The following is a 143,103-nucleotide window of genomic DNA, read 5'->3' as shown; positions in this document are numbered from 1 at the left end:
TCTCTTGGAACAATTCCCTCCGGTCCAGAAAATAGTGCTGCCTCACAAATTGACTCCACTCGATGGCTGTCACCGGAGACGGCAAGACAAAAACGACAAAGGGGAAGGGAAAAAAAAATGAACATAAACTCTGTTCAAAAATTAAAATCAGCCTCCGGCATCACGCGGCCGGTCTGTTTGTTTGTGGTCTTGTTGCTGTTTGGTGGGAATGTGTGACTGCGGCGTGTTAGTCGAGTCAAAGCTGTTAGTTAGCTATTAGTGGAACCACTAATTATTTAATGCACCTCCTCATTTGTCTGCATAGATACCACGTTGAATGGTGGCAAGCTGCACAGTAACACAGAGGAGGTTTCTGTGCTTTTACTTCTCTCTCTACCACACAAACGGAAACTAAAAACCGGTTTGAGGGGGCGTGGCTTCGGTGGGTGTGGCGCCAGTGGGCGTGGCTTTAGTGCAGGTGCAGAAGGTTCCTGAAGGGCAAGAGCGAGAGGAGACTCACTCCTTCAATGTGTCCCTGGAAAATGTCCACTACAATATGGACAATTTCGTGACCTTCAAGCCGCGTGTGGGCTGAATTCCTTAAAGCGTTTCTCCTCACCATTTTGCCAATTTTCTTTTTTCATGTTCTGCCTCTCAAACTAACTCAGTGCTTCCACCAAAGACTCTAACCGCATTTGTCCCGAAAGCACAGGACACACAATCGAACACACACACATACACACACACACACACACACACACAAGGGCCGAGAAAGAAAATCCATCCCAACAAAAAAGGAAGCGGATGAAACGGACACGGCTGCTGACAGAATTGTGAATCTGACACGGAAAATGGAAGCGCGCTGCCACCTCTTTACCTCCCTCCCTCTCTCTTTTATCTGTCCTGCTGTCAGTGCCCACTGCCGCCGCCATTTCTCTTCTTTTCCCATAGAATCCATTTCACATAATTAAAGACCCTCAAATGAAATGGACCCTCCGGAAGAGTGGCTTTCAGCGAGGAGGAGGAGGAGGAGGAGGATGAGAGGCCGCCGGCTGGGAGCAGGGCATTGGTTCTTTAAGGAGCACCCCACTTCGTTACCGCCCTCCCTCCTCCACCTTTGCGACGGGGGGGGGGCCCACCCTGAAGGTATAGGCGGAGTGACTCCGGCCCCCCGGTGCGGATCAATATCATCTCCGTTATTAATATCAAAAGCGCATTACTCTGTTTTGCGTCTGGCGGCGGGCCAAAGCGGCTCGAGGGGGCCCCGTCCCGACCGAGGGCCGCTTCCTCCCTCCCTCCCTGTCCGCCCCGCGCCGGCCATTTACTGGGACCATAATTTACTTTGGTGAGTTTTTAGGGTATTGTTTTGTCAGGGCCAATCAGGGCTGAGTAACGAACGAGCCCGGTGGAGTGGCAGTGGCCTGCCCCCTTCCACCCCTCCCCCCGCGACCCCCCCAGCCACCCTCCCCCCCCCACTTTGTAAGTGACACACGTGGCCCAAATCATTTCTGAAAGTTTCGCATCGCATTGCTTTCGTCCTTGACTCCGGGAAGAACGGAGGAAGGAACGAGGGGGGCGGGTGGACAGGCGGGGGCCCGGGGTTAAACTGGACACAGTGTGCCATTTAGTCCCTCGCCCCCCACGCCCCCCCCCCCGACTCCCACCAGGGATGAGGTAACAGCACAAACAGGCGTAGCTGCAATCGGAATTAGACACGACGGCAGCTCTAATTGGCCCGTTGAATTAAAGGCTCCGTGCTGGAGCTCGCCGCGAGGAACAAAAAATATTGACCACTTAAAGGGAGAGAGGGAGGATTGATTTTCAAGACAGCGGCGAGCCTTTACCTCATGCGGCTGAGCTCGCTCGCCCCCACCGTCACAGCTCAGCCCCTGTTTTTTTTGTGGTGCACGGCTCCAATTTCTGACAAAAGCAACACAATTGGATTTGAGCTTTTGCATCCTCTAAACCTATCGCATCCATCATTTATATTCTGTTTGATCCCAATTAATCCTTTTGTTATTTTCAGCAAAACAGCATTCTCATGTGATAAATGTTGTGTTGAATGATCACTAAAAGTATTAATATTTAAGACGTCTTCTATGCGCACAAACAAAATGTCTGCAACATGAAGTATTTTTGCTTGTGGAAACTTTTGCGATGGTCAAATGTCTTTAGATTAACCTCTAAATGTGTCTGCAGAGGGAGCGGCATTTGCTCCGGTTGCCAAATCACATTTTATTTATTTGAAATGTGTATGTTATGTGAGGACAGCCACATAAAATGTATATTTATTTATATACACTACCTTCCCGTGCTGCCTGTGTCTGTGTCGCGTAGGAGGGCTATTAATGGATGCTCAGCAGTCTTTGCCTTCTTTTGTGGGATGCATTAAACGCCCTCCTCACACACACTCAGTGCCAAACAAAGGGGTGATGTGAGGTGTTACTTGAATATGTACGTGACGTGGACATATTCATTTGGGCTTGTTTATTTTTTGTCTTTTCACCGGACTGCTCTCCGTCTTCCGATCGCTCGCGATACATCGATTTCATCTCATCTGTCATTTTCAGGGTCGTTGTTGGGCGTTGAGGGGAAAAGCGAGCGTCACGAGTGAGTGAAGGAGAGCTCAGGGTTGCAGTACAGATGTGTGCGTCTGCGTCATCCGAGCGAATTCTCAATTAGGGAGGAATATTTCGGGGACGTACTTGTTGTGTTTCTGTGTGCTTATTCGTACGAACCCATTTAATTAAAGGCGCATTGTTTGTGCGTGCGCAGGCGCTCACGTGTCCCTTTCTGGAAGTCTGCTGCCGTGAGTGAAGGTGTGAGCTGGTGATTGTGTAGCATCTGCTGTACGGCGACATCTCCTCCCAACCATTTGGCCCCTGACAGCGCACGCGCTCGCAGCTTGCTTCTCGCTCCATATTGATGGCGTGCACCGGGAGGCTGCTTCGGGGGGGGGGGGAGGAGGGGTGCCGTCGCGGAGGGCGCTAATGTATTCCTCTTTCGGGGCGCGCACAACACCGCGGCACCGCAAAACAACACCGCGGCACGGGTAAACACCCGGGTGCACTTCCGCTCTCCCTTTCCGAACACAAAGTGCAAACGAGAATCAATGGCGTTGAAAGAGAGAGAGAGAGGCTTGAGAACAACAAGCCACCCAGGCCGGGCTGAGGCGGCCCGCGGGCTACGACGTCGCCGGCTAGGCTGGGCGGAGCGGGGAAGCTAACGCGACGGCGCGCGGCTGTGTTAGCTTGGCAGAGACGCTTAGGCGCGCCCGCCGGGGATCCAGGAATACTGAGACGTTTCTCTCGTGTCAGGTTCGCCGACAGTTTGGTTTGCTGCGAGGCATTTTTCCCACCGCTGATTAAGACGTGAGACTCAACAGTTGAGTTTGTTAAAAACAAAAAAACTAATTAAAATTCTAGTTAAATAAAATACACAGCAGGCACACAGACACACACACACACACCTTGCTTTTTTAAGGAATGCAACATCCATCCAGTGGAGTCTGCCAGAGAGGTGAGAGCGGCAGGTGGAGCACACGGCAGGTGGTTGCTTCCATGCCATGTTCTACTGTTTGACACCAGAGCAACGTGTCAATCAATGGCTTCCACCCGGCTTCTCCTGTGGGGCCGTGTGCTATTGATTTCAGAGTGTGTTAGAGTGCCAGGGGGGTCTTTTACAAGATTCGCACCGCGCAAAGCGATCCTCGGAACACACGCTGTAAGCTCTTTGCCGTCCGAGCGAACGGACAGGTTGATTGGCGTAGTTAAAGACTGTTCAACACAGAAAACACTGCAATTAAAGAGGTTAATTAATTGAGCCCAAACATCCGTCTGTCAGAAAGGCTGCCCAATGATATGCCAGAAGTGTAAATGATCCCTCCTTTCCACATCCTCCCTTACTGTTTGTCCTAACACTGTGATGTTAATCAGCTCAAGTCTATTATTTTAATTCATGTTTGGCCCTTAGAGTGAGTGCAGGGCTCCGAAGCGATCTTTAAATATGGCAATATGGCATTAACCATCTAAGGACAAATCATTTATAGCTCATTAAATCATATCTCCCTCCGTATCAGCGCGCCTCCTCTTCTGCCAACAAACGGGCCCCGGTAATAAATCCCATCATCAAACAACCTCAAATTGTGGAAGCGCTGGCGTCTCTTTGTTATCAAGGAGGGACGTTGATTAGAGAGAATGATGAGGGTCCTTGTTACATTAATGTTTTGTGTCTCCATTTGAAACTGCCAAAAAACAAAAAAAAGATACAACGGAGACGCGTTGTCCATCTCACTGTACCATTGGACAGATTTGCTCGGGTTTCCTCCCTCTGTTACTTCAAATAAGTGGCCATGAAAAGATCCCGGAGCAGTCGTCGCTGCGGCGTTATTAATTCAAGATTTAATTGCAACCTCCTCATGTTTGCTTTTGTAGTAGAAATTGACGGCGTCTCTATTGTCTCTTGGACTCAAGGACCGTCCCCCCCCCCCCCCCCTCTCCTTTCAAGGTGTTGCTTTTATGGCCAATAATCTTTGATTGTCTACAAAGGCCATCGCCAGCAATCGCTGGGCACGGGACGCGCGGACGTTGCAATCGCCGCGCTTGTCTGCTAGCCAGCCGCGGCGATGTGGAGCTAACGGAGCTAACGGCAACCGGAGCTAACGGCAACCGGCGCGATGAAGCAGAGCGAGGTCACCCGTCTCGTTCGGCAGTGGCAAGGCGTCTTCCCTTTCACTTTTATCTTTGAGTCTTACTTTACTTCCATCCTTTTTCATTTTTTCTCCCTTACTTCTTCCTCTCTGTCTCTCGCCGGGGTGAAGATGTATGCCGGTGTCCAGGTGGAGAAGGAGGGCGGGGGGGGGGGGGGGGGGGGGAAATCAATAGCGAGGGTGTTTGAAGTTTTTTGAAAGACTTCCCAGGGAAGACGCTCTTGTCAGGGTGATAGATAAAGCTCGTGCCTCAGTCGGCCAGAGGAGAGGAGAGTGCCTCACCTTTTTAAGTGGGGCCCTAATAATAAAACAGCATGAATAAAACATCCTGGCTGAACCACGCGCTGCATTAGCCCTGCCGTCCTGTTATAAATGATACCGATGGCCCTGACGCCATTTGGGTAAAAGCCCGCAGCACTGCTTTAAAAGAGGAGTGGCGCACAAGGGAAAGGGAGATTGATACGTGTGTTCTGCACTTATTTATTTATATTACATTCGGCTGCGGGAAGAATGAAGGAGAGTTGGCAAGTTTTAGTGTTGCAGGTTGACTTATTGTTACTTTGTTGCTGGCGGAGAGCAGCGTGAGGTCATTATCTGCCTTCTTAGTGACCCAATGAGAGCGATCGTCAGAAAACATGGCTCAAGGCTCGTCACGTTTAGAGCGAGAACTGTGGCAGAAATAGTTTTCCACCCTCTTCTTCTTTGGTTTTGTGGTTCCCCACTCCCGTCTATTGTCGTTGCTGTAACGGTTACATCAGATGCCTTGAAGCTCTCATATCTGAAAAGTGCAGGTAAGTGTTTCAGCAAGGATTAAACAAGGTTTCGTGTTAGCTACTCGAGGAGTTCATTTCTTTCCTGTGCTGCAATTTAACCTCCTGTTGGCAACAACGTCGGCACCGAGGCAGCAGCACACAAACCTTTGCTTTGAGCTCCATCTCGCCGCCAGAAGGCCAACGGAGCCTCAGAGGGAAAATAAATCTCCCAGCACGGCTGCCCTGACCTCGTTTGTTCGGCCTGGACCGATTCTCACTCTGGGGTCGGGTTGGGAGCAACCGCCACAGGGTCCCGGACCAAAGGAAAGCTCCCTGTGCCCCGACGGCAAGCAGGGTCAAGTTTTCTGTCGCAGGGGTCAACAGCTCTCAATAACCCCTCCGGCCCAGAGGTCAAACCGTTGACCCTTAGCCGGCGACCGGACACTTCAGAGGGATGCAGAAAGACGAGAGGTCAAGCCTTCTTCCACCTCCGCTTCCTCTGGCCACACAGGTGTTAGAGGCCTCGGCTTGAAAGGTCAAAGGTCTCGGTGCAATAGCGGGGTCCATTTTAAGGCGTTTGGGGACGGAGTATCGAAGCAGAGGAGTTTCACCGATCTGCTTGAGTCGAAGCCTCCTCGGCCGGCGCGAGGCCAAGGGGGGGGGCCATGTTCGGACGGCTCGAGGCCTTAACATTGTGTTCTGTTCTGTTAAATGATATTATACCAGATTATGTCTGTGGAGAAAAGCCTGACCTTTAGTCAGTACGAGTTGATTCCTCTTCATGCTAATTGCTCCTCTCTTCTTTGTGTGAACACAGAACTCAAAGATGCAGCCGGACTACATGTATACAGCATGTATGTGTTACATGTGCATCGGAGAATCTTTAGGAACATGTTGAGAGAGCACAGCTGGAGTGCCGAGGGTGTATTGCATGCTGGGGGGGATAAATCCGTCAGCCCCCCCACGGAGACCATCACAGAACCGGGAGTCTCCTTATTTGTTTAGCAGCCACCAGATAAATAACAACAGTGTGCTCTGAACTAAAACACTCTCCGTCTGCCTGTGTCTCCTTCCTCCTCAGATCTCCCGTTCCCCCCACCCACCGCATCCATCGCTCGCTTTGTTTCTTTGCGGGGCCTTGACAGTTATTTGTGTCTTTGTTGCTCTCCGTGTCTACCTGTCTGCAGCTACTCACACAGCCAGCGGCTAGCGGCTCCTTTCCTCCGCTATGAATCGTAATGTCTCCTCCTCGCGCGGCCTCGCTACCTTTCTGACTCACTCGCAGCGAGTCGTATGGAAAAAAAAAAGAAGAAAAAAAAACGCATATCTGCAAAAAGGTGTTTTTTTTTTCAGGAATCACAAAAAGAAGTTACAGAATATGTAAATAACCATGTTAAAATTCACTCTAAGATTGCAACGAAGAAAACAGAAAAACTGCACGGCAGTTGGACGCTTATTTTTCATCTTTATAGTTCTTATTTTTGTTCCTCTTATTATTTACGTGGGGTGAAGATTTAATGCGACACCGTGACCCCTGACAAATGGATCCTGTTGCATCCGGATGTGCTGGATACGAACAAGTCTGCTTTCAAAATGACGGGTCACCACCTCGTCCTGGAAAATGAGATTAAAATAAAACCCCAGAAAGAGCATTTCCCTTTACCTGAGATTGAACTACAAGGCTTCATGGGATCAGTGCGGATGATGACATTTGCATCTAAGAGGGACGCATTGTGCTCAGGATCATTCTGGCATTCAAATGGTCGTTTATGGACGACATCATTTCTCGGTTATTTTGGGGGAAAATATTTTGGCACATTCCCCCGAATGGCGTTAAATGGCGTTAAATTGTCGACGCGTGTTTGGCTCAGTTGCTGGAGTGGACGTGCCTGCGTGTCTCCCATTGTGTCCTGTTTGCCATCTCACTGTCAGTTGTTGGGTTTGTTTTATTTTGCCTGGTCTTTTTGTCCTGTCATTTCCTGTTTTATTTTGAAATAGTAACTCTCTTCTCGTTTCAGGTCACTTACCTGGTGTGTCACCAGTCTGATTGTCTTCCCTGATTCCCGATTGTGTCCCGCTGTCCCCCATCGCCCTCCATGTGTACTAATAGTGTGCGTCTCCCTGTGTCAGTGTGTTGGTTTCTGCCCGTGTGTTTGTGCGCTCACTCCGACCTCGCCACAGTTACCCCGAAAACCAAGTCATTGTGTTCTGCTCTGTTGTTTTCCTCCAAGAGAGTGATTTTGATTTTGTAAGATTTTGTTCCCTAGATTTAGTTTAAGTGGAATGGTTAAAGTTTTCACAGTCTTTCGTTTCCTCCGTAAGGACTGATTTCTGTTTCCATAATCTTTCATAGTCCCTCCAGTTTTAAGGAGGGTTTTTGTTAAGTGACGTTGCCTCCGTCGAAAGCGTGCTTACCCGTTATTTTGATAAAGTTAAAAGATGCTTTTTGTTTTCCTCCTAGAGGGGAGTGACTTTTGTTATTTTTTATAACCACACTTAATAGCCATAAAGACCACAAATCCCTTGAAAACGCTGCATCTGTGTTCTGCCGGGTCGCCACACTTACTTGCTTTTAACTATTACAGGTGACTATTTATCACATGGCTCAACGTTTCTTCACAGGCCTCAACTTCAACTTGTTTTTGCAAATTTAATATTTTTAGTAACCAAATGCATCCAAATCGTTTTTAATCAACGCTGGCGCGATTAATAGAATCCATAATTGATTATAAGACGTGGCCGCGTAACTTGCTGAGCGTATTTAATGCTTTATTCTTTTAGACGCCGCTTCTCATCGCCTTTGCAGAGATGGTTTGACCTCACATTTCCTGAGTGCCATCAAACACCCGGAGGCCTTCCCGCAAAAACGGATCACTTAATGACGCCACGAGAGGCAGACTATTGATACAGAGGCTGACGGCCAACAAAAGTCACACCACGTACACGACGTTGACCACAAACACCGAGCAATGAGATCACCAGCCGCCACCATTGATCGGCATTAAAGCCTTCACTCCGGAGGAGCCCGCGTGCACAGCCAAATTTATGGACACATTAGAGTCCGTCGTGTGGACCGCTGGATGCGTCACGGGGAGAAGTGCGACGATAAAAGCGGCCGAGTGACGCTTTCCACTCGCGTCCGCCGATGTGAGCGATGGAGCCGTAATTGTTTGTTTGTTAATTGACGATGGACAGGTCTTTTATTTTAAGCTGAAGTCTTTTTGTTAAAAGCTAATGTTTTTGAGCTCAGGCCTGCGACGGCGACACTGTTGGGATTCGAACATTTTTTACGTAAATGTTATTAAAAGCGACGTCTTCTGTTCGGTGGCGTTTGGTTCCAAACTCTTTGGCCTGCAGAGGGATTTCACAGTTTATTCCAGGTTGCCGCTCGTGATACCGATCCTGTTTGAATGAGATACCTCGGCTGTATCGCTCCGGGTTCTGTAATTAAATTTAAAGATAAAATATGGGAAAGCTCGTGAGGAGAGACCCAAACCTGGAGAGCAGGGACAGAAAGTGCTGAGCTGCACATTTAGCCTGTTTCCCCCCTCAACAGGCTTAATGTTGGATCGAGCTCGGCTGAAACAGCAATGGGTGCAGGGGGGGGGGGGCAGGGGTCAGCCGGTGGGGTTCGAGAAAATTTATGAAGTTATTGATTGACTGGTTGGGCTTTCACTAACCTTGGCCTAAGAAAGGGGAGAAAGATGATAAAGTATTTCTTATAGCGTTTTTTTTTTTTTTTCGTATTCGTTTTCGCTCTGCCAAATATTAATCTCCTAATTTTTAATTTTTAATCCGGACAGAGCGGGAAAATAAATGCCTCGGTCCGGGCAGGCCGTGGTAAATAATTAAAATTGAAAATTGATTGTTTGCACCAGAGCCGGGATTTATGGGATAGGGGCTGCACCGCACCCCCGGGGGACCCACTCCCACGTCTGTGCTCACCGGCCTCGTTCCCGTGTGCTAAGCATTTTTTCGCATTATTCCCCACCTAATATGCTAAGGAGAGTGGGTCGGGTGTGTGTGGGGGGAGGGAGGGAGAGGTGCAGTGGAGGTGTGCTTCGCCGGATCAGTACAATGGTATTATTATTTTTTCTTCACAGAAATCAATGGATTGGTACCCCCCCCCCCCCCCACACTTCCACGTGGCTCTAATATTTATTTAAAGGCCCTGTCAATAGATATAACAAGGTTAGTTTTATAACGGTTTACCGGGGGAATTCAATTCAAGAGAAGTTGTATTTGTTATGCCCGATTAAAAACAGGCGATCGATGCGGTTCAAACTATACGTGACTGCCCCCCCCCCCCTCCCTCCTCAGGCCGTCCTCTCCCCCACCACCCTTCACCGTTCCACCCAACTACCCACCATGTGATGCACTTAGCAACACAAAGGCGCACTTCCTGTCCGCCCGGTTACAAACGGAGGAAATGTCCTCGCCTCCCCCGACCGCGGTGGCCCGACACGTCGGCCGCACCTGACTAATGAACGGCGGGAGAACAAATACAGCGGCCCTGCGGTTGAATTAATGAGCGGAGAAATGCTCCTCGGCTAAAACGTTTGTATTTTATAATGCTGACCAGCTTTGCGGCGGGAATGTGGGTGTTTGCCAAAATGAAAATCCACTTTGTGTAGCCTCGCGCACCAAAAGGAATCCATCTAGTGTGTCTTTAAATAAACCAACTAAATAACCTCAGAACAATATAGCATTAGAGCCCCCCCCCCCTCCCTCCCTCCCACGGCTTTGTTTAGTTATTTGTGCTTTTCGGGACGTTTGCGTTGGAAGACTGAGAGTGACGTCTTAGTTATATTGTCCTTCAGTTGTGCCACCTCGCAGCACCGCGCTGGCATAAATTCCACTTTTTCTTCCGTCTCTCTCCGGCTGCTGGCAGTGAACAGAGAGATAACCTCAGTGGTTCTATCTTAATAATTAAAACACAGCGGTATGAAGTGGAGCGCTGCTCCTTTATTTATGAGAGGAGCATCCGCAGTGAAGTGATTGTGTTGAAACCAGGCGAGTCCTTGATCCCTGACATAAGGGTTTGTATTTTCAGGGCATATTTGAATATCAATGCGGAGACATGATCACCCCACTAGCACGGCCCAACCTCACACAGCCGTCACCCCCACAGACACACACAGACACACACACAGCAGGCCTTCAGAGGTACAGGACGAGGGGCACCATCACACACTCACCTCTTGGCACCTACAAAAAGCTGTTAAATATGAAGAGTAACCCGAAAAATGAGGTTGATGTTTGATTTTTGGTGTATAAATTAAATAAATATTTTAAATACTGTGAGTAATATACTGCCAGTCCTGTTTTTAGGAAGGAAGCAGAAATTTCATTGGCGTCCCCTCCCTGAGCCCGCTGCCAAGCTGCCCGATCAGAAGTGCAGGCGAAATAATACCTGTTCAGCAGCAGGATGCACACACACACACACACACGCATTATCACACACGCAGGGGTAGATACAAACCATGGGATTGTTGAGCATTGTGCATTTTTCGCAGTGATTTCAGGATTGAAATATGAAATAAGGTGCTAGTGTGCTGGTGTGTTGCACATGTGTCTGTTTTTAATGCAGTTATGTGTAAAAATATGGAGAGAGAAAAGAGTCGGTCGTCACACACATGCCCGGTGCAGCTACACACACACACACACACACACACACTTCCCTCTCCCACTGCCATGAAGCTCTTCGTTAAGACTTTGATATCACAACATTACGTACAAATTCTGATGTGGGCAAAAAAGAAAATAGTACAGAATTATAAAATAACGCCAAATCGCTTTTTATTTGAAGACTGCACTATTAATGTTGAATTATATACTGCAACTGAATTGACATATTTTCTTTATAATTAAAGCAGTTTTTGGGCACGCTGAACACCTTTTATTTAATTTGACCACTTGATCTGCTCTATTAATATTTAACTATGAGGAAACATGTTTATCAAAACCTCAAACTGTCCTCTAATTAACACTAACATTCACAATGATGCATGTAATATATACGGTAATAGACGTATTTCTGATGTGATAATGAGAACAGATAAAATATGAAGTCAAACGCAGCTTTGTATTTTTTGAGCAAAAGCAATCAACACAATTATTAAAATACTGCTTATTAGATGTTATGTTGTTAGAACAATGTTACAGATCAAAGAGCAATAGAGACGATTTCATATGTGATTATGACATCACTGTAGTGTGACTTTTTATTCTCCTTGAAGTTCTTTCCACGTCCGTCGGAGCACAGAAGGGAAGCTTTCGCTCCCCGGCCCGATGTAGTGGGTGGAGAAGCAGGAGGATCTGCGCTTGCGAGGGGGGGGTGGGTGGAGAGGTAGAATCTCGGGGCTCGGTGGAGGTCTCAGGTCATTAAATATCCATGCTGAGGAGGAGTGCTCCACACTTGCAAACTTCCAGCTGCATCACAGCGCATCGCGCCGACTTCAAACCCACACCATCCGCTTTCTGTCCCCCCCCCCTCCCCCTTCCCTCCCCCTTCGCCATCCCCTCCTCACCCAGAAAGAAACAGGGTGTAGCGTAACGAGAACACCCACACTCTTCTCTGCATAAAAATGTTCTCCCATCTCGCGGCCCCCTATGTGATTCTATTAATAGCTAACACCCCCCCCCCCCCCCCCCCCCCACCATTAGCATGCGCCGAATCCTCCCCTGCACTATTAATAGGACATGTCCAAATCACTGCTGTCGCATTAGCCGCTAACCGCTACAGCGCGGGGAGTTTAAGTGTTGCTAACCGAGCGTGCCTGGTTTATTATGCCCTGTGTGAATAATAAAACGTGGCTCTCTCTCCTCCTCGTCACGGCACCTCTACATACATTTGTTTGAGCGTCGAGTAGCTCGCCTTGTGCCGTGAATATTTAACTTTCTGCGTCGGGCTGCGACTAACGTTGCCACAGAGGGGGGCAGATTAAAAGGCCATGCGGCTGATTAGCTTAGCTCGTTGGCGTCTTGTTTAATGAAAGTAAACAGAGTGGCTCCTGTGTCATGTTGGTAACGTCCCAGCTATTCTTTAGAGGGTTTTAGCGCGACCTCTTAAAAACTATCGGCACATTTAGCAGCTGTTAGACACAATGTTTCCATCATTCTTCACCTTATTTGTCTTCGTTTCGGATTGGAAGTGAAAAAGATTGAAGTTGATTATTGGAACATTGGAAACTGATAGTTGTCATCTTTCATAACGAAAAACAGACAAGTCTCCAATTAGGTATCTGTCGTATTTAGTTCACAATATATCGTAAAGACTGTTGATTAGACCTTTAATTTGTCAGCATCACCTTTGACTCTCTGCATCATAGCATTAACTTGTATTTAAAATAGTTTTTATTGTACAGTTAAAACAATTATAATCAAGATAATAATTGTCAGATCAATCAATAATGGATATAATGTAAAATTGCAGCTTTAAACATCATATCTTAGGTTGTCACCTAAATCCCTTGGTATTAGGAAGTGAAGAATTAGATGAACACTCTGATTTGAAAAGTATTTTTGGTTTCCAAGGTGTCTGATGTACTAAAAAACCTGGCTTTGGAACGAGGGATCATCTTTCTCTTCGCATACGTACGTACTGTATATTGTTCTTATGTTGGTAGGAAATGTGCTGAATTATAGAAGTTTGTAGGATCTGTTATAAATCCTCCCAAAAGCCTTAAACTGTTGGCGTTGGAACATAACTTTTGAAACTGTGTCACATCATGTTACGGTGTAGGAACGTCTCCATGTCCTCCAGAACCTCTTCACAGCTCTCCATCTTCTCCTCTAACTAGCTTTCCCTTTCCTCCCTCTCAGCCACCGCGTCCCCACCTTTCCCTCCCTCCCTCCCTCCCTCCCTCGTGTCTCCTCTCTCCTCCTCTCATCATCCCCTCCCTCGTCCCCTGCAGAGGACGTCCCGTGGGACGGCGGATTCACGCAGCGCGCCGCCGAGCCGAGAACACGAGGCGAGGCGTCTTTAAATGTCCTGCTAAGCTTCTCCCTCTCCCCGTTGTGTCGCTCTCATTACCTTTTTGTTTTTCGCGCGGGAGGCTGTGTTTGCTCGCCGCGTTGCTCGTTTGTCTTTAGCGTGGCGAGCGAGCGGGTTCCCGGAGAAGCATCTCCATCGCGCGTGCTTTTGATTTGAATTGGAAATGACGAGGAAGTGGCCGCGCTGTTCACACAATAACCGCTCCGTAAACTCGATGTTGTTCAAACATCAAGCGGCGGAGTCGCACGCCGCAAACGGTTTGCGTTTTGCCTTAACAAGCGTGTCCTCCAGCTAGCGGCACACTTATAGTCCTGCGTACGCGCCGTCGGAGAGCGAAACTCAACAGAGGCAAAGGCTCACTTCAGAGCCCGTCCAGCTCTTCCCGTCATTCCCTGGTCCTCCGCGTTCCAGGGTCGTGCTTCTTAATGGGCCGGGACCGGCTCCTTCATCCCAGCCTCCTTGAATCTGCCATTAGCCCGTCATAAGGTCAGGGGCTCTGTGCAAGACCCCAAATAAGCAATAGCCCATTATTTCTCAAGGAAATTGATTATTGATCGGGAACAACAACAGAGCTGATTGAAAGGGAAGAGAGACAGACAGGCGGAGGGGGGGAGAGAGAGAGAGAGAGAGACGGGGGGAGGGGGGGGGGCTCAATAAAGAATGATTGAAGCGCGTCACACACTCTTTCCAGGGACTATTTCCTTTGTCTTTCTCTAACTTTAATCGTCTATCTCTCCTTTTTCAACTTTCCCTTCACCCTCATTAACGTTCCCTCAGTTGATTGTGACTATTGTTGTACTATGTGTTCAATGTGTTCGTGTTAGTGCGGAAGGATCTATAGCCGTTATAGATACTATATTATACTACTTGTGTGTGTGTGTGTGTGTGTGAGGTCCAAGTTCCCGCGGTGTTGACAGGTCTCTTGCATGTCCCGGCCACTGTAGACGAACCAAGGTTGGGTTTAATCTTATAATGGCTGAGAGAAGGCCTCCTTAGAGCGAATCACAATGCATTGACCAAAAGACTCATGCATTATTCAGAGTTCCTTTTTTTTTTTTTTATATCACGCAACCTCACACACACATCTACGCGCACAAACACACATGCTAATTTGCACTTTTGTGTGTGTGTGTGAAGTGCACACACAATCTCTGTTGGTTCTCTCTGGGCCCCCACGACCAGTCAGACAGGATTTTCTTATAGTTCAAATAATTGATATGTAGCTCTCTTTTCATTGAATTAGCGCACTTGGGTTTATTTGGGTCCCCGTTGGTCAAAGCTGCATTCCCAAATTCTATTAATCTCACTGGATTTCAAACAGCACTTGACAAAAAACCTTTTGCTGGCGTTTCTATGTTTGCATTCAAGAACGCACCTGGAAGTAATCTCAAGTTGTTAAAAATAAAATGTATTACATGAAAATGGCTCGTTTAGAGAAAAAAAGTAAGATTCATACCCTGCTGTAAAATATGCAAAGCCTATGTTCATTTTTGTGCATTTGAATCTCTCTTATCTGTTTATTTGTGTCTCTCACTGAAACACACTCTTTATCCCCCCATAGTGTCCGCTACACTAATTACAGCCAGATTAAATATTCATTAACGGAGCAATTAGTAAAATAATCTGATTGATGGGAACAATGAAGAGGAGGAGAAGACTCGAGTGTTCAACGGACGCGTTTCTGATCCGGAACCGGAGCTATTTCATTTTACTGCTGTTCCTTTCTTCACTATGAATTAACATCACCATTTGACTGACAAATTATTAAAGGCCTTTTTAACACATCGTCCCTGTATTTTATGTGTGGAAATAAAAAAAACAACATAGTTTGGGACAAAACTGAACTGAAGCTGAATTAAAAGCCAGAACCAGAAAACCAGAAATTGAACGTCAGACGATAACGGGTTAATTCACAAATGCAAACACGGGCCCAGTCGCAGTGGGGTTTGTGTACTCAGACGCCGTGTGTCCTGCCTTCCTCTAATTGGCTCCTTCGCAGCGGAGCCAATGAGACCCGGGCTGTTTCTCCTCCGTCCTCCTTCCCCCCCCCCCCTCCTGCCTCACCTCCACCCTTCACCCTCGCCCGGGTCTCCCCGCTCGCCTCAGGAACAACCGCGCGAGGCATAATTCAAAACAAAATCAAAAAACGTGTGCGTCGGCGAAGGCGATTCGTCTGTTCGAAAGCAGCTCCCTGCCGGTTCGGAGGGTTTTCCTTTAATGGAAAAACACTGGCGTTCACATCGGAATGACAAATACTCTACATCGCATAAATGTCACGGAGCAGTGCTAAGCGTGTTTATTTTGGCTTCCAACATGCCATTTTGGCTCTGTGAACACACCAAATTCTATCTGTCATATTAAAATACACCATCCACAAAACTATGTAAATGGTAGTGACACTATTTAGTCCTACGTCCTTCTTCTCTTTCTAGCGGCTGTGCGGCTGTTTTATATCAGAAAATACTACCTTTATATTTACATGTATGCAAATACCTCAATATACTGAACATCAACCTCATCCAAATCGCTGGATGGCTCCTGCTGAATCCTTCGGTAGATTGTCAAAAAAATATTTATTTATATGGAAATATTCAGATTGTGATGAACTATGGGAGGGGGGGGGGTCAGAGTTCAGACGCCTTTTATTGATCTCCACGTTATTGAGGAGTCTTGAGCCGGAGCCGTTGGTCTGTGCGCTGCGGACGCAGGCAGTTGCTTTTAGGTTAGTATTTGGAACACTGTCCCGTTCCAAGAGACAGCTTAGCCACATTTGGCCTGAGGGGACACTTATAAACACATGAATATGCCCCGACCCAGACACAAAGAGATGACACCACACGTAAACACACACACACACGCAGCAGATATATATGTGCAAAGACAGACACAAACACAGACAGTGTGGACACAAGACTGCGCGAGGTGTTTTATGCATCCATAAAAACACTCATGCATGCATGAACACACACACACACACACACATGTGCAGGCTCATGCTTCTACTCACCTTAATTGGCCCACCAAGCATCACTTAAGAAGCCTTTGAGACAGAGACAGTGTGAGATAGACGTGGAGGAGGAGACATGGCGTAAGAGGGGGATTGAAGGGTTGGGAGGTGGTGGGGGGGGGGGTTCAGAGGTACAGACAGAAAAGGGAGGGAGAGAGTGTTGGAAAGAAGGAGGAGATTCGGGGGAGACGGAGGAGAGGGAGGGCAGCAGGCGCGAGGAGCAGAGAGACAGAAAGCTCCCCGCGTATTTCTGGGGGTAATTACAGATGCAGATTTGCGTTGCCACTTTCAACATGGCTGAATTCATTTCCATCTTCGCTCTGCCCTTCCCCGATGCCCCTGGGGAGGTGGAGACAGCAATGTGAGTGTGAGTGTGTGTGTGTGTGTGTGTGTGTGTGTTAAAGGAGGCGAATCTTGGAATCTGCATAACAAGCTGAGAAAGACAGGAGGAAAATGGGATGAAGGGCACGAGAAAGAAGGTGACAACGCTGTGACGAGAGGAGCGTTTGGAGAGGGCACCTCAGACCGAGACGACCAGTCGCCGATGGAATCATGGAACAATCGGATCGTTAAAGTATTAACGCGCTGCGAAGTTGCGTCAAATCTGAACATGCGCAATGATCGCCAAAATAAGTCAAATCAATTTAGTGTCGTGTTCCACGATGCACAGCGTCGATTATCAGCGTTGAACCTTCAGCCTTGATCAAGTCAGCAGATGAAGGCATGAAAAGTGATTTCAAACGTTTACAGTAAAACAAAAAAACTACTTCTGCTGCTGTAAGCTCCACCCGTCTGCTGGGCGAAAATCATTTTAATAGCATTTGTCCATTAATTGAAAAACATATTTAATGCAAGTTTCCTGAACTTGTATTGATTCAGTTGTTTCCTCAGTCATTCACCTCGTTGCCCCCTCCAGCCTGCGTCTTTACCCCCTGCGGATACAAACAACCCCCTTAATTGATAAAAGAACAGAAAGCCGCAGAAGCCCGACGGACTGTTTACTGTGTCGGTTGTGTCTCCGCTGTGAGAGAATGCAGGTGTTTGATGCCACTGTGAAACCCCCCCCGAACCCCCCCGAACCCCCCGCGGTGTGTTTACCTCAGACTCGTCCTTCAGTCAGCAGAAGATTGATGGAGAGCCACCCGCTCCCACTGCGCACTGGTGTTGGTGCAGTGGCAGCATGTATCCACCGGGGGCTTACTGATCACACCACCGTCTACGCGTGTGTGTGTGTGCGCGCGCGCTTGTGTTTGTGTGCGTGAGTATGTAGACAGAAAGAGGAAAAGTAAAGTGGAAACAGGAAGAAATGCAAAAAGGCCGCTACAAACACACAGCGAGTGTGCATGTCAGTCAAGACAAGCATGGATTCTTGTTCAACTTTTCCAATATGTGTGTGTGAGTGTGTGTGTGCGCGTGTGTGTGACTGAGTAGGTGTTTGTGTGCTTGCAGGCAGCCATTGTTTATATGTAAAGCCCCTTTTGTTTTGCGTTTTTTCATGCGCCTCCGTTTGTTTTTGACCATCGTCTCCAGAGAACGAGGGAGATACGAAGACTCTGTCGCTGGTATCCGTCGTAGCTTTTCATCCCTTTGTGCAACGCGCACACACACACACACACACACACACACACACACACAGACACACACTTTCCGGCAAGACCACCTGGCTTCCCGCTGCCAGTCCGCCAGCCAGCTCAGCAACCAGAGACTTGGCCCGATTAATTATCTCCCTGCTAATTGAATGTAGAGGGACTCTGCAGGGATGGGTCATTAAACTGATGCGGCGTATGTTTGTCTCCACTGTTTATCTATCCACAGCTAAGAGATACATCACACACACACACACACACACACACACACAGTAGCACGCACAGACTCACACATGCACATGCAAGGATACCAATGTCTAAACAACACGAAACGTAAACGATGCTCATGCACACAAGCGTTCACTCCCTTCGTCAATCACAACATGCGCGGGCAGGAACACACACATGCGCAATTAATTTGGATTCATAAATCCTCGGTGGTGTTTCCATCACAGGTCAGCGTGGTAAGTGTGAGATGGATTGAACAAGAGTCGGAGCTGGTGATTTTTTTTTAACAGTGGAAAAATGTATTAATTCAATCATTTTACAGTTATTCTTATTCCCTGGGCAAAATTAAGAATATTCCCCTTGTTCCTGCTTCTCAATAGCAGTTTTTCTTTGCATCACGGAATGTAAGTCAATAAAAAAAAATACAATAACTATGGGGGATTAGGGCCTGATAAACAAGAAAAATGAAGCCCTGCGGGAATTGTGACATATTGTGACTAATTGTCCCTTTATTTTTCTGTTGTTCAACAACATTGACTATTCATTTCAGCCGTGGATAGAAAAATCACAGGGGTGTCAACAATGTGCCATTAACATACTTTGGGTTTATCCAATTTGTGCTCATGTCCTCATGAGAAATGCTACTGCTAGAACACAGGTTTGACACACTTAGTTTGGTGCCACTGCTTGGGTCAATAATCATTATGGTGATTGGCGTGTGGCCTGTGGCATGTTCCGCACCCGGATGTTCAAGGCGTTAATGAACCATAAAACATGCTATTATTACTCTTCATACTAATTTATAGCGTGGCATCTGCTCTCCCCCTCTGTGACATCGGCACAAACACGGCAAGATTGTATGCGTGCAAACCTACCGACCACGTGCCGAGGCCTTATGGAAGTTTTATTAATAGACTGTGTATGGAGTGTAATTAATGCAAAGCACTTTGGGTGTGACAAGCAAGCCCTTTGTCTCTGTGTTAAGGCCACATTGTTTCAGCGCTAACAAGAAGGCTCGCGCTTCTTCTTCAACTTCTACATCTCTATCACCTCGGTCCTGCTGATTGTTTCGTGTAATCCTCCATCGTGTGGTTCGGTAACAATGTCCCTTTAGACGAGGGGGTGTCGGATGCTAATGCCCTCTTTGGTTCATGGGATGGTTTTGGTGGAAAAAAAGGACCCGTGTTGGACAGACACGGACAGATTATTTGAATAAATTGAACCCGTATTACCAAATAAAATCGGATAAAAATATTCACCCCCTTGGCAGCTATGTTTATTGTCTCATACCATTTATTCATAATGCATTTAATGCCTTTGTTACACTGATCAATAGAAAAAGGATATGTTTTGGTATTTTGGCGGTTGGTTGGGTGTGAACCGCTGAGTCTGTCCAGAGCTTTTTTTTGCTTTCTGCTGCAGCAAACTGCGCCTTTTGTTGGCTGTTTTATGCTGCCATTGACTGCCCGCTGACTCCCCTCTTCACTTCATAATCGACCCCCTGGCCAGTAGGGGCCACAAGTGATAGTTTTGCACCTGCCGGGGATCTGCACTCTACTGAGTGCACTTTTCTAGTTTTAGTTTTTGAATTGTTTTGTTTGGAAGCCGCTGAATCAGGAGATCCGCATCCCACAAACTCTTCATATCGTGCCCACGTGCTTTCTGCAACTTCCCGAGACGTGAACCTCGATGCGAGCTGCACCGCCCCGGCATGTGGTTCGGCTGATTGGATCGAAATGGGAGCCAGATTTGATCTTGGAGCATACGGACATGACAAAGGATGCATTCGTTGCATGATGATCTCATGACAACAGTGAAACCAAAGCCTGAGTCAGGTGGTTCGCCTACGTCGGTCTTGATTCTTGGATATTTCCTCTAATTTGTCATCTGTGTGGTCACAAAATACAGAACCTATTGCTGTTACATTTCTTGCGTCTAATCCAATTCAGACATCAACATCTCCAACAGTTGCTGTCAGGTCTTGTTTTCATCCATCGTTCCTGAACGGTGAGCGAGTACTTATTCAATGTATTTGTATCTCGTGGCCTAAGAAGGGTATTCAACCATATATATGAGGCCCATTGTTGGCTGGTAAAGGCTGATGCCCGACACAGAGGCCCATTCCCCCCACATGCCTGCACACACATAATGGCCATTTCACAGCTCGTCTGGGGGTAATGGAGCCTGGCTGAGTCGGCCGAGATGGATCACCCCCAGATGGGGATGAAATGGGTGATCTGGCAGCATTGAGGAGGCCTTGAGGTGCTTATGGAAGATCCGGTGACCAAAATGAGATGGCCAAACCTCGCAGGTCTGGGTGGAGGCTAGATTATAGGACATTGATTTGAAACGTGGTCTAATTGTCTCAGGGTGGATGAGAAGTGGGTGGTGTGTGTGATCCGACTGTTTATGCAGCCATCTCTTGGTTTCTCCACATGCGCATGTGCGTCTTTGAGCATCTGGTTGTGTACTTGTGTCTTTTCTTCTTGCACAAATATGTGTGTTTATGTGTTTGAGTAGAAATACAAAATACAAACCCATATTGACCTGGAGCAATCACCCTAATCACCTGGACCGGGCTGACAAAATTACCTGCATCGGGCCACGGAGCCCATTCTTCTCCTTCCACCTCAACACAACCAAAACACAACATGACCGTGCTGGTATTTCGACTGGACCTTTGAGGCAGGCGGCAGCTCACGTTATAAATGGCGTGCGGTGGATAATGTCAATACTCTGTGATTGGACCGAGTCTGCCGAGTCGCTAAAGGTCAGGGAGGAGCACGTTGCTGATTGTTTTCCAAAGACAGCCCATTGAAGTTTGTCTGATAGGGGTCATTTAGTTTTTAAGACGCGCTCAGAGGCAAAGTTATCAGTCCGCGTCAAGGCTGCTGCCGCCTCTTAACTGTGCTGAAAATGAATGAGTCCAGCCTTATCAATTCTATTCCAACCTTTATAGGGTTTAAATTCTTTAATTAGTGTATTATTAGATGGAAAGGGTAATGACCGCCGTAGTTTTTAGCTCTCACTGATGAACGGGCTGTCAATCATACTGTTTAATCTTCCACCGAATTTAGGAAAACAAGTACTTGTCATTGGCAGTTGTCTGAGCAACATCCCGACTCGATAGATGCTGCATTTTCTTGACTCAATTATGGAAAGAAGTTTAAGACATATATAACGCGATAAAGAGTAACTTTCTGCACCACATTAAAACCACAGCGAGGATAACTTTTGCATTTGTGTTCTTCAGCTCGACCCACGACCCTCCCACCAGTGCAGATTTTGCACACCATTGAAAACAATTCTGTCGAATTAATTTGGGTTTCCATACTACGATGAGCACAAACACATTCAAGACCTGTGAAGTAAGAGGTTATGCTTCGGGGGAAACCAACAAAAGTACACAACAATGTAACAGAAAGATCTTTCTATTAGAATAACAGCTCCAGATTCTGCACATTGCATGAACAACTAACCCTATTAGACTATGATGTCACATTTTTTAAATTCTAAATAAACCAAATTGCACAATTATGTGGTTATTTTCTCAACTGTTGCCTTGGAAAATCTCTGCGAGAACACATCCCATCCTCTTACAATGTTTAAAGGCCCTTTAATCTCACCGGTTTCAACGTCCATTTAAACACACACACACATACACCATTCGCAACACATGTACGCATGTATTATCATCTACTAAGCGAGGCTTTTAGGTCTAATTTCACCTTTTGTGGTATAGCCGTAAAAAGTGATCTAAAAAACACAGGCATGCAAATGTGGATATTCGCCGTCTTTCCGCCCACATCATTTAGAGGGCTGGCGCTTGTGTGTGTGTGTGTGTGTGTGTGTTTTTTGTTTATAAAAGGTGCACACATTTGCGCTCACGACGGCCCTCGTCTCCGTCTCCCTTCAAAGGCTTTGAGTGGTGTCCTTTATGGTCCCCGCTCCCTCCCCTTCCACTCTCCCTCCTTTTGTCTTAGCGTTTCATATTTAATGGAGCTGGCTCGGAAACAGAGGAGGCGAGGATGGTACCTGAGGCTGAGGGCGAAGGCCCGCCGACGCCTGGGTGAAGTGTCCTCTGTCTCCCTCCGTCTCTCCGTCTGCATCTCTCTCTCTCTCTGTCTCCACCGTGATCCTTTCAAGCGAGTCCACGAGCAGCAGATCAAAGGGATCCACAATGATGCCCCCCCCCCCTATTCTGTCAGGATGGCACCCCCCATGTATACGCACACACACACACACACACACACACACTATGAAACAGGTGTCTTGACTGATAAGTGATACACATAAGGAGTGGCAAAGAGAGAAGGAGGTCAAATCTACCTTCATCTCTGCTCTTCCTCCCTCTGCGTGGCGTTGAATGTGCAGTCCACTCCCTCGCTGTCTCATGTCCCTCGTAGCGTAATTTAAATCAAAGCGGTTTGCTGCTGTCTTTCAGTTTATTTTGGACGTGTGAGCGTCCCAACTGAGGTGGATGAGGAAGATGAGGCGTCCCTTGTGCTTTTCTCCTCACGGCAAGGCGATGAGAGCCCATTGGCGTCTGTCAAACTATCTGGCTGCTTTTACAGCTGGCTTTCAATCACCTGCCTTGTAAAGAACCAGAGCACATGTTCCCCATTGATCATCAATCAATGGTCAATTAAGCACGCCATTTGTCCAATTAGAGCAAAGGGTCCATCCAGACCAACGGCTTATTTAGCTCTTTGATTGGGAGGGAGTGGAGGGAATGGATACGCTTGCATAATTGATCAATATCAGGTCTTTAAACACTTATCTCATCCTAGTCAGATACTGAGGCCATTCAGCTTCCTATCGATGAAATCTGCTGCCTGGAATAAAGAAACCAAGTTGGTTTTCATGGGGTTTTAATAACGTTGCCTGGTTGTAAAGCATGTGTTGCCCGTTAGGTCTGGTTGGTCTTTAGTTTGCTAAAGTTTAAAGGCCAATCTCCCAAACAAAGTCACTTGTTCTGTTTGATTTGTCTCGTCTTTGTGCTTCTCGTTGTGCAGAGAAAGCGAAACATGAATCAGCTGAATTCATTTCCATTTAATGTGTTTAATTCCTGAGGTTTTAGGAACTGTCGACTCTCCCGTTACGTTTCTCACTGCAGAGGGGGCACTGTTTCCCCGTCTTCACCCCAACAATTGGAACCTCAAAACCCTCTGAACCCTCTTCCTCCTCCTCCTCCTCCTCCTCCTCCTGCCACTTTTTCTGCTGCGGAGCCATTGTTTATTTGGGTCAAATAGTCAGTTATCTCAGGGAAAGCAGAGGGGGCGTCTTCCACCCAGGCCATCCTGTTCCCCCAAATCCTCACCCTCTTTTTCTCCTTTCTTTTACACTTTTTTTTTCTTTTCACCCCCCAGCCCCCCCCAGCCCCCTCCCAGCCTCTCCATTTTGGTTTTCAGCCATTTAACCAGTCAGCAACAATCAGAGCTGACAGAGCGACGGGAAACAATCGAGGCGGGTCACCGGAGGGGTGACCTCGGCGGGCTTGGGGGGCTGAGGGGGGGGTTGGGGATCGAAGGGAGGCCCCGGCGAAAAACTGCCACCCCAGTGCAGCGTCCCGCCCGGCTCTTTGTTTCGCTCGACCAGTGAGAAAATGGGGGACACTTTAACTCTCCTCTTCATCCACCTCTCTCCTCCGCTCGGCCTCCTCCATCGCCTCCTCATTTGCTCCGCTCACACTCCTTTCTTGTCCCTCTTTGTTCCGTCTCGCGGACGGGGGGGTGGCGGGCGGTGGCGGGGGGGGCAGCGAGTGATAAAGTGACTGACGGGCCACTTTTCCTCCCATTTTTTTCCCGTCTTTCCTTTCCCCTCCGCCGGTGTCTGTGACTGCGTGACACTTGGGTTTGTGATTGACAGGGGGCGGGGAAGTGTATGTGTGCGTGTCTGTGTGTTCAAGGGTGGGGGGTGAGGGAGTGGGTGAGGGAGGGAGGCAAAGTGACTGTGTGTGTGTCGCAGGGCATGTCTGTCTGGACGCTTTGTTGTGGGTGGGGGGTGGGTGATTGTGAGAGTTTTTTTTGGGAGCGGGAGAGGAGGGTCGAGGAAGTGCGAGGGTGAGGAGAGAGAGAGGGGGTAGGTGGGAGGTGGGGGGGGGGGGGGTTATCCACTCACTCTGTCACCCCTCTCCGTGACAGTTTGGAGGTCTCACACTTAGCTGCCCCTGCGTTTGTCCGGCCCCGCGCGCCTCCGCCAGGTTCCCACGTGAAAAGTGCGCCCGCGCCGTCCTCCCGCACCCGTCTGACCGTTGGGGCGTCGCAGCGGTCAGAACCGGGTCTGAGACGGAGACACGCAGACACTGACAGCTGGGCCCGGGTCTGCAGACACACACACCATCAAGGGGACCCCCCCACTCCCCCCCCCCCTCACCCCCCTCACCCCGGTTCCCATGCAAGCGGCCCACTTGGTGACCTCGCGGGTTTGTTTACTCGGGTCTGAGGGAATAATTACACTATGTGCCGTTTTATCGCGACGACAAAATCACCAATGAGGTCTGTTTTTCAAACAGTTACCCCGCACACGCGTCTGAAAATACCCTAAAAAAAGGATCATCCTAATATATTAATACTTTAATAAGGCTAAGCCTTGTCATGGCATTCCTATTCATTGTATTAATGCATGATAATTTGTTAAATAAATCGTATCATAGTATGCACATCATTGCTTTATCTACTGGAAAATGTCAAGCTCAGTTGAGTTCATTCTCTCCAAATATCAAACTAATACTCTGATTCGCCTAATTAGAGGTCATGGGCTGGCAATTAAAACAGTATCCCTTGTTCGCACCAGGATCATCACAAATGTATGATAATTTAATAATTTTGCCACTGGTGTCATACGTGAATGATTGATTAGAGATGGAGAGAAAGGGGAGAGACATGGGTGTTGTCGAGTCGAAAGGAGGCAGAGTGGGAGGGGGGAGGCTAGGGCCGAATTAGTGACGGGATGGAGGGAGAACGAGAGCGAAGAAGGGAGGGTGTGGGAGGCGAGGGAGGGAGGGGGGGTGGGGGTGCATTCCTGGGTGATTCAGCACGGCAGACCAGCGCGAGGGGAGGGCCGGGGGACTGGATGGACAGAGGGTGGGATGGATGGATGCATGGGGTGGGGTGGGGTGCAGGAGGAGGGGGGTGACGGAGCTCCCCTCTAGCGAGTGCGCGCGACGGGGACAGATGGCGTCCCTCGGCCCGACAGAGTGAGTCCCGGTTTTCACCTGCGGCCCCATGGGAAAAATCCGCCTTCCTCGCACATGCGGCCATACAAGAGGCCCTGGAATGCTCGTGCAACACTACAGCAGGATGAAGGATGTACTCCGAGGAGGAGGAGGAGGAGGAGGGGGGGGTCGTGGGACGTATGGAGACTGGAGGGGGGGAGGAAAGCGGAGAAGCGGGTCAAGGGAACGGCGATGTAGGGTAGTCTGAGGGAAACTTTTAAGCGGGGGGGGGGGGGGGGGGGGAATACGCAGAGTGGGAAAAAGCGCGGAGGATTAGGAGACTGTGGATCGTAGAAATTGAAGGATGGCGTTTAAGGAGGCGGTGAAAAAAGGAATCAATGAGGAGCATGTTTGATGAAAGGAAAGCAGCGGGGAAGCCTTCACACTGTGAAAACTATTTGACAGATACTTTCCGACAGACAGCGTAACACCCATTCAGATGCCTCTCGTTCCACCCCCCCTCCCCCCTCCTCCCCCCCGGCCGTCATGGCCTTTCTCCCCGCCTAGTTTTCTCTCCCCTCCTTGCCCCGTCTCTCCCTCTTTCTCTCTCACTCGCTGACTGTTGGGTGATACAGATGGTGCTTTTGAGGACTATGAATGGGGTCAGGCCGGGTCGGGAGGGGAGGGGGGGGAGCAAGGGAGGACCAGACAATAATGTAACGATTCGGCCAGCCCCCCCCCCCGTTACCCCCGCCCCCCCCCTGGACCAGCAGGGCCATGGAGGAGAGTGAAAGTAAACAATGGTCCGTCGATGAGGGGGTCACTGGGAGGGGAGAGGGGTGTGCAGGCGAGGTAGGGGGGGTAGGGGTGTGGGGGGGGGGGGGTCAGCATCCCAGGGTCTTGTTGGGAGGAAGGCGAAATGTGCGTGAGGAACGGAGGAACGTGCACACAGGTTGGCTGCTGGGGGGCAAAGAGGTCAGAAGGTAGCAGCACTCCATTGTTGGCATGTGGTCGAGTTGCAAGTTTGTGTTGTGGAAACTCATTACAGCGCCGACCTGTTTATTTATTTATTTCCCTGCATTTTGAGTCCAGATATTTCCTGCTATGTATTTATAGTAAAGAGTATTTTAGCAAGCAAACAAACAGGCCTCGGCGTGCGTTCAAACCAGAGGGAAGGTCAGGTTTTTCCAGTCACAGAATTAAATGCCAAAACCCTTACAAAGTGTAGGGAAAAGAGGAGATTTTTTAAGGTCGACTTAGATAAAGGGACCAGCTTCAGTGAGTTGGCTGCTTGTATTGTGGCCTTAATCAAAGTCAGAAGAAGGAACCACTTGAGTGAGGCTGCAAGGGCAGCAGTCACATTATGCGAGGTTCAAACATCGAAACTGAAATACACTTTGAAACTATTATTATATTATGTGTTATATGATTTCAAACACTGGGAGCAGCTGCCTTGCTTGTATTTCTGGCTTCACCCTAGAAACCAAACTCCCGTCTTTGAGTAGCTGCGGTCAATTCTCCAAACATTTTGAGCATCAGTTTGAGACGATTGTCGGGCAGGCTGCAGGGGACTGTGTAGGTTACCATCTGTGCACCGGCGCCATGTGCTGCAGTACAAATGAAGAGGATAGTGGAGCGTGACGGTTGACACATGGCTAACCAGACCTAAAGATCCCCCATCGATCTGATTGACTGGAGAGGCAGGAATCAATGCGAGTGATCAGCAGGCCCCTGAAGTCCAATAATTTGCACAATGCCTCAACTTCTCCAGCCAACCAGATGTTGCTCTTTTTAACACACACGTTTGACCTCAGTGCTTGTTAATACGAGGGAGGAGATCTTTTGGTAACGTTAACGTTTTACACATCAGTGTGGTGTGTTCTCCATCTCAGCCACATCAAATTATGGATAAAAAAATGCAACTTGCGTTAGAATTTCTATCTCATCGTTTTCCGTCACAAACATTTATTATTTGCAAGACTGTCCATGCAGCCTCCCTCTCTGCTGTCCCCCACACTCTCCATCTGTGGCTTGTGATTGACAGCTGCTGGGAAGTAGAAAGGGACCTTCAGTGCAGGGATGAGAAGGCAGGCTGCAGGGGTCGAGTCGCCGGGCCCCGGGGGGCTGGCCTCCTCCTCCTCCTCCTCCTCCTCCTCCTCCTCCTCCTCCTCCTCCTCCTCCTCCTCCACCTCCAGGGCCGAGGGGCCCGTGCAGAGATGCACATCGGAAACCCGCGTTGTCTGCGGAGGCGCTCACGTGTCAACGCGAAAAAAGTCAAATAATGTTGTGACACGTTGTGGAAAGTGTAAGTGACAAACACACACACAGAAATGTCCTCCGGCAAGGAGCGCAGGACGTATACTCACAGCGCACCGGTGTGTCCGCGCGGAACATTTGCATGAGACACACGAGCAGAGAGGCATTCACACTTCATAACACACACACACACACACACACACACACACTGCAAACCACTCGATTACTGCCACTCTACTCTGTCCCACCGCTCATATGGAGCCATCTGCAGTAAAAGAGGAGACTTTTAAGGGATTATTCCCAGAGAATATGCAGACTTGTGTATGTGTGTGTGTGTGTGTGGTCTGATTTACCCACGCTTGAGATGACCACAACGCGAAGCCCACCAGCAACGTGTCTAACTGCTGCATGGAGATAGTTTTTGTTTAGCAGAGCTTCGCCTTTAGGGAAAGTGTTGTGGAAGAAGTAGGATAAGTTCAAGGTTAATAGCTATTGATCAGGCAAAGCCTCGGAGGAATACATCAAAGTCATAACCGTGTCCTCTCGTGTATTGCAATGCTTCCTCTGTTTGGGCGTCTCACGCACATCCATGGTCAGATAGGGTGGTAAAATGTTGGTTTTATCGGTAATCTGTTGGTAAGTGTAGACTGACTGTAGACTCCACTTTATAGAAAATCAAAAAAAGCTAGAGCATGCGGCTTTCTTTGTTTAATTAATTTGCAGAGGTCGCTCAACTCTGGCATTTCGTTATCCATATTGAAATGACAGTTGCCAGTAATAACGGACTTGGGATATGCAGCTTGGTGTAGGTCATCAGAAACATCAAAATTCAGAATCATAACGACGAAATTAAAACGAAGTCTGAAACGCTGATAGGGCAAAACATTTTTCGACTCAGCAAACACAATTAAACTGAGGAGTTTAGTAGATAATAGAGAAGATAAAACACAATTTAACATCTTTCTAAACTCGATCACTTTGCCTCCGTCGCTCCTAAAACGGGCTGTGGAGAACACTATCGTTCTCTAAGAGGTGTAATCTTGTGTCAGCGGGGCCCAGATATGTGCATGAATATTGCAGGAGGGTGGTCTCATTGCAGCACAGAACGGGTGCACACCCAGTTAATCTCGGGAGGAAATAACAAGGGGGACTTTTCACCACCTGGTGAAATACGAGCAATTACCTCGGTTACATCTGGATGCATGCAAGTCCCAATGAAAACTGAGCCATGACAGGAAGTAGCTATGACGTTGCACTCATTTCATATTTGTAGCGATTCATTCACTGAATCGATTAATCGATTTATATTCCCGCGATCCAACTGAATCGATCTGTGCTCCGCAGATCGGCATTCCGTAGGACATATATCGATTACAAATCGATTGAAATGGTACATAATCGATTGTATCGATGCTTGGAAACTGCACATTGGATTTAAATACCAAAACGATATGGATGTGTGTTTGTTTGTTTGTTTTTTAGCACTTTAGACACGTTAAACGTTACTCGATAACTTATCGATCCAGCGTGTGGAAACATTTTGGCTTTTCCAAACACGGAGGTGTTCTAAATAAGTCGCTCGCTGTTTGTAGAATATGTAGAAGCCAAATAAAAAAACCACGGAAACACGAGGAATCTTTCCGGCCATCTACTAAGGCGCCGTGCGATTAAACAACGCCGACAGTCAGGACCTCCAGCAGCGTCACCGCTGCAGCAGCAGCAGGTAACTCAGACGCCTCAGGCCTCGCCAGCACCAAACTCAACATCACAGCAACAAGTTTATCTGTAAAGACGTGCGACCCTACGATGAGGTTGAAAATCCGGGGTTCTGTGAATTGATCCAAACATTGTGTAATTATTGTGTAATGTTTACATTGAAAATGGCACTTGATTCAAATAAAAGGTGAATACATTTGCCATTAATTGTTGTTTGCTTGTTTATAATATCCCTAATTAATTTAAACCTGATTTCCTTACAAGAAATAACAGGGATCTCAGAAACTTTGCCTGCACTGTCCAGTAAAGTTACTGAATCGATTTCAAGTCACTGAATCGAATCGAATCGAATCGTTCTAAATGAACCCAGATCGTCCATGAATCGAATCGGCAACCATGAATCGCGATTCGAATCGAATCGTTGTTAAAATGAATTGTTACACCCCTACATATTTGTCATACACTTTGTTTTTCTGCTCAAAAACAATGAGTTTTTCATTGTTTTCATTGGAAGAGGAAAATGAAAAGTAATCGTTTTCATCGGCTGAATCTTAGTTACAACACAATAGTTATTTCATTCTATTTCTAAAATATGAATAAATATGAGTTTGATGTCAGCTACAGAAGAAAAAAAGCTATTTGAATTCAAATTCATGGCAGTTGTGTAGGCAGTTGCATGGAGGGTGTTACTGAAAAGTTCTCATCCAAAGTCGTTGCTTTTCTCAAAAGGATTCTAAACCAACAATGTGCACCAGTAAAAATGACCTTATTCTGCAGACTCTTGAAACGATGAATGACCAAACGTTTGACCTTTAAAGCAACTTCAAACATAATGGCTTTTGATCAGGGAAAAATACTTGCTTACAGTGAGAGTGTCCTTCGTGGAAGAATGTCCCGGACGTGGGTGGATGTGCAAAAGGGCTATTGGGAAAATCATGTGGCATTGTGTTTGGAGAGCGGTGCCTGGAATCCGGCGACTGTGACTTGTTGCTTTTAACCGATCTGCATAGTTTGACGGAAAGAAAAGGGTCCTTTGTTGTTTTGGTGGTATAGTTTGTTTTGTTGTACTACAAGTATTATGGCTGGTTATGGAATAGTTCCTGCAGCAAAAGGTTGACACGCTGAATCAAGTCAGTACCGGCGATATCCTAGACCTTCTATTTGGCTTTTCGTTTATGTTAGAGCCCCAGGAAAATAAGAACTGGTATTATCGACCCACAAAGATCATCCAACTTCCTACCAGAGCTTCAACACCTTTGAAAGCAGAATGTGTTCAAACACTCTTGAGTGAGCACTAGAACGATATATTGAACCCGTGTGACTGAAAGATGGTTTTGTAACACAGCGAACTGGCCTGATTTGGTTTATCTTTCCCATGAAATAAGTTCTATACTTTTACAAAGTGGTTTGGTTAACATTTTTTTATTATTCAGCTTTTTTGTCAAACTGTTAACTACTCAAGCAAAGTTGCTTTCTGAATGGCTGTGCATGATTTAGACACCGCAAAGTCAAACACAAAGACAGTTGGCCACATTGATTTTTAGAGTCCGCCCATCGAGTTTCCTTCACCGTTGTCTTGGTGTTATTTTTCTCACCCAGTCACAAGACGGCAAATCGCCAACAGAAAAACCCTCCGCTTTGCTTCACAGCCAATAGCCTCAATCCAAAGTTTCCATAACCGTGTAAACCAACAGATGTGAGTGAACTGTGTGATACGTTTCTCTGATTTTATCTCCTCTGACAGAACTTGACAAACGGCTCTACGTCTTCGTTTTTACCAAAACTCGCATGCAACATCTGGAGGGAAAAGGGGGTGGGGGGGGGGGGCAGAAGTCAGGGGCATTGCAGGCTGCATATCCTCAGTGAAGTCCTTCATCCTCATGTCAAATCACTGTGCTTTCATATCAGTGTGATTGGCAGCCGCGAGAGCCTTGTGATCGCCCGGAAGGATGTTCATTTCACAACCTGGTTTTTGAGGGGCTTTGCCCCGGGAAGGCTGCGAGACGGAATCACCCAGAGAGAAAACTCCACTCCGCCGCCCCCCCCTCCCCCCCTCTCCAGCACGCCACGGAGTCTCATGGAGAGAGTGGCAGCAGTTTTGTGCATGTGTGTGCATAAATGAAGGTAGATTTTTGTGTCTATTAATGACAAAAGGCGCGTGTGTGTCTCTGCGGTTTGTAGCGGGGGGGGGGGGGGGGGGTTGGTCCCGCATAACAAGTACACGTGCGTGTCTAAGCTGTGGGAGACGTGGAGGAGATGTGAGAAGGTAGCGGCGCACATGAAGGACGTGTGTGGGCGAGAGAGGGAAGCGACAGGGAGAGAGAACGTTGGCGTAGCGGGTGCATAATGGGGCACAGCAGAGCCCGGGCCCCGGCCCTATAATTGATCTCTGGGTAATGCGGAGGGCCCAGCCTCGGGGGCCACTGGAGGGGTCATTAGGATGCAAATATAGCAGCGTGTTCCTCCTGCACACGGTGGACAGACGCACTGAGGAAGCAGGGAGGTACGGGGCGAATTCGGGGGACGGGGGAGGGAGAGACGGGGGAGACGTCCCGCCTCTTTCTGTCATTCACCTTCTGATCTCTCTTTTTTTTTCCCCCCTTATTGTGTTTAACACGCTGTACGATTCTTCTATCCAAACGGGCCGCTACCTGGACCAGATCTCTCAAATCTCTCCATCGCTGGCAGGTTGGGTCCCTCAACTGCGATTTTACAATTCTTTCATTAAACCCTTTATTAAATAAGTATTTGGTATTTTATAAAATGAATGTTCCGTGCTGAAGGATTAGAGTATCAAAGTATTTTGTCGTAAAAGTGGCACAAATAAAAATATGTAGCATGTAAGTGATGGAGAGTTATGATCTATTCAGCGTATATTAAAACACAGTGACCCTCAATTGAAAACAGTAATGATGGCTATTAATCACACACGTAGTGGGAAACCTGATTTCTAAAATGTTTACCCAACGGTTTGGATGTTTGCAATTCACACGTCTTTAAACTTAGAAGCCAACCACATCCTTCCACTCACACCAACCTGGACCTCTGCCCCTTTCAGGACGCGCTGCGTTATCCAAACGCTCGTGACCCGCCTCTTGTACACACGTCTCTCATAATTTGTCTTTTTCATGTCTCATTTTTTTTTTTTTTTTAAAGACAAAAGCTGAGGATATCCCTGGCAGGGGTTGGCGGCTAGAGGCCAGCAAGAGTGCGGATCGTTTTTTTTTTTTTTCGTTCTCCCTTAATTGACGTGAACAGTTCCTTTGACCCTAATTAGCGCTCTGTAATCTCTCATTTGCATATCACAAAAGGCAACAGCATTTGCATATTCGTAAGCGAGATGGGCCCTGCATCTGCGTGCATTCCCTTGTTTCCTTCCCTTTATTCTTCGCCCCTCTCTTCCCTCGGCGTCGCTCTCATCATCTCTCTCCCTCTCATATGGGTACAATGCCAGAAAGTGGCAGCCACAACAGGGCAACATGCGGACAGGGACAAGAGACAGACCCTGTTTTGTTTGGCACACGCCTTGGCACGGGCTCTGACAAGGAGAAATTGAGGCAAAATGGAAGAGGAAGCGAGTTTTAAGGAGTTTCTGGCTGCAGGGAAGGCGGGGAGGAATCGGAGAAAGAACGGCAAAATGAGGCCACAGGGGTTGTGGGAGAGCAATGCGAAAGATTATTGAGCTTTAGGCAGAAATGAGGATGGAGGGAATAAAGTGAGGGACACACAAAGGGTGTGAAGGGGGGAAAAAGCTGCAGCTTTTGGTCCGTCAGTACATTTAAGGGTTTTATTTCCCTTCACGTCTTTGTCCAGCTAACATACATCTGTTCCCCTTGAAGAACTTCTCCTGGGTTATTCCTACTCCACGTCCTCTCTGAAGAGAGAGGGTCCGACCAACCAAACAAACGAGCTCACATGCTGGAATTCACACTGTGTCATCACCTCATTTTCTCTCATTCTCTTTCCTGCCCTTTTAAAAAAAATGCTCCATCAACAGGAGTCCTTTTCCGTAGTCGTTCATTGGGAATCACTACCACTTAGTGCCAGTTACTGCGAGTCGCCGAATTGTCGCCGTGTATAACGGCCACGTCGGATTGGCCGCTTGTCTCCTATTTCTGTGATGAATTCATTATTGTTTCAAAATGTGCGATATGAAGGTCATTGCATTCATCCAAAATGAACCGCATCCCAAGGTGAGATGAAGGGATGGTTCCAGAAACGATTCAAAGACCCGGCAGGAAGGTTTTCAGTTGCATGGACTGTTTTTCCAGGGAGATCCGTCTCTTCTGTCGCAAATCCTTCACTGTTCTGCATTGTTACCTGTTCAATGTCGCCTCCCAATATACATCTTTTTTTCGGGCCACAATCGAGGCGGCCATCGGTGTGCCTACAGGTATACTGACATCTCTCTCTCTCTCTCTCTCTCCCCCTCTGACCGCTCTCCTCCTCCCCTTGTCAGTTCTGACCCTGGCGACGCAGCGCTCTATTACTATGGTAATGGGGGCTAATTGAATGGCCGAGGTGTAATGGAGAAGACAACACAGCCCACATTATGATAAGGAGCCTAGACAATAGCCCCACGTCCAGGGTCACCACTCGCCAATAAGGTGGGCTTAGAGGGGGGAACGATGTCCTTCTTGCCCCCCACCCCCCATTATCTGTCCTCGTGTTTGTTGCTCGGGCGGCTTCTCGTTATTCCCAACGTGCTTTTGCCCCCCTGGGGATCTCGACCCAGGCGCGTGTCCTTTAGGATTGTCGCGGAGTTATTTTGCCACGGTCAAGGTGTACAAGCACAAACGGAGTGCGTGGGTGGATACCGCGGCGCTCCAGCGTTTGTCTGTTGGCGAGTGGGGAGGCGGGGGGGGGCCGCTCACCAAGGTGTGATGAAAACTGTAATGGGGGCGATCCGTTGTTTTTGCATCCCATCCATCGCTGCCTCCAGGCCGCGGCGCCCGGCGAGTGAGCGGGCATTCATTTGTGCTCGTTCCACGCGTCCTCTAATGTATTCAACGGGGGAAAGGTGCTCTGTCAAACGGGAAAGCGAAGGGGGTCCGCTCGTGCTTCCTCTTTTTTTGCATACGTGAGACCATCTCCTGATTGCAGTGTTTTGGGACAACGTAGTTGTAAACGGTGCGCTTTCCCCATTTCGGCGCTTTAAATATTCACACGGAATGTAAAAAACAGCCGCAATATAAATGAATGCATTGGAACGAGCGGCCGCATATTGCAGGGGAGGAATAAAAGAAGCACAAAATACCGTGGCAAACTTTCACTTTTGCAATGGATGTGATTTAGGAAGCATTAGATGAACATTTAAATGACAACTTTTATGTTTGTGGTGTTTCTGGATGCGCTGCAACTTAAGCCCTGATTATTGCTAATTCAGTGTCCTCCACAGCTCCCATTATGGTTTACTCTGGCAAAAGGGCCACAACGAGGAGAGGTGTTTCTGTGAGGTGGACCTACATCCACTTACCGAATAACATTAAAGCAGAAGGGAGAAAGCGCTGCTCCCTTTGATTTTGTTTGTGTTCTGGAAAACTGCGCCGCCTTTGCAATTAGCCCGGTGCAGCGGAGGAGCCCGTGTTCATGTGTACTTAAAGGGATAAAAGAATACGGTGAGAAAAACGGAGACGCTGTTTAAGTGTTGTGAGTGTTAGAAGCAGCCGCTGCCCCGACGACACTTCACCGTTTATCAGCCGCAAAAGCAGCGCAGGTATTTTTTCCCCCCGTTCATGTGTAGATGTCTTGCGACGACAACTTCGCAATCGGGCAAGATGCAGTGGTGAGCTTTGCAGGCGCGTAGCCGAGATCCGAGCCAACTGTGGTACCTGAATTAGGAAGGCAGGAAGGGCTCATTTGACTAGTTTTTTTCATTATTTTGTTGACCCATAAATGGTGTATCCTGAAACCGGGTTCGCTATTTGAGGCAAACCACAGGTTGGTCGTGGGGTTTTTCACGCCTCTCGAACAATGTCGAGTCGCACAGGGGTGTTTCCTAATTCCAGACTGATCGAACATGTTCAGCAGCTGAACCAGCTTTCTTTGCCCTTGCTGGTTTGCCACCAACAATGGAACGTCGCGGGTGACCAGCTGTTCCATATCGGGCCATAATGCTCATCAATTAACACCTAAATGGTCCTCAGTTCCGTCCTGGCAGTAATACACCAATCGCATTTAAGTTTAACGTTAATTGACGAAAGGCTTCTTTTGAATTGTGTGTAGTAGCTACGAGCTAAATGCCCTTTCCTTCAGCCTCACTGGCTGAATCGCTGCTTGAATCTACAAGTGTTTACCCTGAGTCGTCTTCCTCGACCCGCTCCTCATCTCCCCCCCCCCCCCCCCCCCCCGAATGCCCTCTGCCAGTGTGCCTCTCACCTTTAGCCACCCTCCGCACTTTGTTGATGTGAAACTCCCCGACCTGAGAGACCCAACGGCCATGCATAAAACATGTCCTACGGCGCTGGCGCTGCTACTCAGCGCTGACCGCGTTTTCCTTTCGCATTTATACAAATCCAAGTCTTCTTTGACTTTTCGAAAACCCACAGAAACAACTTTCAGAAGTCGGGCTCTGCTTTGGCTTTTCGAAGCTCCTCTGAAGTCTCCAAGGTGAGCTGCAGAAAGAGGAAGAAAGAGCGCGAGATAATGACAGCGAGGTGGACAGAGGGTGGTTTCTCTGAGGAAAAACACACACCTTCACAGACACACTGGGCTCTGGTTTGGAACACCTGCTTGGTTTTTGGCAGCGGGGTCAAGCGGGCTGCACTTCCCAATATCAGCACTACCCCAGTGAGCAGAGCATCAGTGGGGAAAAACAGAGAATGAAAGTGTCAGAAGGAGTGAAGGCAGAGAGAGAGAGAGAGAGACGTGCAAGGGAGATGAGTAATGGAAAGAAGAGAGGGGAGCCGGGACGCCATTTGAAGCCTTCCCCCTTGCTTCACTCTCCTCCTTCTCTTCATCGTGTTTTTTGCTGTGTTTTCTCCCCTGCTGAGGGCCCACTCGCGCCCCCCTGCCTCAACCCCATATTGGATCTCAGTAGGCATTTTGTGCTTTTAAATGAATAGGCAAATGAGAAATAGGGTCCAATCGAAGGAGGGTGAGGGCGGGCAGGGGTAGGAGAGCGGGAATGGAGTAGCAGGGGAGCGGAGGCAATTGGGTCTCGGGCGGAAACACAAGCCCCCCCCCCCCCCCCCCCCCGACCCACCCTTTAGCCTAAACACTCACACAGACGCACGCACACAAGCGCACACGAGCACTCAAACACACATGCACTCAAATGTCAGGGGTGGTTAAGAGCCTGGGGGACGGCGCCTCATTTCAATATGGCCTCCCGCCGCGCGCCCCTGATGCAGCGACCGGGAGACCCCCGCTCAGAGGCCCACTGATCTGTGATAAAAGCTGCCTCTGCATCCTCATCATCCTCTTCCAACTTCAGAATCCAATTTCAACTCCTCCAAATTGCTTATTGGTCTTTTTTCTTTCGGTACACTGCACCACACCGCGCTCGAACACATTTGTTTGAGGTCGTATCGTGTCTGATATTCGCTTCTTTGAATGAAGCTGAAAAGGATGACGTCGTTTTATTGGGCTTATACACAGAGTTAATTACTCGGCTTAAAAAAAAGTCAGACCGGTAATAGGAGCCTGATATTCAGACAGGTTTCCACATTTTATTTTAAGATTATTTAACTTCATCATCATCACATTTTATTTTAAGATTATTTAACTTTATCATCATCTCCTTTATAGAGTTTTCATGCAATGGTTAACGACTGCTGAAAATAATTAAATAATTAAATCACAGGAGAAATTTGAGTTGATGTTGCTGAGAGCAGAGGCATCAAATGATTAAGGAGAATGTTTCACAGGTTTTCTGTGTTTTCTTTCATTGTTTCCAGTAGATCTTAAGTTAATGCTTATTTCTTTAGGTGAAAAGGCACAAAGGTTGGAGCCGAGGAGCCGCCGCGCACCCATGCCAAGGTGTTTTGGTCGAGCCGGTACAGGGGTCTCCAATAGGGCCCGTTAAAATATTAATCTTTCCCCCTCCTACAGCAGGAAAGTGCCACGTGCACACACATATACACACTTGCATCAACACACACAGTTGCTCCCACTGGCTCCCGCACTAAGCCTGCAGAGGGCCCTGAAATATTAATGCACAAAGTAAATTAAAGCTGCAACAAAAAGAGATAGGGAGGGGGGGGGGGGGTTCCGTCTCTTCCTGAATCTGACTATGTCTATTCTTTGGGTGAGGGGGTGGCACTTGGTGAAAGGGAGGAGAAAAGGGGGTTGGTGGGTGGAAGAAGAGGGGAGGAGGTGAGGAAGGTGGGTGGCCTAATGAATGCAGAGAGGGGATCGCGGCGCCACTGCTGTGGACGATGGTGAGGAGCCGCACTGGCTTTGCAACCAACACAGAGATGAGGAGATTTGACAAGTGAGACATGCGAGAAAGTCAGCGGAGAAGAAACCAAACAAAGAGGTTGAGGGAGAAGTAAAAAAAAAATTTAAAAAAAAAAAGGGCACGATTTCGATCGGTATTATTTTAAAAGGTTCTGGGGTCACGTTTGCTGGAGCGGAGGAACGGAGTGAGCAGACGCGGGCTTGTTGCCGTGTATGTGCTCACGTGTTTAGCCCTCCTGCTCGTAAAACAAAGCCGAAGACGGGCGAGAAGGTGGCAGCGACCTTGGACCTCCCACACTGGCCCCTGACCCCTTCGACTCTGACTTGCGGCTTAGAATACTGCAGCAGTGAGTGTCAGAGGATATATTCACACACACACACACACCCACACACACACACACACACACACACACACACACAGCGTGGCCTCAGTTTCTGATCTGTATTTCCATATTTGCTTGCTTGCACACTATCAGCTAATCAAATATCACAAAAGACGACCAATTTTCAAACATGTTCACGCAGCACAAAGACTTGTCCTAAAAGCTTAAAATTGCCACCTGATCAAACACTTGCATACAGACATTGATACGATCCATAAATCTTCCTCTGCCTCATTCTCTTTCTCCTTCACGCACACACACACACACACACACACACACACACACACACACACACACAGCGCAGCAGCAGACTTTATCTCCACCATCAATTTCTCCTCTCTGCATATGGCTGGAGCTGCTTATGCATGTGCCGCGGAGCTGTACTTTATCAAAGGACCCGTCCTGGGCTCGGGGCCATGCATTATTAAACACAAGCACCACACACACTAACTAGTAAAGGGCTCGTTTCGGGGGCCTGGCCGAACAGGTATACACACACACACACACACACACACACTGCAGTATTTGCAAACACCACAGACCAGGTGGTAGAGGGCAGACGCCACTGGAGCTTGTTCAGAAATTCAGTCAGACGCACAGAATTTAGCCCCCACTCACATACGTACGTACAGTCGATTATATGAGCTACACGGCGCCATGATGGAGGTGCGCTGACGAGCGGTTTGTATATGAGTGATGGCTGAGCTTTGGAAAATGGCTGCTCCATAATATTGTCTCATGTGTGGAAAATAAGCTCCGCGGATCTGCTTGACTTTTTCCATTTTGTGCAGCTTTGTACTTTACTTTCACTTCCTTTCAGCGAGTCCCATTGGACCTTTAACACAAGTACGTCAATTTCAAACTACGGGTAATTACTTTGCAGCTCTCACAAATGATACGCTGTCTGTAAATGAAACCACCCAACAGTATGTAGAGGAGTTGAAATTAGCTGCAGCAGGAAAATAGTACTCACACATTACTGCGATAATGATGATCATGTAATGATCATTTATTCCTCAGTGTGTTTTGTTCTTACTGATTTGTGAACATTGGAGTTGGAGTTACTAAAGGTGTCTGATGATCCTCCAGGGAAACAACTATGCATTTCATATAATATGCTTTTCATATTTTATACATCTACTGATGCACTTTTACATTTTTGGAAGAGAATTCTAGTATTTTGTTGATGCTACTTTTAATCCAAACCTCATAATGATTTTTTTCTTCTGGCAAAAGCGATGCCAACGTTCCATATAGTTTGTGAAGCCCGCTCGCTGAACCACAAGCAGCTGTCAACCAAGATCTGCATGAATCATTTCAACAAGGGAGGACATTAAAAAACGACAAAATTGTAAATGTCAAAAAACCTTCATTAGATCTTTAGACATACGCAGGTTACCAGATACACATGTGCTCACACACAGCGTTGGATCTGAAGTCCATTCTGTGCTTTGGAATAAAAAGGAGAATATTTTATTCCAAAACACAACATGGATTTGTCAAACAAGTTGGTCTTCATAAAAGAAAAGCTGATGATGACACAGACTGTGGATTGAATGGTTGATACATATTCAACCCCCGGCCTCGTGGTCCATTACGGCCTGCTTGCATCAGCCATTTGTTACAGCCCAATACCACGGTAATACGGTGTGATGTGTGCCTCCCCCTTTAACAGGTGTGGGAGTCAGCCGAGGTAACCAGCTGCTGGGTCGCCCCCCCCCCCCCCTCTCTCAACCCTCTCACCCCTTCTGTCTCAACGAAACTGGAGAACTTAAAGCGCTGGTGGCAGAAAGTACTACAGGTGTGTGTGTGTGTGTGTGTGTCATAACATACCCAGCCTCACCCAAACACTGACATGCCTAGCAGGTGTGTGGGGAGGCTCTTGTGATCTTGGATACCTTTCAAAGTGTGATACACGGTGATTGGAATTTGATTTATAGCCAGATTGGTGTGTTTTAATATTGGCTGGAAGCTGCTGCTTTGCACCCACAGCACGAGAAAGAGTATCAACAAGAAGAATGAGAGCACATTAAAATGTGATATCCCCCCTTTTACCATCTGGTCCTTGTTGCTGTACTCCTAGCCATCATTCTTTTGGTGTTATTATGATATTTTATTCACGAACTTTGGGTTTGCTGAAATTTGGGGATGCATCTCCAAACTCCAGCAGGACAAGATCAACACTTTTTTCCACAAACCTTCCGCAAACACGTGGAAGCCACCGTGTGGAAATAACAGACACCTCCTGTCGCAGACGCGACCCCTGTGCACCCAACGTTGTTGTTGTTTAGCATTATAAAGGACATAAAGAATTGCATTAATACTTGGGACATTGCTAGCACCTTAACTGAAAGTGTTCACCGAGGAGCTCATATGGTCTGCATTCGACTGTGACCCTCGGTGCACAGACAGCAGCGGAGGGGATGCACACTAGAGGCCGTTGTGCACCGGTCGTCAAGGTGACCTGGGCTCGGGGGAAGCGGGTGACCGCTGCGCGCTACACCCGCGCGCGTCTGTCACGCCTCTGACCACCGCCGGGGCCGTGCGGCCTTTGCAAATGAGCAGCGGGGGGGGGAGGGTGGGGGAGGAGACGGGGAGGAGACAAAATGTTTATTCGGGAAGCGAGCTGACTGAAAGGGCTTTTCGGGAACCCGCCGCGGACATTTCCGTTGCGCGCCGCGCCACAAACGGGAACGTTCGCAAGGATGCGCGAGGGAGGTCACGACCCCCCCCCCCCCAAACCGAGATCGGCGTCCCCTACTGCAAAGTCAAAGAGTGCGAGTGCGTAGTTGGCAGGAGTCACTTGCTTTCTTGGTCAAAACGGCCTCTTCTGGGAAGCGGTGGGCGGCTTTCAGATGGCTGCAGCTGCAACACAACCGAGTACAGTCCACAGAGGCTTGTACCACTTGGCGTTCATTCCCTGTTTGTAGCAGTTTAGGCAAAAGGCCGGACTGCTGGGAGGCGCCCGTGACCCCGTGGCGTCATGTAATGTGTTCGACAAGCTCTTTTCCGCCCTGCGAGGCCCAGCGTGCTGTGCGATTGCCAGCTCCGGCTCATCCCTACGTGGGGCGACGCTGGCTGAGTTCCCTCTCCGGATCCTCGGCCAAACGCTCTCCACCGCCTCGCCTCGCTTTGAATAATCTTACCGGACGGGTTATTACCTCCGGCATTTGCTCCGTGTTGCATGTTGAGAGATTTTTTTTTTTTTTTTTTGAAAAGCACACGTCGATAGCGGCGTCGTGGTTTTTTTCGTAAAGATTGCATTCAAGGTGTCTCTCTCGGGCGGTCACAGCTCGCGGGTGGCGAGCCGGGGGGGGGGGAGCAGTCTAGCACGTTGCGTCCGCCTCATTGCACCCGCGCCCAGCCGCAACATGCTTGCTTACCCCGACAAAATGAAAAATCAATACGCGTCTCCCATCTCCCCCATCTTTTGCAGGACAATTGACCCTGACACCATGATCTCTCAGTGTGAGTGATATTATTTCCACTGGGTTGGGCAAGAGGTAAGAGACACATTTTTAAATAGGCACGCAGGACACTTCTGAAAGCACCTTTTCTGCCAACGGCCAATAAAGTCAAGTGCAGGCTGTGGAACGCATAAATAGTTGTGGCAGGTTCACAGTCTTTAAGAGGACGAGAGGCCTTTTTACCGTTGGTTCAAATAAACATGTAAAAGTTTTATTTCTTTGTTTAAATGATCATTATTATTAGAGATACAGTTGGGATCCGCTGTTTAGTGATTATATTGTTTCAGCCTTACTAATCTGTAATGCTCCCAAGGGCTTTTCTGTATTTTAAGCATCAACGGCAAACAAAATGGCAGAAAGTGAATTCTCTTTTTTGTCACTAACAGAGATATTTGTGGTCGCACTAATTTCACATTTGCATATAAGTCAAAATCTCCCACCAAAGAGATAGAAAATGCACCATCATACCTCAGACTATTCTTTTTTGGGGCTTCTCTCTGGTTTCGGATGCTTTCCCATCGTGCCACATACCTGGGAGCTGAGGTGTAAGTTTTAATGTATTAAAATACACTCTGTCAGCACATTTCCAAAATTATGGGCGAGATTAAACGGCAACTCTGACCCACCTGTCAGAAGATACAAGCTTTTTTGCTGAGAGAGATTAATGCTTTGCTCTAACATTTTCTCCTGAACCCCCCTGAATGTTAATCAGAGCCCAAGAGCAGCAGCGGGGAGATTGGTCATTAGGTGAGCTGGAACGCATCGATTTTTTAATTTTGACATGCAAATTTGTTTGCCACCCTATTTGTACAGTAAGCTGACCCCGCTCGCTTTCTTCTCGGCACTTCTCGCCATCGTGGGATCTTTTGTTTCAAAGTGAGTGATTGGTTTTCTTTCCCCGGGCAACTTGTGCGAAAGTACGAGTCCGCTCGGCTTTTTTCCACTTTCCCAACGTGAATTTCAAGCTTGTCGTGGCTCGACTTTGTAGATTTACAACATAATCGGCACCGGTGACGTTTGTGAAGATAGAACTATTCCAATAGCCTCTGAGGCTAAAAGGTTCAGCAACGGCTGAATGCTTCCTTAAATGCTTCCCTGTTCTCAACGCCACTTACACCTTTTTATTGACTAAAGGGGACAATTCCTGAATTGGGGGTCAGGATGGAGCGAAAGAGCCGCACGCATGTCGCTTTAATGAAAATAGTCTCTTTCTAAAAACTTGCAAGGTTACGTGTAACCAGGAGAAAAAAGCTCATTGTAGCTTGGTGTTTTATATATATTTTAAATATATTTTAATGATCTTCACGATGTTGGGGAGGTCTTTCAATGGCCTCCCCGTGTTCATCAGTGGACAGCTACAGGAGAGAAATGTGAAGAATGAAGCCTTTTCATAATGTTAAGATTTCTGGGAAAACAAATCATTCCTTATCGACGTAACTTCCCTCTCGGCTCGTTTTGCATTTCATTATTCACTTGGCGGGAAAATGTCCAAGTTACCCATCAAGAGCTCGAAGAGCTACCAGCCTTTGGTGAGAGGACGGACTTGACGGACAAGAACGACAGCCGCGGGAACTCATTAGGTCACAAACCTGGCCTTTACGCCTCAGCAGGTCATCCAGTGCCTTACAACTTCCCGCGCGGCGATCGATGCGGGCTGAGGAGGAGGAGGAGGCCGTGTTCCTGACCTCTAATCCCCACCTCCTTAGCGGGACTCGGGAACAGGGCCCGGAGGCGAGCCGGGATCAGACCCCCTGAGGAGGAACGTTCCTGGGAGAGGAATAAACACGAGCGAGGAAGAAGGGGGGGGAGGCGGAGGCGGCGCCGAGGGGTGTTTAGCCGATGGCGACGGGTTCTACCTGAGGCTCAGCTCCAATTGATCCGTTTCACCTCCTCTCACACCTCTGGCGTCGCTCCTTCGGCCTCTGCAAAACGAGTTCCCTCCCTGCCCGACCTCCTCATCCGCGATGAAGGGTCGCGGGGTCACACTTTGCCTTTTACCACTACCCCTGAACACGTCTCACCTCCATTAAGAGACTCCGCCGGCCTTCAGCTCGCAGCGCAGCCCGGCCTGCCTGCTGTGATCCTTCTTGCATCTTTGAAGCGCGTTAGCCGTAGCGGGAGAGAGGATAACTCACGACTCCCTCCCCAGAGACATCCAGCGGAAGGACGGAAGAACAGGGACAGGCTCCGGTAGATTGACGTATTCGCACACACACACACACACACTCACCTGAGCGTGTTCATGGGAGCACGAGCGGCGTCAGCGACGGCACTTTCTCACCTCGCTGACAGTGAAGAAGCCGCTGTGATGGGTGCGGTGGAAGGCGCAGCATGGCGGCGTTGGATTAGCTATGATAATATGGTGACAGTAATTGAGCTTGTCATAATTGCTCAATCACCGAGCCTTTCCCCCGGGGGTCTGAGAGGCAACTGTGTCATTATAGGGGTGTAATATCAGGGTAATTCATTTACTGTAGGACAACTGTCACTGTGATCACGTCGTGTGCGTTAGTGGATTTACTCACTGAGGAATTAGGATGAGATAGTCTTAAATGTAGCATGTGATCAATTCAAATCACTTGAACATACATTTGTGAACAATGGAAAGGCCTCATGAAGGTTTTTTTTCATCATTTGTTTAGTAATCTTTGCTCTTAATACGCATGTTGCAGGTGTAAACTACTTGATAAGAAGCGGGAAGGTTTTCTGTGTCGATTGACTCAATAACAGCCGACGCACAATGGCCGCAGCTCTGCGGGGGCTGAGAGGAAGACGAGGATGAGCGGGAGGGCGGGAGGGAGGGAGGAAGGGAGGGAAATATCGGAACAGAGAGGTGACGGCGGCGGGACCACCTCACGGCGAAATTTACCGTCTGATTTTCTCCACAAGAATCCGGACCGAAAAACCCCGGCCACAAACGAGAGGACTGAGAAGAAGAAGAAGAAGAAGAAAAAAAATGAAGGAAATTGGAAAAAACAGCTGAGGGTGTAAATAATTCATGCAGACAATATGACTTTTTTATGTAAATTCCGTGCATTAACCCTCTATTATAATGATGGACGACAGATACGGGTGATGTTTCCTTGGTAAGAGCTAATGGATGACCATCATAAATTCACTGCACATTTTATTGTGTTGCCGGGAAAATTGTGCCTGCAGGCAACGTTGTTTACTTTTATGTCAGGGAGGAGGAGAAAAATCCCGCCGTCTTCAAACGGAGGGAAGGGGAAAAGAGGATGGGGAGTTAAAATAATGGGGCCCACACAGAGCGCCTTGTTCCGCGTACCTTCTGCCACGTTTGGAGCAAGCGATCCCCCGTCTGCCTCGGTGTGTGTGTTCTTCCTCCCGCTCTTCTTCCCTCTGCCTCTCCGCCTCCTCGTCTCCTTCCTCCCCTCCAGCGCTGTCTTCCTCAGAGAACAGCGGGGTCCGGGCGCATTAGCGGCGCCGCACTCCTCCACATCGCTCCGATCACAGATTACTCACTTTCCGCCGCCGCGGTCGGACTTGAGATTTGGGGAGGTGGAAGGACATCATTTTTCATTCCTGCCTTCTGCGAGCAACACGACACTTGCCGGCGCCGGCGGTGCTGCATGTGGCATCCGTTTTCACGGAGGAAAAACACTTTCGAGCGCCGATCCGCGAAAATACAGCGGATCAAAAAGCAGCGGCGACGAGCTCAAACTCCGGCGACACTTGACGCTGTTCAGCTCAGACTTTGAAGCACGCAAGTGTTAGCGGCTAAGCGGCTCTCTCTCGCCTTTTGGGAGGGCTGCACAGGCCTGATGAGCGCCTGGTTAGCCAGTCTATCATTCCCCCCTCTTGCCTCACAGGCTGCCCCCAGGCCCTGCTCAAATCAACACCCTGTCCCCCCCCCCTCCCTCTCGCCGAAACCTTCCCTTCGCCTCTGATTTATCTTGTAATATCGGCTCCCTAATTAACACTCGAACTGTATGTCTCTTGTGTCTTGTTTTGGGTGGGTTTTAGCATACTAGCCCCCCCTTCAACCAGCCGATCCTTCTCCCTCCTCTCCCCGGGTCTGTTCGATAGAGTAGGCTCGCTTGGAGCAAATGATTAACAACCAAAGGGAAAAGCTGATCTTGGTGTAGCTTTCAAAGAAATGTACATCGACTGTTTTCATAATTCCGAGGATAAATGACATGAAAAAGTCTTCTTTTTGATACAGTGACACTGTAAACCGTCATATTCATACAACTCACTCTGCTGCTGCTGATGTGGAAAGGTAGCAGATGGTGGGAGCCAGCTGTTTGGTACCAAGCTGGCAGTGGGCACACATGAAGACACTAAAACCATGCACGCACACACACACACATCTGGGCCTCCTGCTCAGCAGGCTCCCAGCTGGATCTTCATGGGGGGGAGGGGGGGGTCACTCGCTCACCTTCCCCCGAGGACACGGAGACACGCGCGCTCACAGCGACGCCACCTCGGCCGACCTGCCACAGCGGCGCGGGTCGCACACCTGCAGCAGAGTCCAAGGTGCCGACTGCGGCCGACGACTCGCCGGCGCCTGCGGGAGGGGAACCGCTGCGTACTTGTTGGGAAGCACGATCTGGACTCTCCCCCCACACTCGCACACACACGCCGCGGCACAAAGCTAAATAGGCCAACTAAGTGGTTAAAGCCGAGTCATATATGTCGCCCCGGCTAAGGGCGCCTTGCTAAACGCATGGCGATAATTACCCACCCAGCTGCCTGGTGCCATGTGCCGTAATAGGTCTCGCCTCGGCGCCGGGTCCTCCGAGACTTTCACCACCCGCACGTTGCTAATTTCTCAATTTGTCCGCCGCGTTCCCTCTCTCATCTCACCACGCTTAACCTTTTCCCGTCGGCTAATGTACACCTTCACAGTCTCTTTGTCAAATCTGGGCCAAAGTGATGCTTCCTAATGATTCACTTACCGTGCCAGCAGAGTCATTCTGTAGATTCAAAGGAACAAACCGCTCCAATCTCACTGGGGAATTTGACTAATAACAGCATGTGCATAAGGAATCGACAAACTGAATGTATAATATGCTTTGTTCAAATGGCAAGCAAGCCTCGCTAGGTATTTAGTAGATTTTGTTTGTGCTCAGAGGTTCCATCCGGCGCCTTCGGGAAAGCAGGCACTTTGTACAGCGTAGGACCACTTTGCAGGGCCCAGCGAGCGTCTGGGGAGCCCGTCTCCATCGCAAATTGCTGGAGGAAAACCAAAGCTCGCCGTTGTTCCCCCTCTTGTTTGCGGGCACTTGGAGGGGTGTTTATCTAGAAAAGAATAACAACTTGTTTTATTCATGTTGGGGATGGAAGACACGGTGCCCTCCTGAGAGAGCGGCTTGATCGGTTTTAGTGGAAAAGGAGTAGTCGCTTTTATTGCAGCATCCGTAGTGTGTGTGTGTGTGTGTGTCTGTGTGCGTTAAGGTGCCTTATAGCGCTGACGATACACTGAACCCAGGGGTGCTGTGTTTGCCGGGGGGCAGCGAGTTCTTGAGGTTCTTTCTTTGCAGAGGCCGACATAGGAGGTGAATACTTTTATATCAATCACAAAATTGTTAGAATATTTTTCCATACAGATGAAAACAAGACATTGCGACTTAATATGGCACCTTTTGCTCGTTTGTGCGATATCAACCAACCAGTCTTCTGGTCTCAAAAATCCGACCTGAAAGCCGGTTCTCGCCTCTGAGGAAGCGCTGGTAGTGAAACGTGTTCTTCATTTTAAAGCGGAGCACAGGAAGTCCGTCCTCCGTTTTGGTAAAGCGTCCCCCTCAGTGCCAGTGGTATTTAATCTGCTGCAATTAAAACATTAATCATCTGACTATTAATTAAGCCGGTCGGGTGCAAGTCGCGGTTTTATTAGTGCCGCCATTTAGTGGTCTAAGTGACAAACCTAATGGGGCCACTCTGGGAAAAGACAGTAATTGGGTTTGGCAATTCCACTTCCACCACCGACCGTCCTCTCACCCATCCGCTCGCTCATCAATAATTTATCTAATTACTGATATTGTGGCATGAGTCACTCTCAATTTGGGAGACAAACATGATTATTTAATAATAATAATGCTTCCAAACATATGCAATGTCTCCTGGCCGGCCTCACTTCCCTCAATTTTTAATGACTTGTTAACACAATGGGCAAAATAGACCTCAAACAGCACAACAAAAGAAGTCCATCAGTGACCTTTGCCTTTCTAAATATTAAGAGGAGAATTATAATAACACAAGCTGCAAAAAATACAAAACAGCCTCTGCTTGTGTTTAAGTTTGACTAGAAGCTTTATTGATGAGTCGAAGCTGAAATAGGAAAGCTTTGGTAACCTTTCTTCAGAGGTCTCCCAAAGAAAGCCTGCGATTGGAGCGAGGGGGGGGGGGGGGCTCTGAATACTATCCACATCCCATAATGATCCCAATAATAACCCTGACAACGCTCATGGACATACAAATAGTGTGTGATGTGGTGATATGAGTGCAAGTGTGTGTGTGTGGTTGCCTTGGATTATGAGCAGCAGTAAAACACAGAGAAACTCAGTGAATATGCTGGAGGTAAATGAAGTCCCAGGGGGGTAATATTCACCTCGCCGTAATAATTCTGCCACTGTCAAACGCCAGCTAGCTGCGCTGCGAGTGCGCGTTTATGTGTGTGTGTGTGTGTGCGCGCTTCCCCTTGTTCTCTTTCTCTCTCCGCCAGCTCGACAACTCGGAACCTCAGCAGTCGGCCGAGGCGAGCGCGGGGGGAAGGCGGAGGGGGGGGGGAGCAGTCATTCATCCCGTGTGCGTCGACCACGAGTTGACTAGGAGAATGAGCAGGGAAGCAAAGCGATGTCTATTTCTGTCTCGGGTGAGCGAGAACGGCCACGGAGGAGAGCGCAGACGACCCACTGAGGGAGACGCTGGGTTTCGTTGTGAGCTTTCGGGCCCGTAGGGAGCAGTGATCGGAAGGTTGGATCTGTGCAATACGTGTGTGTGTGTGTGTGTGTGTGTGTTTGCACACACGCCCGCTTGTCTTCTCCGCACCCAAATGCAATGAATGGCACTCATTAGCCTCGTGTTAGCATCGGTAGCCGCGGTGCCCTGCGGCACCGAGGTCACGCACAAGGTCGTGACTAGATTACACGGCAACGCTCCCGCTGACATCCGTATGTAAGTAACACAAACACCCGACAAATATCTTTCCCTTTCAACGCTGCTAAACAATACTGCGGACGCAAAGATGCACGGAAGTTGTTTTTCAAATATGTTCCCCATCTCAGTGCTCCTCAGCGTTGTGTTGTCCTTTATTTTAGGACGTGGGTATGAAGGTAAAAATGAACCAGCGGGAACGGTGCATGTTTGGAGTGAACTATTTTGTTTGAGTATTTAAAGCAAATTATTTTGAGGTGATCTCTTTTGAATGCACGTCTTTCAATCTGAAAGCACAAGCTGTCCACTTGTCGGTTAACGGCAGGTTGGACCTCAGCTTGGTGACATTGACTTTGTAACCAGAGGAAAAGATGCTTTAGCACGACATGAGGTTTCCTTAACAATAAAAAATAACTAATTTGAATGATATTAACAGAGCGCTTTCGTTCTCTATAATGCACGTACGCATTATCCGGAATATGTAGTGTATGTGTGTAAAAAATGGTGATATTAAATAAATTGTATACAACATAAAATTGTGTAACTTAACAGGAAGCAGCATCCCATATTTTCACTTCCTGTTGGCACTAGATTTTCATTTATTCAAGTGTGCGTGTGTGTTTTTGTGTGTAGGCGTTTGTGTATTTAGGCTTGAACCCCGGCCCACAAAACCCTCCAACTACCACTGCCTGTGAAACAGAGGCGCGGATCTCTATGTGAAATTAGTCTCTGCGGGGAGACGGGGGGGGACGCGAGGCGCCGCCCGGGCCTCCTTCTTTTAGCCGGTCGGCCCGGGCCCTCAGCTGCCCTGCCACTGTCACACTGAGAAGCACATGTCACTGAGAGGAGACATTAATTGCCTCGGTGCCGCGGCAGGACGCTCGCCAGCCGCGCTCAGGTGCACCTCTGCTGCCGCCCTTGCAAATGAGATGCAGAGTGTTGGGTGACTGTGCCTCCTTCCTGGGGATAATTGACCCCGGGGATCCGCCTCGCGGTCCGTCCGCCCTCCCCGCCGCTGCCTCCGAGACGGCACAGGGCGCCTCCTGATTGGTCCGGTCGTCCGCAGGATGGGGTCGGCCCTTTTGACCCTGAAACCTCCCTTCCCTTCTTCGTCGCCTCTCCCTCCTTCTTTCCGTCGCCGGCTCCTTCGCAAGGGCATTCGATAGGACAGGAAGCGAGGGACACCCCCGCCGCCCAGACCCGCGACCTCAGCCGCTGTAGCCGACGCCTAAAACTTTCGGGTTTTGGGGAAAGCGCCCCGCCTCACACGGCCGCTGCTTAGCGGTTGTTGTAGCGGCGGCAGCGGCGAGTTTCAATGAGGCGAGACTCCTCGTACAACGCGGCGTTGCTAGCGGCGTTGCTAGCGGTGTTGCTAGCTGCGTTTCAGCAGGCGGTGCTGCTCATTCACAGCGGAAGGTCCACCTTTGTCGACCCGAGCGTCGCTCAATCACAAGCGAGTCTGTGGGAAGCGGAGGCCCACCTGTATACCTGTGCACCGCACTGCGGATTACCTTCCACCCCCCCCCCCCCCCGGCCCCTCCTCCACCCCTCCACCCCCCGCTTCTTATTTCATTTGGCTTTTATGTTGTTTGTTCTCCCCTGGCACTGTTTTCCCTCTTCTTTCTCCATTCATTTCACCTTCTGTAACTGTCCCACTTGATTGTTAGCGCTGTCATCCTCTCAGTTTAGTCCCCCACCCCCCCTCTTTCTCTCTCTCTCTCTCTCTCTCTCTCATGCATTTCGCTCTTCAAAGTACGGCAAGAATAGTCAGTACAAGCGTACACCTGGTAAGCCATTTGCAGGGAGCCAGCGGCTGAGATTGCAGCCCCCCCCCGAGCATGTTACACAAGGTGTGGCAGAGAATGACACTGTTAATCTTGAGGGATTACTTTCTCATGGAGCCATTTGTCACAGCAGAAGTCAGACAGCTTTTGCTTAGATACTCGCGCATATTCTCCTGAACCAGCCTCTGTTTCTTTGCCTCTGCAGATGTGCTCGTGTGTGATTGTTAAAATGTTGAATTACTGGTGTAATTGAACGGTGCCATCTGTTCAATCAAGTTTATCTTCATTACCTTTTCTTTTTTGCAGATGCATTCCTCGCTTGCATGTTCTGTACGTGTCTGATTTCATCTCAATATGTTTGCTTTTGTGTGCACATGTGTGCTTCATCCGCAGCCTTTAACTGGCTGGAAGCCCCCACTTTTTTTGAGGGGGGTGGGGGGGTTGTGGAGCAGCCCCGGCAGACGAGGGCTGCGCTCAGTGCGTTTCATGCTTAATTCTGTGTCAATTAGTTGACTGCTACCTTCCCTCCAGCAAAAGAGCACTGAGAGAAACACAAGCCCACAGAAATCCTCTGGCTTTGACAGGCGCAGCGTTCAATCATTTATCCAGAGGCCCGGGGCCACGGAGCACTGTCAACAAACATTCCATTGAAATCAAATCAAGCCTCTTCTGTTCCCCCTCCGCTCTGCCTCTCACTCTTTCCTCTTTATCTCACTTGTTCTTTCCCCTCTGCCTCCTCTCTCTCTCTCTCTCTCTCTCTCCCCATATGCTTTTACCCACCTCGCCCCTCGTCTCTCGCTCCCTCCTCACCCCTCGCCCCTCTGGGGTTTCTGCGTCTCTGCAGCAGGGGCTTTAGTTCTTCCTTTGGGGCCCGCCGTGGCTCTTCCTGCCACAGCCGGGACTTGGCAGCAGAGCGGCAATTTGTTTAAGCTGTTCCCTGTTTGCGCCGCTTTCACCCCCAACTTGGCGCGCGGTCAACCTGTGGTCGGGGCTCTTGAGGCGAGCACGAGGCATTCCGAGATCACAGATTATTACATTTCTTTTTTTTCCAGTTGGGATTTCAGAGGATGTTTAACAAGGCGTGAACGGACGGATCATAAAACATAAACATCAATGGCTGCTTTTCAAAATCCCACCATATATGCATTTGTATGTACGACACCTTTTGAGCCACATCTTTTGCTTATCCTTTAAAACATATGCAGATGTCTCTGGTTTTCCATGTAGGTTGAAGTTGAAAGGAGTCTTTGATCACAGCATGGGGGGGTGGGAGGGGATTGAAGATCTGCGATCTAACAAATATTGAAATTTAGCTGGGGTATCATGCGCCGGGCCGCTCTTCAGCGTCGCTAGATATCTTAACTCGAACGCGAGGAAATGAATCATTTGAGTCAACAATTAAAACGTACTTTACAGAGATTTCATATCCACGTGTCACTTAAAGGATAATAGAGATTAGGCCATTTGAAACGCACCAGCCAATTAGCTTCACAGTTTCCGTCTCTCCAGCGTTCCGCTTTTGGCCCGCTGGTAATATGCTGATGCGGGATATTTTGCAGGTAAGGTGGACAGAGGCCAGATTTTATTTTTTCCCTCGGCTTCCTCTGCTCTGGGCTACAAACATTGACGAAAAAGGAGCGATGGAATAGAAAAAGGAACGGAATCTTCCACGCCCTCCGTCCCACGAGCCTGCATCCCCAGAGAAAGTCAACTCACCTGGGTCTCTCAGTGGTGGAGAGCACTAAATAAATGCATCCGATTAATTATTAAAGACAGCCTAAACGAAGACAGACACTATCCTCTGAAGGTTCGGTGTGTCTCATCAAGTCTGGTCTTAACTCGGATGCTTCTGCGCGTGGTTCCTGTTTGTTTTTACCTCGCTGGCGGTGGTGCCTTCATTCCGTCACTGGAAACAATTCCCCATTACGCTCGGTTCTGAATCCACCTTTTTGGTTCATTTCAACAAATGGAAATATACGCTCACAGTGGAGCAAACTCCCGCCTGCAACGATGCCTCAAACGCGTATTCGGGATTAACGGTGAATACATGACAACACTAATAAAGTGGATCAAAGGGCGTAATCGAGGCGGGAACCTCTCTGCGTTCGCGCCCGCGTGCCTTTGAACGCCTCTTGCTGAGTGCACTCTCTTAGTCAGCACATCGCCAGCCACCCGCAAACAAACGCACAACCTCGCCTCAAAACTAATCCGACTCCCCCCCCCCCGTTTGTTTTCCCCCGAAACAAGTAAATCGCCCGAGTCGTTACAAGAAACGTCGCTCGCCCCGTTTGTGTCTCTCTGCACGTGACGGCCGAACCGGCATAAAACCCTCCGCTGGCTGTCCAGGTTTTACCTCCCGGTGCGGCGCGCCTCTCGACAACAACGGGGCCCTCGCATCGGTCCCTGGACAAAGGCAAATTAATATTTAAAGATCATTACCAATGCCCTGAAGTGGAACGCAGTTACTAGGTAATTAATTGATTGAGCTGGTTGCTCCGCAGAGAGATCAGACCGGATGAGTGTTGTTTATCTCTGTTGTTATTGAAGCACATTTGATCGCTTTGAGCGAACGCTTTCCCGTTGAACGTAAAGAAGGGCGACGCGCTGCTGTACGTTTGACCTGAAAGCCACACGCGGCGAGTTCATGTTCTTGCAGTGGGGTAATCAGTTGGGGATTAACCGTCCCTCGCGCTCTTTCCGCAGCACGCAGTGTAAATTCGCAATGGCGGCAATCTATCGCGCGCCGCAGTTTAAACATCGGCGCTAAGTGGAATCCATGGACTTGTTTTCACAAGCTCGTCTAACAAGTGGATGGATTTCTTGCGCTGATAAAAGCAGATGCACTTGGCGAGACAATAAGCCGTGTTCTAAATCATTTGGCGCACGTCCCGTATCATGAATAGGGTGTCAACCGAGTGCTAATTGTCGCTCGGCACTTTGATTTATCGCTGGCGAAAGCCAAAGATAACAGAGGAGGCGTTTGGCAGACTTTCCCCGTTCCCCGGCAGCTTCCCTCAAATGACTCCGCATCACCCACACTGCTGCTACCCCGCCCTGTACAATTATTACTGATGCTGACTAAGGTTTATTCAAGGGTTGCAGTTGTACATTTTGGAATTTTGCATCTTTTTTTTTAATATAGTAGAAAGAGACACATTGAACTTTTGATTCTGCTCCATTTATTAACTTCTTTCTTTTTAACACCATAAAAGGTCCTTCAACGTGCTGTTCTTACTAATGATGACTTACACTGTTCTTGCGTTCAAAGGCTAATTTGTTTGTGCAGCACATTGGTGCTTCACATAAAACCATTAAAGCCATTAAAGCATCAGGCAAAAGAAAAGGAAATTTAAAAACAATCAACAAGAATAAAAGTTGCAGTACATTTAATGAATGAACTGTAAAAGGATCCACTTCATCCTTGGATCTGGTTTAATTAGAGGCAGCAGCAAACGGAAAAGCACATTTGAAGCACTTTTTTGCCAGGTGTGCAGATATAAATGTAAGTGCAGCTCTGTTTGTTCTGGTCTCGATTATATCTGCCGCACATTTCTTCAGGATTTTTCCCAAAAGTTTCCGCTTGTGTCTTTTGGTTTGGGCCTTTTCTATACAGAGATAATTAGCACATGCAGTATCACATGATGAGTACAGGTAAAACGTTCCATGGCAATGTAAATGCGAGAGGCGTCATACGCAAAATGTTTTGGGTCAACAGAGGAACTAAATGAACTTTTCGAAGTTGCCCCAAACGTCCTTGGCTTAGAACGCATGAAAAGGTGTCCTTCCTTCCTTCCTCCCTTCCTTCCTTTCTTTCGTTCTCTCCTCTTTTTTTTTTCCTTCTCCTTTTGAAAGCGTTTGGTGAAAAGAGCGTTCAGGAATCACAAGGTTTTTCACAAGTTTTGCGAGTTGCCTGTCATGAATGAACACGGCGGTGTGTTCCGGTGCCAGCTGGCGCGGGAAGCCGAGCACGTCCCCGAGCGGCGACGAGCGAGGGGCCAGCTGGACGCCCGCCGAGAGCTTTAACACACTCCCCAACGCTGCTGCAAACTCCATCGGCCCATCCTGTTAACTGACACAACACAACACTAATTGTGCATTAATCAGTGGGGTTTAGTTCCCCGATCCCATGAGCCCGGGGTTCATTTCACCGGTTGGAAAGCAGAAGCCAGATATTTGTGTTTCACAGTTCGCTCGGCTCCCTGGACGCTTAATCAGGTTCAACCGGGAGAGTTTAGATTAAGAAGATTAGCAGTGAGGTGAATGCTGGATAAATGAATAACTTCATTTTGTGATCAGCAGCGTGACATTTTAACGCTGAATTTGCTTATATTATCAACTACATTAAGTTATTTAAACAATTTTATTTTACTTACTCGTGAGCAATTTTTTCTGTAAATGAAGAGCGTGAGGGGGGGCAGCTTGGTTTTTTACTTATTTTCCGTGTTCCGTATATTTTTAAGTGTTGATGTGAAGGCATTAAGGCTTTTTCTTACTCGTGAGTTCTTATTAAATTCACCTGTAACGGAGTAGTGACCCAAAACAACTCTCGTATCGCGGCGCGATTTGGAGAAGCTTCCGGGAGAAAATGTTCATTTTCACACCAACGTCACCGGCTGCTTTGCTCATTTTTCAGCTGCGTAGGCGGTGATCGATCATTGAGTCATTTATCGCGCAGCGCTGCCGACTTCCTTTTATCAACTTCCGGACTCCCTCAGCTGCACAGTTCCACTGACTACAGCTCCGTTGGCCCGCTAGATGAATGTCAAGTTCCTGCGCCTTTCAGCTCCACGCTGTGACTACATCAGCTGAGGAGCTCTGGTTCTGTCTGTTTGACTCGCATGGTGCAGGATGGCACGCAGACAAGTGAACATCAGGAACCAGAAGCACATTTTTAATGCCATAAGTCGCCCTTTGCATGTGTGGCCTCCGTCTCCTGTGGGTCAGAGCTGGTTGTGTCCGTGGTGGTGAAGCAGCAAGGAGGGGGACTGTGTGCGGGTGTCGCAGGGGGAGCTGGAGTGTGGGTGCACGCTGCGGACGGCTCACAGGCCAAACCTTTCAATTAGGCCCGCAGTATAAATATCCGTGGCTGATTGGAATGTGGACGGCTGCCGGCTGCACAAAAGGCTTCGGCTTGGCCCGGGTCCAAGGCCCCTCCTCCCCCCGCCGTCGCTCACTCACTCCCTCGGCCCTGCTGGACGCCGCCCGAGGTTCACTCCGTCAGTGGACGCCGCGATTTTTCTGACTGCAGGTGTCCGCCGCGACCACCGTCTCTTCTCCGCCCCCGTCTCCGTCCCTCTGACTCTGGAGGAGGCCGTCGGGTGAAACGGGCCAGAGGTTCAATGTCCCCTCTTTCTGTGTACAAACTGGACTGGTTATCTCGGTTTTCAGCTTACAAACTCACAGCTTTCCCCTAAAGGAATTTGAATATACTATATATATATTTATGTATATATATTTCCGCCCACAGTGTTCGGGTTCCAGTACAGCTTCCAATCTCATTTAGCTAATGCGGCAGGTGAACGGCCCCTGTATTGTGCCTGGGGAGGCCCTGTATATCCTCTGCAGATTATGTGGGATGAGCTCCCAGACAACTTACCCTGCGTCCCCAAAGCCTGTCAGTGTAAGCCGGGACATGATCCACACAGCCGGGCGTGAGCGTCACGCGGCGGTGGTGAGGGTATGAAATGACAAAGCAGAAATGTTCTGGGAGGAGGACACGTTATCTCACAGAACCGTGTTGGATGTTGTCGAGCGCACAGCCTACCAATGGGATTGGAATTATTATTACGCCGCTGTCTTTTCTACTCTTGATTAAACTTCAGATATTTCGAGTTTGGCAACTTTTTTTTTAGCACCTTTTAGCATTTTGCATTTCCTGAGGTTTTGTATAGATTACCCACAGTCTCTCAAATACATCAAATCATGCCCCACCAATAATATCATATGCCCTTTGTTAAGACACCTCCCCTCTTCTTTTATCCCTTCACCCTTCACCCCTCCCCCCCTTCTCTGGAGCCCACCTACCCAAGCTGTGTCGGGCAAGCCCCCCTAGTCTCTTACGCATCCCTCTGGAATCACGAGAGATTAAAAATTAGGGGATTAGGTTTCCCTCCTAACCCAGTAATCCAACGAAACAATGCGTTCTAAGGTGAAGCGAGAGCTGTGGAGGCGTGGCTAAGTCCTGCGTGTCAGTTATTCCTTATGGGAGGGTTCCCTCGGAAAAGAACGCACACTCGCTTTCTTTCTCCAGCCACCTCGTGTACACCCCAACCCCCTTTTTATGATCCAGGGCTCTAATGAGGCAACATGGGAGATGTGGGGGTGAGGGGGGGGGGCTAATATCTGCTAATAGGGTCAATGAAACAAACTGTTTCATAGGGGTCACCGTTGGCACAAGTTACGAAGGAGCCGCCGGGCGCTCGTCCCGTCTGGGGGGGGGGGCCCAGTTGCAACAGCACAGCGTCAGGGGGCCGCGGCGGGTTCCCGATGAGAGCGGGCGAGCCTCGCCAATGTAAGACAACGGGGCAGGCCACTGAATTAAGGCGGCGTTTTGAATATGTCAGTGCTCGGCAGCTACAGCCGGCCACGGGATGCACTCCTTTAATTTCACCGCTCTGTCGGCTTTTATTAAAACCCATTTGTCACAAAGAGAGAGGGAGAAAACGAAAAGGAGAGAGAAGAAAAGAAAAAAAAGGAGTAGTTTGGGCGAGTCGGGGGGGGGGGGGGGGCACAGATGGAGAGTGAGAGAGGGGAAAGGAGAACAGTGGGGGGGCGGAGGGAGGGGAGGGGGTAGAAGCAGAGAGAAAAGAGATGTGGAGACAAAGAAGGGTGACTTTCCCGAGGTGGAAGATAACAGAAATTGTTGTTTTGAGGAAGGGCAAGGGTTGCTGACAGCGAGGGGGGGGGGGGGGGGGGGTTGCCACCACCTTGGGGAGTGGGTCTTATAGGTAGCAGACAGGGGTGGTAAGGAGGAGTGGGAGGGTCTGAGGGGGGCTCAGCGGGAGTGATTAATGATGAATCTGGGGGATACTGGACCGCTGGGACTCCCCCGTCCCCGTCTCCATCTTGCTCATCCACCTTCCCGCCCCTCCCCTCCCTTACCCGACCCCCCCCCCCCCCCCCCCCCCCCCCCCTCCCAGCCCTAGCCACCCCACCTTCATGCCCATTTGTAACTGTCTTGGGAGGGGGGGCCCATGGAGGATGTGCCCCCTCATCTTCTTGCAGACAAAAATGAGAAATGTGTCCAGAGATGCGTCATTTCCAAACCTCGCTGGAGACATTTCTTTACGGCTTGTTAAGGTCACTGACTGTGTGCTAATGATCCCTACGTAGAGTCTCAACAATGCGTTACCACTCAGTGTAACATCACATCACGTCCAAACTCCCGTCTTTCCTTTTGAAGGTTTGAGGGAAAAAAACTCTCGTGTCAAGTGCATCTATTTGTTCGTGGCCCATACGTGTAAATGTGCGCGCCAGCTGCTCTGCGGCAGCCGCACTACTTCCCCACTCGCTCCGTCAAAGGCCTCCGACTTGGCGGCGGCCTCTGAAATGGCATCAAAGTGGCCCCGCCGCCACATTTCCACCGGGTCCCGTGGTTCCTCGGTTCCCCCGTCGCCCGCCTCTAAGCCCGCGCGCGCACCTCTAATCAGAGGGAAATTAAATGATTCATTAAAGCTTCCCGCCTTCTTCACAAAGTAAAAACATGAAAAATAAAAGAAGAAGAAGAAGCGGCTTTCGGAAACACTTGTTCAACGCGTCTTGCGTCCCGCTCCGTCTTTCTCACTGAATACAACATGATGGCGCTTGACGGAGTGTAGAGGATGAGGAGGAGGAGGAGGAGGAGGAAGAACAGGGAAAGGCAGGAGAAAGTGTGTGAGAGAGCGAGAGAGAGAGAGAGAGGGGGAGGTGGGGGGGGGGGGGGCGGGAGGATAAAATGAAGTGTGACAACATATGAATTTCAAATTTCCGAGGAGACATCAAAGTGTGCCATCCGGGGTGCCTCCTCGACAAGGACACTTTCTGCTTTTTAATTCCGTCCCCTGATTGTATTGCCGAGGCCCTAACGAAGAGCGGAGGAGCGGCACCAGCGAGAGATAGGAGCAGGGAGGGAGGGAGGGAGGGAGGGAGAAGGGTGTGAGGATGGGTGGGGGGGGGGGAAGTGAGAGTAACTGAGATCAGAGGGGGGTTAGAAGAGATAGATAGGGGAGGAGGAGGAAGGAGAGAAGAAAGGAGAGCCTCATCCAAACACGGGGCGGTCGGGGCCCTTTGTTGTCGGAGCGATCACAGCTCCTCTTTCATCAGACGGAGGAACGGAGAGCAGAGAAAGGAAGAGAGACAGTGGGAGCCATCCGCTCCCCTTTTCTCCCCGCCGCCGTGTGACGGGGACGCGGATAGAAGGAGGGCAACTCTTCTTCTTCTTCTTCTTCTTTTTTTTTCCACCCTTTGCACGTATTAAAAATCAAGGCTCCCCCTTCCAAGGACGCGTCGAGCAGCGCAAAACTTTGAGAGCGGAAAGGCTTCCACGTGTACCCGGGGGTGCGTTTTGACCTGAAACAATGCCTGTTTACACTCAGTCGGGCATTTGATGTCAACGCCAAAACGCTTACATGTCGCTAATCGCCGGCGCCGCTCCTCCGCTGCGCGTGTCGCTGCCGCGGCAGCTCTTTAGTTGCCCGGGAGGTTCCCGGCAGGAGCGCCGGCAGGCCTCTGGCATTCCCTGTTCCTGGCAGAGCTGTGCGGCAGTATACTGCCGCGGTGCCAGCAGGCCCTGCCCCGCCCCGCCCCGCCCTGCCCTGCACCCAGGCCAGGGGCTTCATAACCCACAAGGATCCCCCATGATGGGCGCGCCCCACAAGGCCTCCGTGGAAACGGATGGGAAGCGGCGGGGAAGCAACAGAAAGGTTGCAAAGGTTACGTTACTGGGCTCTGCATGCTTCTTTTCCCGTCTCTCGCACACACACACACACACACAAACACACACACACATGCATAGCAATCCGATTTTGATTTATTTTGTATTAAAAAGAAATTTGAAATATGATGCCAATACTAAGTCGTGTACTTTGAGTTGAACACATTAACACAGTTGGAAGCTTCCAATTAATGAGCAGAATTAATGCATCATTGAAAAAGGTTATTCAACAAAACGCCATCAATCACGGCGAGCACGAGGGCTTTGCACTGGGGGGGGCTGTTGTTCTTTGCTCACATCCGGAGCGAGGCAGCGCCGCCTCCGGCTGTAGCACATGTAGAACATTTCAACCATCCTGTCATTTAAGCATTTTTTTTTGCAGTATTTTTTTTGCCAGCCACTACTGAAAAGAACGGAACGGACCTAAAAACAGGAGGGCTAAAGATTCAAAGGGTGGGGAATTCATTTTATTGAAGATTCCCACAGTGACGTTGGCCAAAAAAAGTGAATTGGTGTGTCGTGAAAGTTGTGGAGAAAAAAAAGAAATCGGACGTAAAATCTAAACGTTTGAATCCTTCCAACAGAAAACGTCCGACTGAACGGCAACATCCTGCCATCTCAACGGATCGGAGGATTAAGACCGAAGGTCAAGCGCACCCTTGCCCTGCGCGCCACGTCGCCCTGAACCGCCGGCGCAGTTGCGAGGGCCCCTCCCCGGCCGTGGAACCGGGGGCCCTGGTGAAGCAGCTGCGAGACGAGGAGCCACAATGGCCCTTTAGGGGCGAGACAGCCGTAATCCGTCCCCCGTCCCACAGCGCTGGTGAAAGGAGGCCTGTCAATCATCAGCGCGGCACCCTCGGGTCTCTAAGATGGGCGTGCTTGGATTTGGGATTTACTGTACCCCCCCCGACCCCCACACCGACCCCCACACCGACCCCCATCCCCTCTCTGTTCTGTCTTGGTAAAACCTCTTTGCAGACAGAGATACATGGATACATAAAGGCTTCATGAGGGCTTTCATGTGTGGGGGGGCGTGTGGTATAAATGAATGTCTTACATGTACATCCAGACATCGCGTTTAAAAAAAAACAGACTTCTAAAAAAAAAAAAAAAAAACTCCACATCAGACAGAAATGCATTCACATTTTTTATTGAAATTATTTCCCTCAATCGTTACACATTCAAATTATACTTCAGCTGCTTCTACTCACGACGAGGACATTGTCAATTCAAATGAGCAGTTGTGTTTCGAGGAATTACACGCCGCCTGTGTTAATGATGGAGACAGCCATGTAGAAACAGGGGACGGCTGATGATCATTTCGGATATATTTCATAGGCCTGTAATTGCAACACATGTGCGCACAGATGCACACACAGACACACACACACACACACACACACGGGTAGTGGGTAGTTATGGATGAGGAGGCAAGCAAAGGGAAATACACATGCACAGATACACAGAGTAAACAGTTATTTAAAGGTGTCAGACACTGCATGTAATATCCTCTGGCACAGTAGCTGTGTGTGTGTGTGTGTGTGTGTGTGTGTGTGTGTGTGTGTGTGTGTGTGTGTGTGTGCCAATGAGCCGTCAGCTGAGCTGAGCTGTGCGCTGTCCGTTGCAGCTGGCTGATGGTGATCAAATCTAACAGACAGTGAGAACCGGAGCACGCTTTCTGCCTCAGAGACACGGTGCGTGTGTGTGTGTGTGTGTGTGTGTGTGTGTGTGGGGGGGTCTGAGGGGGGTGGATAGAGCTCTGAAAGAGCACTAAGACCGCCTCTGGCCACCATTATCTCTTCAGCGCGTGACTGTGTCCATGCGAGTGTGACAGTGTGAGAAACCGAGTGTTTGTTTACTTACTGTGTGTACACACGCTTGCGTGTGTGTGACTTGTGAGTGTGTGTGTGTGTGTGTGTGTGTGTGTGTGTGTGTGTGTGGATCCAAGTGGCCGCGTGTTCATATTTGCTGTTCAATATGCTGAAGTCCACACGAGTGACTGGCAGATAACTACTGAGCCAAGGTCCTGATTCCAGCCCTTCAGCAGGGGGAAAGCGCCTCACACTCAGACCCTGTTGCTCAATTATTACGATTATTTAAGGGGACTAACTTCTTCCTGGCTGCACTTATCTGCTGTTATGGAAGGAACTAAGAGCAAAACGAAGGTGTTCTGTTTTTTGACATGTGCGTGATTGTTAATCACACACAGTGAATACGAGATGTGTTTAAAAGTAGCTTATTAAAGTAATAGTTGGTATTAGAACTTAAAATCTTCAGGTGAAACCTTACAAATCCCCCCCGAAAAAGACTACAGTGAGCATGTGTTGATCTGGTGCCCCCAGTGGCAGGATGAAGAAAATGCTTCACCAAAATAAAATGACTGTTGTCGTTTGCAGAAGCTCATCCTAAACTTTTATTGAGATAATAAAATAAAACGGATGGGACGCAAAGCCAAATTTCCTCTTTCAGACTTTACAGATTTAAAAACCCAACTTAAAGTGGTTTCTAAAAGGAGAATCTTTTATAATTTTTTTACAGCAGTTCATATTTGATGCATTGCAAGCGGTAACTCTTTCCAGTAACAACGGTATCCAAAGACAGTGATTCAATACTAATAGTTGAAATCTAGAAAACAAGTTTAAATGCTGCACGTGGATACACACTTGGTCCAAAGACTCCAAGCACCTCCAACACAATTTATCCCCCTGCCTTATTTCCTTTACGTCTAGTCCTTTTATTTTATCTACATTAGCGAAACTCATTGTGGCCCTTCAACGATATACTTGGTGCACTAAACTCAAACACTCAAAGCAGTAAAAACGGTGCCGAGCTGAGCTCACGTCACTTAACATCCTGCAAACACCACCCGAACTGTGCAGCCGGAGCGCCGCACATGCTCCATCCACTCACCGGCGAGGAGGACGCAGAGGGTTTGAGTGTGTGTGTCAGTGTGAGAACCAGAGATGAATGACGTTCTAATCACTCACACAGTGAAGCCCCATGATGAAAAGCGTGGATAAGAAGAATTAACATAAAACCTAAGTGGCACGGAACGAGACAGTGGACGTAAATAAAAATGTCTCTCTCTCGCGCCGTAAATCTAAAACCATAAACACAAACACGTATGACTCATATATACGTTACTCAACGACTTCCTCGTCCCAGACCGAAGGAAAAAGGCCCCTAAAGCAAATGTACACATATCTGCTTCATCCTCATTTTTGCTTTTTGTTAGTTCCCGCAGAGCCCTGCACTCCTGGCGCGGCGCAGTAAGTTTTAATGGTAAATCAACAAAGGGCCGACATGAAAGAAAGGCTAGCTTTCCCGTTTGCAGGGTGAAGAATTATTCATTAGCGCTGTAGTGTTGCACTGCAGGCGAAAATCCTGCAGCAGCGCTCCATTTTAATTGCCAGAAAATGACTGTAAATGATACAGAAAGAGAGAAGGGGAAGGAGAAGGGGGCACAGGAAGGAGACAGAGAAAGAGAGAGCGGGAACTGGAGGTGTAAAGAACTGAGTAAAAAGAGAACCCCCCTCCCACCGCCGCCGCCGCCACCAACAGCTGCCCCCCAAATTGAAGGCCGTGGTGATAAAAAGCTATGTGGCAATCGGAGAAGTGGAGTGTCCCCCCCCCCCCTCCCCCCCAGCAGCCTAAAAGACAGATAGTGAAGGGAGAAAAGGGGAGAGGAGGGCGAGGGGAACGCCATCAAAAAAGGAGTGGCAGGGATTAGGTCTGAGGGAGAGTTTACTACGCTCCTTATTGTGCGCCCAACCTGCAGGATTAGAGATAACAAATGTTGGCCGAGGACGGGCACCTGCTGTGAGCCGAGAGGGGGAGGCGGGGGGGGAGGAGAGCTCACCCGCTAAAACAGCAGAATGGGTTTTTGTTGCCCCGCGTGCAGGACGAGAGGAACGAGGGCTGAGCAGAGAGGATAAAGCGGGAGGGTGATCCATAACGGGTGCAAAGTCACAATTTGTAATCGTCAAACAGATGAAGGAGCGGAGATTTCGTGGAGGAGTAAACACTGGAGTCGCTGAGCTGTGGACCTCCAGCGACTGCTGCCCCGCCGCGCTTCCCTCCCCCCCCCCTCGCCGAAACTTCACATTTTCGATAAACAAAGCCCACCAAAGTTTTCCCAGCTCTTATCCTCGCCCCCCCCCGAGTACCTCGTGCACCGCCCTCCTCTCCGTCCCCCCTTTCCCGCCGGCCGTGCGCGTGGCCGAAATTGCCGCTGGGGCCTGGGGACCTTCCCCCGCCAGCTCTCCGCAGTGACCCCCGGACGCAGCGAGCACTCAGACTGGTCAATCCACAATTAAAAGCCCGTCTGTGGCCACTAACTCAATTCAACCACTCAGCCCAGTGCTGCGTTAGAGCCGAGGCACCCAGACAGAGCCGAGACAGACTCGAAAGCATTGACCCCTCCGCTCCTCCTGCTGCCCCCCCCCGCCCGCCCGCCCCCGCCCACCCCGTCCACACACTCTGGTCGCGGTCTTACCCGTGTTCGAACCTCACGGTGGGGGCGTGATAAACAAACGCTTCCCCTGGCAGCAGCGAGGTGGATGCACACGTGGACCAAAGGCGGCGGCATTTTAACTGGAGGGGCCGGCCCCTGGAAAAAAAAAAGGTCACGACCTCTGAAATGTCTTGGTACCTGCACCTTAACCCGAGGGTTTAACCCTGCTTACAATTCAATCCCGCGTTTGACCTTTTCTTTGGTCTGACTTGGGGCATTTACTGTAGCGGCCTGTGCATTAAGAGAGTCCCCGGGTTTTCAACTCGCACACATCCATCCATGGATAAAAAAAAAATGTGATAAAAGCGCTCAGATTTCTTTTTGTAAAATAGAAACACAAACATGGAGTAGCGTGAATAACTCTCACTCTTTTACACACAAACACACGCACAAGTTCACCCCATACGTTCTTCTTTTTACTGTTTCATCATTCACTCACTGCTCGGGAAAAAAAAAAAAATGGAAAGAAAAGGAAGACTTGGAAATGTAATATAAAAACAAAAGCCAGGGAATAACTGCAGGGGCTGGTAAACGAAGCATAAAGACCCCGAGTGACCGAGGGGAATTATTTGGCTCCATTAAGCAGGCATTAACATGAATTACTATCTAATTAAAATTAAACAGCTCATTAATAACTTTGCGGTGGGGCCTCGGTGTGGAAGTTGTGGAGTGTGCGCGTGTGAGAGAGAGTTACTGCGTCGTGTCGAGTGGGATGAAACTAAGCGGCTGCCCCGAGAAAAGTCAGAGCCCGAGAGCGCTCGCCCGCGGAGAAACAACAACTGCTGTTCTTCGACAAATAAAGTCAGTCAACAATTGATAAACAGCCAAAACTATTTTAAAATGACACAGAAGTCGGCCCCTCCTTGGGGTTTGTTGGTTATCCTCATCTCTGTTTCCTGATCATCTATCAAGGGTCAGTTCCGTAATGGAGGCACATGAATGCGCATTCACACTGAGCGCTAAAAACAAAAGGCTGAAAGATGCCGTGATGGACCAAGAGCAGAGTCATAAAAAAAAAAAAAAACGGACTTCTCCCACCACGCAACCACGTTTGCAAACACGCGCGCCTTTTGAGACACGTCGACTCACTCCCGCTGCGTCCCGTCGGGTCGCGGCCTCCGTGTCGCCGTCGCGCCACCTGTCAGGAGAGGAACGAGATAGGAACAGAGGGAGAGAAAACGAGACGGGGTCAGAAGCGTGTAAGATGTGTCACGTCGCCATCTTTGCCATCACCACGACCAGGACACAAGCGCGCGGAGCTGCGATGAGGCTAAAACAACCACCGCCTGCAGCGCGTGACCTGCACCGACTCCTGAGCCTGAAATCGGGTTTTTAGCGTGTCGATAATGGAACCTCATTGTCGAAATCCCCAAGATTGCCCCAAAGCAGGGGCCCGACCATATAACAACAGCAAAAGGTGAAGGAATAATAACAGACGGAGAGGAATACGGAGTTAGGCCTCAAATGTATGCCAGTGCATGCATCCACCCCCACCCCCACCACCCCCACCCTCCTTCTCCTGGCCGGGAGCTGTTTACCTCTCTATCAGCGGTGTTCTCTAAAAGCAGGGACCCCATCCATATTCACCGGCCTCAAACTCCTCTGCTTATCTCCCGCCAACCCTTGAAAAACCCGCCCGTGTTCCCCTCTGCACATACATACATACATAAACACGCCTTTATGGAGGCCGAGAGGCTGGACGCGCCGGGGCGGGGATAAGGATCACCTTGAATTCAAAGCAGAGGATTGTGGGTCCTCGGCGGGCCGACGGACAGGCGGCTAGCCGCACGGGCTCACGCGGGATAAAAAGCTCACGCCGGCGTGACACACACGGACCACGAGACCCGGGGGGGGGGGGTTGCGCGCCGGGGGGGGGGCGTTGGCAGTTCAGGGGATTTGAAATGCTGAGGCGTGGTGCCTATGAAATTGGGTGTCGCTGTAGATAGATGTGCGTCATTAGGTGGCAGGTTGCACGTGCACGCCCTCTGACACGGACGCACTCCACGGACGCGCTAACTAGACGCGTTTGTGCGTCACTTTCGGCCGTGCAAGTGGAGTGAGTGTTGGAATTGTGTTTTGACCTCCCCGACATCGAGTTATTTGAAACGCTGAATCACATTTTTGTTCATCTGCTGCGAATCCAAACGGCACGACACAGTTCTGTTTTGACCACTTCACAAGTGACTGTGAAATCTAATTGGATTGGCAGTAATTCCCAACGCGGAGATTCACATGGAGTGCACAAGTCACTCATGTTGGGTGGCTGCTTTGAAAACAGGAGCAGGAGACTGGCTGATAAGAGTTGACAGAATAAGTGTGTGTGGTGGGGGGGGGGCTGAAAAGAGTGCTTGAGCAGAAGCAGAGACACATGGAGTGTGTGTGAGGGGGGGTTGGGGGGGGGGGGGAAGGCGGTACCCCATTCCTCTGCAAGCTGCGTTTGTTTGGGGGATTGAAGTTAGGAACTCTCTCCACTACTAATTGCGCACTGGTGCCATTCATGAATATTCATTCTGCCGTGTTCAGACCCCGCCTAATTAGCCGGGAGATAGAGGAGGAAACTCGCACCTTTTACCACCAAGAAAAGCACTCCCCCCCACCCTCTTGCATTCATTCTCAGGGGGATGTTGGCAGAGTAGCCCAAGTTCATTAGCCAAAAAAAAAAAGAAAGCAAAAAAAAAAGTTACCTGAAAAGCACGGGACGATTTGGGCTTCAAACTGGACGGCAAACAGGCCTTTTCCCTGCTGCATATTTAGTGCCTATTACGCATGTCCATCAAAAAAAAAAAAGGAAGAAGAAAAAGAAAACTGGAAACGAAATACAATTATCTGATTGAGTGCGTTGGTGGATATTATTCTACTTGCTGTGGTTGGAGGGTACATCACATGAATTTTAAAATCTAAACATAGCTCGTGGCAGGTCGAGATGTTCCCCGTGGAATAGAGGAAGACTTTTATTTAACATCTGATGTGAGGCCATTTTAAGAGTGGGAGCGGATTATTTCAGGTGCATCTGTGGTAATAAAAGTCGATTATTAGCTTAAACTTTACTTCAGTGTTTGAATATTTAGAACCTTATATGAGGACAAAAATAACCCGTCCAGAAAATATAACTTTTGTCTTCAAAAACATCATTTTAGGTTGTTTTCTTGTCTGCATTATTTTATATATGAAGAAAACTCGTAACTGGTTGTCAGGGGAGATTTTGGGGGTTTTGTTTGCACTATTATTTATTCTTCGGGCCTACAGTGCATCCTGCAGCGGGGCAGAGTTGAGGGGTCGACGGGGTCCCATTGGACAATAAACTGCATGTCAGGGACATTTAACACGTGACTGGCGGAAAAGGAAAGACAAGGCCCTTCATTCTTACTTATAATTCCCCAAATTACAGAAGCGCAAAAACGCTGCATTCAACCGTGGATCGTTTCCAAAATAATAAAGCAAGCGCGGTGTGTTTGGGCACGTTTAGTGTCCTGTGCGTGTTAAACTATTTTCTTCTTTCTCTCTAGTTCCTGCATGTTCGCGTCATGCCGAGAATAAATCAGAGAAACGGGTTCTTCGGGGTGAAGAACAGACACGCGCACTTATTTCTGCTGAAATGATCCCCTTACTTCCTCCACGCTCGCCTCACGCGGTTCAAACTGAGTGCGCCTCGCGACTTTCTTTATTTATATCCACCAGTGTTCGCTCGCCGCTTCCTGGACGGCTCGTCATTCAGCACAGATGTCTGTGTGATCCCTTTCACCGCGCGCGCCATGGAAACCTACTGCGCGCCGGCAAAAATGCACCTCGGCGCGTAGCACAAGGCCATATTCTTCACCCCCCCACCACCAAAAAAAAGGGGGTCAAGGCATCTGGATCTTTCTTTTCCATGGCGAAGCACAGGACGGGCTCTGTGTGGTGGAAACCGCTGCTTTTTATAGGCGAAGGGTGGGTGGGTGGGGGGGGGGGGGGGGGGGGGGGCAGGATGGCCGACGCATCTTCATTAGAGCTGCACGGAGCGCGACCGCGGCGACGCACTCCGGAGTTTAAGACGCGACAATAACGCGCGTCCCGCGTCAGAGAAGCTCGGTGCATCTGACGTGGGGGTTTATTTATTTACGTTTAATGGAATTTCAATCGGTTACTAAAGTTGCAATAAATCATACTGCGATCCATAAATATCGGTGTTGGTTTAATGATTTTTTTAATTTTTTTTTTAGATTTACTCTGTTTTAAAAATTAGGCACGTAATCATCGAGAATCAAAGAAGATAAAATGTAACATAATCCTTTGAAGAGTTTCTTTAAAACGAAATCCGTCGCGATCACACAGACAGTAAAAAGTGCACTGCGAGTAAATCGTGATATTTCCTTAAGATATCGGCGGTTCCTTTTAGGGGCAGTTTATTAAAAATGACCCCCCTAAAAGGACACGCCGATATCTCCTGCGTGGATCGTCTCCCACTCTCCCCAAATAAATATATAAAGAGCGGATGGAGAAGAACCACGATGGAGAAGAACCACGCCTTTCAGGAGATGATGACGAGCACCCGTGACCCCGACAACACCTTCCAAACACACACACACACACACGCACACACACACACACACACTGAAGACAAGAGTACAGAGAGGACGCGGTGACAGCAGAAAGGAGACAACTTACCTTTTGGTATAAAGGTCCCGCGTGGAAAGGCGCTCGTGAGCGCGCGGTCCCCTGGACGCAGAGTCCAGTCGCGCGCGGGAGCGTGACAGCAAACGAACACGCGGCAGATGCATTGCAAACAACAACAAAACAAAAAAGAAAAGACGAAGGCAAAACGTTGCTTTCAGGTAAATGCTTGAAATGGGGGCGCTGCGCGTGAAAAGGCTCCCGAGAAGCTCCTGTTTTAGGAGGAGTGGAACATGTGGCTGATTGCGGAGTTTTAGGCGAATGGAAACGGCAGAGATGTAAGATTTGTTTAAAGCCCCGCATTTCCATTTAAGAACGTGATTGTGTTTGCAAAGATCCCTTTCAATCTTCGCATCTACTCCCCCCCCCCCCCCGACCCCCTCCCTCCCTCCCACAACCCCCTTCTCTCTACCCCTCAGCGTCTCTGAGGCTGCTTTGCAATTCATAGAATTGGTAATTTGCTATTGGGACAAAACGTGAAGGGAAAAATAATCAGATCAACCGGGAGAGGTAGAAAGGAGCCAGGAGGAGGAAACACAGGGTTTCTCTCTCCAAGTTGCTGCTCAGTCAAATGCTTGGAGGGGTAAATTATATAAACACGTAGCCCATCTTATGTGTAAGTCTAGATTTCCAGAGAAAACCGCAGCAGCTTGACAGCGAGGATCCAATTTATGGCAAAAAAAAATCAGCAGCGTGATTGATGATTAATGAGGAATGACAATTACCAGATCTTAACCTTCGGGATTTCAAAATAAGATACTGAATGACGTAAATAAACTACGCAATATATGTCACCCTACAAAAATGTTGTGCATGGGGGGGGGGGGGGGGGGGGATAGAGTATCTTGGCCTATCATCTACTAAGTGGGTTGCGATGATGAGATCATACGACATTGAACGTTACCGAGACAATACAAATAAATGACGTACGCGGGGGGGGGGGGGGGGGGGGTTGAAACGCTCCGAGACGTCTCACATATTTAACGCCGCATTCACGGTCACGTCACAAGCTTATTTACACGCCTCTCCTGGTGGTGGTGGGGAGGAGGTGTGGGAGGTGGGGGGGGGGGGGTCGGGGGGCGGGGGGGTCTGTGGAGCAGGAGCCTCTTATGATCTATTTAAAATGAGGAGCGCTATAATCATCAGTGACCTATTATGAAGGTGCACGGGTGCGTGTTTCTAAGTGCATGCGTGTATGTTGGAAGAGGTTGTGGGGGGGGGGGGGCAAAAATATCTGCTACTCCCCCACGTGGTTATTTGCAAAACAACCGATCTAAACTCAGGGAAACCTAATCAAACCCCGCTGCTGCACTGCTCCCGTGGAGAGAATTTGGGAGGGGGAGAGAGAGAGGAGAGGGGGGGGGGGGATCACCAGATAGATGGGAGGCTATCTGAGCGCAGGTCTGCGAGTGGAGATGAGTGCTGTTAAAAACTCAAAGAGACATTTAATAAATAGAACATATGTTTTTCTATAACATGTGTAAGATCGCAGCTCTCCCCGTCCTGTGCCGCTGCGCGCTCGGAGACCTCGCGCCTATTGAACGTGTCCCCGGTGGGCTGGAAGCGGAGAGGAGCCAATGCAAGCGCAGGGGAGGCGTGTCTTCGCTCCTCCACAAGACCTCCCAGAGCAGGTTGTTGCATTCTGGCTCTAAAGCCGGGAGACCTCCGACGTGCTCGTCAGTTTTCGAAGTAGGAGCCATGGCGACAACAGCTCAGTATATTCCGAGGAATAACTCCTTGCCGTCCAACCCGCTCATGCATCCGGACTCGGATAGGATGCATCAGGGGACGACCTACAGAGAGGTGCAGAAAATGATGCACCACGAGTACTTGCAGGGGCTCGCGGCGACCAACACGGGACACCCGATGAGCCTGACGCACCACCAGTGGCTGCCCACCTCCAACACCGACTGGTCCAGCGGCACCCACATCGGGCAGCAGGAGCACAAAGCCAGCGTGCAGGCGACCCGGGAGGACCTGAGCAGCGGCTTCCACCACAGATCTCACCTGGTGCACCAGCAGACGCAGGGCAGCCACCACGGTTCGTGGGCGCCCGCCACGACGCACCACTTGTCCCCGCTGTCCCCGGCGTCCAACGGCCACCAGTCCCTGGTGTACTCGCAGCCCGGATACACAAACCTCAACGCGATGCTGAGTCCCCAGCCCGGCGCGCTGCACCACGGCATGCGAGACCCGCTCCACGACGATTCGGGCAGCCACGACAACCAGATGGAGTCTCCCCAGCAGGCGTTCAGTCACCACCAGGACCACTCGGACGAGGACGCGCCCAGCTCCGACGACCTGGAGCAGTTCGCCAAGCAGTTCAAGCAGCGGCGGATCAAACTGGGCTTTACGCAGGCGGACGTGGGCTTGGCCTTGGGCACCCTGTACGGAAACGTCTTTTCTCAGACCACCATCTGCAGGTTCGAGGCGCTGCAGCTTAGCTTCAAGAACATGTGCAAACTTAAGCCGCTCCTAAACAAGTGGCTGGAGGAGACAGACTCGAACACGGGCAGTCCCACCAATTTGGACAAGATCGCCGCGCAGGGCAGGAAACGAAAGAAGAGGACCTCCATTGAAGTAGGGGTGAAAGGGGCGCTGGAGAATCATTTCTTAAAATGCCCAAAGCCGTCAGCTCACGAAATCAGCAGTTTGGCCAACACGCTGCAGTTGGAAAAAGAGGTTGTGCGCGTTTGGTTTTGCAACAGAAGACAAAAGGAGAAAAGAATGACACCAATCGGGGTCCCTCACCCGAATATGGAGGACGTATATTCCCAGGCAGAGACCCCTCCGCTACACCGCTCACTACAGAGTCCTGTACAGTGACTGTTTTCATGAACAATAAGAGCATTAGAAAAAGGGGAAAGGGACTACGGAGTTTACAGTATTTAAGTTTGGCTTTTGTTTTCCTCAGAGAAAAGAGACGTGGAAAAGTTGAATAGTTTTGCCCTTAGTATTCGGACGCCGTCGACAAACAGATGGCAAGAGCGGACACGTGGAGAAGAAAAAGAAGAAGAAGAAGAAGAAGAAGAAGAAGAAAAGAAAAAAACAAGAAGAACAAAAATATTCGCTGTTACTGAATCCGCGCGCGTTCAAAGTGAAACAAAGATCTTTATTTACCAAAACGATATGGAGGAGAAGGCATATAAAGTCAATTTCATATCCCATGGCTGTTTCAAATGGGGCGTAATTTAACGTGGCAGAGCGAGGCCGTCTCCTCCTGGTGCTCCGTGAACTGGTGGCGGCTGCGTGGAGACCATCAACAACTGGAGATCAATACACTGAACGAACATTTTGCTTTCTGCAGACCTAAACTGATTAACCAGATTTCTGAATATTGGTGTATACTTTCTTTGTTCTATTACGTGTGATGTTTTTGGTTTTGGAAATACTTTTAACTTCAGTGTGTCGCTGAACTGTCTCATGATTTCTGTCGTTGTTCGCTGTAAGTCATCCGAGCAGCATCTTCTCCTTTTTATATCTGTTGACTCTGTGGGAGGTGATGGAAAGGATGGCACCCGAAACACTCATCGTTAACAAACAAAAAAACACACACACACAATGCAACAGGGCGTTTAAGTTCTGAGTGCACGTCTTCAAATGATAGTTCAAAACGTCGACATTTGCAAACAGCACTAGACGCTAAAAGGGGAATTTTAAAAAGCGCATCGTCTTTTATTTGGAGGGGAGGGGAGGGGGGGTGTTTGCTTATCAAAATATTGTTTTCTTTGCATGGAGCACTTATTGTTTCGTTGATATTATCATTATTATTATTATTATTATTGCAATTTTATATTTGTTGTGAGTGGGGCCGCAGGCTTAAAACACAATGAATCCCATGTTCGCAGGTTCCTGGTTGTCTCCCACACTGCTCACTGCCTGATAATCCTGTTGTATTCCAAACACCTCACGAGAGATTGGTCATATACGAAATGAAAAGTAATAGTAACTCAGGTAACTTCAGTGCCCCTTCGTCGGAATATCACGCCTGTGTACGTGTTTTTTTTGTTTTATTTTCTTTATTTTTTAGATCTGGTTACAACCGCACCGTTTTCTTTGTCCCATAAATCCACTGTATTATATTAAAACGCTGGATTCGGAGAGAAGAAAATAATAATTCCTCAAGGGGAAGCGATGAAGGGACTTAACAAGATATATTTATTTTTTTTCTGACCTGAAAGGAAATCTGAAAATCTCATGCCGTTGTGTGTCGTTTCTCAATGTTGGACTAGTGCAAAAGTCTAAAGCAGTGCTATTCAATACAGACGAGGGAAACATTTCTTTTTCAAGAAAAAAATAATAATAGTAAAAAAAAAAAAAAAAGAAGATTTTAGAGAAAATGTTGCCAGGATTATTTCCGATATGTAAATATGTCCAATATGTAAACTTGTATTTGTTCTGAGATATTGTTTTGTTTTTGTTTCTTTCCGGGCCGTTTTGTACACTTACTAATTCCAAGAAGATATTTTAATATGATTTCATTTATGAATCTGACCATTTATATATATATATTTATTTCTTAAACGTGTTTGGAGCTTTTTGTTTGGCTCTGTCAATGGTTACGTTGCAGTGGATTTCTGTATGTTTCTCTTTTTGTTCACTACATTGGTTGTATGTTGATTGCTAAATGTAGACTGCAAAGTCACATTTATATTTATGTTATAGTAATATTTTATTACTTACATAAAACACATATATACAAGAAATGGTCTTTTGTCTTCATTGAGATCCGAGCCACTGGTCCTTTGTTGCTGTCTGTTGGAGCCTCGCGCGGCAAACGGACGCGCGCACGCCGTCCATCGCTGCTGCCCGGTGTGCTGAGCACCGGGGGGGGGGCAGTCATTCGTTATGTAACACGGGGGTCGTTTAAATCACAAGCTGTGTACACGTGCTGTTAAAGGGAACAGACAACCGCGTTTTACCTCAGGCGTCCCCCGCTAAGTCCACGCAGTCTCTGACGATGTTCACTTCTTTGTGTAATACTCTCAGTATTAAATTGTGCAATATCACCACGGATTTATTGTCGTTTCATTGAGTGGTTATTATTTATTTTACTGCTACTAATATCATCAGTAGCCGTGTTAGCCATGTGGGTGATTATCTAGAGAAGAATGGGCCTATTTCCGTCACGTTGGGCGCTTGGCCTTACAATAAATCATCTTAACTCGTCATGTTTTAAGCATTTAAAAAGCACGGACGAATCTTTGATCTAAGACGGGGAGGCCTGCAGCAAAAGTCGGCCTCTTTTCTAAAAAAAAAAAATAGAGAGAAAACCCATAAAGGATGAGAAATAGCCAGGCCCTAAAGTTTCGAACGACTCGATACAGGCGTGCGCGCAACAGCAACTTCTTTTCACGATATCTGCCCCCTAAATAAATATAGAATTTTTTCTAAATCGTATATTTTAAATGTAGCCTTAAAGTCAGGCCCGCACGTGTGTAGGAGCGCGTCCTTCTCCTCGCGGACACGATGCGCACGTTACGGCAGGTGACGTTCGGGCTCCACGGGGAGACACACAGTCTGCGCTGCTTTTTATTTTCCTACAACGCATTAAAACTAAACGAAAAGAATCTCAATAACAAGGGAAAAGCTGTTAGATGAATTATTCAATCAAGAGGTTTACGATATTTCCAAGTTTGCTACCTTTCATTTGGGATATTATTTTAATTATAGTTATTTAAGTTATTCTAATGTTATTTTATTAGGCTGGTCGGCCGTTATCTGACATGACTGCGCGCAATATAAAGTTTGAAGGAGCATTCAGTGTCTTTCGAAGACATTTACTACCTTCGTATTAATTTCTTCGTAACATTTCTACGCCGTTTGCAACGCTCAACATCTGCGATTTTCCTTTTTTTTTGCGTAATACAATTTAAAAAAAAAAAGGTAAATATGCTTTTGTGCGCGGTCATTTGATGCCTACAGCGGGCCGTGTGTTACAAACAGCGAGACACAATACCAGCACGCCATAACGTCAAAATCCGCCTTCAGTGCTGCTCTGATGGAAATGAAAGAAGTGTCACTGGACTCACTGAAGTGGTCAAGACGTTGAGCGAGAAGGAAACGAGCTTTAGGAAACGAACCAGCAGTCAGAGAACCGCGGGCCACAGGTGCCCCCCGCCGGCAGGACTGCGGTACTGCATGCTCACAGATGGAAGTTACCCAAGTTTGATAGAAATGGACAATAACAACAAAAACTACACTGCAACGTTTAAAAACAACGAACTCATCATTTCCAACAGTATTTCAGCTGAAACATGCCTGACAAATTTACTCCACCTGCAAAAGTAAACCTTTACGGAGGTGCACCGCAGAGACCTGTGTTGTGTTTTTCTCTATACATATCTAACTAACAAATACACACCATGGGTTTATGTGAGGAGTACCTCTGGGGTAAATGTCTTTTGTACAGGTACACAAGTGGTGTCGCCCCTGTTGACCTCAGTCAAAGTGTCACTCAGACCACCGAGGTTCTCCAAGTCACCAATACGAATGGTTTGAAATGCAAACGCAACATAGATCGAGCCCTAAAGGGATTCCACACTTGTCGAGAGAGATCGTGGTGACTGGTACGAACTGTTATTTGAAATTATGCATTTTCTATTCTGTGCCGTATGGAGGGACACAACCCCCATTATGCTGATGAATCAATAATACATGAGCAGAACTCCTCGCAAAACAGCAAAAACCCAAGCTATTTGACCTTAAGAACCACCACAGCTCTCCTCCTCCCAGCAGCCTGCTCTCCTCGGAGAGTGGGCCCTCGGCAGCACTTGCGATGGAGCTGGAGCCTCGGCGGTGCCCCGGCGCTCGTGAGCGCGACGCCTCCTTCATCGGGGAAGTATCGTCACACACAGGAGATGTGGATTAGCGATGATTAGCAGGGATTATGGCTGGTTAATGGTGGGAAAATACATTAGGAACCATGGGCCCTGGCAGGGGGAGGGGATTTCACTCACGCTAGCGGATTTGCATTGATCCAAAGCAAATGAATGAGGATTAGCAGCATCAAGCTATCTGCCAACAGATAAATAACATTAAGCGTATTATACGCCAACGCCTGTTATTAATGACATTACAAACAACACTACAATGCTGGCAATTATGGAAATAATGGGAGCGGATAATAATTCCCATGGTCGGGATTCCAGATCATCCTCATGTACGCAGTCATGGGATGATGCTGGAGAGCTACGGTGCTGGCAGGCAGAGGAAACCGTAGTTCTCGGGTACCACTTTCTAATGAAGCATGCCTTACAGGGTTTACATATTGGTTGACGCTTTATTATGGTTCAATAAATAATGAATTCCTGTTTTATAGATTAGAAATAAGCCGTTTGTAGGAACACGTTTCGGGTTGCCGACTGTGAAATCCCTCTTGGGTGATGCATACTCTCTTCCAGCTGCACTGGTCTTTTGTTTTTATCACACATACCACGAAAATCCCTCCAATAGCTTCATCATTTTCAAATGGGAAAAAATACAGAGCACCAGGACCAAAAGCCATCTATTTACAAGTCCCGATTTATTACATTATTGTAGTGAAAGAAGTTTGTATTCCCGTTTTACTCACCTACCCAATATATGTGCATCCTCCATAACCATAGGACCCCCAAATTGGGCTCATTATTACTGACCACTATTAATGCTTGATTTATTACACATTAATTAATACTAAAACATATGCCTTATTAGAAAGTGCTAGCTTGAGTTTGATTGACCGAGTGGAAAAAAAATCACACGAAGCGACCGTTTACACTTAGTTAATCAGAGCAGGATTTTAAAAACTGCCTAATTCTCATACAGATGCATCAGTTTTTCATCTTGTGGCACATACAGCTTCTATTGGATCCATACGGAGACATGCCTGACACTGATACAATTAGGGAGGCAACAGTGCGGAGAAGAAAAGGTGGTCATTCCTCCATCCAACCTGAGAGGTAAAGCAGCCTGTAGCTTATGTACTCTATATTCACCGTTTATGTAATAAATACTCCTCTCCCACAGAGACGGGCAGCGAAGGGGGGGGGTGGAGGCCCGGGCGGAAAGAAAAAAAACACAGAATAATGCATTTCTTCATCAAAAATTCTTTCTCTACCTCTACCTCAAGGTTTCCTCCTCTGAGCCACTTGAAAGATGGGCAACAATGTGGCCACACAGTGAACACCTAGTTACCATATGAAACACTCCAGCAGTGAACTGGAGGAGACGGAGCCCGGAGAGGAAAAGTCTTGTCTTATTTATGATACCGGGCCTTGTAGCTATATGGGTCCCCCCTTCATGTCGACTCCAAGGTATGGCCCCCATATGCGAAGAGGGGGGGGGTTTAAGTGCAGCTCTCCCAGCTCCTCTGCATCTCTTGCCGCTTCTCACTCTGAGGTTTTGAAGAAGAGAAGTAGCCCGTCTCTCTCTTTCATGGCTTTGAGGGACGTTTTATATCGCCTCAGGTGTCTGTCAGTGTGACTAACAGTTCTGAGAGTGGAGAGCTAATATCTCAGGAACTTGCCTGCAGGCAGCAGCGCATAGATGTGGCTGTTGGTGGCACACAACGTGAAGAGAGTCATACTTTAGAGGCATTCGGCAGCAGCAATTACTATACTGATTCAGTGAGCTGGTTGGTATTAAACAATGGATGTGACAAGCTTAACAGGTGACAAGAGCAAACGAGGGAAGGTAAGATGAACGCAATCATCTGTGCTGCACAAGCTGCTTTCATTTTGGAGGGTGTCTGACAAAAGGTTGCAAATAGCCCCAAGGAAACGTATTGAGGATAACACACGTGCTTTTTAAACAACTGCACAAGGTTGCAAAGTTAATTGTTGCGGCCAAGACGGCGTGCCATTGGCATGTTAAAAGGTTGTCGCCCTCTCTTCACCTTCGAGTTAAGCTTTTGTCAACTGCAGCAAAGGCGCGGCGACGCCGCTCGACTGCGATAACAAGCTTCGGTGCCGAGAGTATAAGAGAAAGCATGAGACCTTGCAGAAGAGAGACAAACCAATACAGACCAGGAAGGTCATGTGACCCTGGAGCGCACCGCCATGGCCTTCCTCCATCAAGGGTATTCAGAAAGAGAAAAAAAAAAACACAAAACAAGGCCGCTCACGGACGGACGTATGGGCAGAGCAGCTGTCTGCCCTCGACAATCGAGGAATAAACAGCGACTGAGGAAGTCGCAGCTCAGCTCAACGCTGCTTGTGTGCGCGCGCCCTGCAACCCCAACCCAAGCAACATTGTCTGCCGCGGTCGTTTACCCATGACTGATCCTTCGTGTTATGCATGCCGGAATGGATATCACACGGTGAACCACCCCCCCCCCGCAGATTGGAGCTGGACATTAAACGGATCATCAAAAGGTGGGATCCCACCGTCCCGGCGGTTCGGCTTCGCCCTGAGTTCAAAGGAGGAAGATTGTTGGGAGTGCTGTTTGTTGCCCAGGAAAAAAAAAACAACAACAGCAAAGATAAGGCTGATGGAAACAAATAAATAAGGATGGAGGAGAGAGGAGACGGAGGGCGGGTGGGGCTGGAGGGGGAGGGCAAGGCAAGTAAATGGCAAAGACACAGCGCAGAGACGAAACGGAGACCTGCCGCTGTGCTCAAGGACACCGCGTGCCACTGTGTAATTACAAATGTACACAGATGATTTGGATGCGGCGACGTGATTAGGCAGAGCGGTCCCCAGTCTTAGGCCTAATCAGCTCACTTCTGAGAGATACTCCAAAACCGCCGCTGCGTGTGTGTCATAGAAGTGGGAGGAGGGTGTTGCTCACAAGGCATCTCCGCCCACACTGAGCTGGCATGCACACACACCGCTTGCACATTAAGTTAGACATCAAGAGACGGGGGAGCACGCGGCGCCGGGGCACGAGCGGACGCGTGATCTGGACATTCACAGGAATTGAATGTGGTGATGTTTCATACCTGCAGCAATATTTACAGTATGTTAAGTGAAGCGGGTTTGCGCACACGCAAAGTCGGCTTGTTCTCCGTTCGTTGCAGAATGGAAGATCGGTTGGTTCATTTTTCTTCATTGAAGCCACATTACACGAACAACGGCCACATCCAAGTTCTCTACCGACCCCCCAAGTCCGTCAGCATCGGCAGCCTCCGATCAGCTGGGCAGAGGTTTGTTATCTTGGTGCCACCGTCAGTAGAAGAGGGAACTGTTTGTGTTTATTGTGCTGCTCAGAAAACACATGGCGAATAAGAGAAGTACAGAAAACAGAAGAGAAGATCAAGGCCAGGATAAAAAGAGGTAGAGTAAGAATTGGCAGGAGCCCTCGTCATGGAGTTTTGTTCATGCATAGAAGTGATACTGCACTTGAATGAAAGTAGGATTCTTCCGGTTCTACTCTGAGCCGCTTTCAGGTCAGACTTCAAACCGCTCTTTGGAGAGCAGCACATTTTGAGGTCAGCTCAAGAAGAATTGAGCGAAAAGACCTAAAACCCCAACACATATGTGCCCCGGAGCTGGAGGCCGGGGCGGCGAACAAAAGAGGCTATGGTCTACAAAGACCCGAGTAATGAGCAGAGGCCAATTAAAAAGAGCTGCCTCCCTCCTCCTCCTCATCTGCCGTCTCTTCCTCCCCGCTCTGTCCTTCTGCCACTCCTCCTCCAGTGGCTTGTTATTGATCACCTTTAACCCCGTCTCTCAGTGATGTCAAAACCACCATTTAGGGTCATCCCCGGGGCTGAGCGTGTGTCGATCGCACCCTGCCCCATAAATCATTACCGGGAGGAGGGCTGTGGAGGGTCCGGCCTGCCTGAGGAGCAGAGGGGAAGGCCTGACTACGACAGACACACTTCGGCAGAGCCCAACCCCGTGCCCCCCCGCGGGTCAAAGATCATCGACGGTCCCACGGATTAACACCCAGACACCCCCACTAAGCCTGCTTTCTCCATCCAGCCCCCACGGCAGCGGCACCCCTTTGGTTTTCAAATAAGACAAAAGGTCAGGCCCCACCGTACGTGGCGGTTCGTGTTTTGATACTGAAGGAATAAGGATGAGAAAAGTTGTGAGGGCGAGGGGAGGTTCACGGGTTGAAACGGTGGATGTCTGTGGGCTACAGGAGGCTATTGTTGTCACTGTCTATCTATTTGCCTATCTGTGTTGGCCTCATACGAACTCCCCCCTCACCTCCTCCCGGGCTGGAGGCGCCTCATCGCCTCAGTACACGGCATGTCAGCCAGATGCCGTATCCACCCACGGCCCTCCTCCTCTCCAAACCCCCCCCCCTCCAGTCTCCAACCTATGTGGAGGGGCAAAATAAACAATTGTCTCCAATCCGCTCTGTCTCTTTCCCTCCGATCTGCCTCTCGGTCGGTCGGCCTGTCGGTCCACCTGCTGCTCTCCCTGCAGTGGTCAGACTGGTTAGGTTGCCCTCCCCAGTCCCCGTCAAGCCTGGGGATAAGGGGATGATAGGTAGAGGTGACAGGTCCTTTTGTTGGTCCCTGACCCGTGGGCGGGAGAAGAAACGGGCAGTGGAATCCATCACTTTCCTCAAATCCTGAACCTTCATAACCCCCCGAAGGATGTGTAGTCAGACGGAAGTCTGTTTTTTGTGATTATTCACAACCGTATGCAAGTTCTGAAATAAGCACAACTTTATTTGCACTCGCATACAAGCACAATTTTGCTATTTAATGAATCTAATAGACTCGAAATCGAAAGTTTGGATGCATTTTCTCATCCAATTCAGTGAGAAAATATGAGAAGCAGATATTCTATTTTTTCCTCCTGTGCATTTGACAGACTGCTTCTACACAGTGATGTAATGATGGGGATTCATATGATCTTTGTTGTAAAGCCTGAACATTCAACTCTAGTTCAGACGTGATTGATGCAGCTGCGTATCTCGCACGCACGGATAAAAGGTGATCCATTGATGCTGAGGGGGGGGTGATGGTGACAAAGCGAAGCACAGTCTATGGATTGGTACCCATTGTTGGTGGTGGGTTCCCATGTGCTTCTCCACCCACTCCAACACCACTCACCTCTTCCCCGCGGGACAACTCTACCAGGGGGTGCGGCAGCGGGACAGGACGCTCCGCCACCGAGGGGATTAATTGCTGTGGCACCTCTTTGGTGCACATGGCCCAAGCAATTAAATAGTGGCCCTAGGCCTTCGGTTCGCCATTACAAAACCAGCGACAAAGCGGCAAATTGGGCCTTTCTCTCTGTACTTGTGCCCGCGTATGAGCGCATATGCCTGAGAGACAAATTCCGCACGTGTCTGCAGAAGTATGAGGTGTGAATACTGGACGGGACGGGAATGGCAGCATCTACGTCATGAGGGTGAATGATTGAGATTATAAACATGCATTTGTTAAAGCTGTCTGCACGCTAAGCAGGGCCTGGCACTGTCTCTCCCCGACTCCCTGCAGCCGTCAATTAGAGAGCCTGGGTGTGTGAAGGCCCGTGCTCTTTTACATCAGCCGTTGTTGCTTCGCCCTCCCTCTCTCTGCCCCCCCCCACCCCCACCTCCCCCACCCGCGTTTGAAGATTGAGAAGAGACACGAGGCAGGTTACTGTAGCTCGTCTCCAGGGTGCCGGTTGCTGTCTGTCCCTCTGTTTGCCTGCCTGGGCCCGAAGCAGCAGACCACAGTGTCCACAGAGTCCGCAAACACAGGAGGGAAAATACAGGCCCGGCCATGGAAATCCAACCTCAGTCAGAAAAGGATGGCAGTGTCAGATCCACCGGCACCTCCGCCAGAGCAGAAAGACGAACGGCCGCTGAGATGTGTGTAGTAGATGCGTATTGTGTGCGTGCGTGTGTGTGTGTGTGTGTGTGTGTGGGTGAGGGAGGGAGGAAGAGGAGAACTGAACGGGAGGCAGGTGAGGACCAGAGGGAAAAGGGAGAAGGAAAGAGATGAAGGGAAAGAGGAGAAGACACGATGAAGAAGACGGGGGAAGGTGGGGGGGGGGGGTTTGTGTAGAATTTTTAAAAAGTGAAATGGAAAGTTAAAAAAAAGGAATTTGGATGAAAGGATGTACTCAATTTTCTTCATGCAGCTCAGGCTGAACATCGCTAAGCTTTCTGTAGATTACAGTATAAACAACGAGGGACCGTTTTGGTCTCGCAATTGGCTCAAAAGCAAATTCATCCATGAAAAATAAGTAATATGAAGCTGTTGAAGGTAAAATATTCTTTTTTTTTTTTTCTTTAAAGTAAGCCCCTTTACTCTCAAGTACTAGTTTGTTCTTCACACGTGGACATGCTGAAGACTTGTGCCACTGCAGGTTCTGGGCAGAAGAAAAACACCTCTCCATACAAATTTGAAGCTGTTTTTATCTGCTAAATGTCAATGTCAAAACTGAGTGCAATTCCAGGTGCTTGTTGAATCACTGACAGCTCCATTCAGAACCCCAAGTGATTTAACTAGTAGCAATTGTTCTTTTTAATGCAGTTTAGCCTAGAAAAAGCCAGTGAATAAGCTTTTTTCTTCTTTTTTTTTGTTGAGTGCAGACAACCTTTGGCGTGTTCACCCTCAACCGCCCAGCAGCGGCGCCCCTACAGCCCTCCCTCCCCAGCCCAGATCTCCAGACACTGGGCTGGAGAGAGGCGGTGAAGAAGGGGGGGGGGGGGGGGGGGGGGCAGACTGCTCGCCATCCATCACGCCGGTCTGACCCGCCCGCAGTGCTGAAAAGACCACGGTTATCACTCACCCCCTGACACAGGCATCGACGTTTGCCCTTAAAACGCACAAAGACGCCGAAGCACACATATGGACGATCTGGAACACCGCTGCAGTCGCTACCAAGTGTCCCGTCACCTCTTCGCACCCTTCTCGCCATCCATCAGCCTTCGCCATTCACAAAAATGGGCAAAACGCTCAACAGATGGCTCCAAATAAGATCAGAAGAAATGGCAGGTAACTTCCAACCACGTTATTGTGCACGTTCAGCTACAGAAAACTCAGTCATCTCAGGTCCAAGAACCAGAGCAAAGCGAGTGTCGGCTACGATCTGGACTGGTGGGGGCCTTTGTGCGGATCTGAGTTGGGCGTTACAATAGCTCCTATTGTGCTACTGCCTCTCAGCTTTATAACATATGTATGTGTTGATTGCTGCAGAACAACAATGCCAGTGCATGGCGTTAAGCAGTAAGAATAACAGTGATGCTTGGCGCTCCTACTCAGCGTTGGATGTTTATCCAACAATCCTCTGTGCTTGTGCTCAGCAGCCAATGGTGTGAAATACCAGCAGGAGAGCCAGCACGGCAATATCATGAATGGGAACTTCATGGACTACTTTACTTCATTGGGGCACAATTTGGTGATTTGCAAATACATCGGCGGCGTTTGACTTCATTTATTGTCATGCGTGTCGTTAAATATGACAGAACTCATCAGACTCATTTTCAGTTCGGACGCTTTGTATCGTGCCTTTGCTTCGTAAAGGAGCCCAACGATGTCCATGCTCCATTTAGATGTTTGATTGATACAGAATTTGGTGGCACAATGGACGCATCTGAGAGAAGTCAATAGGCTCAAAGGTCACCTGGGACACCCACGTCCCTGTGGCCCAACGAGCCCGCGTGGAATGCCAGGAGGTCGCTATTGACAAAAAAAAAAAAACCTTGGGGTTTGGTCAACCGCTCAGGCTGCCAAGCATCGTGACACACCCGAGCGGGCCAAGCAATGTGCCTCCCCCGCCAACCCTCCCCTCGCCCTCCCCCCCGTGGTATCAGAGCCCTCCCCACCCATGGGTCTCATTCACGCAAACCCACACATGGGCGTGCGCGGACAACGGCCATCTCTGATGCCCTTCTGATTCTCCGCGTTGGCATTTAGCTTCAGAGGTTTAGTGTGCGTGTACGTGTATTTGTGCCAGTGTGTGTGTGTGTGTGTGTGTGTGTGTGTGTGTTTGTGTGTGTCTCTGAGACGGCTGCAGTTGTGGTGCAGATGTCCCCAAAGCAGCGGAGCCTCATGAATGGCGGCTGTTGTGATGGTGACGGGGAAACGCGTTGGAGGCCTGGCCTACGCACTCCAGTCATATGAATCGCTGGAATTCAACTCGGTCGGAAAAGACGAGCTCATGCGTGCAGACGGGAAACAATGTGCCCTCTTCATTACTCTCCACGCTCACGCTCTTTTTTCTCTTTTGCATTTGAATCGTTCCCCCTCTGCAAAAACGTCGCCGTCATTTTCGTTGTGTTTCACGGGGACGCAAATTGTTCATCGCACCTTTGAAAGTGCTGTTTAGCAGCAAATATGAGGAAAAAAAAGAGCCGATTGATTCAGATTATTCTCAGAGGGTGAAGCGCGCTCTGTTGGAACAAAGGAACAAAGATTGATAGGAAGTCCCGGGGTAATTGATTTGAAGTGGAAATGTTATGATTGATCTATTGATCAGCTGTCTGGTGCAGCGGCCCTTTTCAACAGCAGACATGCGGCTTCACTCGGGGGACCATGAAGCCGGGGGCCTCGGAGGGACACACACACACACACACATGCCATCGCTCACCAAAGGTCCATCTATTTAGCAATCCAAGTATCGGGACAATGAGACAGAGGAGAGACATGATGTCTCTTCCAGCCCCGTCCTATTAAACATCTGTTCGGCCAATCTGAGAAGTCAATGCTTCGTCAAACGCATTTAAAGACTCAAAGGCTGTTTACGTCTTTGAATTTGTTTGTCAAACTCAAACTTCAAAATAAAAGTCTTTACAGTATTCTGTCAACATCAATTTACAACAGCTAAACCAAACGTGGTGGGGAGGACGCGACTCATTAGCGGAAACCTCTCCCATACATAACTATAAATGTCTCACTTGCGCGATCTTTGTTAGTGGTTAGAGGAGAGTGAATATCTTGAAGTACACCTTCAAGTTCTGTTTTATACACTTTGCTTCCATAGCTGCACAGCTCCCGTCTCCTTCTTTCAGTGTAGTGACAGTGAAGTGGACAGCCAGACTACAGTGAAGTCCTTTATCCCGGCTTAACAAACAGATAAATCTCTCCGCTCTGACACACACAACCTCTCTCACACACAGACACACACACACACGGGAGCTTCGGACAGTAACAGTCTGACGTGTCACCAGAGAGACCAAGAAAAGGATTTTTGTGTGGAGCAGGAAGGGCTTATTGTCCCCCAGATGCCAGGGCGTGGGCACCCAGGCACAGATCAGCCACAGGGAAACATTATCTCTCTGGGCCAGTTTACGAGACCCGGGTCCGGCCTGGCTCGGCACAGTTTGGTCATCAAGGTACTTTGTGCTCTGAGGGGCTCTTGTGTCCCATAAGAACAAAGCGCCGGCTTGTTGGAGAAACCCAGAGGGGCGAGTCCCCTGCTCTCCTCCCACCTCCTCGCCTCACCTCTCGCCCCCTGACCAACCGCGAGGCTGCCGGGGATCAAGCCCGGCCACGTGTTGGCCATTGCACTCCCACGGTGACCTCCTCGTTGAGCTCAACATTTAGAGGCTCATAAAAACATTATTGTCCAACTCCTGGGATCATTTGTCCACTGCCACAAAGACACAGAGAAAACCAAAATGTTAACCCCTCGGGGCTTTGCGGAGGCGCATTTTTCAGATTCTGCCCCTTCTCTCCCTCCCGGTGCCACATTGCGTCCACACTGACGCACTTCCCGTCCATGCACACAGGCCACTTTGAACCAGTGCATTCAAACAGCGAGAGGGCTGCTTGGTCAAGCAGCCGCCCCATCAAACAGCCATATTCCATTTTGTACAAAACCAACAATTATATCAATTCTATTTTGCATACTTCACTATTTCAGCCTTTCTCCCCTCAAATTACTGTCTTTTGGCCCCTAATGTTGCTGTTTGTCATCTATTCATTTGCCGTATTTAGATGCGTAACTTTGGACCCGAAACGGCTAAATGCCCCTAATGGTCATTTAGTCTCTTAAAATGTCCTTTTCACATTGGGTTGGTACATCTACCTGCTGAGTGAACGGGCAAGGTCGTGCCAGCCTATTAGCCAAATTAAAACCACCAACCCATTATGATAATTGGGGCGGTCTAATGCATGTACAGGTTGCTTAGCGCCCATGTGTTAGCCCTGATAGATGACTCGGTGATTAGCATTAAAAGGTACATTGTAGTGCAGCACTGCCGCTTGCCCCCCCCCGTCCCCCGTTCCCGCCGTCCTCTGATCCCGTCTCTCAATGCGGGGACCTCTACCGTGGACACTCAGGTCGGTTATGCATGTCCCTGACCAACTGCTTGCTGATGGGGATCAGCGTGACCGCCGTGGACAAGGGCATTCGTTATTCACTGTGGCAACGACAAAGGAATTTACATTTGGCCGTCAGCAGACGATTGTGGTCAGAAATGAGAGAATTAGTGAAAAGCGGGTTTAGGATGCAGATGTAACTGTACATGCTACATATCACACCCACATAGTCAGAAAGAACAGAACATGCAAAGTGTTCAGTTATTATTTATTTGCAGTGGGACAAGCTTTTTATTATTATCTTGTATGCAAATATTTCAGAATTCAAAAAGTAATACACATCTTGTATGGCAAATGTGGGAGGGCGGTGGAAATAACCCCCGGTCATACTGATGAGAGTGTTAATACTAAACTACAAGTTGTTGTTTTTTTTCATTTAGAAATCCACGAGGGAAACGCTTTGCCTTGAGTATCCAAATCACATTTCATGATATTTAACCATCGCTCCCGAACCACCGGCCCCCTGCACCTCCCCGATTTACTCCCCATCCGCAGCTTCCATCCCCTGCTCCGTGAGCGGCCCTGACTGGCTCTGCTCAGGGAAGGGAGCACATTCTCCTTTCATCCCCTCTTAGAGGACAAACATCAGTCCCATCACACCGCCCATCCATATTCATGAGCCGCTTATAAATATCTGATAGCAGCCTCGCTACAGCTGTTTAGCTGGGAGAGCCACGCGAAGCGTCTCGCGCACGCACAAACAAACATTTTGACAGAACACGCATGTGCACACGCACGCGTTCCTAAATCGCACGTGTTGTTGTGTCTTTCGCGCAACGCGCGCGCGCGCCGGACGGAGGCCAGATATCGGCCCCGCATCTCCCAGTGGTTCTACTTTCCTGGACACAGATAGCATCGGCTTCTTCGCGGGGCTATCGCTCCCTCCCCCGCCCCCCCGCCCCCCCGCCCGGTCTCTCTCGCTGGCTTTAATTAAAGCGTAAATGTGACTACAAAATGAGAGAGGAATCCCTAAGTGCGGTATTTACCTTCCCTCTGACAGGGCTCACGCTTATCAGCGAGGCGAGAGTATACCGGAGCCAAGAGACGGGGACTTCTCAAAGGCCCGAGTAATCGCTCAGGCCCGCGTGCCTCAATTACACACGTGCGCACAAACACACGCTTCTCAACGTCGGCAGCAGCCGTCTTGCGACGCCTCTCTCGCCGTTTGATGCATATTGAATGCAAATGCTTCGCATCGATCGCAGGATTTTAAATGATCTAAGTACATAAGAGTTGAGTTACATCCACATTTGTAACTCCTCATTAAGACAAAAAGAAACAACATAACATTGTGTGGAAGGGGAATGTTCAGTCGTGTGGCTGCAGCTATTCATGCTAATTATTCTTCTATTAATTCCAAACAAAAGACTTTTCACCGTTGCTGGAAAATTTCAGTTTCTATGCGCAAGAGGATCTAGATGGAATTGACAGGCAATTATTTGGCCCCAACATTTACCAGCTAGTTGCTAACCATGTCGGTATTAAGTTGTTGGCTTTATTTTCTTAAAAGCAGATAAGTAAGTGTGAGAGTCGACCAAAACCGTATGTTCTTTTGCTGTTAAACCAAAACAATGCACATAAACAAGATTCTAAAATGCTCCACAGAGCTGAGGAGCAATGCATGATGAATCAGTGTGTGGTCGTCTCTATGAGATGACACATTAATAGTGCTAGTTGCAATGCAGGTCTTATACTGGTATTTTCAACATGTGAAGAGGAGCCTTGCAGGAATCTACAATGCAAAATCCTTGGGAGAGGAAAACAGAATGAGGCTCCAGATCGGAGCGGCGATATGAACACCTCCCTATCAATGACTGCGAGTGGCTACCTAATCACATCCCTGATACCGAGGCAGAAACAGGACGTGAGAGGGAGGGGGAGCAAGAAGAAGAGAAAGGAGAGAGAGACGGGGGGGGGGTGCAGCTGAAGGCACAATCTTGGAAATCAAAAGGCACAATCCACTGCATGCTTAGTGTGGTAGAGACAGAGCAAAAATATTACGAGGTCACATTGCAATCAGTGAACAGCGCCGGCACGAGTTCCAGCACTTTCTGAAAGGTAGAAGCCCCAAAACAAAGTATTTCTGGCGTTTATTTTCTCTTAATTCTTTCTTTTAAAAATGCATTTACTGATACCTAACCCCTTCCATTCGCTCGTCTTTTTCTACAACTAATTAGAAACATTAGAACTGCTGATGCCGGCAAGAAAACACATTTTGCTTCGGTCTGAAGAATATCTTTGTTCTGTTTCCAATACAAATAGAAGATTTGAATATTGCTCCTCTGGAGTGCGGCCGTGCAAGAGAGGGAGGCAGAGAGAGAGAGAGAGAGAGAGAGAGTTTGAGCGTACATCTGTGCGTTGAGCCGCGATTGGTTGTGCATACGATAGGATGAGATATTGTGTGAGCTTGTATGTGCGTGTGACACTGCGTGAGAGGGTATTTCTGTTCCTTGTGTGGAGTGCAGTTAAAGTGAACAATCGGAAATGCTGCACTGCACCCTATGCAGTGTGATACAGGACATCAACAGAAGACAGAGGTACAGGCCTTGTAGAGGAATGTGGGTTCTACCACTACTACCTCACTTATGGAAACAGTCAGAAATGCTGCAAGCTGTTAGCTTTGAAGGCCTTGAATATCAGCGGTGAACCAAGATTTAGAGAAAAGTTGGATGAGATTGGTGCATGGCTTCAAGCTCTACTTGGAAAAGACAACAGAATGCATGCAGTGCAACTTGATACAGAATTTGGTGGCCAATGGACACATCTGAGAGAAGTCAAAGGTCACCTGGGACACCCACGCCCCTGTGGTCCAACGAACTGTTCTGCCACAGGTGCATAAGTCCGTCCCTGTGGCCAAAGTCAGTCATCAAAATATAAGCGGCAGGACAAACCAGCGGAAAGATAATGTCAACAACACATGCAATTCGCATGAAATACATCAGAAGTTTCAGGACAACTCCTGATGTATTTCCTGTGAATTGCATGATTAACACATGCGGCAACATTAAATTTCACTTCAGCAGAGGAGGAGGAAATTGAAGCGTAACAGAGGTGAAATATAGGAACAAGAAGAGGAGGAGAAAAAGGAGGAGAAAATGTAAATAGAAGGTGGTGGATTGAAAAGAGGAAGGGGAGGGAAGGCTGAAGCTAGCTAGCTCGCCTCATTAGCCATGCAGAGCATCTTGGCAGTGCTCCCACACCTCCCGGCTCATCATCGCCTGGGCCCTGGCTGCCAGCGCACCCCCACCACCATGAGCCATCCCTCCCTCCCCTCCCAGCCCCCTATAATCACACCCGCAATCGCAGCCCCTAATTAGGTTAATTAATTTGTATCAGCCCTTGTAGGGACTTGGCTGATGAAGCAGCTGTAATAGCGCCAGCGATGGGCCCCCCTTGCAAAAAGAAAAGAAAAGGAGGAGAAAAAAAAAACGATCTGATGCAAGTCTGCTAGTGACAAGACAGCACTATAAAGCACAGGGTCACGTACAGCTCCCCACCCCCAACCTTTCTCCCCACTACTTCTTTCCTCCCCTCTAACCCCAACGCATCCCTTCCCCCGACTCTTCTTATTCAACAGGGGTGACACTGACACCTAAATAGTGATATACGACTCATCGCTTGACATCTCGTCCAGTGGAATGAAAAAGATCCTTTCAATTAACAGGAGAGACTGCATCTAATAATTGAGTCTGCATCTTCTCACTGGCCCACTTCAGGGCCCGTAAAAGTGTCGTGCTTTCCTTGTTTGTTTACACTTTACAGTCTGTGGTGTTTCAAAAGTGTGTGTGTGTGAGGGGGGGGGGGGGGATAATGATTCCCTTGCTTTGTCTCTGTCGTAGTCAGAGAGACCGACTGAAGCATCGCATTACAATCAGCGGCCCTCATCGCCCCTCATCAGGCCACTGACGAACAAACTCTGATTAACACCCCCATCTGATTACTGCAATCACCCGGGCTAACCACGCACATGAACTGTCCCCCACCGGCACGCACACACACACACACACACACACACAAGGGCGTGCACACTCATTCTATCACATTGCTGTTGAGCAGATATGAGGCACACTAAAGCAGCTGTCTTCATGCATCGCCACGCAATTGCCATTAGAGAAGTAACTATTAGTGAGGCAACACACCAACAAGACTAAAGAGACAAAAAAGTGCATGGTAGGACTAGATGATAGGCGGTAAGACATGATGGTTGGACTTAATGGTAGGACGTCATTGTAGGGCGTTATGGTAGAACTTGATGATAGGAATTGATGGCAGGATATGATGGTAGGATGTGCTGGTAGGAAGTGATAGTAGAACATGATGGTGGGACATAATGGTAGGAAGTGATAGTAGGACGTGGTGGTAGAACGTGATGGTAGAACCCGATGGTAAGATGTGATGGTAGGATGTGATGGTAGGATGTGATGGTAGGATGTGATGGTAGGACGTGGTGGTAGGACACAATGGTAGGATGTGATGGTAGGATGTGATGGTAGGACGTGGTGGTAGGACGCGGTGGTAAGACACAATGGTAGGATGTGGTGGTAGGATGTGATGGTGGGATGTGGTGGTAGGATGTGATGGTAGGATGTGATGGTAGGATGTGATGGTAGGACGTGGTGGTAGGACACAATGGTAGGATGTGATGGTAGGATGTGATGGTAGGATGTGATGGTAGGACGTGGTGGTAGGACGCGGTGGTAAGACACAATGGTAGGATGTGGTGGTAGGATGTGATGGTGGGATGTGGTGGTAGGACGCGGTGGTAAGACACAATGGTAGGATGTGGTGGTAGGATGTGATGGTGGGATGTGGTGGTAGGATGTGATGGTAGGATGTGATGGTAGGACGTGGTGGTAGGACACAATGGTAGGATGTGGTGGTAGGATGTGATGGTAGGATGTGGTGGTAGGACGCGGTGGTAGGACGTGGTGGTAGAACTCGATGGTAGGACACAATGGTAGGACACAATTGTAGGATGTGATGGTAGGATGTGGTGGTAGGACGTGGTGGTAGAACTCGATGGTAGGACACAATGGTAGGACACAATTGTAGGATGTGATGGTAGGATGTGGTGGTAGGACGTGGTGGTAGAACTCGATGGTAGGACACAATGGTAGGACACAATTGTAGGATGTGATGGTAGGATGTGGTGGTAGGATGTGATGGTAGGATGTGATGGTAGGGTGTGATGGTAGGATGTGATGGTAGGATGTGGTGGTAGGATGTGATGGTAGGATGTGATGGTAGGATGTGATGGTAGGATGTGGTGGTAGGATGTGGTGGTAGGATGTGATGGTAGGATGTGATGGTAGGATGTGATGGTAGGACGTGGTGGTAGGACACAATGGTAGGATGTGGTGGTAGGATGTGATGGTAGGATGTGGTGGTAGGACGCGGTGGTAGGACGTGGTGGTAGAACTCGATGGTAGGACACAATGGTAGGACACAATTGTAGGATGTGATGGTAGGATGTGGTGGTAGGACGTGGTGGTAGAACTCGATGGTAGGACACAATGGTAGGACACAATTGTAGGATGTGATGGTAGGATGTGGTGGTAGGATGTGATGGTAGGATGTGATGGTAGGATGTGGTGGTAGGATGTGATGGTAGGATGTGATGGTAGGATGTGATGGTAGGATGTGGTGGTAGGATGTGGTGGTAGGATGTGATGGTAGGATGTGATGGTAGGATGTGATGGCACTTTAACTGAAGAGTATGATAATATTCTTATGAAGTGTAAAGGAGCTTATAAAGGGAGGACACTGATGAGTAGTTTTCAAGATCAACACAAGTATCAAACCCAAACACAGAGTCCGGTGTGTGCGTGCGTGCGTTTGTTTGTTTGTTTGTTTGTGTTGTGAGTGTTTTTGCCCCCCCCCCCCTCCTCCAACATACACTAGAACTGGGTGCGTTCAATTGTGATGCGAGCAGACACATGCATAAATATACACACTCGCACACAATCTCAGGCAGACAATGACACAGGGAGGCTGCGAGACAAGGACAGATCCGGTAGTTAAAGCGTAATGAACACGTCCCCGAGGCGCGCGCCTGGCATTCCCCTGAATGATGGACTGACAGTAATACCGGGGCAGATGGGTGCCCTCCACGCCCCCTTCAACACCACACACACACACACACACACACACACACACATCCTCCCCCTGGTCTGTCCTCTCCTGCAGAGAGATACCCCCTGTAGGTCTGATGTGGAGGTGGGGAGGGGCACCAGGGGTGCTGTGTATACGTGTGTGTGTGCGTGCACCTAGAGGTGGGGGTTAGAGGGGCACGAGTATGAGGGCCCCCGTCATGATTTAGGCTCCCATGCAAATTTAATCAATTCGAGTACCTCTCGCCAGCCAGCGCTCATTAGCAGCAATTTTTAAAAAAAAGGGGGCTCTGTGATCCCCACCTCACTGCATGAGGCAGACATTCAGCTCAGGCACACACACACGCACAAACATGCTAAGATACTCACACAAAAACGCACACGTCAGGGACACTGTCAAGACTGTAAAGATTTTCCTTCAGACGTCTTCCCCCTGGCATGGAGGGAGATGCTGAATCTCCCCCCCCCCCTCCCTCTCCCCTCTGTCCCTCCTCTCTATCCACTACTTCAAAAGCCCCATGACACCCAGCTCCAAGTTAAAGGGGAGCGGGATCTGAAGATAAAGACTACCTCTCATCCCCCCCTCCACCCCTCGCATTGTGAGACACCCTCCCGACACTCAAACCCCAGGCTACCTCTCTCTTCTCCCCACCTCGCGCTCTCCAGCTCTCCGTAATTGGGGGGATCGATTAGTATTGTCCTTAACCATCCTTAACCTTGGCTGGGTGCTCTTCTGGAGCCGGGCGGAGCTGTGTGGGTGAATGATGAGGGTGGAGGTAAAGCACTCGCTAAGGATCAAGTGCCAGGTTAAAACCCGGGTGGGGAGTTGATAGCGTTTGTTCTGTAATAACAAAGAAAATGTGACCACAAAAAGGTTCGGTTCACCAATGTCACAGTGGACAGTTTTTGTTCTTATTTGATCAGGTGTTTGTTTTTTTCATCTCGGAGATTTCAGCTGCAACCCGCAATAAAATAAAACAATATCGTATTTTCAAATGTCACTCTACTCACTTTCAGCCGCTCTCATGGGGACGTTTCTTCAGAGGATGAAGTATCGTTCACTTTTACTGTACGGGGGTCGTACTTGTGTTAAATGAGAGAACACATGTTTGTTATTTGAGTGAATTTACCATATGGGAAATGTGAGGCAAACAATGAATCAAATGTAGATTTAACAAAATAGAAGAAAAGAAGGAGAAATGTCTAAAGGTTTTACTTCAGTATGACCGATGCAGAGTTGATCTAAAATGTTAACCACAGCACTAACGGCAAATAAAAGTCCCATAATACATGTGATCACTAAACAAAGATCCATTGTATCGCACCCTTTCTTAACCAGGCTACACTTTTACTCTCAGTTCCTACTTTCCAGGGTCAACGTCATACCCTCCGGCTGTGTGACCACCCCAATTCCCCCCCAAAAAAGACTGTTCGTTAGCAAACCTCCAGGGTCACTAACCCAAGAGATGCCTTTGTGTGGGGGGGACAGGATGGCCTGTGACAGCCGTAAAATGAGTTATGAGGCTTTGGACAACACCAGAAATGCCCGCCTATATCTTTAAAATCAGAAGGTCGCCTACTTGCGCCCAACCCCTGGGCCCTGCCGCCGCATCCCGGCGGAAGAGTCCCGTTGCTGGGGTGGGGGGAATGAAAGGAGAGCTTGAGGAGGAACAGGGGCCCGTCTGTGCTTCGGGTCGCGCAGCCCCGGAGAGGGGTCCCGGAACTGCGCACACAGTGTTTTGACCCCTGGGCTCTCGTCGACGAAACCCTCGAACCCCGCCGGGGGGGGGGCCCGAGGCTCCCGATGCACGCAGGCGCTCTCGGCGGCGTGACGCAGTAGCGGAGGGCAAGGGGGGAGTGGGAGGGCAGGCGTGGAAGGGAAGTCAATCAGTTTTTCTTGCTGGGTACACTGGGAGGACTGTGACGGGCCTTTTGTGTGCTCGTGTTGGTGTCTTCGCGCGCAGCAAATGTACATGGACGCTATGTTCACGTTTACCCAACATTTATAGTGCAATTAAGGAAACTGCTGAGTGTTAAATGAGGAGCCTTTGCTCTGGTCAGCAGTGTCGGGGGCCAAGGCCTTCGGTCTTCCTCCTCCAGCCGTTCCACCTCTCACCGGGGCGTGGTGACATTTCCGCCCGGCTCCCTCCCTCCGTCCGTCCCTTCTGGCCCCCAGGGGAGGCTGATGGATGGGCCCCGTTCATGAAGCTGCCGCCGCCACAGTGATCAATCAAAGCCGGGTCACCGTGATCTGCTGCTCGCCGCCAGGCTCCTCAGTCTATTTCACACTGTAGGCCCGGAGGAGAACCACACGTACAGTTTGTTAGCACACACGTGCACATCCAGGTCGGGATCAACGGAGGCTGACGGCGCGGCCGCAGCGTGCGTCAGGGTGGCTCGACTCAATCGGTTGGACCGATGGCAGGAGACGTCGCCGGTGGTAAACCGGGGATCTTTCCACATTGAGGCCGTCTGAGCTGTAACCGCTCCACCGTGGCCCTCGCACACGCTTCCCTTGCGAAGTCTAATTTCGAAGTCTAAAAGATGCGAAGGAGACGTGACAAACGACAGCTCTCGCAGGCCTTATCGTGGGACGCCTTTTGTTTTTACGTGTCACAGTAAGCGCCGGGGTAAATAATTCAATTAGTGACGATTTAAATCCATTTAAGCGCCTTCGATTTCTAGCTGCGGTGTCGCGCATGCTGGCTCGCGTGTCACGGCTCTCTGGGACACCTGGACGTAGCAGAGCCGTCTTAGATGCAATTAGTGACACCGTTGCTTTTTTTTCTTTTTAATGACAAGTCGACAAAGGCAGAGGAGTATGGGCAATGATTTAGTTGATTAATAATATAATATCACATGACCTGTGGCAAATCGCAGGCGGTATCACATCAAGATAACAAGAATAAGCTGAAGAAACAGGTGCAGCTCTAACATTAGTCTCTCACGGGAGCCGTTCACCAGAGGTACTTTCTGCATAAAGCACAGCTGCAGATAAAATGAATAATGGGTCATTTTGATTGAAGTGAGCTAATGAGCAAGAATTGACGATACCGTTATTAACGATTCGAGTTAATAAAACCGACACCTAAACTGTAGGTGATTTGTGTTAGCTGCAGCCGGGTGGAGCCTGCTGCGACGTGGGAAAGGGGTCCGATGCCAAAGCCAAAGCCTGCGCATGAGGTCCCCAAGACGGCCTGAAGGCTTGAGCTGAGGCCGTGGCTCCGCTTCACAGCAAGACGCCGGACCTACAAGTGTCCCACGCACCAAGTAAATAACCATCAAACTGAAGCAGTAAAGCTAGACACGTTCTGGGTGAGTGCAGTGAACCCCCCCCCCCCCCCCCCCCCCCGGCTTTAACTAGTCGATTGTTGTGGCATTTTCATTGGTTCAGTGTCTTTAATCAGAGACTAGTCTAATAAATGTCATCGACATCCGATAAACGAGACGACGAACCTGAATGTGACTAATGTGGCCGTGATGAGCCGGGGGACACGGAGGGATGCCAGAGTTGATTTTGGCAGGAAAGATGATGCATTTCTTTGGCTTCGTCGGAGAAGCCTTTAAAATGTAACATTACAGCTGAAGTTATGACACGTTTTATGCCCTTTTTCCAACTTGTACTTAACTAGAAAGCTGTATGTGACACAGGCAAAGACCAAGAACGTCAGTGAAATCACAACCACGATCAAACAAAAAAAAAAAGTCTAAAAGGTGAAGTCATGCTAAGGGATTTCTCTCTGTATATGTTCCTGTTTAACAAGCCCCCTCCCCAACATATCTCACCCCTCAAATAATGTGATAAAGAACACCGATGCCCCCTACTGGTACAAAACAGAATACGATCTACTGCCACAATGCTGATGGAAGTCAAGCGGTCACATGTATACTTTGTTCTGATATTTATTCAAACGAGACTAAGTTGTCAAATATGTACAAAACGTCAGCAGCAACATTGGAGGGAATGCCGATAATGTTGTGATCCAGAAGTCCATTCGGTCATTGGGAAAGATGGTGATTTCTTGCGCTGACTTTGACTCTCAGCGCTTCCTCTTGACCTCAAACTTGTAGATAGCTGCAGAATTTGGCGTCTCCTTTTTTACCTTCACTTTATTGTACTTATCCTGGTGCACAGAGGAAAGAAAAGTTAAGACAGTCATTGACAGACGACAACAAAATGAGAAGACGGCGAAGACGATCTCCTGCTCCGCACCTGTAGGTCCTTGCGGGTCTGAATCTTCTGGCTGATTACCAGCAGCTTCCTTTCTCGGTCAATCCGCTGGGAAAGGATCTTATACTGGTTGTTTCTCTGCTTGGTCAACTTCTACAGACAGAGAGGAGGGGAAAACACGAGTGGGCGTGCAGCATGTACTCCATTGGTTCGGGGCGGGCTCACGGCAAAACGAAGCTGCCCTCGACGCATTGTCAACACGGACCTTCACATGTTGAGCCTGTACAGCTCCCCGGATGCTCTGGGTCTCCAGGGTTTTCAGAGTGGGTCTGTTGAACTTTCTGTCCACCAGCTCCGGAGCCGTGTTCAGGTGGGTCGCCAGGTCAAATGACTGCACTGAGGAGACACGGGAAAAACATGTCGTTGAAATGTTTCGGCTTCTGTAGGAACCCGATAAGAAGCCCAGAGACGAGGGTATCCATTCACATGCACGGATAACTACTGTACATGCAGGTTTACCTTCCGCATTGGAATCCACGAAAAACGTATGCTTGTTTTTTTGTTTGCTTTCTGCATCCAGAAGATGGAGCACTCCTTTCATCTTCTGAATTTTCTGAAAGACGATGACACACAAAGACTTACAGGGAGCGACGACAGAAGCCCCCTTTTGGGAGGATTTATATGTACAAGTGTGTGTGTGTGTGTGTGTGTGTGTGTGTGTGTGTGTGTGGGAATAAACTTACCGCACCCTCTGCAACTCTCTTCATCTCCACATATTTAATATCCTGCGTCCTCATCACTTTCTTCTGCTCCTCTGTCACCTCAACTTCCTCCTGGGTTTTTTTTATTACGTGAACTCCATCCTGACAACATGCCACAAAACGAGACGTACACATGTCAGTCAGAAGAGACCCCCGGATGAGGGGTCACACGGGGTGGCGCTTTGCTGCTCTTACCTCCAGCTTAGAGTTGATCATCTTGTGGTAAAACTCATCTGGGTTCTTCTCCATTGCTTTCTTTTGCAGAGCAGCAATGGTGTTCTGTTTCTTGTGGTAATCACTTCAGAAACACACAAAAGATATAACGTTATTCAGTACACTTGGACGTGTTAGGACATTAAATGGTCCGATCAGATGTCTGGAAACGTAAAACATGTCTCTTAAAGCACATTCAACTCACTCTGCGCGGAGTTTGTAGTCTTTCTTCTTCTCCAGCAATCCCAAATGTTTCCTGAATTCAGGCTGGTGGAACAAAAATGAAACATTTAATATAAGCGATGGACTTTCTGTGCGTTTCATTTTATTAACCGTATATTAGACATTTCCAACGTGGCTAGCATGCTAACAAGCTAGCCGCCAGGAGGCTGAAATGCTCACCTGAGATCTTTCATGGTGGTTTCTCTGTTTGGATTTCAACGCTTTCCTGAACGATGACATTCTGAAAAAAAAAAGTCGTGAACCCGTAACGAAACAGAACTGTTGAGTCGAAGTCCGACGTGGGGCTTTTCTAAGCTGTGCGGACGCTGGAAGCTTCTTGTTGCTGCTGGCTGAACATGTGGCTTCCGGTCCGGTTCACTGCGCGTTGTTTCCTTGCCGCAGATTCGCGACTCTGGTCGCGGTGAAAGAATCATGGGAAACGTAATTCATGGCGGATGGTTGACGGATATATAAATTAATTAATTATCACATCGCATTTGAAAAGTGAAACAGAAAAGAATATACTCATTTCTGTTGAAGAAAAAAAAAAAGGTGTATTAAAATTCGCTCTTCGTGTTTGCAGAGGCGCGTCACAAACAGTAGGTGGTGCTGTTGCATACATTTAAACTGCTCCACGATGTCGCGAACAGAAACCAAGAACTACATACAGTATTCAAACATTTGTACTTTACCTAATTGTTTCCATTTTATGCTACTGTATACCCACAACACACATTTCACAGGGTAAAGCTGTATTTCTTACTTTACACATAGTGTGTGAGGGCCATGGTTATATTTACTATGTATAATTCAACCACTACTATTGCTATGTTACATGCAAAGAGGCTGTTCTGATGCAATGACACTTCAAATCAAGTAAAGTTTCCAATGCAGGATCTTAACTTGTAGTATTTTTGTAGAGTTTCTGTACAGTAGAAAAGCGATGCACATTTTTCTCTCATTCAGAAGTTGTATACGAGCCAGACTTGACACAGGAAAGCCTTAGAACAGTTGGGTCATGACAGCGCTGCTGACTTCATAGGTCTGGCCTGCACTGTTCAGACACCAAATTATTTAGGTCATTATAATGAGGGCCTGCATTTGCCAGAGCTCACAGTTAACACTAATTGGTAATAAGTTTATGTTTTTCCAACGAGGACGTTTATTACATGTTTCCGTTGGGGTTTCAGGCCCTCGCTTTGATTCCGGTCCAGACCAACACACCGAATTACAGATTTTTTTCATTTTGAGGGGGAAAAAAAGTCTGTGCAGGAACTTGGACGAAGAGGGGGGTCATCACTCTACACCGGGAGAAAAGACTATCCATTTCCTGACATGATATTTTGGGTTGTGGGTAGATAAGGACAAAGCCCCAATGGCACCAGTCCCCTAATCTCACTCAGACTCCCAAACTCTTTGTGGACGTGAGAAGAAGCCAGAGGGATATTCCACTAAACAGACATTTTCCCCCCACGGCTGCTCACTATCCCCTTACCAACCGCCAGGAATTTGTTTTATATGTGTGAGATTTGCCCGGCATGCAGAATGCTTTGCGGGTGATTAGACCAATGAATGGGATCAGTGTTTCCACATTATGTACCCGCCGTGTTTATCAGTCTGATGGCTAATGACCCCGATTCCTGTGAAGGTTTCAGCCCAAGGCCGGACTGGGCCGCTCAACCACCAAGCGTGTTTATCACACACCGCAGCCGGGATTTACGGGTCAAATGTCTGCTTTCTGACTTATTTGGCTCCTCGCTGTTTAGTACATGGGAGTCTTTATCGCTACAAGTTAAATGCCTGGTCGAGCCACGACGGGGGTAAATGCTACTTTGCAGATCGGGGGCCTTGCAGCGAAGCTGATGCGAGAGCAGGGGGACGAGAGCTCGGTGGGTTTGTTCAGGGTCGGGAGTGAAGGAATGCCCTTGTGGGGCAGATGCAGGTCCGTTTGGTTTTCTAATACGACCCTGTAAAAATAACACTGCTGACATGTTGCAAGGCGGCTGCACTTGGGCTGAGCTCAGGGCTTTGGTATGTCTCCCCTGACCATGGTTGGTCCTCGTCTGCAGCGAGACACCCGGCCAGCCCAGTTGAAAAATGCACGAGCAAGAAGTTCGCCCGATGGGATTATTTAGGTGCATCTCTTAAAAATAACTCGTAGGTTGGCTGTGGAGGAACCTTCCTAAGTGCAAACTGTTAGTGTTCAGCTCCACCTCAAGCGACTATAACTTAAGACCCTGATGCATTAGTATTAACAATCGAATAACCAAACATTAATGGATGTTACATTTGCGTGGCCTTTTACTTTGTTGGACGTCCAAACGTTGCCTTTTACTTCCCGGCGCCCGAGCCACACAGGAGACGCACCCCTGGGTGGGATTCTCAGCATCACCAGAGACTCTTGTAAAACCAAAACGGTCTTCAATTGAGTGCTAATGTGAAGCTTATTTACCCGCCTTGATTTAGCCTTTTCTAATACTGCAGACACACTCAGTGGACGATGGACGGCTGTCACATGAGGCAGCTAACTTCTCTTTTCAGAGGAAGAAAGCGCGAGGGAGTCATCGAGCCGTTTGTCCACCTCCCCCTTTGAATCGAACCTCTATCCGGTCGTTTGTTGCTCGCAGTCGGACCAGGACCACGCCTCACAGGGTATAATTAGACTTCATAATGAAGGGGTTGTGGGGAAAATACACAGTGTCACACCACAAAGACAAGTCACATGTTTGGACAGTTGTGTGAAAAGGTCTTCTGTGTTTAACGAGACATTAGCCGACATATTTATCAGACGGACGTGAGAGTATTCCGGTTTATTCTGGGGTTATTTTGGGTGAGCTATACTTTGATCCCCGATCGAGGTAGCGGATCTTGTCATTTGACGGCCGATATTTGATGACGATTTAAGACACCATTACCACGCCGATCCTTTTCATTTAAGACAATTCCAGACAAAAAGGAGTTGTATTTATTTCTAATGGGCCATGTAGAAACCTCAAATGTAACAAAAGTGCTGATAGTTGCGTGTTGCCGTTTATAAGTTATGAACACATTGATTACTTCAAGTCGAGTTTCCAATGGTCATTCCTTCCGGTTTGGTCTTGATCTCAGTCCTGAGGGAAATAACTGGCTTCTTAGCTCAGTGCTTTGTTCACTATATGTTCAACATCACTAGCGGCGAGTGGGTTTAACAGAGCGTTCTACCTGCTGCGTCCTGAAAATGTGGCCACGGGACAGAAAAACAGTGCAGTCACAGGAGAGCAAACCGACGGGATGCTCCGTGGAGACGAGGGGAGCTGCAGGGGTGGTTGATAGTTGTATTAAACATCACGCGGGATCATGTAAATATAATAAAAGCTGATTATTGGGGGGTTAACTGACGCATGAATGCCTGAAATAAAAGAAATAGAACAAAGCTATCTGTCACACGGGTGGTGCTTCCGCCAACAAACCCACTGATTAACAGTAATGACTCAAACGATAAGTTCAAATCCGTCACTGCAGCCCGGAATAAAGGTCACTCCTAATTCGTTGAGTCATGAGAGAAATGACACACCATGACCCGCACTGTAGAAGAGGGAGGCAAAGTTCACCATCTGGGTTGGTCTGGATCTGGTACGGTATAAGTCAGTGCGTACAAATAGTCAACAAACGCCACTTTAGACAGAGCACGTCCACACGAAAAGTAACAGAGAGCTTTTATCATTTCGACGGTTCAATTTCACTGCTTTAATGCTCCAATGTTTATATAATGCTTCCAATAAAATATGTATCTTGTTTGAAACATGTTATTTAGGGTGATCCTTCTACTTGATGTTATTCTGTATCTTATACTCGAATCAAACCTACACACAATTCTCACTAAACCCCTGAAGCTGCTTTATAGACATTTTAATGACGTGATGCTGTCACGTGATAGTGAAGAGCCAGACTTGTTGTGAGCGATCAGGTTCTTACACCCTCTTTCTTTGCAGACACATTTTCTAACTTTAGTCTTTATCATACAAACACTTCCAAAGCTTTTTGCCAACTATCTTAAACCTTGATACGTTCATTTATTCCATTGATTGTTTAGAAGTAAGAGAGAGAAGCGGAGGCCCAGCAGGGAGCTCGCTCCATCAGGGTCTCCTCTCTGCTCAGCTTTGAAGGACAGGAAGGAGGAATGGATTTTTTTTTTCCTCCCTTTTTCTTTTTTTTTTGGGTGCGGGAGGGGTGTGTAAGGGGGGGCGGGGGAGGCGGGATCTTGTGACTCACCAGCCACTTCCTCAGTAGTAGGACAAACGCAGCCGGCGCACCGCATCACTGTCTGCCAAACAGAGGTTTGACTGCTGTCAGAAGACCCGCAGACTGATCCCGGACCCGCTGGGAGCGAGTGGCCGCCGACAGGCACAGGGAGGCGGGGTAGCGCCGGCGCGTCGCACGGGGAGCCTCCACGCTTCGGTCTCCGCTCCCGGTAGGACTCCACTTTTTTACCCACGGCGCCTCTTCCACCTCGCTGGGGCAAAAGTTTTTTGCTTTTTTTTTTACATCAAATACTCGGGAATTACTCAATGTTAATGTTAAAATACTGTATTTGATGGGGAAATATACCAGTGTGTCACCAAGTAATGATTGTGGTGAAACATTGTAGCAGCTGTGATATAACTGTTACAACCTGTAATGAATGGAAATACTTTTATCATTGTTATCAGTAGGGGCAGCAGGGTTAGTTGCACAGTATTTATGGTTCCTCTGTACGTTCTGGGATATTTCTGCTGCTGTAAAACATCTGTGGGTGTATGAGGATTAAAGCGGTAAACACGCCGCCCGGGGGAGTCGAACCCTGACTAAAGAGGACCCACTTCCTGTGACAAGAGAGCGGCTGGACCTTTTCCTTCTGCCCCCCTCCTGCCACACTAGTCACTTATCACACCTGCCCTCCCGGTAGTATCCAATCGGCGGAGCAACGGGCTGTTTCGGGGCCTTTTTCGTGCCACAGAAGCTCCCAGCTGAGCGGCGTGCGAAGGCCTCAAGAGAGCAAAGGGCCTCAAGCTAATCTGGTCCCTTCTCGGGCAGCAGGAAGTGGGATTTGGCAGCGTGCATCTGGGACGGGTGCATGCGTGCTCTTTTTTTTTTTTAAATCACAGCGCACAGGACCAGTGGCAGTTGTTTGCCGTTCGCCTGTTGCGTCATCGGAGGGCACGTTGGGAAAGTCAAGTGTTGCAACTTGCCAAATAAGAATATTTGATCGTGAGCTTACATGTTTTATGGGAATATATCACATGCCCTTCAATACTTATCGTACGATGGATCTTGGTTCCATTTGGAAGTCGTTTGGTTTTTAATATGTTATTGAACTTTTCAGCTTATTCTTAAGCATTTGACGGGATTTACTTATTTTTCTGGCCATGCATTAACATCCGTGGTCCTTATGAGACACTAACAGTTTTCTTTTCTTGTCACAGCAACGGGTAGAAAAATAATTCCCCTGCAGCTAAAAAGTCCTTCTGTCCCATTTTGCCTCTGTGGCAGTTTGCCTTGACTCAGCCCACAAGGGCTGCACAATGTATTTGTTTGCTTTCTTCCCCTTCCTCCCTCCCTCTCTCCCTCTCTCCCTCTCTGCTTCATTGACCATGGTCACATTCTTCAGAGGTCTCGGTGTTTTTCAAAGGTCAGCCCGGCGTAGTGGTTGGACCTCAGCCAGCGCCGAACTGCAGCAGGACTGCAGCTAAGTGACTGGTTGTGGCTGTTTGTTACGGGTTGGGAGTGATGGAGAATCGGTGGACGAGTGTTCGCAGGCAGCAGAATTTAGATCTGTGTCCAAGCACTTCTCTTTGGACGTTTCGCAGCTGTCTGACCCTTTGCGGTCTTTCGGAGGACACAGTCTGTGCAAGGCCTTCCTTCCATCTGTTGTTTCCACCAGACTATAATGCTTACTCTCCTTGTCTCTCTGTTTCCTCACACGTCTTCTCTTTGCAGTGCTTTGCCCCTCTTTTTTTGTGCACGATATTTATTGTGTTTCAGATGTTGTTTTTTAATCACCGTCCAAACCGAATCCAGATTTAAGCTCTTCGGATTGATTTGAAGAAACGTCACATCTGTGCTTCATGTGAGACCAAACACAACGCTCCTTTGAACTGTATCTGCTAAATCCTTGGACATCACATGCTTCCGCCTGTTGGATTTCAGTCTCCCCCCCCCCCTGGTAGTCCTCGGCAGGCTGCGGGGGGGCACGTGGCTGGCAGCGGGAGTGCGTCTGAACGGCCTGAAAGGCAGGAAGTGACCTCAGGTTTCCTGTGAGGGGATGGCCAGGTGCCGGGCTGTTATTCTGAGGGGCGCAAGACTTCCTCCGTGGAAGCTTTGAGGGTAAACGTGTGAAACCTGATCCGCTGAGCCAGGGCCCCCCCCCCCCCCCCCCCCGGGGCGGGAGGTAATGTGGCCGCGCTCGCCGTCCAGCCATCCTGCCTCCTCGCTCTGCTTCCCTCTTTGTCACTGATGTGCGCCCCACAGTCTCCACTCCGCGTGAGAATTTGTGTAAAGAGAACATAAACTTTATAGAGGCGGTTCAGGGGTGTTAGAGGTAACTGACTCTGTGCTAATGGGGTAATTACATTGCTTTAGGGATACAATTACAGGGCAATACCTCGTACTTACCTGCTACCCTCAAAGCAAGTGCTGTTTTCAAAGGAAATACCAAATTGTAAGCGCAGAACTGCAGATGCTTCATAGCTACACACTTACTCATGTAATACAAACTAATAATATGTTATGAAAGAAGGGGGCTACGCTTTGCATCGCTTGAACTGCTTCAATTGACCGTATTTGTCTGAGCATATTCAACGAGTGGTTCCCCCCCCCCTCCACCTGGTCGGTGCTTTCTTTAATCGGTTTCGCATGAAACAGATGTTTCTCGGCTGCAGACATCCCGGCGATTCACTGCGGCGTCGCCGTTGTGAGCTCGATTGGAAGGCGTGAGTCAGGCGTGACGTTTATCCTGCACCCATCGCCTGCAGGCAGGAGCGCCGCGCTCCAACGGAGGTGTCTGACGTGTGCCTTTTCTCAGGACCCGGCGAAAGGAATGCTGGGATGCAAAATGTTACCAACTCCTGACGCAATTTGTTCCCCCCTCCAGAACAGAAACCTGTCCTTGCTTTCAAAGAAACTCCCCCATCTCTGTCACGGTTTGACTTATTGCCAAATACTGTGGGAATCTATCGAGAGTTGCTTAATATTACTTGTTTGCCGAACGCAATGACACCCATAAAAATGCGTCCCTCTGGGTGAAACGGTACAAATGAGTCGTGGCTTTGGATAAAAGCGGCAGCTAAATGAAGGAACGCAAACGATAGCTGGATATATTAAGCTGGCGTCCAAAAGCAAACAGTCCCATCGAGCAGCGCGGAGGAGCGAGGGCTTGACGTTTTTTTATACAACCGGTAATGATGTGTATAAGAAATTCATATAACTACTGGTTATGTGGGGCTGTGGCTAATGGCTAAATCATAACCTATGGTTAAAGAATGTTGGGTGGGCACAATTGCTCCACCACGCGAGGCAATAAGATGTTTATTCACCTGATGACGGCTTTCCCCTCCATAATGTTAAACCACAGCTTTCTATCTGGGATTAGAGGGATCTTCTTCTGGATAATGTTGTTATTGAGGGAATCACTGGTCCACCGACCTACAGCTATCATTGCTTCCCTGAAAAGAGGATGACTGTTACTTTATTCGCTCATTGTAGACCCGGTGAATCATAAACGCCGAAGTTTTGTGGTCGACCGACACCCCGTTGACACTTCCAGACAGGCTTTATTACGAGTGAGCCTGCAATCACTCAACGGCGAGAACAGAGTGCTTCATTTCCCTGTGGGAGCGGCCATGTCGTCAATGCTCCCACTGGATGTTTTCGCACAGCGGCGTAATTGGGCAATAATTTGAGACCACGTGGCGCGCAGTCATCAGCCACGCGGCGATGCACGGCAGCCGCTACACAAGGTAACAATGCCCAAGGCCCAAAATGTCGCCTTTCAAAGCGCTGAGAAGCGACCGCTAATAACGCAGTAAGGACTCTGTTCCCATAACAGATGTCTCACACGTGCTTTATTTGCCCCCCCCCCCGCCCCCCCAACGCCCCTGTTGCCCGTAGCAGTTGTGTCTTTATATGGCCAACAGTAACTTCAGTTCGCTCCCACTACATTAGCGTTGATTGCTCCCCACGCGCTCAATCGGGTCGGCCCCAAAACATCTGCAACGAATAAAGCCAGACTGACATAATGCGTCCGTCGTGAGCGTTTGGATGCACGTGCGCCTCACCGCGTTCCCGCGCGCCGGCCAACCGCCTTCCAGGGGTGAACCGGCAGTTCAGTTAACGCGAGTCCCGACGAGTCTGTGCATCACCGAGCCGAGCGAGCGCATTCCCCCCCTCGCTCGGCAGCAAACCCGCTGCGCATGGTGAAACTAGCGGGAGAGCAAGAATGGCGGGCGCCCTACGCCGTCGCCATTCTTTGCCCCGCTCGCCGGCGTTCACAGGCTCTGAAAGCTGTCAAAGTCAGGAACGCAGGAAGCGGCGGGCAGGGAGGGGGGGGGGGGGGGGCGTTTCCTTGGCCTCCTTTGGCGTTCCCTGTGCTGCCTCACCTCGATGCGACACTGAACGGGCCCTTCGCTCGGCGCTTTGCAGCGGCCATAAATGGCGGAAAGTGTCCTTGGTGTGGCTATAAAAGGACGTCAGCTCGCCTCCGCGAGAAGGTGACGCTGATTTACGACGGAGGCTTCTCGGCTCCTTCGGGTGAAGTTGAGAGAAGGAGGGAAAGGATGAGCAGCGGTTCATCCGTCAGCCGGCTGCCACGGGAAGCCGCGATCTCCGCTCCGTGTTGGCGAAACTATTTCCCCTCGTCACAAGAAAACGCAGGAGAAACGTTTGCACGCGGGGGAAACGACTTCTCGTACCTCCCTCCCTCCCCCCCCCCGAACAGCATCCGCCGTCCGCTCCTACCTGATGGAGTCAGTGGTGCAACGAGGGCATTAAAGTGAAGCGCTGCTTTGTTTGACAGCGTATTTATAACCAATAGATCACACTGAGCGCAGGATGTTTGTAGTAATTGGACATAACTCAGTCCAGAGGGAGATCAGCGCATTTACAGTCAACAGCCAAATGTTTCACAGACCTCAAATACCCGAGAAGTCAGTTGTTTTTACGGCTTTGGCTGCTATTTGGCTTAATCATCTGGGGTTTGAAGACCCTCTAGTAGACACACCATTTTTTCCAAAGGTCTGCGGATGCGAAGCTGAGCGCAAGGGTCTTTGAAAAGATTCTTCCATTTTTAATTCTTTTCACCGCATATGCATTTGAGATTGATGTTCTTGAATACACAAAGTAAAAATCTCTATTCTATCGAAAGAACTGAAGATAACATTTCCATAAATCTAGAATCCAATAAAGAAATCTTTTCTATTCTCTGGTTCCTAGATTACAAAAACACATCTGCACTATTATTAATATACACATGAAATAAAAATCCTCCACAGCTGCAAAAGCATAGATGGGTACGGCGAAGAGTTCACGGCATGTGGTTCTGTGATACATTCACAGACGCTACAGTGAAGTAGGAACAATTTCCTTTCTTTTAATGGGTAAAAATGACCGATGTCTCCACCTCATTGTCGTAAATGGTATGTTCGGCCTTAAAAATCTATTAATAAGTATTTGATCCTGTCAAACAAAACCTTTTACACTTAATAACATCTTTAGTCGGGCGTAAATTTAGCCTCTTACAGTTAACGATAGTGGCAGTAGTGTTATCTCAGGATGAAGAGTTCCTGTGTCGTTGCCTTCGGGATGCCGGCGACATGCTGTGACAGATAAGTTTACACGCGGCGTGCATTCACCACCAGGATCGAAGGCTGTACGTTGGGTTCACTCCAACAAGTTGTTGTCTTCTGCGCTTTTCCCGGGTTTCCACCATACATTTGCAATTCCGTCGGTACTTTAATGGGCCTAAACATTCAGCTCCAAGCGGGACCGCATCCAATGTTGGCGACGGTAATTAGATCAATGGGTAAAACGGGGGCCAGGCGGTGAGCAAAGCAACGCCGAGGGCCAATGACACCAGCGCCATGACTTCACCGTGGAAGCATTCCGCCAAAAAAAAAACCATCCCTCAACCTACCGCACGCGAGGAAAAGGGTTTAACGTTTGCCGACGTCCCGCGTGATGATGTCGTTCACATCATGACACCTGTCAGGGGATTCTGACAACAATCAAGACTGAGACGCACTGTGTATTTGCAAAAAAAATACATTTTCACTTCACTTGCTGGACGAAGAGGCCGCGGAGCCGCTGTGCCTTCCACCAGCTGCCTCTCGCTCTCTGTCTGGGTCTGTTTAGTGTCCCCCGCATCCCCCCAAGACAAGAGCGCCCCGTAGGACAGAGACGCGGGAGAGAGGCAGAATGAGGTCGGCCCAGAGTCGTGGTTATTAGATTGAAAGAGATAGACGGGTAACATAACTCAACCGGGCTATCAGTGTTTTACCAAAAGCACCTGCTCTCACGCCGTCTCTCCGTCCAACGCCTGCGGCTGGGACTTTGCATTTTATCGCTGATAATGAATTAGGTGGAGAAGACGAATGGCGTGTTTTGCATGGCGGCACGATAACGACACTGGCAGATAAGGACCTGACGGATTGCCGCTTTGTTTTGGCAAAGTCAAGAAAACTAGCCGTGGGATTTCTCAACTACTCGAGACTTGAATGAAGCTCAGATAAATCCGCTGCGCGCCGCCCCCCTCCCGCCCCCCCCCGTGGTCCACCAACGGGAGTTGGTTTGAGGCGAGCGCGTGTTTACATCTACCGCTACCACGCCGCCGCTCCAATGTTCTTCCGCTGCGACTGATTCCCTCGTGACCCGCTGACCGCCACGGTGCCACCCAATCAAATGCACCTCTCCTGGCAGCGGGGGGGAGGGGGGGTGAGAAATGGTATCGCACGGCGGCTCAAGGTCTCGGTGAACTTTGGCTAGAAGGACAGCGGGGAAAAGGAGAAAGGGTAGGTGGGTGAGCGTCTGGGGGGATGGGGGGGGGGGCGGGGGCATCTTGGGATGCATGGCAGCATGATTTATGGACACCTTTTGAAGTGAGCTCATTCCAGCCACGCAGCCCGCCTGCTGCATTTCTGAGCAGGGACCTTCCCCTGCTGGTACGGGGGCGGGCGGGCGGGCGGGAGGGGGGTAAATGACCCGTAGGTCACCAACCTCCACTAGCGTACCACTCACATATGCACTTCCTGATGACGTGGCAATTCATCAGTGTGCGTTGGGTTTCCAGCAAGCCGGAATGAGCTGCCGGGAGGTTACCCGACGGACTCGTGACTCCCTCCGCAGCGACCCACCCAGAGGTCAACGCAAACCGGCACAGTGACATACAGGAAAAGGAGCCGGTTCCCGCTGTGGGATCAGAAGAATTGGGTCAAAGGAGATGTGTTCCAACAGAGCCCAGTTGTTTTTAATGCTACAGTGTGCAGAACTATCGGGGGAAATTTGATAGTATCTCTGAACGGAAAGACATTTGAACACAGTTTGCCGTTTGTGTGAACAAGTAGATCTTCCATCTTCTGTTTTGCCGGGTGAGGCTTGAGGACTAAGGCAGTAGTCAGTTCCAGGGCCTCCACACGATTTCAATGATTCATCTACTAAATGTGTTTGGATTGTCATAACCGAGATCTTCCCACATTGTTTGAAACTAATTCATCTCCCCAAACACATCAAACTGTTTGATCTTATCAGCTCCATTCATGTGAGCAGTAAAAACCGGGGATTGTGAATATGAGCAGTAATTACACCCAGTGGGAAGTCCCCACAAAGGCACTTGAACAAACTGTGTGTGTGTGTGTGTGTGTGTGTGTGTGTGTGTGTGTGTGTGTGTGTGTGTGCAGCTGCTCGCAGTTGTCTGCTCTTCCTGCACAACTCACCCTTTGTGCCCCAGTTTGGCTGCTGTGTTTATGTTTTTGTTGGATCCCTCCGTCTTCCCCCGGCTTTGCGCGTTCGTACGCTCGTCTGCACGCGGCTGCAGGCGTGCGCAGACACGACACGCCTGCTCTCCGTCGCGACTGCGCGTTCGCAAACGCGTGCGACCAACTTTTCGAGACGTCCCGGAGGCGCGTCGCTTTGGGGTAACAGGAAGAGGCCCGGCGCGTGTGTGTGTGTGTGTGTGTGTGTGTGTGTGTGTGTGTGTGTGTGTGTGCAGACCGACTTGAACATCCTCGTTGTTGTCGTTGTTCAGGAGGAAATGAACCGGGTGTTTGGTTCTCACAGCACATACCGGAGTAAAAGAATAAGACGGTGCACGGAGATGTTTCAGAGGTGAACTCGCATCATCCCGTCTATCTTTAGCGCTTTGGTTTTATGCTGTGGGGTTTTACTGTGTGGGGATTTAAAATACCAATATAATAGTAGACATTTAACTCTATGAACTGGTGAACTGTTTAATTTATCAAAGTTAAGTTTGAGTTTTCACATCTGCGTCACAGGTCCCACCTTAGAAAAAAGCAGGGGTATTAATCTTTGACGTGTTCCTCGATGGGTTCGGCACAACGCATTTGGCCACAATAAAGCGCCGGGTCGCACCCTCGGTCAGCGCTGCACAGGATGAAACGGGAGCTGAGCTGAGCATCACTGCCAAGACGTTTATGGTCGAGGGGGGGGGGGGGGGGGATGAGGGCTCTGTTTACACGTTGCCATGGGGACGTTCTGAGAAAGGAAAAGATGGCTGCATATACTGGAAATTAATTCTTGGACATCCACCCCCGGCCTTTTTGGCGCTTTGGGCAGGCACGACTCAAAACATCGCAAACCCAACTGCTCAGGGTCACCTCATCGGGGAGGAAGAAAGGTGAGTGTTTGTGTCTCAACGTGAACGTCGATCGTTATTCTACATAATTCCCATGAAAGCCAGATGGACAACAACGCGGCGAATAGTCACGTCTGTGGACGCTGGGGCGCGTGCCCTTAACATTAACCAGAGGGTCAGGTGCCATCACTGCAGCCACAAGCCGCGAGTCTGAAAACAGTTATGAATAATTGCTAGCAGTCGTGGGCGTGTCCACGCACAGTTGCGTGTGGCGTGCTCATGCTGAGCGGGCGGCCGGTGAAACCTCACACTCCCCGGCTCCTCGGTGCTCACGCTGACTCAGCAACACCAGGAGACCACCTGGGAATGACCAGTCTGTTGGAGCCATTTCGCGCCTCCCGGTTCGCGGTCGGCCTGGAGTCCTCGGGCGCCCCCCGGGTCGCGGGTCGGACCACGGCGACAGCAGTTGCCACATTAGCGTCACAACCGGGCCTATTAGTTGATTTTAAAAATGAACTCCGTAGCTCAAAATCCCTCAAATCCACATCGGGATCCGTGTAAATCTCGGCGCTGCACAGGGGGGAAAGTTTCCACTGAGGCGACTGTGGAGACATCTGCTGTGTCGGCCCGGAGCAAAGCCCCAAAGACACACACAGGAGTCGATGTGTCCGCTGCGCCGCTGAAGATATTGCATCGGGAGGGCTCTTTCTGGCTTCCTCTCCAGGGGCTCGCAAACCAGTAACTGACCTCACCACGCGTGCTTCTCGTCCTACTCAGATATGAAATAGACTGGGCTGTGTGTGTGTGTGTGTGTGTGTGTGTGTGTGTGTGTGTGTGTGTGTGTGTGTGTGCAAGCCAGGGCGCTTCCAGATGCAATTCATTTGTTCAAACAACAGCTCCACAAAACAAAGCAGGTGTCCAAACTGAGAGGGGGTCTCCGCTGAGCAGCGGAGGCTTCGGATTTCAAAGGGACGCTCGTTGGATCTCAGGATAATGGACGAGAGGGAGGACGTGAAGACGTCAGGATAATGACCGAGATGTCCATTTTTGGGCACAAATCTTCCCTGGGAAACATGCGAGTAGAGGGGCCCTGTAGCGCCGCGTTTTTTTTGTGCAGCAGGTAAATCGTTGCGTTTGCGCCACACACTTTTTCGCAAGCCCCAGAGTGCATCCGAAGAGCAACTGGCAGACGTCTCGCCCTCTCTTCTCTCACTCCGGCTCCAGTTTTCCCTCCGCCGTGCAAACACTCGCCGGCAAATGCCAGCACGGTGTGAGCGAGCGAGCGAGCGAGAGAGAAAAGACGAGCTTTCCTGCATTTTCCCGGCGGTGACTCTCCAAAAAAAACCTCCCCTGGCACACAGGAGTTGCCTGCATAGTTCCCCCAATGCAAACCAGATGTGAAGCACTAACGTATGGCAGCATTTTTGTTGTTTTTTTTGGTGTTTTTTTCCTTCAAAGGAAGGGAAAAAATGTTGGCAAAAAAACATCGTCGTCTCCTGGTCATCCAGACACACAGCGATACAAAAATAAATCCAGATTCATTCCTGAGCGCCGAGCGCCGCCCCTTCGCGGTGGCTTTGCGACGCCACCGTGCGATTTGAGATAATTGCGACGTTGTTGTTTGGTGTCGGTGGCGTATCGCGGTAAACAAAGGGATCGACGTGAATGTGAAAAGAAGCCGAGTCCTCCCTGCGAGCACCGTCTCAAGTTCCCGTGTGCCGAAGTGGCTGTCGGATGATGACAGATGAATGTTTTAAGTGGAACTAAACACACGTCGGTAAAGGCCTTTGTTTATCTTTTTTGTGCACATTTAAATCCGCCACATCAAACCCTCTTAATAATGCCGTCCAGAGGGGATTGTTTGCTCTGACGCCGCAGTGTGTGCCGCACAACAGAATCAAAGCTAATATTGGAAGACATGAAGTCCCGTCCCCGCGGCCGCATGCTCATCAAAAGCTGCCCGAGAGGGACAAATTACAAAGTTCCACGGTGACATTTTTGCGCCGCAGGTAGTCATTTCCCGCCTTCGCCGGCTCTCATTTGGGGCTCTCTGCCCCGGCCCACGGTGTTTAAACGCTCAGGGGCAAATAACAGCTCAGCCTCCCAGTGTCTGGACCGCAGCGTCAGGTCATGACTCGAGTCCTCCCAACGTGATCTCCAAAACCTGTCCGCAAAAACGTGTACGAAAATCTCGAACATACAAATTCGTAACAATACATAGGAACTGGCGGCGGTTAACCACGCCCCCTGAGTGAACAACATGGCGGACCATGTCGGATTCTTGCGTGAACGTCTCTCTGCCATGTTGGATTTTTTGAGGGTGTTAGGGTTAGTATTCTATTCTTACAATTTAACATTGATTTCCCGTTAAAAATGCAGTCATAACACGTTTATTTTACATGGTTAGACTTCACGAAGTGTGTTTACGGGGCGCAGCGGACCAGCCCCCCGCCCCCCGCCCCCCCGTCGTCTCCCTTTGCTAATCAAGGCATAAAGACCAGCAAAAAGTCAGCAAATGGAGCTTCTTCTCCGAAGCTTCAGGCTCAAAGGCTCACGGTGGCGCCCCGACTTCACCGCGCGCCGGGTTGTTTTCCACCTTCGTCCGCTGGGTTCTGACCCCCCTTTTCGTACAAAATGAGGCCCACGCCGTAAATGTCGGCACGCCGTCTTTTATCCTCCGGCCCGCGCTCGCTGACGCCGTACGGCGAGGGCGTGAAGTGTGCAGAACGCTTGTGTTCATAACCGGCAGCCGTGAGCATATCTGCTCATGAATGAGCTGCGGCGTTATTGCTTCGCGAGCAATTTCCTCCCCCTTCCCGCGATAAGATTCATCGCCGCTCCACCTTTCCAGTGCCGGAAAATGTGTTTAACTGGTGACGTTTGACGAATATATGAATTTTTTATTCTTCATTCATTGCGGCCGCATAGTCGTCCACGCGCGGCGGTTAATCACCTTCGATGAGACGCAGCTCGCGCGGCGCCTCGTTTCACGCGATACGTGGATCCGGAAGCTTCTGCCAGAGGAGCCGACCTCGGCTTCCCGTCCCTTGAAGGAAACCAGCAACGTGATCCCTCTGGCGTCGTGTCATAAACACAAAGTTCGGGGGCCATTAGAAAAAGTCTCGTCTTTGTCTCTTCACATTAGTCTTCAAGTGGCCGCAGGACCAAGGGAGGCACGAGTGAACCATTCTGAAGTGCGTTTTTTGACGTTGTACTTTATTTACGAGACGCTCAACCGGGCCTTAAAATGATGAAGTCAAGTGTCCAGCGCTGCGACGTGATGTCGAGACCGTCTCTGGAAGATGTCCAGGTGTTTATCCAAACGCTGCCGTCCCACCAGTTTGCTCATGTGATTTAAGACTCACACTCGCGTTTAGCTTCCTACTCCAGAGTTCATTTAGTTCTGATCCGTCACCGTGTCTCTCTTTCTCTTTTTCCTCCTGTAACAGTAGGAGTCATCAACGCACTTCTGTCTCTGTGCGCTGCCAAAGGATCAAACCGTTAAAGGTGACCGAGGGGCTTCTCTTCTTAAAGTAAATCCACATTAAATCCACACTTGGACATGAAAGCTCACTCCTCACAACGGGCCCGTTAACGCAGACCGGAGAAAAGAGCAGAACCTCGTCGGGTCGCGCCGTCTTATCAGGGAGGAAACAGTTTTTCCCGCTGTGCTGCTTTTTCTTTATGTTGCAGCCACAATGTGTGTTTTGTTGTTGTTGTTGTTGTTGTATGAAGAGGAAATAAAAATAAAAACGCAGCTGCTCCACTGAATTAATTAATTTATGGAAAAGCCTCCAGTGAAATCTTGTTCTCCCTCGAGTGTAAAGAAGAACTTTAAATTCGAGTTGACCTACTTCCTCATACGGCCTTCGGGCCGGTCAAGGTGATCTTTGTTGATGTCGACGGGTTTGTTTAGTCTTTGTGTAGTTTAGTCTTGGGTTCGCAGACCTACGAAGCGCCGATCGCTGGGAATCAACCGGTTTGGGCCGCGGGATTAACGCGCTCGCCCGCGGGACCGCACCGCACCGCACCGGTTGTACCTGCGCCCCCTAAATCCGGTAACCGACCGTGGCGCTGTTGCCCGGCAACCAGATACAGCCTGCTCGATGGTCTGTGGCTCTTTCGTGTCTCGCTGTTGGCCTTCAACTTCAGTCAAGGAGATCTGTGATGGGAACAAAACAACGCAAAATATATACTTCATGCGGGGCAGAATTTGCAATGGTTAAGAACACCGGATTGAGACGTTTCTGCAGCGTCGCCGATGGCGACAGATACAGCTGCATTGAACAATACACCTTTTTGTGTCTCTTAAGAGAGTGGAATCCACTTCATGTCTATTTTAAATAGAGCTCGACGCTATTTTTGAGTTAAAGCATCCTGGACCTTCGTCTTGGGTTAGAGGCGGTGGGGATTTCATCGGAGGCCCACATTTTTTTCCCAGGGGAATGGCTTCAGTCCCAGCTGTGGTATTTGGGAAACATATTAAAGGGGAGCAGGGTTTTAGTCACTGGCTCGTGGACATGAAGGAGAAGGACCTCTGCTGCGAAGTTGGCATATACACACCGGCATTCGGACACAAAGCCCTGTGAGAACAGGCCTCCGGGCTGGAGTTCGCTGTGACCCAGATTCTTTCCTCTCTCCTCCTTCTCCACATGAGCGTGTGCCATCACGACTTTATTTATTTCCGTCAAATCTCTCTGAAGTAAACGGCCTGTGTCTGCTTTCTGAAGGATAACGTATTAATGTATATCAGGCTTTGAGCGTACTCGTCCCATCTGTGTTTTATTTAGTTTTTCTTTACGTAATATGAACCCTGTTGCTGGCAAACAAGTCATGCTTGCTCAAAGTCCCTCTGGGGGGCATAAGAACACTTGACGAAATGAAGGTAAATAACGTAACCAGACACACCCCGAGCGATCAATCTAAGGCGCAGGGACGCCGTTAGACGGCAGCGCTTCAGACGTTTTATGACCTGCTGTGGTAATAAACAGCTGCCTGATTTGCGTTAGAAATTAAAGTTAACATGGGACGTCCCGGCACTGCCCGACCCCCCCCCCACCCCGGCTTTGTTGTTCATGCCCGGTCTCGTTTCTCTTACCTGGCAAGCAAACACGGCGCATACCTCCCCGCCCTGCAGGGTAGCACCGAGGTCACAGTTCGCTCGTTCTCAGCTCCTTCGCTTCTTGCGTCCGCGGGTCAAAGTGAACAGAAAAGTGCTGTCAGATGCTGACTCAGCACTTTGCTTTACGCGACGTGACGCCCCTCACGGATACCACTGAAGATGTCTTCAAGACACGTGGCCGCCGAGCATTCAGGCCTCCTAGTTCGCCTCTAAAAGGTCACCGGAGGGCGCTGGGGGGGGGGACGGGGAGAGGGGGGAGGGGGTCTCACAGCAAAAAGCCCGCCGCTGGTTCGCGCCTGACGACTGTGAGCAGGTGAAATCCGTCGGGTCCTGACTTTCTCACCCCGACTCATTAAGAGCTTTTCGTCCGGCTGAGACGGGTGAAACCGGAGAGTCTGGGACTTTGTGTGTTTTTTCTTTGATGATGGATCTTGTGTGATTTGGCTTTCCGTCTTTGTTCCCCCTTTTTTTTTTCTGCGTCGCCTTGTGTTTGTGCTCGCTTGTCTCCTCGGCGCCCTGCCGCGAAACCATGTTGTTCGCACTCGAGCAGCCGGACCCCTTTCGCCCCGGGTTTGGTTACGCCAGGCAGGCAGACACATGGCCAGTTTTCCGTCTGATTGATTAGCAGATATCAGATTAATGTTGCAGGGATGGGGGGGGGGGGGGGGGGGGGGAATAGCCCGCCGAGCTGCATCACTCATCACTGGGCTTTTGTCCAGCCGTGCTGTAATGTTTTGGCAACCTGATGTTGTTGCCTCAACGCTCTCACAACATCATTCCGTCACTTTGTTGTGTGCTCAGTCGTGATGGAGGGGCCTGTTAGGGCCGCGTCTTTATGCTGACGGGAGGCCACTTTTTAGGGATTCGTGTTCAAACAGATCCCCGCAAACGCTCTCGTGGGATTCCTGCGTGTCAGCTCGTGAATATTCGTAGGTGCAGAAATACGCCCCGCCGCCGGAGACGCGTCTCGGTTCGCATCGGTTGCCTTTTTTAATCCGACACGCTCGACAGCCACGGCAGCTGAGTTCTGGTGCTAAGTAGTAACCGAGGGAAGTCGGCAGCTCCGTCTCTCGTCCCCCCCCCCCTCCCTTCCCTCCCTTCCCTCCGCCTCAGCCACGCTTTCATCACGCGGCGATAAAAAGAGAAGAGGTATTTCGCGTTGCCTCTCCTGTCGCTCTCTCTTTTTCCACTTGCTCCCACTTTGCGCGGCGTGTTTTGTTTGAAGCCGGCACACGCCAAAGTATTTACAGCGTAAATACTGGCGGTGAAAGTGCCCGCTGACATCCAACCTGAAAGGAATCTCTCACCCTTTTTCTTCCCCTCCTCTGTTTCGTCGTCCCCTTCTGTAAACGTCGCTCTGCGTTTTCTGTGTTTCAGGTTTGCAGAGAGTCACAATGGCAGACAGCTTCGACTGCGTCAACTGCAAGGAGTCCCTGTACGGCCGCAAGTACATCCAGTCGGAGGCCAGTCCGTACTGCATCCCCTGCTACGACAGCCTGTTCTCCAACACGTGCGATGAGTGCAAAGAGCTGATCGGCCACGACGCCAGGGTAAGGCGCGTTCGCGGACGTGATCAGACACGCGCTGCTCAACAGTAACGAGTGGAGTGCAAAAAAGAAAAAGGAATGCAAAGGCCGAATTGGGGTTTAGCAATTTTTTCCTGTGTTTTACAACTGCTGTTATTGCTATAAGGGAAGTTACGTCACGTCAATGACGAATAGTTTGTGCTAAACGAGGCGCGTTCTATATTTTTAGTGGATAGGGGCAAACTTCAAATTATACAGACAATTTCCACGTACGCCAACGGGATGATTCTGTCTACAATTTAAAAAATGCAGAATGAGGGACTGTCTACTTTCCCCACAATTAAGTGAAAATGTAACCTTGGCTCATGTGAGACTGACTGAGCGACGCTGCCTGGTGGAGAGTTCACGGAACGGGTCGCGTGCTGCAGGGACGAGGAGGCCCATTAGTTATCAACGCCCTCAGCGGGCGGTAAACGCAGCCTGGTTTCTCGTGGCTGTGATGTTGAACTCCACGTTCCCTGTGAGACCTTTAGTTTTCCCCTGAGGAGAATAATGCTGCATGTTGCAACACAAGCCGTACACAAGTCAGTTCGGCCCGCGGTCCAACTCCGCCACTTTCCCGAAGCTGCAAAACATGAAAACAAATCTGTAAGAGCGTCGATAATTGACGGAGAGATTTTTCTTTCTTTCTTTTCTTTTCTCGTCCTCCCGCCAGGAGCTCTTCTACGAGGACCGGCACTACCACGAGCACTGCTTCCGCTGCTTCCGCTGCGACCGCTCGTTGGCCGACGAGCCGTTCACCAGCCAGGACGACGCGCTGCTCTGCAACGACTGCTACTGCAACGAGTTCTCCTCCAAGTGCGTGGCCTGCGACAAGGTCGTCATGCCCGGTAAGAGCGCAGCACGTGCGCGCGGAGAAGTTTGAGTTTTAAAGGTTAATCGCGCTCGTCCCATCGGGGGTGAAAGGAGGTGAAAAGAAAGAGCGAGCGCCATCACCTCCAAGTGCGATGCATTTGACAGTGGGGAAAAAAAATGTGGCACAAATATGGTCACCCGCTAAGCATTCGTCCCGTCACACAGTATTCTTTCCATCCGTCGCGTACAAATTCAAATTTCCAGATAGGCAAATAGCTGTGGAAAAAATGATGACAGGACACACTCCAGGAAGCAGGAGCAACAAGTTGACATAGAAAGGAAAAAAGGTTTTAGGGGGAAAAAAGGGGAGAGAAGAAAGCGACGGAGGTCCGGGATGTGACAGAGTAATTGCCAGTCTGCTTGACTTGTGTGTGTGTGTGTGCCAGATGCCCGGGGGGAGGGTCTGGGGGGGGCGCCAGTAGACTGATGATAACAAGAGTTAAGTCAGTGATTCCAGTGGCCCCGTGGCAGTTTACACAGTCCCCTTTATTTCCACTGCAGGGATCCAGTGTCGTCTTTATCAACATCACAAAGACGCAGACGGAGATTTATTGAGCAGGAAAAATCCCGGGGTTTAGTTTACTGTACAACCTCACTAACTCTCCATCACTGTTTCACCAAAAGCTCAGATGCACTTTGGTTGAGACCCTAGAAGGTTTCTAGAACGCACCTTTTGCTGTGATACAAAAATATGTTCACCCTCAAAACACACGGAGACACACAAGTTCTTCATTTATTACGATTATTTAAATGGACTTTCATTTCAAATGAATCTTGCAAGTGAATGTAAATTTCTCACATGAGTTAAAACAGAAACAAGACTTTACATCAGACACAGACTTTCAGGGGGTTCCTCTCGGATTTGGACTCGGCAGCCGGCCTGCAGCAGCGGAACCGTATAGCGTTTAATGTCGGCTGCACTGGAATTACTGCGTAATAAACCCAACCAGAAAGGGCTCAACAAGGGATAAAATAAAAGAAATTATCCCTTTCTGTACGGCCTGTCGCCAGTTTCCAGTAGTAGGAAAGAAGTGCGGGGCCTGTGGTATTACGATTTAAAAATGAAATAATTCTTAGACAAACAGAATGAGTTTTATAAGTCGTTTTATAGTTCAATAAAATGACCACCATGCAAATAACCCCAAATGGCCCTAAAAGTCCAAAGAAAGATGGCAGAGGATAAAGCCCCCCCCCCTCTTCTCTCTTTCTCTCGGCCAGGAACGAGGAAGCTGGAGTACGGCGGCTCCACGTGGCACGAGGGCTGCTTCATCTGTCACAGCTGCCAACAGCCAATCGGGTCAAAGTCTTTCATCCCCGACAAGGACGAGCACTACTGCGTGTCCTGCTACGAGGACAAGTTCGCCCCGCGCTGCACGCGCTGTAAAAAGGTCGGTACGGGCGCCGCCGGTCGTCCCCCTGACCCCTCACATGATTAAATAAAGAATGGGATTGGGGGGGGCGGTGAGGGGGGGGGGGGGGGGGGGGTTATGAGCAGGATTAGACTGACAGAAACGCAGATGGGTGCATGCCGCGTTTGCAGGAGCGCATCTTTTAGAAGTGAATTGACCTTTGACCTCTCCCATCGTCAGACGCTGGCCAAAGGCGGCGTGACCTATCGGGACGAGCCGTGGCACAAGGAGTGTTTCGTTTGCGCCAGCTGCAAGACACAGCTGGCGGGCCAGCACTTCACCTCGCGGGACGAGAGCCCTTACTGCCTCAAGTGCTTCGGCAACCTGTACGCCAAGAAGTGCGAGGCCTGCAGCAAGCCGATCACAGGCAAGATGAGATCAATTCATTGGTGCATGTCGCCGCCGCCGCCGCAGGTAGAAGCCAACAGGCTCGACGGTTGGTCTGACGCCAGCGCTCTTCTGCTCCCAGGTTTCGGAGGAGGGAAGTACGTCTCGTTTGAGGAACGCCAGTGGCACCAGCCGTGCTTCACCTGCTCCCAGTGCTCCGCCTCGCTGGTGGGCGCCGGCTTTTTCCCCGACGGAGAGCGGATCCTGTGCCGCGACTGCAACAGCGGCGTGTAGAGCCCGGCGGGCTCCCTTGACTTACCTTGCACCCCTTTTTCGTCACACGGCATTTCAAGAAACACACCCCCCCACACCCCCCGCCAAGTCCGTACCGAGGAAGGTAACGCAGGCTGACGAATGCTGCATCTCAGGTTGTTTGTATATGCAGAGATCAGTTCCTTGGGGGCGCCGGAACTTCCATCCATCCATGAGTCACGAATCAACCCCAAAGATTTTTCTTTTGTAATTGAATTTCCGCATGAAAAGTTTACGGGGCGCCTCGGGAACAACAATGCTTAAACGTTGTGTACCTTCAAGCCAAAGAAACGCAAATGCGTCGTATTTTTGCATGAAATAGCTGCCACGTGAGGTGATCTGAGGACACAGAGCACTGCTGAAGGGCAGGACGCAAACCTCAGTGGGTATTTGAAAGTACGCTGGAGGTACTGTTTGTTTTACTGTTCTTTTTAAGAACAGTTTTAAGCATTTCGCTTAAGAGTACAAACACGGAAGCGCTTCGCTAATTATGCTCTCAGTGAAGCAGTCAGTTTACGGGAGTCGTGATCATTAATGTCCTTTGCACTTTTTGAAGATGTTCTCTCGCTACCATGTTATGTGCACATAAGAACACAACCAAAAACATGGCACACAGACCACTGTTTTGTTACCTGTAACTGCTTCTTCCCTTTTTCTGTCGTTTCTACCTGTTGAATCTTTTTGTATCACCGGCGCTCGACGAACCAGCAACCAACCCCAAAGTAGCTGAAACGAAAAGCCGTTGTGTAATGCAGGAGGACGCATGCCATGATCACTATTTTGTTACTCTAAACAGTGTAAGTGTTTGGTTTTTCATTGTTAGTCTGTAATATCTATGTGAAAAGCTATTAAAAAAATATGTGTACTTCATTATTTCAGCGTTGATGTTGGTCTGTCGGATTGTACGGTTGGAAAAAACATGGCGTTGAGACGGTCCGTTGAAAGAAGAAAGAAGATGGTAATAGACTCGGCTAAATACGGCATGTAGTTTTATTGGTGGTCCTAAATAAATGCGCACTGACGGATCTTTTCCGGGCAGTTTTTTATATTTTGTGTATTTGTGTTTGCAGTGAATTATCTATTTGTGGTTTATGAGGTCGTAGTTTTCTCTGGACTTGTGTTTACTGTCTCAGACGTACAAAACCCTTCTGGTGTGTTTAAAAAGTATGTACGTGTGTGTGTGTGTGTGTGTGTGTGTGTGTGTGAGAGAGAGAGAGAGAGAGAGAGAGAGGACATAAGACTGTGTGAGAAAGTGTTGGAGAGAGAAACCATGTGTGTGTAATAGAAGACAGTAAAAAGTGTTTGTTTGCGTCCGCAGGTTTGAGATATTTGTGTTTCAGAGAGAGCAAGAGAGTGAGACGGCACATCTGTGTGTACGCGTGTGACTCGGCGTGTAAATATAGAAAACGCCGTTGTTTATGCTGAGTCGACTGTTTCATCCCAAACACACACACACACACACACACACACACACTCGCCAGACACAATCTCCTGTCGGCGTTCGCATAACGTCCTCCCGGCCTGCGTTGGAGATTTTTTCACCAAAAAAGGAAATGGAAAAGTCTTAGCTGTGCAGGGGGGGGGGGGGGGGGAGACGGGGGAGGGAGGAGGGGGGGGGGGGGGGGGCGGGACTGCTGGTGGAAGCGGGAGAGAAGAGAGTGTGGGAGAGAATAAGAGAAGGAGGATGTTCACATCTGGAGTTGCTCCATGGCACTTTCACTTGGAGGGGCGGAGGTGGGGGGGGGGGGGGGGGGGGGGGCTGTAGCTCCACACACGGGCCCCCTCTGGATTTATTGTGAGGAGGAGACGGGCGGGGGGGGGGGGGGCTGGGGGGGTCAGAGGAGGAGATGTGAGCTGTGTCACACAGGTTCAGCTTCAATAAACATCACTACTTGTCTACTCGTCGCCCCCCCGTCCCCCCCATCCCTAAAGGGACGCCTCGCCCTCCTTTCCCCGAGGAGACGCTTTTCTCCATGTAGGACGCTTTTATCATTTCACTAAAACTACCTGTGGACTCACGCAGGTAGAAGCAGCCGGACGTCTCCAGCGTCCACAGTTGATATAATATATTTACATTACAGGTCATTTAGCTGACGCTTTCATCCAAAGCGACTTACATCACACTTTAAAGCCTTAAAAGCTTTTTTTGTTGGCTTTCTTTGTTTACATTTTGCCCGGGGAGCAAACAGGGGTTTGGTGTCTTGCTCAGGGACACTTCGACGCTGAGACATTGGGGCAGACGGGACTCGAACCACCAACCTTGCAGTTCCCCCCCCCCCCAGTGCACCCGCTCTGCCCCCTGCGCCACGACGACCTGTAACACAGCTGTTATATAACATGCCAGGCTGTCATTGAGAGGCGAGGAGAGAAACTGAAGCACAGCTCTGTTTATTTGAATCAAAGCTGCACACGTCAAAGTTTATACTGTGTGTGAAATGCAACTCGTCTCATCAGCCCGGATCACAGAGTGTAGCTCCGCTGCAGAAGAGCACTCAGCTTCCTCAGCAAGCCGCCGCGAAACTCAACACACACACCATGAATCAAAAAATGGCAGCGAGGGCTGATTTCCTTTCATAACACAGGCTTTTAAGAAAAGATAAAGATTGTGAAAACAAAGAAGGTCTTGACGCGCCGTCTGTGGTTCATTTAAAATAATGGAACTGAATTTGAGGGTTTTGTGGAGCGAGTCAAACGCGCAGTTTGCTCCTTTGGCTCAATGCGCAGCGTTTGATAAACATGGCGAACGGAAACCTTTTTGAATAAATGGCGCCACCAGGACCTTAGAAATGAACTTCACAGTTTTATGCGGAAGGGAAGCCGTCAGAAGAGTGAGGCGGACAGAAACGTGCCGATGGTTCGGATCCACCTTTCACAGAAAGTTGAGTCCATAATAAGGAGGGATAGAAGATCAGCACAAACCCCTTTTCACGTTAATCCCACCGGTCCCCAGCGTGACTCTTTGCATCCTTTGCTGTGAGGAAATGGACGGATTCTTCCTCCAAGGAGCTGTGATCCGAGAGGTTAACTGGAAATAACCATCACCTTCATGCTTTGTTTGAGTGTTTGAGTGAAATGTGAGTGAAATGAGGGGGTGACAGCACATTCCTTTGGCTCTTCTTCTAACACTGCGTGATATTAAAAGTGATTAGTAATAACACATTATTTGGCTATTACATAAGGGCGATTGACCGATCACATTCATCTCAAAGGGAAAATGATTTCCGAGGTACAAATGATGTCATCTTTGTCACCCTTGGGTGTCAAGTACCCCAGGTTGCTTACATATGACAGAAGAGAAGCTCAGTGAGCACACGGTTTCAAATATAAACTCTCCAAACGATGCTACTTTCCACCTCCTGCTCCATCACATTGACTTCAGGATCAACGATCACATGACAATCAAGGGGCCCAAACTTTGACTTAACAAGCAATGACGCATCTGTCAAGAGACCCCCCCCCCCCCCCCTCCTCCCGGCCCCTTCTCCTTACTCAGTTTATCGTTAGGTGACAACGAGCACCGGTTCGCCGCACTCACGTCCGCCGTGACCTCAGCGGACGTGAGTTAACCCCGGATTTCTGAGGGATCAGACTCTCGCCGGTAATCCAGCGTACCTCAGTCACAGCCGGACGGCGGTCATGCAGAGCCAGAATTTAAATGAAGTATTCACCGGCCCGGCTGGGTTAGGTCACAGCGAGCCGGTCAGCATAAGACTGCGTGCATTCTACAGGCGAGGTCGGGGGGGTCAGGCCACTCGAGTGGAGGGAAGACTCTTATTCTAACAGACGCCGACCTGAAGCATAAAGAATATAACGCCAGTTAAATGTGCAGTTAAAGTTTGCTTGTTCCTGCAGGACAGGATTTTGCTCTTTCAGCTCGGTTAATAAAAATAATATGCGTTTTACTTGAATTAAACAAAAAGGTTTAGCGGCAGTGGAGGTTATATTCAGTGTGAGCGTGACATATAAATATACATGTTCTTGTTTGATTTTTGGCTTCCACCAGACATCGAGGCTGATCAGCATCGTGTGTTTAAAGACTCCTCTTGTCAGCAGGTAAAAGCTTTCGAGTGAAAACAAGTCAAAACAAATCGACACCGAGAGAGAATTCACGACGAGAGAACGAGCAAACGAGCCAAAGCCGCCGACGTGGCGGAATAAGAGACCTCTTGATTGGCGAAGATAAATCTCAATGGGTGTGTTTGAATCTGTACAACAGAGGTGAATCAAAGACAAACGGTAGTTTGATGAGCGAGCGTGCTTTCAATCTCACTTAAACATCCCACGGCGCAAAGCCCCTCGTAAGGACCGCGGCCGCGTGCTGCTGCAGTTGTTTGGAGATGAGATGTTTGGAATGCAAAGAGCTCGAGGAGCCGACCGACCCCGCTTGTAAATCAAAACGCCGAGGAGACGGAGCTTTGAAGGAGCAGCAGATAAGCGCTGCAGGCCTGCGTGAAGCAGAGAAATGGCTCCTGACTTGTATACGACTTGAGTTTTGATGGAGAGAGAGAGAAACGTCTGTTTGTCATTTGAAGAAGACAGATTAACGAGATGAGGCGAGAGATGCCAAGAGGACAGTTTATGGGTGTAAATGTTTTGACATTAGTAGCTACATGAATATAGTTTGTACATTTCTTCATTTTCCTCATAAAACAGACATTTCTTTTTAAGCTCAAATTAACATAAAACACACTCACATAAAATATGTGTAGAGTGAGTTTTAGGGAAGAAAATCACATCTGTGTCTATAAAAGTTAAACAAGGATCCCAGAAGCAAATTCCTGCATCTATAAATCTAGATTCTTTTGGACATTTTTGTTTGCAATTTTCTGGAAAAGCAAAACAAATGTCTCTGAATGAATGAAGGACAAAATACAGGTTAGCCTACTTCTTCAATATAGGGATGGAAGCAAACGTCTGATATAAACACAAATATTTGTGGGATGACGTGAGTTTTTCTTTTGACGTTTTCCTGGCCCCCCCTCGTGGCCTTTTCGTGCATTGCAGCCACTTCGCAGCACGAGGTCCCGTTTTACGCGCCTGAGAAGATGAAATGAATGACATGACATTCAGCTGTGCCCTGCTCTCCACTGTCTCCACCTTCGCTCTGTGGCCAAAAGAATGACTGCGCTCTGCACAGAACTCAATCCTCATGTAGTACCGGTTGCTTCCACAAGGCGGCAGCACACTTCAAGTATCACGTCCAGCCTTCTGAAAAACGTCTTCTAAACGTTTCTGCTCCCGAATCAGAGCCTCGCACACATTTGGGTTAAATCAAGCTTAGTAAATAGAAACTAAATCTCGTGCATGAATCAGGTTCTCCACGTGATTATCATTTCTGGGAAATCCCACCTTTCATTTTTTGCCTCTGACTCAAGGGTCAGATGATACTCCAGAAATGTAGTCAATGTCTCTGAGACAGCTGAGCATCTGCCATTTATCCCCAGCTGTCCAGATGTGTGCTCACCACACAATGCACTCTAATGCATCACCTTTGATTTCTATTTCTTTTTTTTTTTTATTAGTTTTATTTTGTATAGCCCAAAATCACGAATTGCAAATTAGCCTCAGAGCTTTACACCCCCACATCAGCACAGGGATACCTCCCGATGGAAAAAAGGAGAAAAGGGGAAGAAACCGTAGAGAGGCAGAGAAGAATCCCTCCATCAGGATGGACGGAATGAACAAAAAGATATGGGATCGGTTTTGTCTTTCAACTTTCATCCCATGCAGATTTATCTCCCTTGGCTTCCCTAAAACATTGAACTAGTCGTGTTATTGTGATGTAACAGCCCCACTTTTATAGATATCTGTTGCATATTAACATGGCTGCCAGTGTTGACAAACGGCTTTCTCTTTGTAGATGTTTCGGATTCAAGCTCTCAGATCTGGAGCCATCGATGAGGGTGGCTGTGGAGCTTGAGCGATGGTAAATGATCTCGGATCAGTGGGTTCGTCGACTGGACATCTCCAAAGGGCGATCTCTTAAAGCGTGCGTAGTGGATGCCACCGTGCAGGGAGTCAATGGTGGTCCAAAGGCTTTATGTTACCCCCCTCCTCCCCCACCACGGCTAATATTGCTTTCTGCATACATTTGACAAGACTTGACTGAAACAATGAATAGAAAACAGAGTTGAAACGGTTAAATGAACCCAACATAACCTTCTGGGGTTATTTATCGATAACGATAGATAGATAGAGTTTTATTGTTATTGAATATGACGGGATATTTTCTTGGTCCTCATTGCATCGGACAGATCTTAATATCTGAAGAGCATATCTTCAGTCTTCCCAGAAATAAATCCTCGTGGCCTCAGATCTTTCACAGACCTTTTTTTTTTTTTTACCATTTCTGGAGCTTTCACCTGCATCTCTGTCACATGATAAAACCTGAGCTCAGAAGAGAAGCTAGCATACCAGCATTGACATTATTTTGGCTTTCACGGCCTGAACAGGATTCAACGGGAAAGAATAAGTGGTGGTGGTGTCTACAGACCTGCGAGTCCTTTTGAGGGTGATATTGGGCTCTGGTTGTGAGTTGTGGTGGTCTAAAGTAATGAAATCATTCGATGTTTTGGATCTTGGCAAATCAATGGTACCCATGTAGCCCAAAGATGTACCAGTCGTTTCTCTGGGAAAACACGGGAATGGTGGACTACAGAGGGGAGGGGGGGGGGGTCGGGGAGGGGGGGGAGCTCCAATGGAGGCCTGGGCAAGAATTTATGGTCAGGAAGAGCGATGAATGTGCAATTTACGGAGCATACTCTACCATTCCCCCCCCCCGCCCTCCCCTTCGGTAATGAGAAACGGCTGTTTTGTTGTCGGGGCCCACGGCATGGTGGACCCCCCCCCCCCCCCCTCCTCCCCCCTCCCTTCTGGCTATGACACACCATTAGTTTTTATTTCTGTCTCTGCTTTTACGACCCCTGCCTAGGCGCCAGCATTGGGCCGGCGATCGGCACCATCGCACCATCTAAGCCCCTCGGCTTCCCGGGATGGCCTCCTGCAGCCCGGAGAAGAGCATACCACGAGCGCTGAGTGCTCTCGGCTGCAAGATAGCATCGCTCTCCCGCCACACTTTGTTTATTGTTCTTCTCTGAGGTTTTTCGAATTTAGAGTTCAGTTCAGAGAAGAAGCGAAGGATACTTAGTGGTTGAAACTTTTCCCTCTGGTCAGATCGTAACGACGGGGCCAGAGTGAAAAGACACTAAATGGTCTTGATATGAAGGGATTTGCTTAGTCTGCATAAACGGAGAAACATTTCTGTTATTGTTGAATCAATAATAAATAATCACCAAAAAGGATCATTCACTTTAAGTAATACAATTTCATATAATTGTTTTTTCAAGTATACTACTAATGATAAATGCTGATATCTGAGATTATGTTAATACGACAAACTGGGCCACAACATCAACGGTCAGACTCGCGCTGGTCGGACTGCGCATGTGAATCCTGATTATTTGACCCATTTCATATGGTGAGCACACCTGAACTCGTTTTCAAACGAGTAAAGTCAGTATGATTGTGTCCTTGCGTTGGATCAGCCGGACTGACGCTGTCGCTTTATTCCTACTAAAAAACGTCTTCATTATTCACAGTTCAAACATTCTTTATTTTTTTAATTTTCTCTCACACTCCTGTGGAATCTATGAAATGCTGTGTTTTAGCGGCCGTTCCTTTTAATATACACATACACATATAAAACACGCCGGGAATGTCACTTTACACAAAATAGGACTTTTAATAAAGTGAAATGTTACGAAAACCAATGGGAATAATTAAAATATTAAAGTGTAACCCAAATTGTAAAACAAAATGATCCAAAACAGAACAGTCTTGATAAAATGCGTCACATATGAATACATGGGAGTGTATATGTAGCAATAGCATAGACTGAGAATACCTTCATAGGCCACTGAAATCAAACAAAATCAGTGTATGAGTGAAGTTCAGCTTCATCTGATCTTTATTTAGGCTTTCACAGAATACGCTATACATGATGATGCTTTTATGATAAACACAGTTTGAAATATTCGCCATCGTGGTATGAATGAATAATGTAGCGTGCAACCTCTCCAGAGACAAATATCTCGTGCATAGCAAACAGACCCATTTGAAAGACTTAAGGATAAAAACATTTTTCTCTGTATCTGTAACGTCATGAAGCCTTTGGAGTACAAAGGTGTAAAATGCTTTGCTTGAGCAGTAGGAAACATGGTTGTGCAAAATCCTCAGTACCTGTTGCAGACGGACTACTGAGCAGCTGATTTTGTCTCTTATGTGATTATCTGTGGCTTGTATTTACTGCATTTTATACATATATATATATATATTACTGTGCATCTGCACAGAACCTTTTCTTTCAATCTATGGGACCAATATTAGCACATACGTGCACACCTAAACACACATGGACAAGCCACTGAGTTCCTTGATTCCGTGCAGAGATGCACGCAAAGTACTTTAGGTGGAGACGAACACACGCACACACAGACGCACACATGTTTGCATGCACAAAGGCGCACACATGCAAATACTTTCTGTTGCTTGTTTTATGTGCAGAGTTATTGTCTGATACAAACGGCAACATTTAAATCCGAAACAAACAACCGAGCTATCGAATGACAAAGGTTTGTGTCAAGACAATGGGGAAGAAAATGAGCCAGTAATTCTCTTAAATCTTCCCTTTGGCTTCTTTTGTTACAAATTGCCTCCTTGAAATAACACACTGTGCAGAAGACCGTTTGTCCTCAACGACCGCAAAATGATTTCCAGTGCCTTTCTTTTTTGTTTCATCTCACAACAGGAAATAAGGTACATACGACTCAATGCTATTCATTGTCTTTACATCACGTAAAGCTTGTGTTGAGAAAGTCCATCTGCCGCTCCTCGCAAACACAACAACAAATGAAGAACAGATTGTGATTGAACTCGGACCGGAACATAATACGTCAGAGACCAGAGGAGAGAGAGCCTTCATTCCTTATCAGACTTCCAGCCCGGATGCTGCGCAGGGATCTGTTTTTAGTTCAAGATGTGACGAAGATTCGACGACAAAAAAACGCAAAATCCTCAACGCGGCACCGCGGTCCAGCAGCGTTCCCCCTTCGGGCTGGCGAGTGACGCGCCGAGTCTTTTCCGCACGACGCCGGCACCTTCCAGACACGTTCGTCTATTCGAAAGCACTTTGTGTTGCGGCCGTCCTCCAGTCCTCTTTGCGTCTTCCACAACGACGGTTGAGGCATCGTCTCTGCTCGTCCCTCGGCCCCCATCCAGCAGGCCCGTGCAGTTTAGCTGACGGAGCTGGTGGTGATGCTGGCAGCTGTGGTGCTCCTGCTCTGCCCCTTTCGCCTCTTCCCTCCTCCTCCGCCACCACCTCCGCCTCCTCCGCCTCCGCCTTCTCTACTGCCATCTTTGCCTTCGCGTCCTCGCCCGCGTGCGTTCTCCTTCTCTCGCCTGTTTGTATCGTCTTGCCGGCCCGCCTTGCTCTTCCTCTCTGAAATGAAAATGCATGGGAGATATTATTTACATTTCGCAGCATTTCTCAAATAGATTTCCGTAGGATGTCTGTCATCACCAGATGTTGCACGTAGCCCCTCCGCTTGGCTAAACAAAACGAAAAACATGGATTCCTGAGGGATGAGAGCGGAAGTCTGGATAATAAGCGATGTGTGTTGGATCAGCGCTGGTGGTTGTGATTATGTGGTTTCTAATGGGGGCAAAACAACCGTCTGTGAGCCGCGCACATCTAGTTAATGAAGCTACGTCTAGTACGGCTGCAACCACCGTATCACAAGCAATCAATACACAATAAACCACCCGAACAGAATGAAACATTACGACATATCTAAAGTCGTTAAACGCTCCGCACTGAAGTATCTCAAAACCTTTGGCTCAATTGCCATGACGTTTTGCAGAAGCATTCGTGAATCCAACGACTTTACTTCTCGCGCCGCCGTGAGCTCCGCATGTTCTTCACGGCAAAAGCTTCTTCCCAAGAGGACTCCTCCCATCTACTCTGTGCTGGTACATGAGGTTCCACCCATGTCCCTCCATCGCGCCGTGGTCATCTACACGCACAAGAGCTCAGAGGTTCCCGCTGATTTCAAAACGCGGCACTCGAGGGTCGTCGAGGGCCCAACGCGAGCCCACAAGGACGTGGTTGAGCAGCCGCTCAGCGGGGCGACGGACGTCGAGTGTCAGACGCCCCGTTGTTTAGGCTGCACTCAAACGTATTTGTGTACGTGAGGGTGTGCAGTTACGCTGGAGGATGTTTGTTATGAGCTTGCGCGTCGAGAGTCTCCGCGCATCTCGTTAACTGAGTGAACACAGGCCAATGGCTGGACAGCGTTCACCACGCGTGATGACAAGAGCCGGGCCCATGGCGCCACCGCGTTTGTGTACGGCTTCGTCGTGAAAACTGAAGGTCTGTGTTTATTTCCCTTCCAGGGTTTTTAAACTTGTTGTACAAACAGCTGTGGATCTTCGGTTTAAGCGCACGGGAGAAGAACAAAAAGTACACAACCATCCTCAAATTGTGTTTCAACATAGCCGGCGAAAATCATTACGCAGTGATGGATGAAGAGTGTGGACAGACTAAATACAGGTGCATCACTTCCAACTGAGAATGTGAAGGCTCAGCCTCACACAGTAGTGCACAAACACAAATAAATCCCCCTTTGAAAGAGCAATTAGTGACTAAATCGGTGAATCAGTGAAGAAATCCCACTGGTGAGCTGCACTCAAATCACGCATATTATGTGCAGCATATTTATCCGTGTCGTGTTGGATTGATCGAACACATCGCTAAAGGAGCACGGAGCCGTAACGGTGTGAATGTCCACCAATGAGGCCCAGTGAGCCCGAGTGAAGAATCCTCCCACACGCTCACACATCTGAGCTGATGTCAAGACTTAATTACTCCTCCGACAAATCACAAACGGAGCCAAGAGTGGGGGACTCCATCAGTTTATGACAGCCCTGATTGTACTTCCCCCCCCCTCCTTCCAAGCTAAACACTTTTGCATGACGAATGCAGTAACACGTCCAGGGAATTCTGTTTTTCGCGTGAGACCCTTTTTGTGCAGCTTTCGGGAAAAAGTTTCAACGTTTGCAGCCAAATCAACACAAAGCGTGAGTTCTGCAGACCACTAAATCACTAATGTTATACAACATCTGCCCCCTGTGTTTTATGTAGCCAGCCTGCCAGCCAGCTCCCACGGATGAATCCACAGCTGGCCTCCCTTTTTAAAAAAAAATTGGTGACAGAGAGTTTACCGATATGAAATGGTGTGCCGGAGTCTTTTTACCGGAGCATTTTTGAAGTAACATGCGTCTTATTTCCAAAAGTGTTTGGCGACATAATGAGAGGAAAAAACTGATTCATGGGCAGTCGACAAAACGCTTCCATGACTCATCACTCGTCAGTCGACACCTCACATAATAATCCGTGCGTAGCCCTTTTCGTACGGCAGTTCGTGATATTTCACAGATCGTTATTCCTCTGAAGCCATGGAAAAACGTTTTTCGGACATTGTACACTTTCTTCTAATTTTAGTTGGGTTTTTTTATTGTGCTGTGGCCCGTCCGCTGAAGATCGCGGTCCTCACGTGAGCCTCCGTCCCTCTAGACCAAACATCTCTACGGGACCTGTTCCTTCCACTCACAGGATATTTACTCACAAGCATGGAGGCAATTCAGGCGCCTGTCGCACAGCGCGACCTCTTTAGAGTTGTGAACATTGTGTAAATGATCCTCAAAGCGTGCTGCTATCCAGTAAAAGCTTTGAGTAGAGCTTGTTAGCAATTCTCTCAGTCCTTTAACATCCCAACATATCGGCCTGCGAATCGTTTCCTACCGTTAAGGACAAAATGTTTAAAAGCAAATAACCGTTGTTGTTTTTAGTTGCTCCTCTCCATCCAATAAACTCCACATCTGCAGCTCGCCAGCTGCCTTCTGGAGGGCGAGCGTGACTAATGACCTCGCCGTGGAAGTTGACGGCGGCCGTCGACTGTCAACCTGCCGCAGAGCAAGCTGCTGTGTGGATGACAGGAGCCCAAGCAAACATGTCACGGGAGTGTAAACCTCACGCTTCACCGGCCTTCAGAACAAACAGCCCGTTTCTAGCTCTGATCCGGGTCCAGCCTTGCCGTGCGTAATACCCGCCCCCTTCATCTGGCCCGCTCGTAGATTGTGTTTATTGTTTACTCTGTATCCCCCTGCGAGCTCGGGCCAAACCGAACCCCAAACCAACACGAGGCAGCTCGGCAGACACGCTAGCGGGAAGGCGGGAGGGGGGGGGGGGGAGGCCCTCCGGGTGTCGGGTCTCGGTTCCGCCGGTCGGGCGTGTGAACCGGCGCTTGATCTTGTCTTTAACTTTAAGTCATCGTCTCCACCAAAAACTACCGGTTTCCCGGAGAGTGTGTATTTTGCGTTTACCTCGCGCGCACGGCGTCTTGGTCACGCTGCACTTCCTCCTCTCGACCTGTGGGGCGCAGGTCTGCGAGGGCTCGGGGGCCGGGGAGGCGTCTGGGCTGTGGACCTGAGAGGGCACGCGTTCTCGAGACTGCGAGCCTTTCTTAAAGCCACATGTTTTGTTCTTCTTCATGCAGGAACCCCATTGGCTCCACTCGCCCAGAATGCACTCGTCAGCACGTTGACCTGGGCGGGATGAAAAAAGAAGAGGGGCCTGCGGCGGTGAGCGAATGGTCCGCCGCGCTCCGGCGTCGCGTATTCTCGGGCTTCAAAATGAGCGAACGGTCAAAGGTCACTCACCAACACACTCCATGGACTCGTTGGCGGTGCGCTGGCCTGGCGGGCAGCTGACATAACATCGCCCACTGTGTGAATACAAGCCCTCCTTACATTTTGTGCAAAAATTGCGATTGAAACACGCTTCACAATTGTCTATTTTACATTCTGAAAGACAAAAAGAGAGGATCAAATGAAAGGATCAAATCATATTAGTCACATCGTGTCCGTGTTCAACATCTTTTATTCTTCAAATGGAAACATACAAATATCTTGTAATGGATCATTCATGGCCTTGTTGGCTGAAAAAGCAAATGGATCTCCAGAGAGAGAACAGAAGGAACTTGGATTGTGTTTTCTCTGAGAGATTTATTAGTGATTAAACAACACAGTCTCTATTTAGAGAGAGGACCACACTTCTCCTCTTAAAAACACAGGCACCACAGGCATTGTTGTTCTGGCAGGCTGGTGTGAACGAGTGTAGCCAGGAGTGTATGCTTCAGTGGCTTTTCTTAAGAGTTGCTGCAGGCTCATTCAAATCTCCTAAATCAAGAAAAGACGGAAATTCGGATAATTACAAGCACAGGAGGATAAAAAGCAGACGTCTAAAGAGAACCCAAAAGCTTTGACCGTCCTCGTTCTCATGGAAAAGACAGCTGAGGAAAAATGGAAATCTGCATGGTCCTTCTAATACTTCATTTTATGGAAATGTATTCGGATCTCGACTTTCTTTATTCTTGTTTAATAAAGTTTAGCTCAGCAGCCGGGACACTGCGTAGGTCAGAAATGACGTAACGCTGAATCCTCACTGGGTTCTTTCCTCCTGCTGCCAATTACTAGATTCAAGCCCCAAATCCGACAGTACTGATGTTTGCAGCTCTGTAACGTAAGACAAACGTTGAGAAAAGGACATTGTAAAATTATACGTATAAACCAAGAAGAATTTGCTGAGGAAGTTAAGACCTCACAGTAACAAACCAGCACGGGGACGAATTTGTCTAAAATATGTGGTGCATTAACACGAATAAAGATGTTGAATGACTGATAATAGTGAGATACGTATCTAGTTCAAATTTGAACGCTTTTCACTTTTTCACTTATTTTGTGTCTTTTTCGAACAATGAATAATACCTAAAGCAACTGTGTGTGCTGGTGATTTTAGCTTCTGTTTGTATTTGTTTGAACCTGTTCATGCACACAAAGACTCTGCATGTGGAGAAATCCGCATTTTTTTTCACATCAGTTTCAGTTAATGTTGGACATCTGTGTCCTGCAGTGGAATGAACACTGTCTGGTCTTGGACTTATCTCCGTATCGACCCTTTAAAGTCCTGGTCTTGTCGGGGTGGTCTTGATTACCACACTGCAGCCTACATGCTTTGAATTCCTTGGACATATCTACGCGGTGTTCTGAGCTGACCGGACGGCGCCCAGCAGGTGATGGAGCGTTCGCCGTTACGACCACGGAACCGAGCGCTGGGGCCTCGACTTGGACTTTTACGCGATGGCTCAAGATGCATCTCTGCTTTGGGTTTAACCGGAGAGAAAGTCTGACGGGACGAATGCACCCAGAAACCTCTCCGCAGTTACCAAGAAGATCGTAGGACTGCTTATGTTAGCGAGCGAGGCTGCGCCCGAAGTAAATATGTTTAAAAGTAAAAACATTACAAACTGTTTGAGATCTAGCATGAACTTTGCACACGAGGGTCAAATAAAAACAACACAAACAGCCTCTCAGAAACAACGCAACTGAGATGTTTTTGTTGGGATTCGCTTTGCGATCGTGTTTTCTGCCCCACGCCCAATAAGAAACAGACTGGCTTGCTGGCAAGCCTCGGCTAAAAGTACGGGACCAGTGGCACCGGAGCCAACTCTGTAACCACGCTCATTCCTCTGTGGGTAGTCATGTTTGATCCTCCTTCCAAATGAGCCAAAAATGTGCCAGTAATCATTATGAAGAAGCTCGATTCAGTGGATAACTGTGTGCCCTTCAGCACCAGGATTAGTAGCAGCAGAAGGATTTCATCTGGCGGCCTTTGAGCGGTCGCTCACAGGCATCGACAAATGGTGGCAGGGATTTGTTATTAACAGGAACGCAGAACGTGGAATCGCTTCAGTGAATAAAGAGCGTGGCAATTGGTAAATCGTTATTGCTCGGGTGCATATTTTAGCTATTTGCTGGACGCACAAAGTGGCGCAGAAAAGTGGACGAATTGAAACAAGACAAATAAAACCAGCAAGGTGTCCCTCCCCTCCTCCGAACGGCCCCCATATCGAACGCAAAGGACCGAGACAGACAGCTGGTTTGGGCCTCTGCACGCTCGGTTGTGTTTGGTGGTACGAAGAGTCTACGCAAACTCACGGGTGCATCTGTTGTTGCCTTCTGGGTTCCTCATCCCAAAGTATCCCACGGGACAGGAGGCGAGGCACACGCCTATCTGACGAATGTCGTTGCGCTCCAGGAAGATGAAGAGCTTGGGCCTGCATTTAATGCAGCCGTTGTACTCGGAGCACCGGTCGCAGCCTTTGGGGCAGGATGGCGGCCCCTCGGTGCTGACTGCGGAAACATGGACATAGAGCCAGTGAGAAAGGAACACGTTAGTGATAATAATAATAATAATAATTCGTTGCCAGAATAGTGATTTGTATAACATATTGCTTTGGGATTTTACATTTGAGTTTGAGGTGACACCGGGTGCCTAATCGATGAGCAAATATGATTTCATCAAGAAAACACAAGGGGGATTTGTCGACATTCTGCCCATGAGAACAACATTCGGGACTTTGATATTTTACTGGCACCTCCTCGGGGTCCGGCCGTAGACCTTCCGGTGCTTTTTTCGCTCCAACAGGCTCGAGTTGCAGCTTCATCTAGGCGAGGGCCCGGCCAAACATCTTTGTTTGAGCAGTTATCCACTGTTTACTCCAAATGCTAGCCGCAGATCCTTAACAGATTTTCATTTGGAGAAACCCGAGTAATTGGGGCTGACAGCCTCGCAAGAGGCAGTTAAAATCTGCAAGAGAGTCGTTCGAAATAAGGCAACGGACATCAGGCAAGGCCTCTACTCGGGCGAGTCAGACGGGATCCAAGCACCAAAAAAACTACAACGATGACAGACAAGAAGAAAACACTGCCAGGTTTTCACAGCAGGTATCGTTCTGCCTCAGAATGGGTCATTGGATGGTCCCAGGCCGCGGCCAGTAGCCATAGAGCCCATCTTTAGAGAGAACCATCTACGTGACATTCAAGATATAAAAGCCGTATACTAGATTTGTAAATTTTCTTCCCACTTGCATATCTGGAGTGAAAAAGCCGCCGCTTCTACATGACGAATGACCCAAATCCTTCCGGTCCCCTTTACAATGGCACACGATGCCTCCACGCGTCACAGATACAAGTGCGTGTGAATACCTGACGAAGATTCTACTTCACAAACATCCGTCCCAGCATGTGTGATTTGAACAAAACCACATTTGTTACCTTGGCCGGCCAATGTGTTGTACGAGAGTTTGGGCTGAGCTTTGGCATTGGCCGAGAGCTCCTCGTGTGTAAAGGGAGAATTGTTTCGAAGCTGACGGCAACACCGGCACCGAGGCTCTGAGGCCAGAGAGATACGCGGCGAGTCCGGCTGAGCGCCGTCTCTGTGGTTGCATGAAAAAAGCTGTCAACAACACGGGCAGCACGGCCCAGTTCAGAGCTGAGAACTGTCCGATACTCAGCAAAGTGATGGCTTTGAGGGCGAATCTATCAAAAAAACCTCTATAAACAGTCCTAGCACACGTAAAAGCTTTACACAAACTGAGAGGCATAATCTGAGAAGGAAGAAGAAAGACGAGCCACTGAACCCAGCGTAACCCTTGTAGGGAAAAAAAAACAAAAACAGGAATGACGGGAAAATAAACAAAACGTTACCTTTTCTCTGCCTGTTAAGCGTTTACGAGACATGTGCCTTTGTGACCGCAGGAAGAAACCGAGGTGGAGCGGAGAACTCACCGCGCCTCTGCCTCCTCCCCCTGGAGGGCCGCAGCGCATCGCCGTGACCCACGGAGCTGACGAAGACCATTGCCAGCGCCACCAGTCCCAGCTGCATAGTCCCCTCCTGGCCACGCAGGGTCCCCCCTCTGCGACCAGATGGATCAGACGGGGCGGGGGGGGTGGGGGGGTCCCTCCTCCGTGGGACAGGTGGATTCCCTCCGCTGCCGGGACCAGACGATCCCCCCGCTCTGTCCTGCGGCGCCTGCTCGTCTCTCCCTTCCCTCCCCAATCTGTGCGGGTGGGTGGGTGGGTCGCAACTAGCGGCCGCCGCGGGGGCGAGTCTCTGCACTGGAGGGGGATGCTGCGAGTCCGAACGAGCCTGTGGCGCAACGAGCCATCGCGCTGGTGGGGGGGGGGGGGGGGGGGGGTGATACTGGCAAAGGGAGTAGACGGAGGAGGGGCTGGGGGGGGGGAGGAGAGGAGGAAAAAGACCGCGGAGGAGACGGGTGGACTTCTCGCGGGTTCAAGCCATGAAGGTCGGGAGGAGACGCTTTCCTCTCAGCGGGGGGGGGGCTTCCTGCTCTGGGGAGGGCTTCGGGCCTGCAGGTCGGAATGGGACGGATGGTTGCAGGTTCTTGACTGTGGGTGATCACATGTGCTTGGAACCTGCTGAGCAGACAAGAGGTTTGGGAGAAAGGTTGTTACAGGTAGATGACAGGGAGGGAATTCTGGAGGAAGCCTGCTTGCTCTCCTGCAGAGAGTTTGACGAGATGCACGATGCTCTGCCGGTATGATGGATATAAAGTTAAAAAAAGCAAAAAAAAACTTAGCTTAGCTTAGCACAAAAGCGGGAAACGGGAAAACGGATAGCGTGACTAAACCGACCTACTTCTAAAGCTGAAAGAATACAACATTATACCTTGTAAAATGAAAAACTGCACCAGACACGCTGACTTAAATCTGAAAATCTGCCGTAAATCGCCGAAGAAGTGAAAGCAACAGAGAGGCGATGGCCAAAGATAAGACAGCAGAAGCTGAACGTGGCAAACGCCAGGAGCTACGCAGACTAAAAATACAACATTTACAACAGAAGGAAACATTTTTTAACCTTAATTCGTTCAAAAACCTGCCTTTGAAATTCCATTACCAAAGGAAATAGTCTTTGCGCTAAGCTAAGCTAACCGTCTGTTGGTGTGTCATGTCTATTGCACAACTATGAGCTTCAGGTATCAAACTTCTCATCTAACTTTCAGCAAGAACAATAAGCATGTTTCCCAACGGTAGCAACACGGACGTATTGTTTGGAATAAACTCATGACTCAAACCCCCCCCACAATAACCTTCACGGTCGGAGCATTTCAGTTTGTATTTGGACTTTGCATGATGAATTGAGCGTGTTTCTCCTTTGAAAATGCAGTTGACCGGGAAACGCAACACACACTCGGCCCGAAAGGCTTCGTCGTGCTGAGATGGTTTTTAGACAGCGTCGTTCGCTGCCTGTATTTACAGCTCTCGTGTGAAGAGGACACACGGAACATGTTAGGATCCGAGCAATGGGAGGTCCTCCCTCGCAGCTCTATAAAGGAAAATAGAACCATATTTGGCTGTTGATTTGATTATGGCTCTGAATCACACTGAGGACGAAGCCATTTGGTGCATCTGAACACTCCAGCAGGCCACATTACATTATGAAAAAGGGAAAAAAATGATTTCATATTTCACCATTTCCATTTAAACTCGACTGATCCAACAATTTCACTAATGTTCGACATATCATATAACTAAAAAAAAAATAATTAGATTATTTATACAATACAAAGAAAAAACATGAATGCATTTTATTTCGCAGATACAGTAAGGTCCAGACTGATTTACAGTCAATTCAATAATGATAGTGAAAAGATGCCCTCGAGTACAATGTGTTAAACATCAATGTGACATTTCCTCCTGTTCGAACCGAATAGAGTTTATAAAGCCGCTTGAAAAAGGCCAAATGAGTCAAAGAATGCAGAAATTTCTCAATCCTAAAGAAAGGGAGTTCCCTTTGCAATCATAACAATTTCCATGGATTCAACTTAAACAAAAGCAGACGACAGAGGCACGTGCATCCTCTCCTAACTGGGAAACACTGCGGACTCTGTTCCCCGCCGGCGGGGTCGACTCGCTTCTCGGCGCCTAACAACTCTCGATGTCATTGACGCCTCTCGGCTCGAGTCCTATTTACAGGCGCGGGCCGAGCGAGCGGCCTGCTCCCCCAGAGAGGGATTCTTGGAGAAGGGGACGCGCTGACGCCCCCGGATCGCTCCGAGGCCGGCGCTGAGTAACTCGCCACGTGTGCCAGAGGCTCTTTTTCGCAAGCCAACGCTCCCACGACGCCGCGCGAGCCGCCAGAAGCCCCCACCCCAGCGCGTCCAGATCTGCTCCCAGTGAAGATGTCGGGGGTCCGACCGAGAGGTGGCTTAGGGGGCTGATGGTCGGGGTGCCCCCTGTGCCCATCCGTCTCCGGGCCCCTCTGCCGCCAAACTGCCTGTCCACGTCCAGCTGAGCTCGGTGAAGCTGAGGCCCCCCGCTCATCAAGCAGTCAGGAGATTAAATTGCCTCCTTCGTAAAACCTAAGTTTGATCTATCAATTATTCAGGCAGTGAAAGGGAGCTCCCACTCCCACTGGGTAGTTATCGAACTGGAGAAGACAACAAACGTTGTGACTTTTAACTGAACCTGTTTCCCTTTCGACGCACATTTGTGAAACTGTGCAAAGATCACCAACACGTGAAACCTGTGGTGCGACCCCTTAATCTTAATCCCACGCAGACAGGAAGGACAGTCCCACCTGCTTGAGCAAAACGCAACAAGGACGGGGAAAGAATTTCATTTAGAATTATCAATGCTGCTTTCAAATAGTTTTTTCTTTCTTTAGAGTTACAATCGAGTAAAGACAGCTGTAATTTCTGGCTTTTAAATCAGCTGATTTTTTTGTATCCCATCACGTGGGACCCAGACACGGCTGTGGGAATTCAAGGGTGATTTCACCCACGTTGACATAATCCATGATTTTCATGTTCAAGTCCCAAAACTCTCCCGCTGAGAAAGAGAAAAACGAGACGAAAGAAACGACGCGGAACAGAAAAGGCCACTAGGCCTTTGAGTGAAACGAAGGAGTCTGCTCTCGACACCTTTCAATGTAAATCTTAAAGGCCCGCCTGCCTCGGCTGTCTGTTGAGAAACACCTGGCTGCGCCACTGGCACCAGAACAGAAGCCTCGGCCATTTTGGTAATCGCTTCCAGTTCCTCGGCTCGGCGGCTCGGAGGGTTTTCGGGCAGCGAGGGGTCAAACGTGCAGCGCTTGAGAAAACACTCAGCGCTCTCACGCAGAGAAGAACATCACCATCGTGCTCTTCGCCCCCAATCAAACTACCAACAGGCTCCCTCCCTCTCTCTCTCTCCCTCCCTCCCTCCTTCCCTCTCTCTTTGGGTTTCCATGTGAGGCTTGAGCTCACTCAGCTCCGGGGGGGTTGATCCTGTACAGCTCAGTTGAGCCTGGCTTTGCCTCTGAGGCTCCATGCTGGATTACAGATGTTTGCATCGCACTGCTCCTCTGGAAGAAGGAGGAATCCAGCGCAGATCCTCTCCCCCCCCCCCCCCCTGTCCCCCGTCCAACGTCTCCGCCTCACTGTCCTGCCCGTCTCACTTAGGAGCTGGGGAGGCCAGCACGAATCGCAAGAGGATGACTAGGAGATAAAGTGTGGTGTGTCGAATGTTTTCCTAAAGAAAAGAAGACTGAATATGTCCCACTCTTAAATTCAGATTAGTCAAGGGAAGGAAATCTCAATCGGTATGAATACGCATTTTTGGGCAGAATTTGGGCTAATAAATATATTTTAGGGAAAGGTCAGCCACACATGAGGAACGTAATCTCACATTTAAATGATGTACCAGGTAACATTAAATAAATCAGGTTTTTAAACGGAATATACTCAATAATTACAATCGTCATAATAATAATAATTCTTGATCATCACGTCAAAATGTTTCGGGTACAATGAAGTAACACAAACACATTTCAAGATCTTTCCAGAAATACCCTCGAGTTAGGATATTCATTTATTCATAAGAAATTGCGAACCAAAGCTTTACCTCGGTTAATAGAATTGTAAAATGTGAATTGACCCACCTGCACAACGAGGATTACTGCTGTTCATTGAGCGGTCGGGACTCAATTTCCTTATTTATAAGAGAAAATCCGTTACTCGTTTGGTCGCAAAGAACTCCTCCTCCGCGATGCCCCCATGCAACTTTTCCCTGTCACCATTTAAAAAGACACATGCTTTCATTTCTCTCGCATCTGTCTCAATTTCGAGGCGACTCCCTGGCAGCGTCTCAAGTAGATGCGCAGAAAGAAAGAAAATGCGCAACGGATTAAAAGTCCGCCAGTAAACGATTATGCGCATTAAAAAAACGCGCATCTTACTCCGATGAACTTGAGTCACGCACGTTCTCAGTCGGGCTGTTTGCACTAAAGATTCCCCTGCGAATTGCGCAGCTTAAAGTCCACGTAGCGGCGTCCTGCCGCATCCGAAGTGGCAGAAACAGTTGCAGAGAAGTGATATTTGCATCCCGGCTGCAGCCTGCCAGCGGGCCGCCTAAGCCCCGCCCCCCCGCTCTCACTCAGAGGTGAAGCGCTTGTGGTGGACTCGTGCAAGTGTTGCTTCAACCGCTATTATTCTATTGCAATTCACGTGCATTCTGTTGATTTTTAAAGATGTTTTTTTTTTTTTTTTTTACCTTCCTCTGGGCCTTCAATCCGGATATAAAACAAACACAGGTACGCCTCTAAATGACCTCCAGCACCTGAGAAGGATTTTTATATGACTCTCATCCCAGTTTCATGACCCCTATGACCTCTGACAATAAAGAAAAACACCTTTTTCTTTCACTCGAACAACCTTCTCAAGCGCAATCTATGACGACGTATACGATGCAATGGAGAAGGAGACAGTTCTTCCCACACACATTGTAATCAGGTTATTACATATTTTCAAATCCCCACAAGGTTTTAAAACATACAGTTACTTTATGTACGTAGTATTCGATGTTGTGTCACATCACTGCAGGTTTCAATCCAACCAAGATTCATGCAATCAAGATCATTATGATGAGATTGCTCATTTAATCCGCTGTTCCTCTAATAACAATAAAAAAATGCAATCAGAATCAAAAAGATGAAATATCCCAATCTTTTTAGAACTGTTAATAATGTCAGCGTACATCCATTGTATATTTGCAAATAGCATGGATTTTTTCATTTCCTTACTATCCAACAGGGGGCCATAAACAACACTTCTTGGAGACCTGCATTCTTTGTTGATAAATGTCCCGGGCCGAACGGTGAGAAGGACTACTGGATAAACACCAGGCGCATTCACTTACACTTATCCTGCCTAAGCGTTTATCCTGAGAATTAAGTCACCGTGCAGGCTGCTGGGTTGTTGTTTTTTGTTGCACAGTGGCCAAGAAATAAACAGAGCCAGAGTCTTGAAAATAACACATTGCCACTTTATTTTTTACAAAAGCTCGGGATGCAGTTGGATGTCTTCTGCCAACGCGGCAGAACAGAGATGATAATTTACTTTAAATGTCGATTGACTGTTTCGAGCGTGGCTCACGTTGTACGTGTTTTTTATTTGCCGAACGCGGCGACTCCCAGTGGAAAATGACGAGGGCCTCTTCTCCTTTTGAGTTAGTTAGAAAGACATTTAAGTGGCGAAGGCCTCTACTGCCTGCCAGGCGGCCCAGAGGAGCCCAAAACAGAGCCAGACAGGCTCTTTGTATCAGTTGTATGCATGCAAATATTGCAAAGACATTAATGTCATCATTTATGTCCTTACCCAAAAGCCAAGGTTAGTCACGGGAGATGCAATACCTCCAGGGTTCTTTAAGAGAGACATGGGGATCCGTGAAGGCCATTTCAGATATAAGAAGAGGAAGAAACAAAGCAAGACCTACTGATTTACTTCTGAAATAATGATGATTTTTGATTACATCAGTCTAATCAGGCCTTTTTGGCTCCGTTTGTGCTGTTCCTTTAAGAGGCATGTTTCATGTCAAAACATTAGTTGTGGGTATAATTGATAATTAACCCTGTCATGCTGCTGTTGGCTAAGTGCAGGGAAAATGTTAAGAAACATCATGATCGTGGCCAAAAAGTCCAACCAAACCGTCGGTCAACAACAAGGGGAGCAGCTTTTCATTGTGCATGTTGTGGTAAGACGGCTTTGTTCTCAAGGCATTCATTTCTTCCAACACATACCACGTAAAAATCATTCCAGACTTGGCCAATCTTGCGTGATGTGTTAAACACAACGGGTTGGAGTGCAACAGGGTCTCGCATATTTTCTGTGTGTGCCATACCGGGCAGTAACATGCCACATACCTCTCATGTAACAGATTGAGTTCCTTCTCAAAGCCAGACGAAACCACAGCACAGGGTCGCTCCAAAGTCAATTACGGGCAGAAAATCCCCGCCCGTCCCGTCACGAGCACAAATACATACCATAGAAATGTTATACATGGCCCACGCTGTCTTTGTTAAGGTCTGCGGCCCGATGGGCCACCTGAGATGCCGTCCCGGGGGGGTTGTAGCTGAGACTCCACCTCTATGCCGCCAGTC

At 48.8% G+C, this 143,103-nt stretch overlaps 4 protein-coding genes across 6 annotated transcripts; 2 read left to right on the top strand and 2 right to left on the bottom strand.

Annotated features, from left to right (window-relative positions):
- The first annotated feature begins 67,776 nt into the window (after positions 1-67,776).
- pou3f1 (POU class 3 homeobox 1) lies at positions 67,777-73,314 on the top strand. Its single transcript, XM_040166067.2, has one exon. It carries the CDS (start codon positions 70,070-70,072, stop codon positions 71,432-71,434), a length of 1,365 nt encoding a protein of 454 aa, XP_040022001.1. The 5' UTR covers positions 67,777-70,069; the 3' UTR covers positions 71,435-73,314.
- A 22,489-nt stretch (positions 73,315-95,803) lies between these two features.
- On the bottom strand, positions 95,804-97,867 carry utp11 (UTP11 small subunit processome component). The gene is made up of 8 exons (XM_040166258.2): positions 97,464-97,867; positions 97,267-97,328; positions 97,044-97,146; positions 96,831-96,950; positions 96,607-96,700; positions 96,353-96,483; positions 96,130-96,240; positions 95,804-96,040 (listed from the first exon to the last, which is right to left on the bottom strand). The coding sequence occupies exons 1-8, from the start codon at positions 97,521-97,523 to the stop codon at positions 95,957-95,959; spliced, it is 765 nt and encodes a 254-aa protein (XP_040022192.1). The 5' UTR covers positions 97,524-97,867; the 3' UTR covers positions 95,804-95,956.
- A 3,641-nt stretch (positions 97,868-101,508) lies between these two features.
- fhl3a (four and a half LIM domains 3a) lies at positions 101,509-120,753 on the top strand. Of its 3 annotated transcripts, XR_013453606.1 has the most exons (7): positions 101,509-101,733; positions 116,600-116,772; positions 117,464-117,638; positions 118,882-119,051; positions 119,253-119,439; positions 119,542-120,508; positions 120,591-120,753. XR_013453606.1 is itself a non-coding variant. In XM_040166058.2 (6 exons), exons 2-6 carry the CDS (start codon positions 116,617-116,619, stop codon positions 119,691-119,693), a joined length of 840 nt encoding a protein of 279 aa, XP_040021992.2. In that variant the 5' UTR covers positions 101,509-101,733; positions 116,600-116,616; the 3' UTR covers positions 119,694-120,584. The 3 variants fall into 3 exon arrangements, 2 of the variants coding, with proteins under 2 accessions (XP_040021992.2, XP_040021993.2); XM_040166058.2 differs by lacking the exon at positions 120,591-120,753 and having other exon boundaries at positions 119,542-120,584; XM_040166059.2 differs by lacking the exons at positions 101,509-101,733; positions 120,591-120,753 and adding an exon at positions 116,220-116,371 and having other exon boundaries at positions 119,542-120,584.
- A 6,679-nt stretch (positions 120,754-127,432) lies between these two features.
- Positions 127,433-141,019, bottom strand: rspo1 (R-spondin 1). The gene is made up of 6 exons (XM_040166200.2): positions 140,608-141,019; positions 136,455-137,102; positions 134,823-135,017; positions 132,486-132,629; positions 132,150-132,371; positions 127,433-129,207 (listed from the first exon to the last, which is right to left on the bottom strand). Exons 2-6 carry the CDS (start codon positions 136,549-136,551, stop codon positions 129,002-129,004), a joined length of 864 nt encoding a protein of 287 aa, XP_040022134.1. The 5' UTR covers positions 136,552-137,102; positions 140,608-141,019; the 3' UTR covers positions 127,433-129,001.
- Positions 141,020-143,103: the final 2,084 nt, after the last annotated feature.

Source organism: Gasterosteus aculeatus, chromosome 20 (assembly GCF_964276395.1).
Source record: "Gasterosteus aculeatus chromosome 20, fGasAcu3.hap1.1, whole genome shotgun sequence".
NCBI lineage: Eukaryota > Metazoa > Chordata > Actinopteri > Perciformes > Gasterosteidae > Gasterosteus > Gasterosteus aculeatus.
Note: the sequence above shows the minus strand (reverse complement) of the source record. Positions and strands in the feature narration are given on the sequence as shown.

What these genes read in the sequence shown, in the direction of transcription:
- utp11 (XM_040166258.2), bottom strand. Translation starts at nt 97,523, where the DNA reads ATGTCATCGTTCAGGAAAGCGTTGAAATCCAAACAGAGAAACCACCAT. An exon ending in AGAGAGTTGCAGAGGGTGCG is followed by an intron (nt 96,701 to 96,830) that starts GTAAGTTTATTC and finishes ATCGTCTTTCAG; the next exon opens with AAAATTCAGAAGATGAAAGG. An exon ending in CGTGGATTCCAATGCGGAAG is followed by an intron (nt 96,484 to 96,606) that starts GTAAACCTGCAT and finishes GTGTCTCCTCAG; the next exon opens with TGCAGTCATTTGACCTGGCG.
- fhl3a (XM_040166058.2), top strand. Translation starts at nt 116,617, where the DNA reads ATGGCAGACAGCTTCGACTGCGTCAACTGCAAGGAGTCCCTGTACGGC. An exon ending in TGATCGGCCACGACGCCAGG is followed by an intron (nt 116,773 to 117,463) that starts GTAAGGCGCGTT and finishes TCCTCCCGCCAG; the next exon opens with GAGCTCTTCTACGAGGACCG. An exon ending in GCTGCACGCGCTGTAAAAAG is followed by an intron (nt 119,052 to 119,252) that starts GTCGGTACGGGC and finishes TCCCATCGTCAG; the next exon opens with ACGCTGGCCAAAGGCGGCGT.
- rspo1 (XM_040166200.2), bottom strand. Translation starts at nt 136,551, where the DNA reads ATGCAGCTGGGACTGGTGGCGCTGGCAATGGTCTTCGTCAGCTCCGTG. An exon ending in AGGCAACAACAGATGCACCC is followed by an intron (nt 132,630 to 134,822) that starts GTGAGTTTGCGT and finishes TTTGTCTTTCAG; the next exon opens with AATGTAAAATAGACAATTGT. An exon ending in CGAGTCCATGGAGTGTGTTG is followed by an intron (nt 132,372 to 132,485) that starts GTGAGTGACCTT and finishes CATCCCGCCCAG; the next exon opens with GTCAACGTGCTGACGAGTGC.
- pou3f1 (XM_040166067.2), top strand. Translation starts at nt 70,070, where the DNA reads ATGTTTTTCTATAACATGTGTAAGATCGCAGCTCTCCCCGTCCTGTGC.